The sequence below is a fragment of the Tenrec ecaudatus genome, chromosome 4 (assembly GCF_050624435.1).
Source record: "Tenrec ecaudatus isolate mTenEca1 chromosome 4, mTenEca1.hap1, whole genome shotgun sequence".
NCBI classification, from domain to species: Eukaryota; Metazoa; Chordata; class Mammalia; order Afrosoricida; family Tenrecidae; genus Tenrec; species Tenrec ecaudatus.
In genome coordinates, this window is record NC_134533.1 from 20273721 (window position 1) to 20417899 (window position 144179).

The 144179-nt window shown below is 38.2% G+C and overlaps 10 protein-coding genes and 2 pseudogenes across 11 annotated transcripts; 4 read left to right on the forward strand and 8 right to left on the reverse strand.

Annotated features, from left to right (window-relative positions):
• Positions 1–1339: 1339 nt before the first annotated feature.
• LOC142445721 (olfactory receptor 5G9-like) lies at positions 1340–2299 on the forward strand. Its single transcript, XM_075547652.1, has one exon. The coding sequence runs from the start codon at positions 1340–1342 to the stop codon at positions 2297–2299; it is 960 nt and encodes a 319-aa protein (XP_075403767.1).
• Positions 2300–24485: 22186 nt separating this feature from the next.
• LOC142446479 (olfactory receptor 5G9-like) lies at positions 24486–25424 on the forward strand. The gene has a single exon (XM_075548228.1). It carries the CDS (start codon positions 24486–24488, stop codon positions 25422–25424), a length of 939 nt encoding a protein of 312 aa, XP_075404343.1.
• Positions 25425–40704: 15280 nt separating this feature from the next.
• Positions 40705–41643, forward strand: LOC142446480 (olfactory receptor 5AP2-like). The gene has a single exon (XM_075548229.1). The coding sequence runs from the start codon at positions 40705–40707 to the stop codon at positions 41641–41643; it is 939 nt and encodes a 312-aa protein (XP_075404344.1).
• Positions 41644–45582: 3939 nt separating this feature from the next.
• Positions 45583–46516, reverse strand: LOC142445722 (olfactory receptor 5I1-like; annotated as a pseudogene).
• Positions 46517–63855: 17339 nt separating this feature from the next.
• On the forward strand, positions 63856–64794 carry LOC142446481 (olfactory receptor-like protein OLF2). Its single transcript, XM_075548230.1, has one exon. The coding sequence runs from the start codon at positions 63856–63858 to the stop codon at positions 64792–64794; it is 939 nt and encodes a 312-aa protein (XP_075404345.1).
• A 4150-nt stretch (positions 64795–68944) lies between these two features.
• LOC142445723 (olfactory receptor 5AP2-like) lies at positions 68945–69904 on the reverse strand. Its single transcript, XM_075547653.1, has one exon. It carries the CDS (start codon positions 69875–69877, stop codon positions 68945–68947), a length of 933 nt encoding a protein of 310 aa, XP_075403768.1. The 5' UTR covers positions 69878–69904.
• A 7357-nt stretch (positions 69905–77261) lies between these two features.
• On the reverse strand, positions 77262–78214 carry LOC142446483 (olfactory receptor 5L1-like; annotated as a pseudogene).
• A 2715-nt stretch (positions 78215–80929) lies between these two features.
• Positions 80930–81865, reverse strand: LOC142446484 (olfactory receptor 5L1-like). The gene has a single exon (XM_075548231.1). It carries the CDS (start codon positions 81863–81865, stop codon positions 80930–80932), a length of 936 nt encoding a protein of 311 aa, XP_075404346.1.
• A 9124-nt stretch (positions 81866–90989) lies between these two features.
• LOC142446485 (olfactory receptor 5L1-like) lies at positions 90990–95214 on the reverse strand. Of its 2 annotated transcripts, XM_075548232.1 has the most exons (2): positions 95176–95214; positions 90990–91892 (listed from the first exon to the last, which is right to left on the reverse strand). In XM_075548232.1, exons 1-2 carry the CDS (start codon positions 95212–95214, stop codon positions 90990–90992), a joined length of 942 nt encoding a protein of 313 aa, XP_075404347.1. The 2 variants fall into 2 exon arrangements, with proteins under 2 accessions (XP_075404347.1, XP_075404349.1); XM_075548234.1 differs by lacking the exon at positions 95176–95214 and having other exon boundaries at positions 90990–91925.
• Positions 95215–105150: 9936 nt separating this feature from the next.
• LOC142446486 (olfactory receptor 5L1-like) lies at positions 105151–106086 on the reverse strand. The gene has a single exon (XM_075548235.1). It carries the CDS (start codon positions 106084–106086, stop codon positions 105151–105153), a length of 936 nt encoding a protein of 311 aa, XP_075404350.1.
• Positions 106087–116705: 10619 nt separating this feature from the next.
• Positions 116706–117668, reverse strand: LOC142445724 (olfactory receptor 5L1-like). The gene has a single exon (XM_075547654.1). The coding sequence runs from the start codon at positions 117666–117668 to the stop codon at positions 116706–116708; it is 963 nt and encodes a 320-aa protein (XP_075403769.1).
• A 20708-nt stretch (positions 117669–138376) lies between these two features.
• On the reverse strand, positions 138377–139318 carry OR5D18 (olfactory receptor family 5 subfamily D member 18). The gene has a single exon (XM_075548236.1). The coding sequence runs from the start codon at positions 139316–139318 to the stop codon at positions 138377–138379; it is 942 nt and encodes a 313-aa protein (XP_075404351.1).
• Positions 139319–144179: the final 4861 nt, after the last annotated feature.

The following is a 144179-nucleotide window of genomic DNA, read 5'->3' on the forward strand; positions in this document are numbered from 1 at the left end:
TCATGAACTTGACTGCTCATATTATCAAGGATTAATCTATATGACAAAAATAAATATAAGTATTATCATAATACTGCATAGATGCATGTGAAAATTACATGACCTAGTTTTGAAGAAAATGCACAGAAAACTGTCTACTGAACCAAACCAAACCTGATGTGGTTGAGTCCATCTGTCTTAAGGGGACCCAATGCATTATAAATACAATTATGTGTCACAGGTTTATTTTGGATGTATCCTTTATGAAAATAGGTTGCCATGGTTTCTACCCTAGTGCTAACCTCTTAGGTTACTAGTGTTTATGCCATTGTGCTGCCCAAGGACCTGAAAACATTGTAATAAGACATAGTAATAAAAATTGGAGCTATAAGATACCCATATTTGGGTGCTATAGCAAAATATGGCTAAGAAATTAGATTGTGCTTGGCTGTCAATAAGATAAAGAAGCGTTTGTAGTCTGAAAGGCTTGTCTTCAAACAAGCAGCCATTGAAAAGTAATGTCAATTAACTCCATGTGGAAGAGGTACATCATCATCACTCACCACAGGATTGTAAATCATATAATCTGAAATCAAAGAAGGGATTAGCATTAGAGCCTAAATTGTGGGAAGAGATCAGTATAGAGGATCAGAGCAATAAATCTGACTTGAACAAATAAAATTTTGTTAGTTGATCCCCCTCTGATGCACACTGTACCTGATCTGGTTTTCAACACTGTCTGCATTTTTGTTCTGTTTTGCTTTGTTTGTTCATATTAGAGTTTACTTCCAAGGTGGTATGACAATGGGGGACACCCCCTTGAATTTTGTTATATGTCTTTGTGTTTTTCAGTATATGAAAAACAGGAGTGATGAACCTATGGGGACAGAAAGTAGAATAGGGGTTTGGGTGGTCATGGTGGTGGGCAATGCAATGGTTGTGGAGGGTGGGGTAAAGGGGAGAATATATCAAGGAGTCTAAGAAGAAAAAGAATAGTTGGAAACTGTGTGGGAACAATTGTACAATAGTATTAGTTGTGGTTGAACTATAAAATGATAAGATTATATATATATATATATTAGACACAATATGATAAATCAAAAGAAAAAATAAAATGGAGCTATAGAAATGTCAAAGGTAATGCTGCCATAGTAATTTCATAGATTTGCTCTACTTTCCATATCTTTCTACTGGAATCAGTTCCATTCGAGCAACCCTAGCATTCTTTTTTACTTATTTTTAATTATTAAAAACAAAAGTTGAAAAGGACCTGAGGATAAACTATGAGAACAGGAAGCAGATGCTAATTTTCCCCTCCCTTTCACTCCTTTCAGAGCCAGGAATTTCACGAATCTAAGCAATGGCTGCTGAGAACCACACATTGTTTACCGAGTTCATATTCTTAGGGGTTTCTGCCAGAAAAGATGTGCAGCAGGGGCTGTTTGTGCTGTTTCTCCTGGTGTATGGCATCACTGTGATCGCAAATCTAGGCATGATCCTACTGATAAAGGTGGACCCTAGACTTCACACGCCCATGTACTACTTCCTGAGCAGCCTGTCCTTCTGTGATGTTTGCTACTCCTCCACTGTCTCTCCCAAGATGCTGGCTGACTTCTTATCTGAACCAAAGAGGATTCCTTATAACATGTGTGCCATCCAGATGTACTTTTTCGGGGCATTCGCTGATGTGGAATGCCTCTTGTTAGCTACTATGGCCTATGACCGTTATGTAGCTATTTGCAATCCACTCCTTTACACAATTGCCATGTCTGGAAGGATGTGTACCTGGCTAGTGGCTGGTGCTTACATCGTAGGGTTGGTGGATTCGGCAATCCACACATGCTGCACATTTCGCCTTTCATTCTGCAAGTCCAATGTTATCAATCATTTTTTCTGTGACTTTCTACCCTTATTAGCCCTCTCTTGCTCAGATACATCAGTTAATGAGATCATGATGTTCATTTTTAGTAGCTGTATTTTGGGGTGCAGCATTTTATCGGTCCTTCTCTCCTATAGCTATATTATAACAACCATTCTTAGAATAAACTCCGCTCAGGGGAGAGGCAAAGCCTTTTCGACATGTGCCTCACACTTAACCGCAGTGGCTATATTCCACGGTACCCTCTTGTTCATGTATTTCAGACCAAGTTCGAGCTATTCAATGGACACAGACAAAATGGTTTCTGTGTTCTACACAGTTGTGATCCCTATGCTAAACCCACTCATCTACAGCCTGAGAAATAAGGATGTGATAGGTGCCCTCAAAAAAACAATCAGTTTAAATTATGTTCCTGCTAAACATATACACAATTCACATTAAAAATATATAGCTGTATTTACAACTTCTTAATAGTTAATGGTCTTTTACAAAGTGCCTGCAGTTTCCTCAATACAGTCTTTGTGGATAGTTTCCTGTGTGTGTTGTTGGATTCCTTGTGCCTCAATGGATGTTGTCATGTTCAGTGCCCTCAAGTTGGTTCTGATTTCTAGGGATCCTGTGTACAACGTGAGGAAACACTGCCCGGTCTGCACCACCATGCTCACTGTGGCTCTGGTCTAGCCCGTTGTAACAGGCTCTGTATCAGTGCATTGGGTAAAAGGCTTCCTGTTTTCTGCTGACTCTCTCCTTTGCCAGACACTGTGCCCTTCTCCAAAGGTGGTCTCTCCTAAGAACTTATCCACAGTGTGTGAAACAAAGCCTCCTCATCCTGCCTTATAAGGAATAATTCTCTCTGTACTTCTTCCAAGACAGATCAAATGAATATAGGGTGTCATAATAATTAAACTTAATAGTCTCTTCATGTAAGAAGAAACTATAATGATTCAAAGTTGCTATTATTAATTTAAGATCCTCTCTTCTGTACCATAAATGTATCTAACTGAGAAATCATGGCTGATAACAGTGTATAACCTCTTGTATGACTACAACATACTCACCCCTGAAAGTCAATTGTTTAATCTGAGTTTAATAAATAGAATTTCCTGGCCAGAATGGAGTTTTTCTGAATCAAATTTAGACTAGTTTCTATTTCCTGTCTACTTTCCTGACCCCAAGAAACAGTGCATTATAACCCAAATAATGTGAATGAATTTTCTTCCCGAGATTGAAAGTTTCATAGAGCCATAGTTCTTCTGTCTCTGGTGATGTGATACTTCTCACGATGGAAAATCAACATGAACAATCAAGATTGAGGGTTGAGAACCTGTGCCTTCTACAAGACTACTTCAAAACCATACTCCATTTCCAATGATGTGTTCATAATGCACTGTAATAGCTAATAACATATAAAGGAATAAAATACCCAATGTATACAGTTATATATTTAGTGTAGATAATAAAAATATAAAGCACAAATTTGTATTTACCTTGATATTATATTTATAATGACAATTGACTTGAAACCTGATTCTATTCTAAGCAAACAATAGCAGTGCTCATATCTAAATGGTTGGAATGTGACATGTAATATAATTGTCTTTCTATTCTAAATCAGCGTAATTGGAGGAGTAGTGAAACAATGACAATATATACATATTTCATTATGAGGAAGAAAAACAGAATACTTATTTATCATAGTACTGTAGTTTATGCATGACAATTATCTATGGCTGTTAATGTGTTTTTAATATGTGTGCCTATATAATTGATACACTTATAAATTCATTAAAATTACTGTATTATAAATGTCCTTTTCATGTAATTTTCTAATAATTTACACCTTGAACCATGTTTCTTAATTATACAATTATAAACGTTTTGAACACTCCTACAATTGATTTTCATGACTTAATTGAATTAATTGATTATGCTTCTTTCACTGTAGTCAGCTAACAATTAATCCAGTAATAAAAAACAAGTACCCAGGAATATTCATTACGTTTTAGGTTCTTATTATACAAACTAGTCATAGATCCCATTGGAACAAAGAATATAGAGAAATAATATACATAAAGTTTTAATTTAGCCCCTCTTTCCTTGTTTTATACATTCCTTTAGTGAACAAATGAGCTTAGGGTCATGTACTTTTAGAAAATAATGGAGATGAAAAAATTTATTAATAGCATACAATTCTTAGTAGGCCATATGTTTGACATTACTTATTGAATGGGGTTGAAAAAGACAACTGTCTGATTATTAAATATGAGATTTGCTTTATTATGTCAAAGATTTTTATTGATGTTCTGAGGACAATTTATATTTAAAAATAAATAATTGAGACATCTCAATCATTATCTGACCTCTACTGAACTCAATAAATTAAATTGTTCTAGGTATTATTTAACTATATCCACACTTATGAAAATGAAATTTACTCATCTTATCAAAAATTGCTTTTCATGACCCCTTTTCACTTAGATGTGTAAGGAAGAATAGATCATTTGCTATGTTTGTATACAGTTTTTCAAAATTTCCTCTAAGAATTCTAACTAAATAGGCTTTACAAATGAGGACAGGACCAGGATTTTAAAAAAATTTTGCTAGATTGTTTTGTTTTTAAAAATGTATCCACATGAAAGAGAGACTTTAAGATTGTAATTTAAAGTTTGAAGTGAAATAGACATGAGATCAAATCCATAAGCTACCACTTAATGTTTAGTTGTATGGCTTCCCTGTTAGGCTTGAGTTTCTTCATATGCTTAGAAAGAGTTTATTTATATAAACATATATATATATGACAACCTATATTGCTTTATACATGTCAATTTCAAAAGGGTACTTGACTTCGCAAAATACTTCAATATGCTAATTATTACTATGAGAATATACTTATTTTAAAGGAAAGTTCACACTTCAGGAGTGTCTCTAAGTGGATAAAATCTCTTCAACAACTATCCAGTGGGTAGAATTTTATAAACTTGTACCCTGAAGAAAAGATGGTTTGGTTCACAGCATCATCTCATGAAAATGATGAGTCCACAGGTCCCTTCTTCCCATACTCTTTTGACTCTGCCTCTCAAGTCTTGGAGACTCTACTTTTAGACCCTAACCTCAAAATTCCTAGGTTTGTAGTTTGAGCCTCCATCTACCTAAACCTCCTTTAATTCCTGGTTACAGGTTAATACAGGTTTCTTCAGGGCTACCAATTTTGTTCACAACACTCACAAGTCCATTCCAATGGTCAGCTACCTGGTTGATACTCCTGATCTATACCCCACATATTGCCAATAATTTATCTTATTAATCTCAGAAGACTTAACTTCACACTATGCTCCATGATCCTATCACCAGGGCCATAAGTAATACAGACACTTAGATAAAATGAACCAATAGTCATCCACATTGATTGGTGCACATCCTTCTGAGAGTAACTCACAGTCACTATTTATTAAGAAGTTCTTCGTTCTCATCAGCCTCAAATTGAAATATGCAACATGCTTCACTGCTGAAAGCATATAATAGGGGTTTTTTTGCATGTACAATGCTATCCTAGAGACTAAACAAAAAATATTGGTTAAAAAATTGTGTCTGCCTACTATTGACATATATTCAATAATAAAAACAATCAGTATTAGAATTAAATAGGGCTAGTAAATAAATATTATTGGGAAAAAATGATGGTAGGGGAAAGGTATTACATGATAAATAAAACAGCCAATCCTATAATATATAATCCTCTAAGTTACAAGCAGTGGGTTGCATATAGCTATGTATCGATCATAAGCCAGAGTGACCAAAATAAAAGATTCTGTGTCAAACAAAGAACAGAAAAAACATATAGCCGTGTCACACACCCATTGTAAGAAATGCTGTTGCTCTCAGAAACCAAATCCACAAGTAATTTGGAAGCAACAACAGAAGAGTAGCAGGCATCTATGAAAGACAATAATCAGAGGAAAAAACTGCATAGTGGTGTGCAGGAGTGAACTGCTTGTGATTAAGAAAATCATCCCAAGGTTTCCCATCAGTGTGACAGAATCGATGGAAAAGAACACAGCAAAAAGGAGACTCCGAAGTTCTGGGTGGTCACTGAGTCCCAGGAGCAAGAATTCTGTCTTCACTGTGCCATTCGCTTCCTTCATCCTCCTTCAGTGCTTGGGGATTTCTGCAGCTGTGGCAGAGTAATGAGGGCAATGTTTCTAATAACCTTGTCTATCATAAAGATGTTCATAACACTGACAACAAGAGCAATATTCAATTAATTAAGGTTAAATTGTTAAAACAGGACAGACATTACAGCCAGTATTTTTATAACATTTAGTCACATTTCTGTTACTCCAAAGTAATGCATAGGTTTTCAAATATTTTAGCTTTGGAATTGAGTACTTTTATATTGACTTGCTAAATGTAAACTTTCAATTTCCTTCAAGCTATTCGCTTCTATAAGGCTAGCTTCTAGACACGACCTCAAGCAAGTTGATGACCCTAAGCTTGGTGTTTACCCTTGTTTTTTTAACTCTCTTCACTACATCCTATGCATATAAAAGAACTAAACATTTTGCCTCAGTCCAATCCACCCCATGCCTGCTGCCATTTTGATCAATGTTCTGTTCACCTCTGATCATATCCATTGCACAAGTCAATTGAGCAGTGACTCCATCGGAAATCTTGTCAGATCCAATCTATGGTCTGTTCATTCCCCATCTTGCAATCATGCAGATACCCTCTTAACTACTTAGAGCATACCTTCATTATCAGGACCACTTCTGATCTCTACTGTGTGTAATTGAATCTAAAAGAATGTACCTATCTGTAAGATATGGTCTTCCATAACTAGAACTTAATAAGCATACTCATGTTTTTATGTAAAAGAAGCACTGCTCTGTTATTCAGGTACCTTTAACCCTTTGCCAGAGAATAGTTTGCTCATGTAAACAATGACACTTTAGTAGATACTCACTCGTAGTGTGGTGCTATCAGACAGTTCCTCAGTATCTTGACATATGAAATTTCTTCTAGAAATTTCTTTCTACATCCATTATTCTTTAAGGCTTAAAACAAGACACAAACAAGGTCAACTCCCAACCATGCTAAACAGTTTACAGGGCTGTAAATATTAACCAGAGCAAATAGCCTTACCTTTCTCCCATTGATCTGATGGGTTTAAGCCACCAACCTTGGTGTTATTAGTACATTGCTTCCATGGCAAAGCCACCAGGGCTCAGGGTCCTGAAGGGGGACCCTTTGAAAGTCATTTTCAGGTTAATTTCTCAAAGAATAGCATTAAAGTAAATGCAGTGCTGCAGGATTGGTCAGTTGCAGAACAAAATCATATACCAACAGAACTGGGGTTCTTGCTTCTCAAAGTGGACTTCACAAAGACACTTCTTTAAAAGATCCCAAAGCTTAAAGCAAAACTCACTACCATAAAGTCACTTCTGACTCAAAGTGAGGTTCTAGAATAATATTTAGGGGAGCAGAAAGTCTCATCTTTTTCCAGAGAAGCTTTGGGAGGTGAGGTTGACGTACTATGGAAGGTACCAGACTCAATCCAGGGACATATGTGGCATCCAACTAAAAAGGAAGGGGAAAGCATAAATGAATGAATGAATAAAAGACATGGGAAGTGGGGGAACAGGGCACTAACCCACCCAAGGGGAGGGTATTGTTTAAATCTCCACAGGCGAGGGAGAGAGGGACTGGATTTCAACCTGGTGAACCAAGGTGTAAATGAAACATACCTGCATGAAGCAGTGAACGATTAGAGAGGTCTGCAAGCCCAGCCCCAATCCCAACTATGTGGCCCCCACCCCCACCCCACTGCCGCTTCCCAGAAAATGGACTTCAGAGGTTAGCACTAAAACTACAGATCAGGGAGAGGGGTGCATTTGATCAGAGCACACAGGAGCAAACACAGAGGAAAGGAGAGAGAGTGGAACAAATTCTGGCCCACCAAGTCCTGAGGAAGATATTCCTGCTCAGAGCAGCCAGTGCCCACAGAAGACCATAGGGCTGGCCCCACCAGGAGACACAACATTCCTCACTGACCCACAGTGTGGGATTTGTGCCAGATCTGAACCCACTACGCTGGGGCGAAACATTAAGGGTGTGCAACAAAGCAGCAAGGAAAGCAAAGCAGTGAAGTCCTGGAGGAATACCAAAAAAAGATTTGGGGGCCAGGGTGTGGCACCCCATCCCACTCAACCATAAGGCACTCTTAAATGTCAACAAACAGACATGGAAATCTGTATTGGCTTTTCTTTTCTTGTCATTGTTTCATTGGTTGTTCTTTTGTTTTGCTTTGTCTTGTTTTTGTGCTAATTATTGTATCTGCTTGTCTATCTAGATAAGATAGGCAAGATAAACAACCCAGAGTAGAAAATAAAGGGATCAATGATTCTGGGGGTACAGGGGAGAGAGAGAGTAAGGGAAAAGGAAGGAGGGTGTCAACAAAACCAGGGACAAGAGAACAAATGATCTACAATCAATGGTGAGGAGTGCGTAGGATGCCTTGTGCAGAGCATACATGCAGTCACACAGGTCCCATAGAAAAACTAATCATAGACTTCTATACTAGATTGAGAAAAATACCTGTAGGCATACACATAACTTTAAACTGCTTAAAATAATGGTTTTACAATCATTTTCTTTAGTGTGTATGACACTTTAAAAATATTTCAGACTTTCAATTAATTTGAAAACATCTTTATACAACCTCAACCTACCAATTTGTTTAAATGTTAAATTTTTTCTATGCCTTTAAAAACTAATGAAACTTCATTTTTTCGCTTTTTATTTTGACTTACGTAAAGATTTAACAGAAAAAAAAAGATTTTTCAACCAATCAGTAATTCATACATATTTAGGTTCATGACATTGATTGCAGTACCCATAAGTTACTGTTTGGAAAATAATGATGGAAATATATGTAGCAATATGCTTGATATAATTGCATTAAGAGCTCCCAAGAAAATGAGTTCTAAAAACAAAAAAAGTAGTTATCGCTCCAAAGCTTATTCATGTGTGTCATCAAAATCCCTTTAAAGTGACATGGCATCATACAGTGGATGCCAAACATCCTGAGCATTCACACAAATCCTCAACTATAGCAATATTAGGTAGTTTCCTAAGTATGCGAGGAATTGGAAATATGTCTTCAAATTAAACATTATCAACTTTAAAAATGAAAATTGCTCTGGTCTTAATGTGCCAAATGTTATTTGTTCAGTTTTTTCATGCATTAAGTGAATTATTCTAGGAGCTATTGAGTACAAACTTTGTGTCTACTGTACTTCTTAGTGCTACACATTTTATGGTCTGTTTAGTAGCTCTGATATAATAAATCTTATAGTCTATTGTAAATGGCAAACTTCAAGTATGTAATTATTTAAATAATTCATAAGGAATTGTGAAATATAAGGTATGATGTCTGAATCTACTGTACAAAGAGGAAAAACTTATTTTAAATGGAGACATGTAAATGATGAATAGAGAAGTTAACTGGGGAAAAGGAAAATATTCCAGCCAGGTAGCATGGGGTAGATGTGACTATGACCTTTTATAGAAAAGTCCAGAATATTAGAATTAAAGAGAAAATAGAAAGTTCATCCTTATTCTATAACTCTTAACCCTTCCTCTACGAATATTAATTTTCCTTCCCCATTCTCACCCTAAATCAGTTCTGCATATATTCCACCATTCTTGGTTCATAACCCATCTTTTCTTCAAAACACCATTTTATTTATCACTCTATTAAGAATTTATTGCCAATACTCTGAAATGGGAGAAAGATGGGGCTTTTGACTCCAGTAAACAATTAGTTCCATTAACCCATACATAGGGACAGTTGTGTCCTGTACTATGGGGTAGCTACGAATCTGCATTGATTTGATGATGCTAAGTTTGCTATTTTTTTATAACAGAGACTACGGGTCTTCTGGGATGAGGATGATGAGTGCATCGTCTCTGTGAAAACAAGCATCTGCAGTGTGATCATGACACAGATGGGGAAAAGAAATATGAAAACATCACCATAGTTGATATCATTTCTTGAGTGATGTTTATGTTCTGGTCAACACAAAATAAACTAAGAGGATAGAATAAAAATTATACATATACATGAGAAACTCATGGTGAGAAACTTCATAACACTTATTTTGTTGTTGCTATTAGATACATCCATAAAGCAGTGAATATTAAGCCCCAAATTATTAGACATTAGGCACAATGAGAAGAATTTGGTTGTCTGTCCTTGTACTGTAATTCATAACTCTTCCCTCTCATTCTTTAGAAAAATGTCCTTTTCTTTCTACTCCCAACCAAATCAGTCCTGCAACAATTCCCCTAGTCCTGTCTTCTAAACCATCTTCTCCTCAAGACATCATTTTACCTATCACTGTGTTAATAAACCATTTCCCATACCCTGATATTATTAGTATTTTATGATAAACGATTAAGGCTTCATCTCTATTATAATAGGCACCTACAATGTTTCCAAGACAGAAAAATAGGAAAATAAGTGTATAAATGTCAACATACTTTATATCATTTGAATGAGGCCTGTGGTACTTACATAATGCAGAGCCAATTTGAGACTTAAGAGTGAAAGGGTGGAATTTAGCCTGTCAATCAGATTGCAGCTTGATTACCTCATTTGGAAGCCTATGGAGATAAATAGCTCATTGGAGGCAGACACAGGGTGCCTCCCTGTGATCCATTCCTGTTGAGAGGACGCACAGAGAGAGGCTGATGGGGCCAGAGCTCTGGAGCTGGAGTAGCCTTGTCAAGACACTTACATTGCGACTGCATCCATAAGACCATCCACACACTTGTCTGTGATCTCCCTGCATTAGACATCATTGTACATGTTTTATGAGTCTGAAGAGGACTTTATAAATTGGTTTGGGACACAAGGGATAATATTGAACATAAGAACTTGATCTGGACTGGGCTGGGATGTTTTCTCAATATTCATCTGCTCTTGTACATAAAGCTCTTTCTTGTACACATATGAGTGTCTCTATGAATTTGTTTCTCTAGTCTACCCAGACTAACACAGGTACCCAAAAGAAACGTCAACCTAACTTTATATCATACAAAGGCGTACCCCTGCCATAAAAACCTGGAATTTCAACCCACAAAGATATGTATTTAATTTTTTTTTACAAAAAACCCTATCACCTTCAAAGTAGTCTCGATTACATTTAATAAATTTGTTAAATCTGTGATTCCATTCTTGGAAACAGTTTTCAAATTCATCTGTTTGCAAGGCTAACAGCACCTCCCTTGGTTTTTTCTTAACCTCTTCTACATCATCAAATTGCTGTTCTTTCTTGTCTGTCTTCATTTGTGGAAACAAACAGAAGTCCCACAGTGAGGTCAGGTGAGTAATGTGGGTGAGGTAAGAGAGGCATGCTGGTTTCTGCCATAAACTGGTGGCTGCATAATCGGGTGCATTGTTTTGGTGGCAAAACCAGTCCTCAGTCCGCCACAAATCAGGCCTCTTTTGTTGCACACCGTTACACAATCTTTTCAGAACCTTTAAATAGAAAGCTGAATTAACAGTCTGACCTGGTGGAACAAACTCCAAATGCACCATCCCCTTCACATCAAAAAACCAATGAATATCATCTTGATCTTTGATTTCACCTGATGAGCTTTTTTTTGGGGGGTGGGTGGTCATGATAGTGTCTTCCATTGAGTTGATTGATGCTTGCTTTCAGGGTCTTAAGAATAGCACCATGTCTCATCACCAGTAATGACATTGGGGAAAAGTGTGGGATGCTTCAGAGTTTTCTTTTCAAAGCACATGTTTCTTTGACGCTCTTTTTTCCTGGTCAGTCAGAAAGTGAAGCACAAATTTCTCTGCCACCCTTCTCATTCCCAAATCTTCCATTAAAATTTGCATAACTGAGCTTCAAGAAAGTTCAGATACCTTCCCCATCCCTTCAGTGGTCCATAGTGTTCCTCGAGATCAAGTGTAGGGATTTTGTCAACATTTTCATCTATTTTGGAAGTTGACCGACCTCCAGAATGAGGTTGGTCATCAATCGACATTTCACCTTCTTTGAAAAGATTAAACCACTCGTGCACTTGAGTTTTTCTTCAAAGTGCTGTCCTTGTAAGCTGTGTTCAACATCACAACAATTTCTGCAGTATTTTTCTAGAGCAGGGAACAAAATTTCACAGGCACATACTGTTCTTTTAAACTGGCCACCACAAAACATGAGGTTTGAATGAAACAGCTTTCACAAAAAAATTCACACTGACTAGAGAGAAACTTCCCAGGTGATACCAATAGCTACACTAACTAGGAACAAGGTGCTTGATACTCACCTAGCAGGAAAAAAAATGAGTACTATGAATGATCTGCCCAGTGGAGCTTTTTGGCTTTTTTGTGTGGGCTACCCCCTCATATTTTGAGTCATGTCGACATGTTAGTAGACATAAAATAAAATTTTAAAAATAGAGAAGATTCTCTATGCTTTACTTCTTGTTTAGAAGTTTATATTGCTTGTATGATGTGGCTATTAAATGTAATATACCTATAAAGACATTCACATAAATTATTTGGGAAGTAAAGAATATTTATTTGGTTATGCCATTTTTTATCTAGCTCTATTTTACTTTGGGGAATATATATATATATATATATATATATATATATATCAGTTTCTACTTTAAAAATAATCATTTTATTGGAGGCTCTTACAGCTCTTATAACATTCCATACATCAATTGTATCAAGCAAATTCATACATATGTTGCCATAATCTTCATTTCCAAAACATTTTCGACATGAATTCTTGGTATAAGTTCCTCTTTCCACCTTCCCACCCTCATGAATCCTTCATCAATCATATATTATTATAATTTTTAGTATCTTTCACTGTTCATTGTCTCCCTTCACCCACATTTGTGTTATTTGTCCCCTTGAGGGAGGGGGCTATAGATCCAATTTTGTGATGAGTTCCCCCTTTCTCACCCATCTCCCTCCTGACTATCCCCTACTCTCATGATATCAATATTCCCACTACTATTCCTGAGGAGTTTATCTTTCTTGAATTCCATGTGTCCAAAACTATTTTTAAATCATTTTATTGAAGGCTTATATGACTCTTATTACAATCCATAAATATATCCTTTGTGTCAAGAACATTTGTTAATTTGTTGCCATTATCATTCTCAAAACACTTTCTTTCTTCTTTAGCTCTTGATATCAGCTCCTCTATTTGCCTCTCCTGCCCTTCCTCTGTCATGAACCCTTGATGATTTATAATTATTACTCTTTTTTCATGTCTTCCACTGTCTAATGTCTTCCTTCACCCACTTTCTGTTGTCAATCCCCCGGGGAGGGGTTATAGTAGATCATTGTGATTAGTTTCTCCTTTTCCCCCCACCTTCCCCTTGCCCTCCTGGTATCGCTAATCCCATTATTGGTCCTGGATGTTTATTTGTCCTGGATTTCCTGTGCTTCCAGCTCTTATCTGTACCAGTGTACATTCTCTGGTATAGCCAGATTTTTAAGGTAGAATTGGAATTATGATTGTGGGAAGGAGGAAGCATTAAAAAAAAACTAGAGAGAAGTTGTATGTTTCATTGGTGCTATACTCCACCCTCACTGACTTGTCTCCTCCCCATAACCCTTCTGTAAGGGGATGTCCAGTTGCCTAGAGATAGGCTTTCAGTCTCTACTCTGCACTCCCCCTGATTCACAGTGATATGATTTATTGTTCTTTGATGCCTGATACCTGACCTCATCAACACCTCATGATCACACAGGCTGGTGTGCTTCTTCCATGTGGGCTTTGTTGCTTCTCAGCTAGATGGCTGCTTGTTTACCTTCAAGCTTTTAAGACCCCAGATACAATATCTTTTGATAGCTGGGCACCATCAGCTTTCTTCACCACGCTTTTTTATGCACCCATTTCTCTTCAGCGATCATGTCAGGAAAGTGAGCATCATGGATTGCCATCTTATTAGAATAAAGTGTTCTTGCATTGAGGGAGTACTTGGGTAGAGGCACAATGTCCATCTGTTACCTTAACACTAAACATATAAAAACATGCACATAGATCTACTTCCCCATTGTCATATGTGAATATATTTACATATGCACTGGCCTGTATTTAGACCTCTATAAATGCCCTTTGACTTGCCTCTATTTCCTTTTACTTTCCTCTTGTCCCACTATCATGTTCACCCTTCAATTGGGTTTCTGAAATTCCTGTTATATTTCCCTTGATCAAGCCCTACCCCACTTCCGACACCCTCTTCCCCATCGACTTTGGATCACTTATTTTTCCCTTTTTCCTGAATTTGTTAACACCCACTTCCTTTCCCCTGCCTCCCCCTCACCCATATCACTGTGGAAGAGTAGGTCCATTTTCTCTTTCAGCTTGTTTATACAGCCTATCTTATCTAGCTAGACCTGCAGAGATAATAATATGCACAGAAAAAAAGAAAGAGTCAAACAAAACAACAAAAGAAAACAAAACTGCAATAACAAAACGACCCAAAAAAGCCTGTAAATAGTTCAAGGACCATTTGTTGACCTACAGGAGTGTTTTCCAGTTGAGTCTCTTGGGGTCACATACCATGGCTCCAAAGTCTACTTTTAGTATTCCCTAGGGGCTTCATTGCTCTGTTTCCCTTACTGTTCTTTTGCACACCCTTAGTGTTTCACTTCAGTGTGGTAGGTCAGATCGAGCACAATTCCCACGCAGTGTCTCAAGTGTTCTCCCCCATAGCACTATGGGTCAGCGAATGACACTGTGTCTCATAGTGGGGCCAGCCTTATGGTCCTCTCTGTGCTTTGGGTGTTCTGAGTGGGAACATCATTCTCAAATCTTGGTGGACCAGGATTTGTTCTACTCAATATTCCTTTTCCTTCATGTGGTCCTGTTTTCTCTGATCAGTTACGTCCCCCTCCCTGAGCTGTAACTTCAGTGCAGTCCTTTGTAGTGAGTCCTTCAGCAGGGAGGTGGGCTGTCCACATATTTTGGATTGGGGCAGTCCCTTCAGACATTTCTGTTGGTCCCCTGCATCGTACCAATATGTTGGAATCAAGTCGTAGCGCTCTGGGTTGAAGTCTAGTCCCTCTTTCCCTGTGGTGCTATAAACAGTACCCTCCCCTTTGGTGGGTTAGTGCCCTGTTCCCCTGCTACCCTTGTATTTTTGTTCTCCCCTCCGTTTTAGTTGGCTACCATGTTTATGCCTGGATTTGGTCTGGCCTCTGCCATACTACGTGGTGTCCAGAGCTCTTATCTGTACCAATGTGTATTCTCCAGACTGGCCAGGCTTGAAGGTCGAGTTTGACCATGGTAGTGTTGGGGAAGGAAGTATTCAGGAACTAGAAGAATGAATGATGTGTGATTCATCAGTTGTATACTACACCTTAGTAGAATCATTCCTTCCTTATATTTCTTCTGTAGGGGAATATCCAATTTTCTCCAGCTGGGTTTGGGTCTCACCTCCAACCCCCATTGTATGTTTTGATATATTTGTCTGAATTGGATATTTTGATACATGAAACCTGATCCCACTGACTCCTCATGAGCACACAGGCTAGTGGGTTTATTTTCTTCCCACATAGATGGCCTTTTGTTTAACTTCAAGCCTTTAAGATCCCATATATTATATCTTTTGATAGCTGGGCACTATCTGTTCTCTTCACCACATTTGAATATGCCACTATTTTGTCTTCAGTGATTGTGTAAGTAAGTTGAGTATTAAAGAGTGCCAGGTTAATAGCAGAAAATGTTCTTGTGTTAAGGGAGGCCTTGAGTAGAGGGCCAAAGTCTGTCTGCTCTCTTAATAATTATCATATAAATATGTGTACATTGACCTATATCCCTTTTATTATAAATTAATATATTTATATATGCATACCTATAGCTATACCTCTGTAAATAGCATTTACCTCCTATTTCTGTCCTTTATATTCTTTCACTTTCTTCTGATCCCACTATCATGCTCATTGTACATTCATCTCTCAGTATTCTTATCGGATACATTTCTCTTGATCAAGCCCCACCTGGCATTACAGACCCTCCTCACCATCAATTTTGCATCTCCTATTATACCCTTATCTCTGAGTTTGTTTTACATATAATGTCCAAACAAAGCAAGATTACTTATTCAGAGACCATGGGTATAGCCCTATAAGTAAAGCATTTTTCAAAATGCTAAATTATCCATTACAAATTTAGAAGGTAGGAGCCAGCTAATGTCACAGGCAATATAGCTGCAATTATGCTTCCTTTACTGAAAACATTTCTGAATTCTAGTAAATCCCAATAATTCTTATGCTTTTTAGGTGGCATTTCTTTGTGAGACATTGTGACAGGTATGTGATAGGTAACATTATTTTTTAAAGGTATATGAGGAAGTGTGGAGAAAAATTGTTTGACCCTTAGGCAGATGAGTCAGGACCACCACCTCCATGGTTGAAGGCCTATGGGAAACGGTGATGCCTCAACCACGTGGTGAAGCATTGGTTTGCCTGTCTCTATGCCTGAGATAAACTGCAGAAGTAGCAGTTTGAAAACTTAGCAGTTATTTCATATTCCCAAATTGTGTTCCCATCCTGCCCAGGAGTATGTTGGCTGATAAGTTAATGCTTCTTTGCATACCCTCAAATAATTTTAAACTGTCCTTTTGAGTAAACCTGCCATGTGTTGCAGTCTACGTGTAGAAAGGTCATCTAAACCTGATTGAATAAAGTTTAGGGCCTTGAAGCAACAATACTGCATGGCACCTGTGACTCAAATTTTGTCTTATTTTTTCTCTTTTCTTTGCTAATCATGCCCCTCTGAAGCCTGTTAGATTTGTAAGATGAAAGCCAGACTATTTTATCTTATAGGGAAGGATTATTTTGAGAACATTTTAGAGTTTATTTTATCCACCATATCACCTTGATTACTCAAAACTAATTTATTATCAGTGTATGCCACTACACTCTGCTTTATAAATATCTTTGCCAAAAATTTTTTATACTGGTTTCAATGGATTTTCTCTAGTTCATAATTTATATTCATATCATCTATTTAACGAAACTTCCTTGCACATGACAGTTACATATTACGCCATCAGAAGAATATTGTAACTTGCACTGTGGCGTCTATAACCACATCTGCTTGTTCTGAACAAAACACACTGTGTTTTAAGACAGATGTGGGGTTAATTGTGATTACAATCAAAGGAAGTACAGAATAGATATAAACAAGTTGATTGATTGTAATGATATCCCTTTGCATAGTTTCCAGGGATTATTTTTAAATTTTTATTTTTCTCTGTAGTACCTTGTTCAGATGGCCTGAATGTATCTTCCACTTTTTCGTGGGGTTCTACAGAAAAGGAAACAATATAGATTAATGTAATCTTTTGATCCTGTTGACAATCCTTACTGTTACCTTCCATTTTTGATTTTATATCATACACTTCTCACACTCCACTAAGACAAATCTCAGTGCCCAGATATGATATTAATGCCTCCATAAGTGCAATAAAAATGAAACCAGACTCACAGTCATCAAGTCCATGTTGGCTCATTGTGATCCTATAGGTCAGCAGAAAACTGCCCCATCCTTTTCTAAGATTGTAACCTTACTGGAGGAGAATGCCTTCACTTTCTCCCGCAGAAACTCTGATGGTGTCAAACTGCTGAACTTGCAGTTGGCAGGTAGATTGCCATATTTTGACTCATTTTTTAAGATGTAGTACTGGTAAAGGAGGAGGCAAGATGGCACATAAGTAAGCCACATCTACTGGGAGTTCCATGAAGATTGGTGTGTCCTTGTCGGGTACGGATACTGCCCCATTCAGGCACAGCCCGTCCACTCAGCAGCATAGCCCACCTGCTCAGCATCAGGCTCAGCACTTTCCCAGAATTCCCTGGTACATGATGAACAGCCAACAGTACATCCTTGGATCAGAGGGCATACATCCCAAACATGTAGTCTGGCTCGAGAGCCCAGGGGATATGAGACCCAGGCCCCGGGCTCCCCACCCAACATTGGCAACACTAGCTCAGATCCCAATATGGGCCACCACATGTTGATTGGTCCCCTCAGCCTTAGCATCACACCCAGAGATCCACCCCTCATGCTACCCACAACAGTAGTTGCCTGTCCCACACCAGTCAGTGCTCCCTGTCCACTGATGACAGCTTCCCTCACAAGTACCAAGAACCTCCACCCTGTGGAGGCTTTCCCCTGGCACCTACAGCAGTGGCAGGGGTTGTTCACCCTTTTGCTCAGCACCCTCTCCTGTGGCAGCAAATCCTCCCTACCTTTGTCTTCTATTAGGAACCTTTAAGAAACGGGAAAAAAAAGTGGCTGCAAATCCTGACCTGACAGCTCAGTCTAACTCAGCCCAGGAGCATACATGCAGTTTTCAGCCTCATTCAGTCACTGAGGCTCCTCACTGCTATAGGCCAATGAATTGCATTAGAGCCTGTCTATATAGCACTCTGAAACATGATTATAGTAGGACATGGGCACCCCTCAAAAACACCCTTACCAATAACACAAAGAGAGAGATCTGGCCCTCTGAGATATCAAAAACATAGTTCCCACTTCCACAAGGTGTCACATAAACAGCAGCATACCCCAACATTCTCAAACAACAAACCCAGAAAGACAAAACACAAGAGCGGAGCTAATTATGCTTATAGAAGAATCAGATGTGGATTTTCCACAAAAAGTCTTCAGTAGGTTGCTTGGAGTAATACAGGAGTTGAGTGAACCAACGCAGAATAAGAACACAATGATAGAGGAAATGAAATCCATGAGAGAAAGGATCAAGTTATAAATAGAGGGGATGAAATCTGCACACCAAAGGGAAATACGTAAGCTAATGGATGATGTAACAGAAGCTACACACGAGATCACAAATTTATGAACTGACTAGAGGAGGCAGGGAAATGTATTGGTGATCTTGAAGGCAACCAGATATACTTCAGCAACCAAGAGAGACAGTCAAATATAATAAAAAGACAGAAGAAATCCTGAGATCAATGACAGATGCTATGAAGAGGAACAATATTCAAATATTTGGTCTACTGGAACAGGGCACAACAAAGAAGTCTACAAATAAATTAGTGAGGGAGTTTCAGGAACAAACTTTCCCCGTTTAAGGAATGTGAGACAGACACTCACACAGGAAACAAAGAGGATACAAAGTAACTAAACACCAGCAAGAACTCACCAAGGCATATAATAGTTAAATTATCAAACTTTGAGGAAAAAGAGAAAATTTTAAGAGCAGCAAGAGAAAGCAAGACAGTCACATACAAGACTACTCTGGTAAAAATATGCTCAAACTTATTAGCAGAAACCATAACAAAGAAGAGAGAATGGAGTAACATCTTCCAAAAGCTTAAAGAAAAATCACCTGCCTAAGATTCTTCCACCCTGCCAATTTATCTATTAAGCTAGAAATAGAGACAAGGATCTTCCAGGACTAAGAAAAACTCAAAGAATATGCCAAGAGACACTCAACCCTGCGGAAGATCCTCGCCAACTCACTATGGTCAGAAGACCAACATCCATCAAGCACAAGAAGGAGACCACCATATACCCCAACTCTATTCAGAAGTCATCATTTCAAGAACAAACATCAGGATAGCGTGACCTCAGAGAGAAGAGAAAGCAAGAATGAAGCCCCACACACAAGACAAAAAAAAAGAAATCACACATTCAACAATCATAGTAGGGTACTTTAATACACAACTATCACAGAAAGGTCACTGGGAGAGAATCTCAGCAAGGAAGCTACAGAACTAAACAATACACTTGGACAACTGAACCTGATAGACATGCATAGAGCTTTCCATCCAAATGCAAAAACTTTCACATTTTTCAAGTGCTTATGGCTCATTTTTAAGAATAGACCACATGCTGAGACACAAGTTGAACCTGAGTCCATTGACACACATAGAGATTACTCAGATGTTTTCCTCGGATCCCACACCATAAAACTGGAGATAAATAAAAGGACAAGGAGATAAACAAGGGTAAAAAATTGGAAGATGAATAAATATTTTCTGCAACATAAATGGGAACTTGACCAGATTGGAGAGGAATGCAGGAAGTTTCTAGAAACAAATGAGAATGAAAATAAAACATATCAAGACTTATGTGACAATTTGAAAGCAGCTATCAGAGGCAGACTGATATCAAAAACTGCATATATGAAAAAGTAAGAGAGGCTTATGATGGATCTGCTATCAGAAAACCTCCAGAAATTGGAACAGAGTCAAGAGAAGAACCCTTCGAATAGCAAAATAAAAGAAATAAAGCAAATTAGGGCAGAGTGAAACCAGTGAGAAGGCAAAAGAATGATGCAAAAGATTAATTCTACAAAAAGCTAGTTCTATGAAAGGATCAACAGAATTGACAGACCACTGGCAAACCTAACCAAGGAAAGTAAGGAGCAAACATCAATAGCCAGGATGAGGGATGAAACAGGAGACGTAATTACAGACCCCAATGAGATTAATTCAACAATGTGGAAGACATGAAAAATACTTGGAAAAACATTTTCTTCCTAGACTATACCAGATAGAGGTGAAGAACCTCAACAACCCATACCAAAAAAAGAAATAATTGTAGTTATCTAGAAGCTATGAGCAAAAAACTTCTGGAGAAAATGGATTCACAGGAGAATACTACCAAGCATTCATGGAAGAGTTCACACCAGTCTTCCACAAATTATTACCTAACATAGAAAAGGATGGCAAACTCCCAAAGTCATTCTACGAAACAAGTATAACTTTGAAACACAAGCAGGGAGAGGATCCCACAGGAATAAAGAACTGCAAAATGATATCTTTAATGAACATAGATGCAAAAATCCTTAACAAGACATTGGCCAATAGAATACAAAAGTATATAAAGCATCATCCACCATTATCAGGTAGGATTCATGCCAGGGAAGACAGGATGGTTCGACATCCAAAAATCCATCAATATTACACACCACATTGATAAGAAAAAGTATAAGAATCACATAATAGTACCCATTCCTAATTAAAACACCCAAAGAAAGGACTGGAAGGAAAATTCTTTAAATTAATACAAGCTATCTACCAACAGCCAATATCATAATCAATGGAGAAAAGGAAGAAAAATCCCACTGAAAAAAGGGGACCACACAAGAATGCTCCTTGTTCCCACCCTTATTTAGCATTGTACTGGAGGTCCTCCCTAACAACATAAGACAGCAGAATGGAATTAAATGTATCCAACTGGGAAAGGAAGAGGTGAAACTGTAGCTGTTTGCAGGCGACATGATTCTATGCAGTGAAAGTCCCAAAAGTTCCACAAAGGGAGTACTGACAGCAATAACGGAATATGAAAGAGTGGCAGGATAAAAGATCAACAAAAAGAAATCTATTGGTTTGCTATCTACATCTGACAGGACCATGGAAGATGAAATAAAAAAGGTAGTAGTTCACAATAGCCAAGAACAAAAGGAAATAGCTAGGAATATATTTAACTAAAACAACAAAAGTCTTATAAAAGGAAAACTACAAGACCCTACTAAGGGTAACCGAAAGCAAACTACACAAATGGAAGAATACCTCATGCTGCTCATGCTCATGGACCGCAAGACTCAACATAGTAAAGATGTCAATCTTATCCATGGTACTTTATAAGTTTAAGGCTATTCCAATTCTAATACCAGCAACCTTCTTCCAAGAATTGGAAAAACTGACCAACAATTTTATATGGAAAGGGAAAAAGCCCAGAATTAGCAGAGAACACCTCAAGAAGGACAACATTGGAGGTCTTGCTTTACTTGGCTTTAACACCTCCTACACAGCCACAGTGATCAAAAGAGTGTGGTATTGTCATAATGACAGATACTGAGACCAATGGAAAAGAACAGAAAACCCAGAAATAAGACCATAAGCATTTAGACAATTGATCTTTGATTAAGACTTCAAAAGCATCATGTGGGAGGCGATGTCCTTTTTAACAAGTGGTGCTAGAAATATTGGATATCCACATATTTTAAAAAAATAGAACAAGATGTTTACACCATGCACAAGAACAAACTCAAGGAGGATCACACACCTAGAAGTAAAACCCCAAACTATCAGGACCATCAACAAAGAATCAGAACAAACCTAAGAACCATGGTCCAGGTATTTCACAGGCTAACTGCATTTGGGAAGGGTACACATAGGTGAACCTGAAAGCCACAAGAGGGATTTTCTAAGGTTAAAACATCTATGTGTTTTGGAAAGACTTCACCAAGAGGTAACAAGGCAACTCACATACTGGGAGAAGCCTTTTAGCAGTGACACACAGACAAACGGCTTACTACTAAGATCTACAATAGCCTCCTGACCTGAACAAATAGGAAAATAGTTAACTCTCTGAGGAAGTGGGCAAAGGAACTCAAAAGAAGGTAAACTTGGGAGGCGACCCTTATGCTGGTGTACGTATGTGGGTGTTTGTGCAGTGTGTCAAAGTGTGCATGCAGGTACACAATGATTATATAATAAACAACATACCTAAAATTATGTTTACTATTTTCTAGTTGATTGGAGCTCATTTGAATATATATTTTGAAATGTAAGTGTAATATTATATTGGAATCAGAGTACAGAGTATTAAAGCAATTGTGGAAAAAGTTATGAATCATTTAGGCAGTCTCTCTACCTGTGTAAAATAGCAGATGATAAACCATGTAATTATATAAATCATTTATTCCCACATGACAATCTGTTGAATACCCAGGGGTCATATACAGGGCTTGCTATAAAACCAATCTCATAAGAAGACAACAGTGAAGGTCTACGGATAGAACTACACCAAAGAAATAAGTCACTGATCTGGGATCAGGTGTTGGTGGTGATTGTTTTCATTGAGTTTTTATATTTTATATTTATTTTTCCTGTTTTCCACTTGGAGGAAGTTAGGTCTCTGTATTTACACTTTCATTGTAGCTAAATATATTAACACCCATAGTTATCAAAACATAAAATAAAATGCAAATAGCAGTTGGGGAGGCAGTCAGAAATGTTTTTGTGATGTTACTACTTTTAGTCTCTTTTCCTTCTGTATTACAGGATCTAGCTACAAAACTGGGGAGGCAAGGAACTTCAGAGCATAGAGTTTGGATTGCCTTGAACTACTAATTGTAAGAACCATGAACTTGACCTCTTAAATTATCAAGGATTAGTCTACAAGACAAACATAAGTATTATGTTAAGAGTTAGCACAATGTTTCATAAATGCATGTAAACATAACATGACTTAAATCTGATGAAAATGCACAGAAAATTTTCTAAAACAAACCAAACCTGATAGTGTGAGTCCATCTGACTTAAGGGACCCAAAATATTATAAGTTGATTATGTTTCACTGTTTTATCTTGGATGTAACTTTGTGAATATAGGTTACCAGGTTTGTCTATCATAATGCAAACCTCTTAGGTTACTAGAGTTTAACCCATGTGCTGCCCAAGGACCTTGTGAATTCTGTAATAAAAATGTACATATATAAATTGGAGCTATAAGATGCCTGCTCTCAGAAAAGGAACACAGAATATCCAGGTTTTACAGCAAAATGTGGCTAACAAATCAGATGGAGCCAGCTATCAGATAAAGTAGCATTTGGGGTCTGAAAGGCTTGTCGCCAAACAAACAGGCATCTAAGTGAGCTATCACCTAAGTCCATGGGAAAGAAGAAAACCAGCATTAGATAACAAAGGATTGTAAATCTAGTAACCCAATGTCAAATATGGAATAGTATCAGAGTCTCAATTGTGAGAATCTGGTTTACAGAAGGGTATAGTTGACAGTGGGAGCCCAGATACATTTGTGGGAACTATGCAGGAAACAAGCCTCCATTGATCTCCCTCTATCCATAATTAAGGGATGGGAGGAAAGCAGTTAGAATAAGTATAGAAGATCAAAGAGATAAACATGACATGAACAGTTAAAATTTGTCCCTTCATCCCCCTCTGATGCATGTTGGACAAGATCTGGTCTTCAACATTTTCTGTATTTTTATTGTGTTTTTGAATTGTTTGTTCATATTAGGGATTACTTGAGAGGTTATATGACATTGCTAGTCACCCTCTTGAAACTGTGTTATCTGTCTTTCTGTTTTTTGGCATATGGACCCCAGGATTGATAAACCTATGGAGTGGTGATTGTGCTGGTGGTGGTGGTGGTACAGCTGGTGGTGAATACAGTGGTAGTGGAGGGCGGGGCAAAAGAGAGACTGTCAAAAAGCCCAACGAGAAAAAGAATATTTAGAAATTGATTGTGGTAGTAATTATACAATACTGTTAGATGTGATTGAACTATAAAGTGATAAGATACATGTATTAGACCCAATGTGATAATTCAAAACAAAAAGAAATGGAACTATAGAAATGTCAAAGATAATCCTGCCATAGTAATTTCATAGATTTGCTCTACTTTCCATATCCTTCTACTGGAGTCAGTTCCATTCAAGCAACCCTAGCATTCTTTTTTACTTATTTTTAATTATAAAAAACAAAAGTTGAAAAGGACCTGAGGATAAACTATGAGAACAGGAAGCAGATGCTAATTTTCCCCTCCCTTTCCCTCCTTTCAGAGCCAGGAATTTCACGGATCTAAGCAATGGCTGCTGAGAACCACACATTGTTTACCGAGTTCATATTCTTAGGGGTTTCTGCCAGAAAAGATGTGCAGCAGGGGCTGTTTGTGCTGTTTCTCCTGGTGTATGGCATCACTGTGATCGCAAATCTAGGCATGATCCTACTGATCAAGGTGGACCCTAGACTTCACACGCCCATGTACTACTTCCTGAGCAGCCTGTCCTTCTGTGATGTTTGCTACTCCTCCACTGTCTCTCCCAAGATGCTGGCTGACTTCTTATCTGAGCCAAAGAGGATTCCGTATAACATGTGTGCCATCCAGATGTACTTTTTTGGGGCATTTGCTGATGTGGAATGTCTCTTGTTGGCTGTTATGGCCTATGACCGTTATGTAGCTATTTGCAATCCTCTCCTTTATACAGTTGCCATGTCTGGGGGGGTCTGTACCCGACTAGTGGCTGGTGCTTACACCATAGGTTTGGTGGATTCGGCAATCCACACATGCTGCACATTTCGCCTTTCATTCTGCAAGTCCAATGTTATCAATCATTTTTTTTGTGACTTCCTACCCTTATTAGCCCTCTCTTGCTCAGATATATCCATTAATGAGATTGTGATGTTCACTTTTAGTACCTGTATTTTGGGGTGCAGCATTTTATCGGTCCTCCTCTCCTATAGCTATATTATAACAACCATTCTTAGAATGAACTCCTCTGAGGGGAGACGCAAAACCTTTTCGACATGTGCCTCACACTTAACTGCGGTGGCTATATTCCATGGTACCCTCTTGTTCATGTACTTACGACCAAGCTCGAGCTATTCAATGGACACAGACAAAATGGTTTCTGTGTTCTACACTGTTGTGATCCCTATGTTAAACCCACTCATCTACAGCCTGAGAAATAAGGATGTGATGGGTGCCCTCAAAAAAATAATGAGCACTAAATTATGTTCTGGATAAACATATACACTGTTCACATTAAAATATATAGATGCATTTAAAACGTGTTAGTGCTAATGGTCTTTGACACGGTGCCTGCAGTTTCCTCATCACAGTCTTTGTGGATAGTTTCCTGTGTGTGTTGTTGGTTTCTTTGAGCCTCCATGGATGTTGTCATGTTCAGTGCCCTCAAGTTGGTTCTGACTCCTAGGGATCCTGTGTACAACGTGAGGAAACCCTGCCCAGGTCTGCACCACCATCCTCACTGTGGCTCTGGTCCAAGCCATTGTAACAGACTCTGTATCAACGCATTGGGTAAAGGGCTTCCTGTTTCTTACTGACCCTCTCCTTTTCCAGACATTATGCCCTTCTCCAAGGGTGGTCTCCTAAGAACATATCCACAGTGTGTGAAACAAAGCTCCTCGTCCTGGCTTATAAGGAGTAATTCTGTCTGTACGTCCTCCAAGACAGATCAATTGAGTGTAGGGAGCCATAACAATTACTCTTAATATTCTCTCCATGTAAGTAGAAATTACTTTAATGAATCAAAGTTGCTATTACTCATAGAAGATCCTCTATTCTGTGCCATGACTATATCCAAGTGAGATTTCATAGGTTATAACAGTGTATAACCTCTTGTATGACTACAATATACTTAACACTGAAAGTCATTTGCTTTAATCTGAGTTTAATAAATATATTTTCACTGACAGCGGGAGCTTTTCTGAATCAAATTTAGACTGGTTTCTGGTTCCTACCTACTTTCATGACCCTAGGAAAGATTGCATTTTAACTCAGAGTGTGAATGAATATTCTTCATGAGATGGAAAGTTTTATAAAAGCATGGTTCTTCTGTCTTTGGTGATCTGATACTTTTCATGATGGAATATCAACATGAGGAATCAAGGTTGAGATGTAACGCCTGTACCTTCTACAAGACCACTTCAAAAGCATACTCCACCTCCCATATGATGTGTTCATAATGCACTATACTAGCTAACATATAAAGAAATAGAATGCCCAATGTATATAGTTTATGTTACCAAGGAAAAGCAATTCCCATGAAAATATATTTAGTGTAGATAATAAGAAAATAAAGCACAAGTTTGTATTTACCTTGATGTTACATCATTTATAATGACAACGATTGCCTTTAAAGCCGATTTTACTGTAAACAAACATTAGTAGTGCTCATCTCTAAATGGTTGCAATGTGACATATTACATAATTGTCATCTTATTCTAAATCAGTATACTCGGAAGAGGAATGAAAAAGTTACAATATATACATATTTCATTAAGAAGAAGAAAAACAGAATACTTGTTTATCATATTACCATAGTTTATGTATGAAAATTATCTGTGGCTGTTCATGTGTGTTTAAATATGTGTGCCTGTATAATAGATATACTTAAAAAATCATTAAAATGACTGTATTATAAATGGCTTTTTCATGTAATGTTCTAATAATTTACTTCTTGAATCATATTTCTTAATTATACAATTATAAATTAATAATATCAGGGTAGAGGCAATAATTTATTAACAGAGTCATAGGTAAAATGATGTCTTGAGGAAATGTGGTTTAGAAGCCAAGACTAGGGGGAAAAGTAAGAATTGTGAATTATAGAACAAGAATGGACTTATCCAAAATTATTCTTGTTATGCTTTAATAGCTAATAATTTGGTGCTTAATATTCATGGCTTTATGGATGTATCTAATAGCAATAACAAAATAAGTATTCTAAAGTTTCTCACAAGGAGTAATATATTCATAACTCTTCCCTTGCATCCTTTAGAAAAATTTCCTTTTCTTCTGTCTCCTCAACCAAATCAGTCCTCCACCAATTCCCCTAATCTTGGCTTCTAAACCACAATTAGGAACTGTTTTGAACACTCCTACAATCAATTCTGATGACTTAATTGAATTAATTGCATATGCCTTTTCAACTGTAATCGGCTAGCAATTAATGCAATTATAAAAAAAACAAGTGCCCAGTGGTATTCATTACATTTTAGGTTGTTATTATAAAATATAGTCGAATTTCCCTCTAGAACAAAAAATATAGAGACATAAATTACATGAAGTTATAATTTAGCTCCTCTTCCCTTATTTTATACATTCCTTTAGTGAGAACTGAAATTAAGGTCAGTCCTTTAAAAACAATGGACATGACAGAATTTGTTAATAGCATGCAATACTGAGTAGGCCATATGTTTGACATTACTTATTGAATGGGGCTGACATGTGAGTGTTGTGAACAAAATTAGTAGCCATGAAGAAACTTCTACTAACCTGTAACCAGGAATGAAGGGAGGTTTTGGAAAGATAAGTCAAAAGTAGATGGAGGATCGAACTACAAACCTAGGAATTTTGAGGTTAGTCTCTAAAAGTAGAGTCTCCCAGACTTGGGAAGCAAACTCAAAAGAGTATGGAAAGAAGGAACATGTAGACTCACTCTTTTTCACGAAATGATGTACAAGACCATCTTTTCTTCAGGAGTCAAGCTTATAAAATTCTACATCTTAGATAGTAGTTTGACAGAATTTTATCAACTTTAGAGACTCTCTTGAAGTGTGAATTTTCCTTAAAATAAATACGTCCTCAAAGCAATAATTAGCAGTATGAAGTCTTCTAGCAGTCAAGTACCCTTTTGAAATGGACATACATAGAGCAATATAGGTTGTCATATATTTGATATATATCTTTGTTTATATAAATAAATTATTGTTAAGCAGATGAAGAAACTAAGGCCTAAGAGGGAAGCTCTACAGCTAAAAATTAAACAGTATTTTATGGATTTGAACTCAGGTCTATTTCACTTCAAAATTTAAATTGTAATCTTAAAGTCTCTCTTTGATGTGGATACATGTTTAAAAACAAAACAATAATACAAACATTTTTAAAATCCTGGTCCTGTCCTCATTTGTAAAGCATATTTAGCTATAATTCTTAAAGGAAAGGTTAAAAAACTGTATACAAACATAGCAAATTATCTATTCTTCCTTACACATCTAAGTGAAAAATGGTCATGAAAAGCAATTTTTGATAAGATGAGTAAATTTCATTTTCATAAGTGTGGATATAGGTAAATAATACCTAGAATAATTTAATTTATTGAGTCAGATAGGTCAGATAATGATTGAGATGCCTGAATTATTTATTTTTAGTATACATTGTCCTAAGAACATCAACTAAAATCTTTGACATTATAGAGTAAAATTCATATTTAATAGATAATCAGGCAATTGTCTTTTTCAACCCCATTCTATAAGTAATGTCAAAACATATGGCCTACTCAGTATTGCATACTATTAATCATTTCTGTCATGTCTGTTGTTTTTGTTAATCATTTTATTGGGGGCTCATACAATTCTTATCACAATCCATACATACATCCATTGTGTCAAGAACATATGTACATTTGTTGCCATCATCATTCTCAAAACATTTGCCTTCTACCTGAGCCCTTAATATCTGCTACTCATTTCCACCTCACTCCCTACTCCTCCCTACCTCATGAACCCTTCATCATTCAAAAATTATTATATTTTTGTCATATATTACACTGTTGGATGTCTCCCCCTGCCTTCTTCTCTGCTGTCCCTCCCCCAGGTAGGAGGCTATGCATAGATTCTTGTAATCAGTTCCTCCTTTCTACCCCACATTCTCTCCCCGCTCCAGGCATCGCCACTCTCACCACTGGTCCTGGAGGAGTCATCTGTCCTGGATTCCCTGTGTTTCCCATTGCTATCTGTGCCTATGTACATCCTCTGGCCTAGCCAGATTTGTAAGGTAGAATTGGGATCATGATAGTGGAGTGGAGGAAGTATTTAAGAACTAGAGGAAAGTTATATATTTCATCGTCGCTACCCTGCATCCTGCCTGGTTCATCTCCTCTCCACAACCCAGTAAGGGGTGTCCGGTTGGCTACCATTGGGCTTTGAGTCTCCACTCACCCACATTTTCAATGATATGGTTTGTTTGTTCCTTGATTCTTGACACCTGATCCCTTCGACAGCTCATAGTCACACAGGCTGGTGTGTTTCTTCCATGTGGGCTTCGTTGCTTCTGAGTTATATAGCCACTTGTTTATCTTTGAGCCTTATGACCCCAGATGCTAAATCTTTTGATAGCTGGGCACCATCAGCTTTCTTCACCACATTTGCTTATGCACAGGTTTGTCTTCATTGATCGTATCAGGGAGGTGGGCACCCACTGATATGATTTTTAGTTCTTTGATGTCTGATAACTGGTCCTTCTATACCTTGTGGTCAGCCAAGCTAGTGTGCTTCTTCCAAGTGGGCTTTGAAGCTTCTCGGCTAGATGGCCTCTTGTTTATCTTCAAATCTTTAAGATCACAGACGCTACATCTTTTGATAGCTGGGCACCATCAGCTTTCTTCAGCACATTTGCTTATGCAAACATTTTATTCAGCAAACGTGTCGGGAAGGTGTGCATCCTGGAATGCCAATTTAATAGAACAAAGTGTTCTTGAATTGAGTAAATGCTTGAGTGGAGGCTCAACGTCCATCTGCTGCCTTAGTGCTAAACCTATAAATATATGCACAGACCTGTTTCCCCACACTCAAATAAATATATTTACATATGTACATTCAAGTCTTTGGACGTCTATAAATACCCTTTGTCACCTAGTTTTTTCCTCTATTTACTTTTACTTTCTTCTTGTCCCACTATCATGCTCAGTCTTCATTTGGGTTTCAGTAATTTCTCTAGGTTACCTTGCACTTGCTGAATCCCTACCATGCCTCTCACACCCTCCTTGCTACTGATTTTGGATCACTTATTGCTCCCCTGTCCCTGGGTTGGTCAGCACCACCTCTTTGCCCCCTCCTCCCCCTCTCCCGTGTCCCCTCAGAACCATTGGTCCCATTGTTTTCTCCTTCAGACTATTCATCCAGTCTATCTCATCTAGATAGATCTGTAGAGATAATAATATGCACCAAAAATCAAGTCATTGAAAGATAGGCAATGAGTGAGAGCACAGCTATGACAATAAAAATGGAAACCAATTACCCATAGAATAATAAATTAATTGAAAGAAAAAAATTTTTAAAGAAAGAAAAAACTATAAATAGATCAAGGTCTGATTTTTGATCTCTTGGCATGTACTTCAGTCAGGTCCAATGGGGTACCATGCTTTGGCCCCAGATTCTGTCATTTGTACTCCTTTGATGGCTCCCTGCTCTGCTCCCATGGTTGCTGTGTTGCACGCTTTTAGTGGTTTGCCTCAGTGTCATAGGGTCAGTCTGGGACAGTCCCGGTCCTGAGTCTCCAGTATTGTCCCCCTTAGGGCCCTGGGCCATCATTGGATGGTGTGTCTCATAGTGGGATCAGCCATATTGTCCACTCTATCCATTGGTTGTTCCGAGCAGGGATATTGTCCTCCAGGCCAGTTGGGCCAGGATGTGTTCCACTCTCTCTTCCTCTCCCTTCATTTGCTCCCATTTGTGCTGATCAGACCTGCCCCTCTCCCCTAACTGCATCTTCAGGGCTGTCCTCTAAAGTCAATTCTTCTGGGGTGAGGGGCAGTTGTCCACATAGCTGGTACGGGGGCCAAGCACTCAGGCCCCTCCACTGGCTCCCGACTCCTTGCCAGCACACTGCATTCATCTGTCACTGGCTTTTTTATCTGGTCCCTTTTTCCCTGTGGAGACACAAACAATACCCTCCCCAACAGAGGGTCAGTGCCCTATTCCCCCATCACACATCTTTTCCCCCCTTACCTCCCTCCACCCCGTTTTAGTTGGCTACCATATGTACCCCTGTATTTGGTCTGGTCCCTGCCATACTATCTGGACCTCACCTCTGGAGTGTTTGTATACAGTACCTTTTTCCCTGTGCCCCTTTTGCACTTACCTTTCTGTTCTCTCTTTTTTATGTATAAATAAACTTACCTCAGCGGACTCATGGTATACTTGTCCTTTTGGCTTTGTTCATTTCACTTAGCATAATTTCCCCCAGTTCTTTCCATGTGTCAATATGCCTCATGCGTTCATCACTGCTTTTTGTGATGCATAGTACTCCATCGTATGCATGTACCACAGTTTTTTTATCCATTCATCTGTTGATGTAAATTTGGGTTGTTTCCAACTCTTTGTAATTGTGAACTGTGCTGAAATGAACATTGGAGCACAGATGTCTGGCTGTGGTTTGTTTCTTGCCACTTCTGTGTATATGCCCAGTAGTGGGAATGCTGGGTCGTATGGTAATTCAATTTCCATCAGTTTGAGAAATCGCCAAATCGATTTCCATAGTGGCTGTACATACCTATAGGTCCACCAGCAGTGGATCAGAGTTCCTATCTCACCACAGCCCCTCCAACACTTGTTGCTTTCTGATTTTTGAATTGGTCTATCTTTGAGGGTGTTCGGTGATATCTCATAGATGTTTTGATTTGCATTTCTCTTATGGCTAATGAACAGGAACATTTTTCTCATATGTTTATTGGCCATTCAAATTTCTTCCCCTGTGAAACTTCTGTTCAGGTCCTTTGCCCACCTCCTCAGTGGGCAATTAGTTATTCTCTTATTGAAAGCTTGCAAAGTATTGCAGATTTTAATAATAAGGCCTTTGTCTGATGTGTCATTGCTAAAGATGTTGTCTCAGTCAGTGGGCTCTCTTATTACTCTCTTGGTGAATTCTTTCGATGTACACAGGTGTCTTATCTTCAGTATACCCACTTGTCTATTTGTGTCTCCTCTGTGTATTTGTATCCTTCCCTATTTCTTGTAGCCTACGTAATCCCTGTGCCAAGGTTCTCAGATTTGTCCCAGTTCCCTCACTGATGACCCTAATAGTTTGGGGTTTTATCTCCTGGTCTGTGATCCACCTTGAGTTTATTCTTGTGCATGGAGTGAGGTAAGGTTTTTGTTTTGTTTTTTCATTTTTCTGCAGGTAGATATCCATTTTTTCCAGCAGCATTTATTGAAGATGGCATCTGCTTCCCATTTAATATTTTTTTGGTCCTTATCCAAGATCAGTTGCCTGTATGCTGATGTTTTTATTTTTGGGTCTTCAGCTCTTTTCCATTGGTCTGAATATCTGTCATTATGCCAGTACCACACTGTTTTGACTACTGTGGCCGTATAGCACGTGCTAACATCAGGGAGAGGAAGCCCTCCCACTTTGTCCTTCTTCTTGAGGAGTTCTCTGCTAATTCTGGGCAGCACTACCCAGTGTGATCTAGTCCTTTCTCCAATGGTTCTCATTCCTCCACGTGGCAGCAGTCCTGCTGCTGAGCTCGTGTACCTACATTCATCAACTCAGGACCCCAGGAGCTGAACTCTAGCCTATTTGTAGCAGGTTGTGTCGCCTACATCTGTGGGGGCATTCCAAACCATTGTCTGAGATGACTCCACCCCACAATGGTCACATCTGGGGTGCTTAAGAGGCCCTGATCCCACCCCATTAAGCAGTGCAACCATCCTACTTGGCAGTGGAGCTCACCCGCTCGGCATCTGACCTGCTCAGCAGCATGGCTCAGTACTTTCCCAGAATTCCCTGACCCACGAGAAGCAGCCTAGAGTGCATCCTTGAAGTAGAGGGCATACATACCAAACATATATGCTGGCTCAAGGGCCCAGGGGATTGGTGACCCAGGCTCTGGGGTTCCCCATTCCACACTGGCCACACTAGCTCAGATCTCCAAAAGGGCCACAACCCACTGATTGACCCCCTCAGACTTTTGGTTGTACCTGGAGCTCGTTCCCTCATGGCAACCACAGCAGCAGCAGCTTGTCCCACAGCAGCTTAGTGCTTCATGCCCACTTATGACAGCTTCCCCCACCAGTTCCAGGCATCTTCATTCTGTGGCGGCTTTCTCCTGGCACCTCCACCAGTGGCAGGACTTGTTCCTGCTTTTGCTCAGCAACCCTTCCCATGGCAGCAAGTCCGCGCCCACCTTTGTTTTATTTTTATTAGGCACCTTTAAAAATGGGAAAAATGAGTCTGCAAATCGTGACCTGACAGCTACATCTAACTCAGCCCAGGAGTATACACACAGTCTCCAGCCTCATTCCGGTCACTGAGGCTCCTCATCACCATTGGCCACTGAATCACCATAGAACACTGTCTACACAGCAGTCCAAACCAGCACCACAATGGGCCACAGGAAGCCCTCAAAAACGCGTTTAACAGTAACACAGAGAAAGAGCTCAGAGTCGCTTGGTCTCCCAGAAACATAGTACCCACTTCTACAAAGCTGTTACATAAACAAAGCATTCCCCAACACTCAACAACAAGAAAACCCAGAAAGACAAAACACAAAAGCAGAGTTAATGATGTTCATAGAAGAATCAGAGATGGATTTGTCACAAAATGAAATTTTCAGAAGGTCACTTGGAGTAATACAGGAGTTGAGGGAACCAACGCAGAATAAGGACACAATGATAGAGGAGATGAAGTCCATGAGAGAAGGGAATAAGTCCTCCACAGAGGCGAAGAAATCTGTGAACCAAAGGGAAATACAGGAACTAATGGCTGAGGCAACAGAAGCTACACACAAGATCACCAAACGTATGAAAAGACTAGAGGAGGCAGAGAACTGTATCAGTGATCTTGAAGAAAACCAGATATACTTCAGCAAACAAGAGAGACAGTCCAATAAGATAATAAAAGAGGCAGAAAAAATCCTGAGATCAATGACAGATGCTACAATGAAGAAAATATTCAAATGATTGGTCTACCAGAAAAGGACACAACAAAAAAGTCTACAGATAAATTAGGGAGGGAGTTTCTGGAGTATGTTTCCCACCTTGAGGAATGAGAATCAGACACTCAGACAGGAAGCACAGAGACACCAATAAGACTAAAACCCAGGAGATCTCATCATATAATAGTTAAATTATCAAATTTTGAGGAAAAAGAAAATTTTAAGAGCAGCAAGACAAAGGAAGACAGTCACATACAGAGCTACTCAGGTAAGAATATGTTCAGACCTATCAGCAGAAACCATGACAAGGAGGACAGAGTGGAGTAACATCTTGCAAAAACTTAAAGAATAAAAGGCCTGCCCAATAATCCTTTAACTTGCCAAATTAGCTATTAAGATAGAAAGGGAGGAAAGGGTCTTTAAGGACAATGAAAAACTCGAAGAATATGCCTTAAGACAGCCATCCCTGCAGAAGATCTTCGCCGGTTCACTATGGTCAGAAGACCAACATCCACTAAGCACAAGCAGGAATCCACTATGTGGCCCAACTCCATCAGAAGCCAACATACCTATAACAATGACTAAGATACTGTGACCTCAGAGAGAAAAGAAGGCAAGAATGAAGCCCCACACACAAGATGAAAAAAAGAAATCACATACATATTCAACAATCTTAGTAGGTGACCTTAATGCACCACTATCACAGAACCATCACTGGGAGAGAAGCTCCACAAAGTAGGCTACAGAGCTAAACCATACAATTAGGCAACTGGACCTGGTAGACACATATAGAGCTTTCCAACCAAACGCCAAATGTTTCACATTCTTTTCAAGTGCTCATGTCTCATTTTTTATACTAGATCACAGGCTGTGACACAAGTCGAGCCTGAGTCAGTTCAAACACAGCAATTACTCAGACACCTTTCTCAGATCACCACACAGTAGAGATGAAGCTCAATAAAAGGACAACCAGACAAACACGGGCAAACAATTGGAGGATGAATAACGATTTTCTGCAACATAAATGGATACTGGCCCAGATTTGAAAAGAATTAAGGAAGTTTCTATAACCTAATGAGAATGGGTATACATCGTATCAAAACTTATCAGATACTGCACAAACAATTATCAGAGGTAGCTTGATGTCATAAAAACAGATATGAAAAAGGAAGAGAGACTTATGACTGCTATGCTATCAGAAAACCTCTAGCAATCAGAACAGAATCAAGAGATCAACACCTCTAATCGCAAAAGAAGAGAAAAAATAAAAATCAGGGCAGAGTGAAACCAGTGGGAAGACAAAAGAATGGTGCAAAAGATTAATTCAGCAAAAAGCTGGTTCTATGAATGGATCAAAAGAATAGACAGACCGCTGGCAAACCCAACCCAGGAAAGGAAGGAGAAAACATCAATAGTCAGAATGAGGGATGAAAGATGGGAAACCACAACAGACTCCTTTGAGATTAAAAGGATAATGACAAAGTATTATGAAAGTCTGTATTCTAATGAATTCAACAATAGGGAAGACATGGACAAATACATGGAAAAACAATTCATCCCTAGGTTATCCCAGATGGAGGTTAAGAACCTCAACAACCCAAATCAAAATAAGAAATAGATATGTTTACCAAGAAGCTAACAACAAAAATAATTCCTGGACCATATGGCTTCACAGTAGACTTTTACCAAGCATTCATTGAAGAGTTGACACGGATCTTCCACAAGTTATTACAAATCATACAAAAGGACAGATCATACAAAAACTCATTTTATGAAGCATGTATAACTTTGATACCCAAACAGGGCAATGATCCCACAAGAATAGAGAACTACATATCAATATCTCTAATGAACAAACACGTAAAAATCCTTAACAAGGTATTGGCCAGTAGACTACAAGAGTACATAAAACATAATCCAACACGATCAGGTAGGGTTCATGCCAGGGATTCAGGGATGGTTTAACATCCGAAATCCATCAATATTACAAACAACATCGATAAGAAAAAGGTTAAGAATCACATGGTAAAATCAATAGATGCAAAAAAATATTTAAAAACAACCAATACTGATTCCTAATTAAGACACCCAAAGAGAGGAATTGAAGGAAAATTTCTCAAATTCATACAAGCTTTGTACACAAGCCAACAGCCAACATCATAGTCAATGGAGAAAAAACAAAAACAATCCCATTGAAAATAGGGACCAAACAAAGATGCCCCTTGTCCTCACTCTTATTTAACATCATACTGGATGTCCAACCTAACAACATAGGACAGTGGAAGGACATTAAATGCATCCAACTGGGAAAGAAGGAGATGAAACTGTAACTATTTGCAGAAGGCATAATTCTATGCATTGAAAATCCCAAAAGTTCCACAAAAGGAATACCGACAGCAATAGTGGAAATTGAAAGAGTGGCAGGATACAAGATCTACAAAAATAATTCTATTGGTTTGTTATCTAAATAGGACAGGACCATGGAAAAGGAGATCAAGGAGTTAGTACCCTTCACAATAACCAAGAAAAATGGAAATATCTAGAAATATATTTAACTAAATAATTAAGACATATGCAAGGAAAACAACAAGACCCTTCTATGGTAAACCTAAAGTGACCTCCACAAACGGAAGAATATATCATGCTTGCGGATTGGAAGAATCAACATAGTAAAGATGTCAATCTTACCCAAGGCACTTTATAAGTTTAAAGCTATTGCAATTCAAGTACCAACAACCTTCTTCAAAGAATTGGAAAAACTGACCAACAAATTCATATGGAGAGGGAAGAAGCCTAGAATTAGCAGAGAACCCCTTAAGAAGGAAAAAGTAGGAGGACTTGCTTTACCTGATTTTAGCACATACTACAAAGCCATAGTGGTCAAAACAGCAATGTAATGGCATAATGACAGATAATCAGACCAATGGAAAAGATCTGAAAACCCAGAAATGAGACAATTAGCATATAGACAACTGTGCTTTGAAAAGGACTCTTAAAACATCAAGTGCGAGGTGAATACCCTCTTTAACAAGTGGTACTAGAAACAATGGATGTCCACATTAAAAAAATTAAACATGATAGTTTCATCATTCCATGCACAGGAACAAACTCAAGGAGGATCACAGACCTAGAAGTAAAACCCCAAACTATCAGGACTATCATCAAAGGAATCAAGACAAAACTAAGACCCTTGGTCCAGGGAGTACATAGGCTAATTGTAATAAGGAAGGTACATACACAGGTGAACCTGAAATCCACAAGTGGGATTTACTAAGGATAAAACACCTGTGTGCATTGAAAGACTTCACCCAGGGGATAATAAGGCAACCCACATACTTGGAGAAGATTTTCAGCAGTGACACAACAGACAATAGGCTTACTACTAAAATCTATAATACCCTCCTGGCATGCAAAAAGAGGAAAACGGTTAACCCTCTGAGGAAGTGGGCAAAAGAACTCAAAAGAAATTTCACTAGGGAGGAGACACTTGTGCTGGTGTATGTACGTGGGTGTTTGTGTAGCGTGTCAGTGTGTGCATGTAGGTAGTGTATATTATAAAATCAAAACACAATGGTTATATAAGAAAAAATGTACCTGAATGATGTTTATTATTCATCTGATATATTTTAATGTAAGTGTAATATTATACTGGCCATCAGAGTAAAAATATTAAAGTAATTGTGAAAAAATTTAGGATTCATTTAGGCAGTTTCTGTACTTGTGTGAAATAGTCGATGGTAATACATGTAATTATAGAAGTCATTTATTCCCACATGACAATCTGTAGAGCACCCAGGGATCACAAGCAGGGATAGTTGCCAAACCAATGACATAAAAGACAACAGTGAAGGTCTACAGATACAATTGCATCAAAGAAATAAGTCACGAACTTGGGATCAGGTGCTGGTATTTGGGTGGTGATGCTTGTTTGATTGTTTCCATTGAGTTACTATATTTTTCTTTCCTGATTTCCACTTAAATTATTTTGTGAAACCAGAGGAAAGTGAGTCTCTTTATGAGTTTTCATTGTAGCTAAGTATATTAAGACTTATAGTTATCAAAACGTACAATAAAATGCAAATTGTAGTTGGAGAGGTTGTCAGAAATGTTTTTATGAGCATTATAACTTTTAGTCTCTTAACTTTAATTTCAGTTTTAAAATTATCCTTCTCTTGGAAAGAAAAAAATTAAAATTATGTCTCCAGGCAGAGAAATTTAAATGAGTTCAAGCCAAGATTTTGTAGTCTTGTACTTTAAACAAAGATCACTGTTACAGACATCAATCACTGTCTGGTCTCCCTACCCTCTCTTTCTTTCTCTTTTAAAATCAACCTTCATTTCACCTTCATCATACTCCCACCGAATAGAATGTGCATCATAGGACTTATGACGTAATTGGTTTCTGTCAAACGTAATATTGGGACCTCAGTTTAAGTGGTCTTCCAAGTTTCACAACCTCCTTTTCATCCAGACCAAGATTTCAAAGGTATTCAAGGGAAGCAGAAAAGCAGTACAATAATTTCTGGACTTGTGGGTGGGGAGCATAAATCAGACATGATTCTAAGGTTATGGGAGTTATTCCAAAATATAGTTATTGTTACAACAGATCGTCTGCTTATGTTTAAAACCTATTTATTTTTGTAGACTGGTGCACAGAGACCATACAGGAAACCATTACCCTTGTCTTATTTCTCTGTCACCTGTCCCTAGAAAGAGTTTCAAAATATTCTTCATAATCGCATTGAGCAACAAAAACTTGCAGAGGGGTACATGGTTATCCTCGGTGTGCTTCTATGTGATAATTAGGTTTAATTAATGAATCAAATAGATTTATTTCTATGTGATAATTTTATTTAATCCTATGGCTCACAGAGATTTCTCCATCCTTTTTTGGAAGAACTAACACCTGTTTTCCTCCAGCAGGTCTTGGATACAGTCTTGTTTGTTGGTTTAATATGGAGAAATGGGAAATGTTTTATCAAACAACCTACTATGGTTTAGAATCCGCAATGATCTGGGAGGCATAAAATATTATATTCACTACCTGAACTGCTCATTCAACAATACCTCTGCTTCTTTATTACAGGGTCTAACTACAAAAGTGGGGAGGAAAATAACTTTATAGCATACAATGTGGATTGCCTGGAGCAACTAATTGTAAGAATCATGAATCTGACTTCATATTATCAAGGATTAATCTACGAGACAAAAAAAAGCATTATGATAAGGGTTATCATAATACTGCCTAGATGCATGTGAATATAATATGACTAAATTCTGAGGAAAATGCACACATAATTCCCTAAACAAAAACCTCATGTGCTTGAAGCCTTCTGAGTTATAGGACGCAACGTATTATAAGTTGAATTATGTTCCACAGCTTTAACTGGATGTAACTTTGAGAAAATAGTTTGCCAGGCTTTTCTACCATAGTGCTAACCTCTTAGATTACTAGTGTTCAACCCATTGTGTGTGCCAAGGACCATGTAAATTCTGTAATAAAATTACAGCTATAAAATTGGAGCTATAAGGTACTTGCCCTCAGGAAGGAAACACAGAAGATCCGTGTGTTATAGCAAAATGTGGCTGATAAATTGGATGGTGCCCAGCTATCAGATAAAGTAGCATTTGGGGTCTTAAAGGCTTGTCTCCAAACAAACAGCCATCTAAGTGAGATGTCAACTAAGTTCACGGGGAAGAAGGACACCAGCATTAGACATCAAAGGGTTATAAATCTAATAATCCAAAGTCAGAGTACGGAATAGTATCAGATTCTAAATTGTGAGAATCTGGTTTACAGAAGGCTATCGATGAGAGTGGGAGCTGAAGATAGATTTGTGGGAACTATATTGGAAATAAGCTTCCATTGATTTCCCTCTATCCATTATTAAGGGATGGGTGAAAGTGGTTAGTAAAGAGGGTGCCTTACAGAGATGAGTATGCAATTTCAAAGAGATAAACGTGAATTGAACAGGTGAATTTTGTCAGTTAATCCCCCGTCTGATGCTGCTGGACCTGAACTGGTCTTCAACATTTTCTTCATTTTTGTTTGTTCAAATTGTTCATATTATGGTTCACTTCAGAGTGTTATGACATTGGGGGTCATTCTCTTGAAATTGTGTTATATGTCTTTCTGTTTCGGAATATGAAACCAAGGATTGATGGAACAATGGGAACAGCAGTTAGAAAGGGTTTTTGGTGGTGGTGGTGAAGGGTGCGGTAAAGGGAGACCATGTGAAAGAGTCCAACAAGAAAAAGAATATTTAGAAACTGATTGTGGTAATAATTGTAAAATACTGCAAGATGTGACTGACCTATGAAATGATATAATGTATGCATTTGTTCACAGTATAATAAACTAAAACAAAGAAAAAAGAAAATGGAGCTATAGAAATATAAAAGGCAATCCTATCATAGTAATTTCATAGATTTTCTCTACTTTCAATATCTTTCTAGTTGAGTCTGTTCCATGCAAGCAAAACTAGCATTCACTCATTACTTATTTTTAATTATTAAAAACAAAAGTTACAAAGGATGTGGGGATAAAGCAGGAGAACAGTAAGCAGATGTTTATTTTCCTCTTCCTTTTCCCTCCTTTCAGAGCCAGGAATTTCACGGATCTAAGCAATGGCTGCTGAGAACCACACCTTGTTTACCGACTTCATATTCTTAGGGATTTCTGCCAGAAAAGATGTGCAGCAGGGGCTCTTTGTGCTGTTTCTCCTGGTGTATGGCATCACTGTGATAGCAAATCTAGGCATGATCCTACTGATCAAGGTGGACCCTAGACTACACACACCCATGTACTATTTCCTGAGCAGCCTGTCCTTCTGTGATGTTTGCTACTCCTCCACTGTCTCTCCCAAGATGCTGGCTGACTTCTTATCTGAGCCAAAGAGGATTCCGTACAACATGTGTGCCATCCAGATGTATTTTTTCGGGGCATTTGGTGATGTGGAATGTCTCTTGTTGGCTCTTATGGCCTATGACCGTTATGCAGCTATTTGCAATCCACTCCTTTATACAGTTGCCATGTCTGGGGGGGTCTGTACCCGGCTAGTGGCTGGTGCTTACATCGTAGGGCTTGTGGATTCGGCAATCCACACATGCTGCACATTTCGCCTTTCATTCTGCAAGTCCAATGTTATCAATCATTTTTTCTGTGACATCCCTCCCTTACTAGCCCTCTCTTGCTCAGATACATCCATTAATGAGATTGTGATATTCACTTTTAGTAGTTGTATTGTGGGGTGCAGCATTGTAACAGTCCTCCTCTCCTATAGCTATATTATAACAACCATTCTTAGAATGAACTCCGCTGAGGGGAGACACAAAGCCTTTTCGACATGTGCCTCACACTTAACCGCAGTGGCTATATTCCACGGTACCCTCTTATTCATGTATTTCCGACCAAGTTCAAGCTATTCAATGGACACGGACAAAATGGCATCTGTGTTCTACACAGTTGTGATCCCTATGCTAAACCCACTCATCTACAGCCTGAGAAATAAGGATGTGATGGGTGCCCTCAAAAAAACAATGAGCACTAAATTATGTTCTGGCTAAACGTATACACTGATCACATTAAAATACATAGATGTATTTAAAACTTTGTAAAACTAAAGTAAGAGCTAAATTTCTGTGACTAAGAGCCTGTAGTTTTCACAATACTGTTTTTGTAGATAGTTTTATATATGTTTTGTTAGTTTCTTTGTGCCTCGATGGACTATTGTCATTGATCCTGTGCACAACGTGCCCGGGTCTGCGCTACCGTCCTCACTGTGGCTCTGGTCTAGCCCGTGTAACAGTCTCTGTATCAGCGCATTGGGTAAAGGGCTTCCTGTTTTCTGCTGACCCTCTCCTTTGCCAGGCATTATGCCCTTCTCCGAGGGTGGTCTCTCCTAAGAACATATCCACAGTTTGTGTAACGCACTGCCTTATAAGGAATAATTCTATTTGTACGTCCTCCAAGACAGATCAATTGAATATAGGGAACCTTAATAATTAATCTTAATATTCTTTCGATGTAAAGAGAAACTACAATATTGAATCCAAGTTGCTATTACTAATAGAAGATCCTCTATTTTGTGCCATGACTATATCAAGCAAGATTTCATGGGTTATAACAGTGTATAACCTCTTGTACAAGTACAACATACTTAACACTGAAGGTCAATTGCTTTAATCTGAATTTAATAAATATAATATCCTTGCCAGCAGGAGTTTAAACTAGTTTCTATTTTCTGTCTACGTTCATGACCCCTAGAAACTCTGCATTATTACTCAGAGTGTGAATGAATATTTTTCACAAGATTGAAAGTTTCATACAGCCATGGTTTTTCTGTGGTACTTTTCACGATTGCATATCAACATTAGGAATCAAGGTTTAGGGTGAAGGACCTTTACCTTCTACAAGACCATTTCAAAAGCATACTCCACCTCCCATGTTGTGTTCATAATGCACTATACTAGCTAACATATAAACAAATAAATGCCCAATAAATATAGTTTATGTTACAAAGGAAAAGCTATTAACATGAAAATGTATTTAGTGAAGACAATAAGAAAACAACTGACAAGGTTGTGTTTACCTTGATGTTACATTTATGATGATGGCAGTGCTTTGAAATCTGATTCTATTCTAACCAAGCATTAGGAGTGTTCAACTCTAAATGATTGGAATGTAACATGTATTATAAATGCCTTTCTTTTCCACATTAGTATACTTGGGGGAGGGTGAAACAATGACAATACATACGTATTTCATTAAGATGAAGAAGATAAACGGCATACTCGTTTGTCACAGTACCGTAGTTTATGCATGACAATTACTTATGGGTGTTCATGTGTGTGTATATATGTGTGTCTGTATAATGGATATTCTTATAAATTCATTAAAATGACTTTATTCTAAATGACTTGATTCTTGTATTCTTCTAATAATTTAATTCTGAACCATATTTCTTAGTTATGTAATCATAAACTGTGTTTGAACACTCATATAATCTGTTTTGGTAACTTGGTTGAATTAATTGCATATGTCTTTTTCACTGTAATCAGCTAGCAATTAATCTGGTTATAAAAAACATGTGCCCTGGGGTATACATTTCATTTTGGTTGTTATTATAAAAGAAAAATAGAGGCATTTCCCTCTAGAACAGAGATTATAGAGTAATAATTTACATGAGGTTTTAATTTAGCCCCTCTTCCCTAATTTTATATATTCCTTTAGTGAAAAAATCAGCTTAGTGTTATGTACTTTAAAAACAATGGAGATGACAGAATTTATTAATAACATGCAATACTCAGCAGGTTATTTGTTGGACATTACTTATTTTCAGGGTTGAGAAGGATAATTGGCTGATTATCTGTTAGAAATGAGTTTTACTCTATTCTCGCAAAGGCTTTAATTGATGTTCTTAGGATAATTTATATTAAATAATAAATAATTAGACCATCCTAATCATTATCTGACCTCTTCTTGTTAAATTACAGTAGGTGGTACTTAACTATATCCACACATATAAAAATAAAAATTACTCATTTTATGTAAAATTGCTTTTCATAACCATTTTTTCATTTAGATGTATAAGGAAATGTAGATCACTTACTACATTTGTATGTGTATTTTTTACCCTTTCTTTTAAGGATGCTAGCTAAACAGACTTTGCAAATGAGTATAGCACCAATATTTTTCAAATTGTGCTTGCTTGTTTTTGTTTTTAAAAATTTATTAACACAAGAGACTTTAAGATTACAATTTAAGGTTTAAAATGAAAGAGACATGAGTTCAAATCCATATAGTACCATTTCCTTTGTAGCTGTATAACTTCCCTGTTAGGCCTAAGTTTCTTCTTCTGCTTAGCAAGAATTTATTTACATAATTAAATATATATCTACTAAGCAAATAAATAACAACATATATTGCTCTATTTATGTCAAGTTCAAAAGGGTACATGATTTTGCAAAAGACTTCAAAATGCTAATTATTACTATGATAATGTTCTTTTAAATTTTTATTTTAAAGGAAAGTTCACACTTCTAGAGAGTCTCTAAGATGATAAAATCTCTTAAACTACTATCCAGGGAGTAGGATTTTATAAGCTTGAACCTGAAGAAAAGATGGTTTTGTTCACAGCATCATCTCATGAAAATGAGTGAGTCCCCATGTCCTTCCTGCCACGTTCTTTTGAGTCTGCTTCTCAAGTCTTCGAGACTCTACTTTTAGAGCCTAACCTCAAAATTCCTAGGTTTATAGATCAATCCTCCATCTTCCTTTGACTTATCTTTCCTAAACCTCCCTTCATTCCTGGTTACAGGTTAGTACAGGTTTCTTCATGGCTACCAATTTTGTTCACAACACTCACATGTCTATTCCCAAGGCCAACTACCTGGTAGATACTCCTGATCTATAGCCCACATATTGCCAATAATTTAGCTTATTACTCTCTGAGGACTTAACTTCACATTATGCTCTATGACCCTATCACCTGGGTTCTAACTAAATAGAGACACTTAGATAAAATGGAACCAATAGTCATCCATGTTGGTTGGTGCGCATCCTTCAGAGAGTACCTCTCAGTATTTATTAAGAAACTGTTGGTTTCACTACTGAAAGCATATAGTAGTTTTTGTTTATGGACAATGCTACTGTAGAGACTAAACCAAAAATACTGGTTAAAAAATGTGTCTGCCTGGTATAGACATATAGTCAATAATAAAAACAACCAATACTAGAGCTAAATAGGTCTATTTCTTAAATATTATTCAGAAAGATATGATAGTAGGGTCAAGGTATTAAATGATAAATAAGGAATTAATAAACAAATCTAAGAGATGGATAGAATAGAATGTACATACAGGTAAGTTCATTGTAAGATAGACATTATGGAAACTCTTAAAACGAGCACATATACCATTTGATTCATAACCAAAATGTAAGTTAACACCTGCAATTGAAGAGGAATTCAGCAAAAATAAGCTCAGATAAGAGGTAAATTTAAGCAGGATTTTTTTGTATAATTAAGATTAGAACAGCTAAGCTAAAGTATGACTTCATTTATAAAATACAATATGAGGACAAAACAAAGCAATGGAAGTGGAATTTAAGTGTATCCTAAATATGTTCACAAAAGAGGGAGATGTAGGATATCAATGACTCATCTGATATTGAGAGTAATCTCAGTATAAGGTGCCTTCATCATTTAGAGGTTATGCATGCAGCTATGATCCACGTGGCCAGCAGGTCACAATCACCAGCATTTCCCTGGGGGAAAGACTTGGCTTTCTACTTCCATAAACGGCTACAGTCTTGAAAACCCCAAATGCGTCACCATAAGTCAGCATTGACTGGAGAGCCATGAGAGAAGGTTAGAATGGAAAGAGAAAACGAGGAAGGCATGAAATATATTACATAAACAAGAGTATGTCTGTTATAGAAATAAATATGTCAAATATAAAACAGTAACAATAAACATAAGTAATGTGAGTATGCTAGTTTTAATATTATGTCCTGGTGATGGTTTTTCCAAAGGCATTTTCGACGTCTTTGTTACTTAGATTGTAAATCAGGGGATTTAACATAGGTATGATCAATATAGAGAACATAGAGATCACTTTGTGAATGATACAGTGAATGATCTGTGCTGGGACACAAATAAATGGAGATAAGGTGCCATGGTAGATGGTGACAACAATCAGGTGGGAGACACAAGGAGAACCCTTTCTTTCTTCCCTCAGCAGAGCCTGTCTTGAGGATAGCTGCTATAATGGAAATGTAGGAGAAAAGAACTGTGAGAAGGCAGATAGCTTCAACTAAACCAGCAAAGACCACCAGCACGATGTCATGCACGTAAGTATCTGTACAGGACAAGGAGAAGAGTTGGGAAATGTCACAAAAGAAATGCTTAATTTCTTTAGAGCAGAAAGAGAGATGGAAAGTGGTGGTGGTGTGAATAATAGAACTCATGATGCTCCCCCAAAAGGCTCCCATTGCAAGCTGGCAAGCAATCCTCTTAGATAAAATAGAAATCCCTCTAAGATTTAATCCTCTAAGTTACAAACAGTGGATTGCATATAGCTACATATTGATCATAAGTCAGAGCGGCCAAAAGGAAAGATTCTGTGTCAACCAAGGAACAGAAAAATATAGCTGTGTCACACACCCATTGTAAGAAATGGCCATCTTCTCAGAATCCAAATCCACAAGCAATTTGGGAACAATAACAGAAGAGTAGCAGACAATATATATAGAAAAAACTGCATAGGGGTGTGCAGGGTTGAACTGCTTGTGATTAAAAAAAAATCATCCCAAGGTTTCCCATCAATGTGACAAAATCAATGGAAAAGAACACAGCAAAGAGGAACTCCGAAGTTCTGGGTGGTCACTGAGTCCCAGGAGCAAGAATTCTGTCTTCACTGTGCCATTCACTTCCTTCATCCTCCTTCAGTGCTTTGGGCCTTCTGGAGCTGTGGCAGAGTAAGGAGGGCAATGTTTCTAATAACCGTGTTATAAAAGTGATGTTTATAATAACATCGACAAGAGCAATAATTAATTAATTGATGCTAAATTGGCAAAATAGAGCCTAAGTTTACAAATATTTTAGCTTTGGAATTCAGTACTTTTAAATTGCATTGCTAAATGCATCCTTTCATTTTCCATACAGCTAGTCATTCCTATAAGGCTAGCTTGTAGACACTACCCTCAAGCAAGCCGATGACTCTACGTTTGGTTTTCACCCTTATATTTTTTAACTCTGTTTACTACATCCTATACATATATCAGAACTAAGAAAACACAACTAAACATTTTACCTCGGTCCAATCCACCCCATGTCTGCTACCATTCTAATCAATACTCTGTTGCCCTCCGATCATATCCATTGCAAAATTGAACTGATCAGCGGCTCCATGGGAATTCTTGTCAGATCCAATCTATGCTCTGTTCATTCACCATCTCCCAGTCATGCAGACTCCCTATTACCCACTTAGAGCATACCTCCATTGTCAGGACCACTGCTGTTCTCTACCATGTATAACTGAATCTAAGAGAATGTGCCTATCTATGGTCTTCTGTACCTTGAATTTAGGTAGCAGACTCATGTTTCTATGTAAAGGAAATACTACTCTGCTATTCGGGTGCCTTCAACCCTTTGCCAGAGAACAGTTGGTTTAATGTAGAACAATGGCATTTTATTAGACACTTGTGTAGTGTGGTGCTACTATCAGGAAGCTTCTCAGGGTCTTGACACATGGAATTTCTTCTACAAAATTTCTTTCAACATCATTGCTCTTCAAGGCTTAAAACAAGACAGGAAACAATGCCAACTCACAACCACTCTTCATAGTTTCCAGGTCTGTAAATATTAACCAGCGTAGATACCCCTATATGCCTCCCATTGTTTTGGTTGGTTTCAACTACCAACCTTATGGTTATTAGTCCATCACTTACCAGACAGAGCCACCAGGGCTCAAGGCCCTGCAGGGTGATTTTTGAGAGTTATTGTCAGGTTAATTTCTCAAAGAAGAGCACCAAAGCACATGCAGTGCTGCAGGTTTGTCAGGTAGGGAGCAAAATCACTATGGACATGCCAACAGAACTGGGGTTCTGGCTTCCCAACCAGAAAACACTCCTAAGAGGCAAAACACAGATGTGAAACTCTTTATAGGCTTTTCTTGTCTTGTCATTGTTTTTATTGGTCATTGTCTTGCTTTCTTTTGTTGTATACTTTTGCTGTGTCTTGTTTTAATGCTAATTATTGTCTGTCTCTTCCTGTCTATCTAGATAAGATAGGCAAGATAAACTATCCAGAGAGGAAAACAAAGGGAATGACATTTCAGGTGTGTGTGTGGAGAGGGTGAGGGGGGGAGAGAAGCAGGGGAAAGGAAGAAGGGTGTCAACAAAACCAGGGACAAGAGAACAACAAGTGAACTAAAATCCATGGTGAGGAGGGTGTAGGATGCTTGTGCAGAGCATACATGCAGCACGATAGGCCCCATAAGAAAACTAATGATGGGCTTCTATACAAGACCAAGAGAGAAATGCTGTAGCATGCACACCTGTAAACTGATTAGAATAATGCTTTGAAAGTCATCCTCTTTAGCACGTATGACATCTTTTTCAATCTTTCAATCTCTCAATTAATTTGAAAAAAACTTTATATAGCCTCAACCTCCTACCAATTTGTTTATTTTTTTCTATTCCTTTAAAAGCTAAGGCAAATTCCTTTTTCACTTTTTATTGTGACTTAAGTAAACATTTAACAGAAAAATGATTTTTCACTCAATCAATAGTTCATACACATTTAGGATCATGATGTTGATTGCAGGACTGTCAAGTAACTGTTTAGAAAATAATGAGGGAAATGTATGTAGGAATATGCTTGATACAATTGATTTCAGAGCCCGCAAGTGAAAGAAAGAGCTTTAAAAACAAAAAATGTGTTATCACTCAAAAACTTATCCAATTGGGTCATCAAAATTCCTTTAAAGCTTCATGGCACCATACAATTTATGCCAACTATTTCAGTGGCCTGAGCATCTATACAAATCCTCAACTATAGCAATGTTAGGTAGTTTCCTAAGTATGTTATATATATGTCTTAAAATTAAACATTTTCACCTTTAATAATGAAAAATGCGCTGGTCTTAACTTACCACAAGTTATTTGTTCAAGTTTTTCACGCATTAACTGAATTATTCTAGAAGCTACTGAGCACATATTTTGTGTCTCCTGCACTTCTTAATACTACACATTTTATGGTCTATTCAGTAGTTTCTGAAATAATACATCCTATAGTCTATTGTAAATGGAAAACTTCAAGCATATAATTATTTAAACAATTCATAACAAATTGTAAAATATCATAAAATGAAAAGACAGGGCTCTTAGTCTAAGGTATGATGTCTGAATCTACTATAGAAAGAAGATAAACTTCTTTAAAATTGGGACATGTAATTGATTATATAAATGATGAATAGAGAAGTCAACAGGGGTAAAGACAAATTTTCCAGTAGGTATTATGAGGTAGATGTGACTATGACATTTTATAAAATAGAAAATCCCAGAACACTGGAATTAAGGAGAAAATAGACAGACCTTGGTAAAGTTCATCCTTATGCTGTAACTCTTAACCCTTCCTCTAATAATATTTCTTTTCTGTCACCCTTCTCAACCCAAATCAGTTCGGCATATATCCCCTATCCTTGGTTCATATCCCATTGTTTCTGCAAGACATCATTTTATTTATCACTCTATTAAGATATATTGCCTACACTCTGAAATGGGAGAAATATGGGGCTTTTTACTCCAGTAAAGAACTACTTCCATAAACTCATGAGGGCAGTTCTTCCTGTCCTATAGGTGAGCTAACAATCAGCATTGATTTGAGTTAGCTTTTTTTCATACCCTGGGATTATGAGTCTTTGGGGATGAGGATGATAAGTGCTTTGTCTCTGTTAAAACAAGCATCTGCAGTGTGATCATGCTTTAGAAAGGGAAAACAAATATTAAAACATTATTATATTTGATAATATTTTTGAGTGATGTTTACATGCTAGTCAACAAAATAAACTAAGAGGATAGAATATATATGCTTATTTTGTCATTGCTATTCGATACATCCATAAAGCAATGAATATTAAGCCCCAAATTATTAGATATTAAGGCACAATGAGAAGAATCTTGGTTAAGTCCATCCTTGTACTATAATTCATAAATTTTCCCTTTAAGTCTTTAGAAAAATTTCCTTTTCTTCCCTCTCCTCAACCAAATCAGTCCTGCATCAATTCCCCTAGTCTTGGTTTCTAAATCACCTTCTCCTCAAGACATCAATATACTTATCACTCTGTTAATAAACCATTGCTTACTCCCTAATATTATTAGTATTCTGTGTTGAAGTTGATGAGGACTTCATCTCTGTTATAGTAGGCACCTAGAAGGTTTCCATGAAGAAGTATAGGAAAATAAGTATATAAATATCAACACACTTTATATCACATGAGTGGCTACTGTGGTAGTTACATAATCTGGAGTCAGTTTGAGGCTTAAGAGTGAAGGGGTGGAGATTAGCCTGTCAATCAGATCACAGCTTGATGACCTCATTTGTAAGCCTAAGGAGATAAATAGCTCATTGGAGGCAGGACACAGGCTGACTCCCTGTAAGCCATACCTGTTGAAAAGACATGGAGAGAGATGACGGAACCAGAGCTCTGGAGCTAGAGTAGCCTCATGGAGACCCCTGCCTGCGCTGAGATGCTTACACCACCACTGGATCGACAATACCTTCCACTCACTTGCCTGTGAGCTCCCTGCATTAGGCATCATTGTATGAGTTTTGTGAGTCTGAAGAGGACTTTGTAGATGGGTATCAGACATCTGGGATAATATCAAACATAAGGAATTGATCTGGACTGGACTGGGATGTTTACTAAATATTCAACTGCTCTTGTATATAAAGCTTGTTCTTATACAGTTATGAGTGTCTCTATGAAATTGTTTCTCTAGATGACCAAGACTAAAACAGGTACACCCTCCCCCCACAAAGTTAACATACTTTATATCATACAAGAGCATACCCCATGCCAAAAATAACCCAGATTTTTTTCCCCAAAGAGATGTATTTAATTTTTTAAATAAAATTAACCCTTATCAACATTAAAGTAGTTTACATAATGCTTAACATATTTGTCAAATCTGTGCTTCCATTCTTGGAAACTTTTTTCAAACTCATCTGTTTGGATGGCTGCCAGCACCTCGATTATGTTTACCTTCACCTCTTCTACATCATCAAATTACTATATTATCATGTCTCTCTTCAATTTTGGAAACAAAAAAAAATATTAGACAGTGAGGTCAGGTGAGTGATGTGGGTGGGGCAAGAGAGGCATGCTGGTTTCTGCCAAAACTTGGTGGCTGCATGACCAGGTGCATTGTTGTGGTAGCAAAACCAGTCCCCAACCGCCACAAACCAGGCCTTTTGTTGTCACACACTTGTTAAACATCTTTTCAGAACCTCTAAATGGAAAGCTTAATGAATAGTCTGGCCTGCTGGAACAAACTCCAAATGCATTGTCCCCCTAAACATAAAAAACAAAACAAACCAATGAACATCATCTTGAACTTTGAATCCACTTGCGCTATTAGGGGGGTGAGGTGATGATGCTGCCTTCCACTGGCTTTATTGATGCTTGCTTTCAATGTCTTCAGAATAGCACCCAGAGGGATCAGTTATCAGGCACAAAAGAACAAAAAAATCATATCATTATGTGCTTACCTCCCTGATACAATCACTGAAAACAAATGGGTGCATAAGCAAATGTGGCAAAGAACGCTGATGGTGCCCAGATATCAAAAGATATAGCATCTGGAGTCTTAAAGCCTTGAAGGTAAATAAGAGGCCATCTAGCTCAGAAGCAGCAAAGCCCTTATGAAAGAAGCACACTAGCCTGTGAGATCATAAGTGTCGAAGGGATCAGGTATCAGGCATCATCAGAACAAAAAAATCATATCATTGTGAATGAGTGGGAATAGGAGGGGGAAACCCAAAGCCCATCTGTAGGCAACTGTAAATCAATCCCCTTACAGAAGGGTCACAGGGAGGAGATGAGCCAGTCGGGGAGCATTATATCTAGCAAAGTTGAACATATGTTGCCATCATCATTTCCAAATCTTGAAACCTTGGTATAATATCCTCTTTTCCTCCCTTTCCACCTTCCCACTCTCATGAATCCTTCACCAATTATACGTTGTCATTATTTTTCATCTCTTACATGGTTCATTGTCTCCCTTCACCTACATTTCTGTTATTCATTTCCTTGGGGGAGGGGACTATATATCCAATTGTGTGATGGGTTCCCTCTTTCTCACCCTTCTCCCTTCTGACTATCCCCTACTCTCATGATATCAATACTCCCACTACTATTCCTGAGGAGACTATCTTTCCTGAATTCCATGTGTCCAAAGCAATTTGTTTACATCATTTTATTGGGGTCTTATACAACACTTATCACAATGCATATATACATATATTGTACCAAACACATATGTACATTTTTGCCATTATATTTCAAATTATTTTCTTCCTACCTGAGCCCTCGGAATCAGCTTCCTATTTTCTCCTCCCTCCCAAATCCTCCCAAATAATTTAAATGATAAATTATTATTTTTCATGTCTTACAATAACTGTTGGGTCCCTTCACCCACTTTTCTGTTGTCCATCACCGATGGAGGGGGTCATATTTAGATCATTGTGATCGGTTTCCCGTTCTCCCCCACCTTCCCCTTACCTTCCTTATATTGCTAATCCCATTATTAGTCCTCAGGGTTTTATCTGTTCTGGGTTCCCTGTGTTAGTTCCTATATGTACCAGTGTACATCCTCTGGTCTAGCCAGATTTGTAAGGTAGAATTGGGATCATGATTGTGGGGAGGAGGAAGCATTAAAGAACCAGAGGAAAGCTGAATGATTCATTGGTGCTATACTTCACCCTGACTGACTCATCTCCTTCCCTCAACCCTTTTGGAAGGGATGTCCAGTTACCTACAGATGGGCTTTGGGTCTCCACACCGCATGGCCCTGATTCACCAAGATATGATTTATTGTTCTATGATGCCAGATACCTGATCCCATCAACACCCTCTGATCACAAAAGCTGGTGTGCTTCTTCCATGTGGACTTTGTTGCTTCTAAGCTAGATGGCTACTTGTTTATCTTCAAGCTTTTGAGACGCCAGATGCTATATATTTATATATTCCATAGCTATCAGCTTTCTTCACCACATTTGCTTATGCATCTACTTTGTCTTCAGTGATCCTGTGGGGGAAGTGAGCATGACGGAATGCCAGGTTAATAGAACATAGTGTTCATATATTGAGGGAGTACTTCAGTAGAGGCTCAATGTACATCTGCTACCTTAATAATAAACCTATAAATATGTGCTCATAGATCTATTTCCCTATCATCATATATAAATATATTTACATATGTACATGCCTATATTTAGACCTCTATAAATGCCCTTTGCCTCCTAGCTCTTTTCTCTATTTCCTTTTACTTTCCTCTTGTCCCACTATCATGTTCAAGCTTCATTTGGTTTTCAGAAATTCCTCCCGGTTACATTGCCCTTGATCAAGCCCTGCCATGCCTCCTACACCCTCCTTGTCATTGATTTTGGATCCCTTGTTGTTCCCTTGTCCCTGAATTTATAAACACCCACTTCCTTTCTCCTGCCACCCCCTCTCCCATTCCCCCTAAAAGTGTCAGTGCCATTGTTTTCTCCTTCAGCTTGTTAATTCTGCCTATTTTATCTTGATCCACTTGTAGACATAATAACAAAATTAAGACAGAGCAAACAAGGTAACAAAACAAAAATAACTCAATAAATACAAAGAAAAAAGAGACGACTGTAAGTAGTTCAAGGTCTGTTTGTTGAACTTTAGGTGTGCTTTCTAGTCGAGTCTAATGGGGTGCCACTCCCTGGCCCCCAAATCTATTTTTTGTATTCCCTGGGGACTTTGTTGCTCTGTTCCCTTTGCTATTCTGTTGAACACACTTAGTGTTTCGCCTCGGTGGGTTGAGGTCAGATCGGGAAAAATTCTCACACAGTGTCTCCAGTGTTGTCCCCATAGCACTATGGGTCAGCAAGGTACTATGTGTCTCATAGTGGAACCAACACTCAGGTCCTCTCTGTTCTTTGGGTGATCTCAGTGGGAATATCATCCTCAAGGCTTGGTGGGCCAGGATTTGTTTCACGCTATCTACTTCTCCCTTCATTTGCTCCTGTGTGTCCTGATCAGACATGCCCCTTCTTCCTGAGCTGTAGTACAGTGCTGTCCTCTGAAGTGAATTCTGCATAGAAGTGGAGCTGTCCACTTAGATGGGATTGGGGCTGGCCCCTCAAACCTCTCTAGTGGTTCCCTGCTTCATGCCAGTATGTTGAATTCATGTCTTGGAGCACCAGGTTGAAGTCTGGTCCCTCTTTCCCTGTGGAGATATAAACAAGACCTTTCTCTTGGGTAGGTTATTGCCCTGTTCCCCTGATACCTATGTCTTTTTTTTCTTTTGTCCCCCTTCTCTTTAGTTGATCACTAGATGTATCGCTGGATTTGGTCTGGCCTCTACCATACTACCAGGTGTCCAGAGCTCTTATCTGTACCAATGTGTGTTCTCCAATCTAGCCAAATTGAAGGTAGAACTGAGCCATGGTAGTGTTGGGGGAGGAAGTATTCAGAAACTAGAGGAATTAATGATGTCAGTGCTATACTACATCTTGGGTGAATCATGCCTTTCTTATATTTATTTTGTGGGGATATACAATTTTCTCCAGCTGGGTTTTGATCTTCACTCAACTCCCATTGTTTGCTTTGATATATTTGTTTGTTTGGGATCTTTTAATACATGATACCTGATCCCACTGACACCTCATGATTACACAGCCTGTTGTGCTTCTATGTGGGCTCATTTGCTTCCGGGCTAGATGGCCTTTTATTTGACTTCAAGCCTTAAAGGCCCCAGATGTTATATCTTTTGATAGATGGGCATTATCTGCTCTCTTCACCACATTTTGTCTTCAGTGATTGTATTGGGAAGGTGACTATCAAAGAGCACCAGTTTATCAGCACAATATGTTCTTGTGTTAAGGGAGGCCTTGAATAGAGGCCTAAAATCTGTCTGCTACCTTAATAATTATCATATAAATATATGTACATTATAAATTAATGTACTTTACAAATAGACATGCCTATAGGTATACCTCTATAAATAGCTTTCACCTCCTATTTCTTTCCTCTATTTCCTTTCAATTTCCTCCGATCCCATTATCATGCTCACTCTCCATATTGCTCTCAGCATTTCTTCTCAGATACATTGCTCTAAAGCCCACCTGGCATTATATACCGTCCTCACCATCAATTTTAGATTTCCTGTTTACAATTATCTCTGAGTTTGTTTCACTTTTAGATGTCCAAACAAAATGAGATACTTATTCAGAGATTATAGATATAGCTGTATATGTAAATCATTTTACAAAAGACTAAATTATCCACTGCAAATGTAGATGGTAGAAGCCAGGCAATGTGATGGGCAATATAGACTCAATTATAAGTTTCCTTTAATGAAATCATTTCTGAATTCTAGTAAATACCAGTAATTCTCATGCTTTTTATGTGGCATTTCCTTGTGAGATATTGTGACAAGTTTATGATATGTAACATGACTTTTTTTTAAAGTATATGGAGAAGTGTGGGGAAAAGTTGTTTAATCCTTAGGCAGTTGAGACAGGACCACCACCGTCGAGGGTTCAAGACCCGTGGGAAACCCTGATGGCTGAATCAACTGATGAAGTAGCGGTTTGCCTCTCTTTTCTCCTGATCCCTGGAAAATCTGCAGAAGCAGATGTTTGAAAACTTTGGCAGGTATGTTAATGCTTCTTTGTATACCTGCAAATAATTGTAAACAGTCCTTTTGTGCAAACCTGCCTTGTCTTGCAGGCTATGTGCCTGAAGAGTATTTATATCTGCTTTGAATGAACTTCAGGGCCTTGAAGCAACTACACTACAGGACCATCCCATGACTCAAAGTTTGTCTTATCTTTTCTCTTCTCTTTGCAAACAATGCCCCTCTCAAACCTGTTAGGTTTGTAAGATGAGAGACAGACTACAATATCTTATAAGGAAAGATTATTTGGAGAAAAGTTTTAGAATTTATTTTATCCACCATATCACCTGATTATTGAAAAGTCTTTGTTAACAGTGCTTATGAGCAACACGATCCCATGACACAGTGCTTCATAAATATTTGTCCCAAATTTGTGGATACTGGCTTCAGTGGATTTTCTCTAGTTTATACTGTATATTCATATTATCTGTTTAATCTTCTTTCCACATAACAGTTACATATTACACCATCAGAAGAATGTTTTATTTTTCACTATAACCTCTATAAGCACATCTACTTGTTCTGAACAAAACACACTTGGTTTTTAAGACAGATATGGGATTAATTGTAATGACAATAAAGGGAAGTACAGACTAGACTAAACAATTTGGCTAATTGCAATGATATCCTCCCTGAATAATTTCCGGGGATTATTTTAAGAATTGTTTGTTTATCTGTAGTACCTTGTTCAGGTGGCCTGAATGTATCTTCCACTTCTTCTTGGGGTTCTACAGAAAAGGAAAAAAAGATAGGTTGATATAATATTTTGATCCAGTTGACAATCATTACTCTTACATTCCATTGTTTCTCTTATACAACACACTTCTCACACTCCAGTGTGGCAAATATCATTGCCAAGATATGATATGGATGCCTCCATAATTTCATTAAAAATGAAACCAGACTCTCTGCCATCAAGTCCATGTTGACTCATAGTGATCATCTAGGTCAGCATAGAGCTGCCCCTGTCATTTTCTAAGATTGTAAGCTTTACTGTCGTAAAAAGCCTTCACTTTCTCCCACAGATCATCTGATAGTTTCAAACAGCTGAACTTCCAGTTAGCAGATAGATTTCCATATTTTGACTCACTTTTAAAAGATGTAGTTCTGGCACAGGAGGAGAAAAGGCAGCCCACAGGTAAGCAGTACTTACTGGTAGCTCCATGGTGAACAGTGAGTCTGGTGTTCAGAAGGAGAGGTGGGAGAACTCTGGTAAATGAGGGACACCTATGACAACCTGGAATGCTTCCCATGCCCAGAAGGTGAGCATACCACACATCTAGCTGTGCCAGAGCCTCAAGGGATCTGTAACTTGATCCCTGGAATTTCTGGGCTTGACACAGCTGTGTTGCTCCCGCTCACTGATGCTGCAGGAGTTATCACCTACCGATTGCCTCACTTCATCTCCCAGCCTGTTCACCTCACAAGGAACTAGATAGCTGCCCTGTGGAAACTCACACAGCCACTGTCTACCGGCAACACCCCCAATGGGAGATACTCCCTTCACCCATGGCTCCCCTCCCACCACGTAGCAGCAGTTCTGCAGCCAAGCTCTAGTACCTTTATCCATCAACCCAGTGCCGCAGGAGCTGAACTGAAGTCTACCTGCAGTAGGTTGGGCCACCTGTCGCTGGATGGCCATCCACACCATTTCCTTAGACCCTTCCACCCCTGCTGTGGCCTCGTCTGCAGAGCTCGATGGGTACAGATCACTCCTCATTCACCAGCGCAGCCACCCACTTGGAAGTGTGGCCCACTTGCTTGGCACCAGGTCTGCTCAGCAGTGTGGCTTAGCACTTTCCCAGCATTCCCTGAGCCACAAGGAGCAGCCAAAAGTGCATCCTTGGAGTAGAGAGCATATACCCCAAACATCTAGGCTGGCTCCAGAGCCAAGGAGATAAGTGACCCAGGACCTGGGGCTCCCCAGTCTACATCTGCCACACTAGCTCCGACCTCAACAAGGCCACTAACTTCCCATTGGCCCTCTTAACCTTATCACTCCACCCAGAGCTCCTCTCCTAATGCCACCCTTAACATCAACAGCCCGTCCCACAGCAGCTCAGTGCTCCCCGCCTGCTGCTGATAGCTCCCCCCACCAGTGCCAGGCATCTCCTCCCTGTGGAGGCTTTCCCCTGGAAACTGCACCAGTGGGAGGCGTTGTTCTTGCATTTTCTCAGCATCTTTCCTGTGGCAGCAAGGCCTCCCCAACTTCTGTCTTCTTTAGATACCTTTAAAAATGGAAAGAAAAGGCTGTACATTGTGACCCAACAGCTATGTCTTACTCAGCCCATGGGCATACATATAGTCCCCAGCATCACTCCAGTCACCGAGGCAGGCGCCATAGGTCACTGAATTTCAGCAGAACCCGATCTATATAGCAGTTCAAACTCCTACCATAGTGGGACACTGGCAACCCTCAAAATCACCCTAACCAGTAACACAGAGAATGATCTCAAGGTCCTGTGGCCTCCCAGAAACATAGTGCCCACTTCTAGAAAGCTGTCACATAAACAGAAGCATACCCCAACATTCACAACAACAACAAAAATACCCCAGAAGGACAAAACACAAGAGAAGAGCTAATGATGTTCATAGAAAAATCAGAGATGGATCTGCCACAAAAAGAAATTTTCAGAAGGTTGCTTGGAGTAATACAAGAGTTGAGGGAACCAACGCAGAAAAAGGACACAATGATAGAGGAGATGAATTCCATGAGAGAAGGGATCAAGTCATCAATAGAGGTGATGAAATCTATACACTAAAGGGAAATACAGGAGCTAATGGATGAGGTAAGAGAAGCTACACACAAAATCATCAATCTTATAAACAGACTAGAAGATGCAGATCTTCTAGTGATCTTGAAGAAAACCAAATATACTTCAACAAACAAGAAAGACAGTCAAATAAGATAATAAAAGAGGCAGAAGAAATCCCGAGATCAATGACATATGCTACAGAGATAAACAATATTCAAACAATTGGTGTACTGGAACAAGACACAACAATGAAGTCCACAGAAAAATTAGTGAGGGAGTTTCTGGAGCATCTTTCCCACCTTAAGGAATGAGAATCAGACACTCAACAGAAAGCACAGAGACACCAATTCGACTAAAACCCAGGAGATTTCACCAAGTCAAATAATAGTTAAATTATCAAATTTTAAATTTTATTTTAAAATATTTTAAATAAAATGACATAGATAGTAATACAAAATAAAATTAAGAAAATTTTAAGAGTAGCAATACAAAGGAAGACTGCCACATACAAAGCTACTCAGGTAAGAATATGCACAGACCTATCAGCAGAAACCATGACAAGGAGGAGAGAGTAGAATAACATTTTCCAAAAACTTAAAGAAAAAAAGGCCTGCTCAAGAATCCTCTACATTGCCAAATTATCTATTAAGATAGAAGGAGAGACAAAGGCCTTCAAGGACAATGAAAAACTCAAAGAATATTCAATAAGATAAACAAACCTGTGGAAGATACTTGCCAACTCACTATGGTCAGAAGACCAATATTCACCAAGCACAGGCAGGAGACAATCATGTAGCCCAACTCCATCCAGAAGCCAACATGCCAATACCAATTACCAAGACAATGTAACCGCAGAGAGAAAAGAAGGCAATAATGAAGTCCCACAAACAAGGTGAAAAAAGAAATCACACATTCAACCATCATAGTAGGTGATTTTAATACAACATGATCACAGAAAGATCACTGGGAAAGAAGCTCAGCAAGGAGGCTGCAGAGCTAAACAATACAATTAGGCAACTGGATCTGGTAGGCATATATAGAGCTTTCCATCGAAATGCCAAAAATAGATTTAGAAAAAGCATTTGCCAACATCCAACACCGGTTCCTAATTAAGATACCCAAAGATAGGAATGGAAGGGAAATTTCTCAAGTTTATACAAGCTATCTACCTAAAGCCAACATCCAACATCATAGTCAATGGAGAAAAGAGAAAAAAAATTCCATTAAAAAAGGGGACCAGACAAGGATGCCCCAGATCCCCACTCTTATTTAACATCATACCAGAGGTACTTCCTAACAACATAAGACAGTGGAAGGGCAATAAATGTATCCTCTGCGAAAGGTGAAGCTGAAACTATAACTATTTGCAGATGACATGATTCTGTAGGTTGAAAATCCCAACAGTTTCACAACAGGAGTACTGACCGTGATAGTGGATTATGAAAGAGTGGCAGGATACAAGATCAAAAAAAGAAGTGTATTGGTTTGCTATCTACATCAGACAGTACCATGGAAGAGGAGATCAAGAAGGGGGTACCTTTCACAATAGTCAAGAACAAATTGAAACCAAAAGCAACCTCCACCTCATACTCAACATAGTGAAGATATTAATCTTACTCAAGGCACTTTATAAGTATAAGTCTATTTCAATTCAAATACCAACAACCTTCTTCAAAGAATTGGAAAAAGCTGACCACCAAGTTCATATGGAGAGAGAAGAAGCCCAGAATTAGCAGAGAACTCCTCAAGAAGGACAACATTGGAGGCCTCACTTAACCTGACTTTAACACCTACTACAAAGCCACAGTGGTCAAAACAGTGTGGTACTGGCATAATGACAGATACTCAGACCAATTGCAAAGAACAGAAAAACCAGAAGTAAGACCATAAGCATATAGACAACTGTTTTTCAATAAGGACTCCAAAAACATTAAGTGGGAGGTGGATGCCCTCTTTAACAAGTGGTGCTAGCAACAATGGATATCCACAGGTAAAAAATGAAACGACATGTTTACAACACCCCAATGCAGAAGAACAAACTCAAGGAGGATCACAGACCTAGAAGTAAAACCCCAAACTATCAGGAACATCAACAAAAGAATCAGGACAAAAATAAGAACCATGGCCAGGGAGTACATAGGCTAACTGCAAAAGAAGGGTACACACAGGCGAACCTGAAATTCACAAGTAGTATTTACTAAGGATAAAGTACCTATGTGCGTTGAAAGACTTCACCAAGAGGGTAACAAGGCAACCAACAAATGGCTTACTACTAAAATTTACAATACCCTCCTGGTCTGCAAAAAGATGAAAACAGTTACCTCCCTCAGGACGTGGGCAAAAGAACTGAAAAGAAATTTCACTAGCAAGGAGACCCGAATGCTGGTGTATGTATGTGGGTGTTTGTGCAGCATGTTGGTGTGTGCATGTAGGTAGTGTATACTATAAAATTAAAACAAAATGCTTATATAAGGAGCAGTGTACCTAAAATAATGTTTATTATTTTCTGGTTGATTGGAGGTCATTTAAATATATATATATTTAAATGCAAGTCTAATATTTATTGGATATCAGAGTAAGGACTATTAAAGTAATTGTGAAAAGGAGTTGGGATTCCTTAGGGAATCTCTGTACCTGTGTGACATAGCAGATGATACACCATGTAATTATAGAAGTCATTCATTCCCACAGGACAATCTGTTGAACACCCAGGGATCATATACAGGGCTTGCTATAAAACCAATGACATGAGAAGACAACAGTGAAGGTCTACGGCTAGAACTGCACCAAAGAATTAAGTCACTCACATGGGATCAGGCGCTCGTGTTTCGGTGGTGGTATTTGCTTGATTGTTTTCATTGAGCTTTTATATTTCTTTTTCCTGTTTTCTGCTAAATTGTTTTTTGAAACCAGAGACTAGGCCTCTTTATATAAGCGTTCATTGTAGCTAAATATATTAACATCCATAGTTAAGAAAGCATAAAATGAAATGCAAATTGTTGTTGGGGAGGTTGTCAGAAATGTTTTTATGACTATTACTATTTTAATTTCTTAATTAACTTTAATTTTTTTTTAATTATCCTCCCCCTGGAAAGAAAATAAAATTTAAATATGTGTCTCGAGGGAGAGAAATCTAAATGAGTTCAAGCCAAGGATTTATAGTCTTGTACTTTAAACAAAGATGACTATTACAGACATCACTCTGTTCCTGTCTCTACCCTCCCTTTCTCTCTCTTTTTAAAAATACCTTCATTTCATCTTCATTATACTCCCAATGAGTAGAAAGTGCATGCAGCATAGGACAAATAATGCAAATGGATTCTGTCAAAACTAACATTGGGACCTCAGTTCAAATGGTCTTCCGAGTTTCACAACCTCCTTTTCATACAGACCAAGCAGATTTCAAAGATGTTTAAGGGAAACAGAAAAGCAGTATTATAATTTCTGGAAATTTGCTTGGGGAGCATAAATCTGACATGGTTCTAAGGTTATGAGAATTGTTCAGAAATATGGATATTCTTATAACCGGTCATCTGCTTATGTATAAAGCTTATTTATTTTTGTAGACTAGTGCAGAGAGACCATACAGGAAACCATCACCCTTGTTTTATTTCTCTGTCACCTGTCTCCCTAGAAAGAGTTTCAAAATATTCTTCATAATCTCATTGAACAACAAAAACTTGCAGAGTGGGCATGGTTATCCTTGGTGTGTTTCTATGTGACTATTATGTTTAATCTTATGGCTCCTGGAGACTCCTCCATTCTGTTTTTGAGAATTACCACCTGTTTTCCTCTAGTAGATCCTGAATCACAGACTATTTCTGTCCCATTGTCAATCAGATACAGTCTTGTTTATTGGGTTAATGGGTTGAAGTGTGAAATGTTTTATCCAAGAACCTACTGTACTTTATAAGCTGCAATGACCTGAAAGCATAAAATAGTATGTTCACTACCTGAACTGCTCACTTAACCATGCTTTTGCCTCTGTATTACAGGGTCTAACTAAAAAACTGGGGTGGAAAAGAACTTTATAGTGTCCAGTGTGGATTGCCTGAAACTACTAATTGTAAGAATCATGAACTTGATCTCACATTTTCAAGGATTAATCTGGAAGACAAAGAAATATTATGATAAGAGCTATCATAATACTGCATAAATAGATGTGAAAATAGCAGGAATTATTTATTATGAAAATGCAGAGAACATCCTCTAAACCAAACCAAACCTCATGTGGTTGAAGCCATCTGACTTATGGGACCCAAAGTATTATAAATTGAATTATATTCCACAACTTTAACTGGGATGTACCATTTGAAAATAGCTTGCTGCAATTTTCTATCATCATCCTAAGCTCTTATGATACTAGTCTTCAACCCATTGTGCTGCACAAGAACCTTGTAAACTCTGTAATAAAAATACAGCTATAAAATTGGAGCTATAAGATACTTGCCCTCAGGAAGGGAACACAGAAGACTGTGTGTTATAGCAAAATGTGGTTGACAAACTAGATGGTGCCCAGCTATCAGATAAAGTAACATTTGTGGTCTTAAAGGCTAGTCTCCAAGCAAACAGCCATCTAATTGAGATGTCAACTAAGCCATCTAATTGAGATGTCAACGTGTAAGAAGACCAGCATTAGACATACAAGTGTTGTAAATCTAAAAAACCAAAGCCAAAGTACGGAATAGTATCAGAGTCTGGTTAATAAAAGGCTATAGATGACAGTGGGGGCCCAAGATAGAGTTGTGGGAACTATGTAAGAAAAAAACCTTCACGGATCTCCCTCTATGCATAATTAAAGGATGGAGGAAAGTGGGTAGTGAGTAGGGTGCCTTAGAGAGAGGAGTACAGAAGATCCAAGAGATAAATGTGACTTGAACAGTGAAGGTGTGTCAGTTGATGCCACTCTGAGGCATGTGGGACCTGCTCTGGTCTTCAACATTTTCTGTGTTTTTGTTGTGTTTTATTTTTGTTTGTTCATACTAGGATTTACTTCAGCAGTGTTATGACATTGGGGGTCACCCTCTTGAAATTGTATTATGTCTTCGTGTTTTTTTGATAAATGGAATTCAGGATTGATGAGGATAGAAAGTAGAAAAGGGTTTTTGTTGTTGTTGGTGGTGGTGGTGGTGGTGGTGGTGGCGGTGGTGGTGGTGAATACAGTGGTGGTGGAAGGTGGGGTAAAAGGGAGACTATGTCAAGGAGTCCAACAAGGAAAAGAATATTTGGAAACTGATTGTGATAGGAATTGTAAAATATTGCTAGATGTGATTGAACTATGAAATGATATAATATATACATTAGCCCCAATATAATAAACTAAAACAGAAGATAAGAAGAAAACAGAGCTGTAGAAATGTAAACAGTAATCCTGTGATAGTAATTTCATAGATATGCTCTACTTTCAGTATTTTCAATCTGAGTCAGTTCCATTCAAGTAGCCCTAGCATTCTCTCTTTACTTATTCTTAATTATTAGAAAGAAAAGTTTAAAAGAACCTCAGAATAAACTATGAAGACAGTATGCAGATGCTAATTTTCCTCTTCCTTTTCCCTCCTTTCAGAGCCAGGAATTTCACAGATCTAAGCAATGGCTGCTGAGAACCACACATTGTTTACTGACTTCATATTCGTAGGGGTTTCTGCTAGAAAAGATGTGCAGCAGGAGCTCTTTGTGCTGTTTCTCCTGGTGTATGGTATCACTGTGATCGCAAATCTAGGCATGATGCTACTGATCAAGGTGGACCCTAGACTCCACACACCCATGTACTACTTCCTGAGCAACCTGTCCTTCTGTGATGTTTGCTACTCCTCCACTGTCTCTCCCAAGATGCTGGCTGACTTCTTATCTGAGCCAAAGAGGATTCCTTATAACATGTGTGCCATACAGCTGTATTTTTTCGGGGCATTTGCTGATGTGGATTGCCTCATGTTGGCTGTTATGGCCTATGATCGTTATGTAGCTATTTGCAATCCACTCCTTTACACAATTGCCATGTCTGGAGGGATCTGTGCCTGGCTAGTGGCTGGTGTTTACATCATAGGTTTGGTGGATTCGGCAATCCACACAAGCTGCACATTTCGCCTTTCATTCTGCAAGTCCAATATTATCAATCATTTTTTCTGTGATGTTCCCCCCTTACTAGCCCTCTCTTGCTCAGATACATCCATTAATGAGATAGTATTGTTCACTTTTAGTAGCTGTATTTTGGGGTGCAGCATTTTATCGGTCCTCCTCTCCTATAGCTATATTATAACAACCATTCTTAGAATGAACTCCGCTGAGGGGAGATGCAAAGCCTTTTCGACGTGTGCCTCACACTTAACCGCAGTGGCTATATTCCATGGTACCCTCTTGTTCATGTATTTCCGACCAAGTTCGAGCTATTCAATGGACACAGACAAAATGGTTTCTGTGTTCTACACAGTTGTGATCCCTATGTTAAACCCACTCATCTACAGCCTGAGAAATAAGGACGTGATGGGTGCCCTCAAAAAAACAATGGGTTCTAAATTATGTTCTGGATAAACATATAAACTGTCACATTAAAAAAACATGGATGCATTTAAAACTTTTTAGAGCTAAATGTCTACTATGGAAAAGAGTCTTCAGTTTCCTCAACACTGCCTTTGTAGATAGTTTTATAGGTTTGTTGTTAGTTTCTTTGTGCCTCAATGGATGTTGTCATGTGCAGTGCCCTCAAGTTGGTTCTGACTCCTAGGGATTCTATGTACAACGTGAGGAAACACAGCCTGGTTCTGCACCATCCTCAAAACTGCTGCTATTGTCTAAGCCATTGTTACTGAACCTGTATCAATCCATTTTGCTAAGAGTCGTCCTCTACTTTGCCCACTCTCATTTCTGCCAGATATTATGCCCTGCTCTAAGGATGGGTCTGTCTTAATTAAATATCCAAAGCATGTGAAACAAAGTCTTATCACCCTTATAAAGAGCAATCTGGCTGTCCTTGTTCCCAGACAGATCAATTAAGTAGAGGGCGCAATAATAATTACACTTAATGTTTTCTTCAAGTAATAAACAATGTAATGCACAAAAGTTGCTATTATTAATAAAAGATCCTCTATTCTGTGTCTGTATATCCAAGTGAAATTACATGGGTCATTACAGTGTATAACCTCTAGCCAAATTCAAACTACTTAACATTGAAAGTAAATTGTTTAAAACTGGGTTTAAGAAAACTAATTTTTCAGCCAGAAGCGAGTTTTTCTGAATCAAATTTAGACTGGTTTATATCTACTGTCTACTTTCACATCCCCTTGAAACTTTGCATTATAACTCAAAGAGTGTGAATGATTCTTCACTTGATTACAGTTTCAAACAGCCATGGTTCTTCTGTCACTCGTGATGTGATGCTTTTGCCAATAAAATATCAACATTAGGAATCATGGTTGAGGGTGAAGAATCTGTACCTTCCATAAGACAACTTCAAAAGCACACTCCACCTCCCATGATGTGTTCATAATGCACTATACAAGCTAACATATAAACAAATAAAATACCCAATGTGTATAGTTTATGTTACAAATGAGAAGCTATTAACATGAAAATATATTTAATGTGGATAGTAAGAAAACAAAGGACAAGGTTGTATTTACCTTGATGTTACATTTATAATGATGGCAGAAACCCTATTCTGTCCTAAGCAAAAATTTACTAGTGCTCAACTCTGAATGAGTGGAATGTGTCATATAATTTTCTCTTTTCCACATCAATATCCTTAGCAGGGGGGACAATGACAATATGTACATATTTCATTAAGAAGAAGAAAAATGAAAATGCATTATCATAGTAGTTTATTAATAACAATTATCTATGGATTTGTATGTGTGTGTAAATATGTGTGCCTGTATAATGGATATTCTTATAAATTCATTAAAATGACTTTACTCTAAATGACTTGATTCTTGTCATTTTCTAATAATTTAATTCTGAACCTTATTTTAATTATATAATAATAAACTATTTTTGAACACTCCTATAATCTATTTTGATGACTTAATTGAATTAATTGCATGTGTCTTTTTCACTGTAATCACCTAGCAATTAATCCTGTTATAAAAAACATGTGCCCTGGGATATTCATTTCATTTTGCTTGTTATCATAAAAGAAAAATGAGGCAATTACCTTTAGAAGAGAAAATGTAGAGTAATAATTTACATGTGATTTTAGTTTAGATTCTCTTCCCTAATTTTATATATTCCTTTAGTAAAAAAATGAGCTTAGTGCCATGTACTTTAAAAAACAATGAAGATGATATAATTTATTAATAACATGCAATACTCAGCAGGCTATTTGACATTACTTATTTTCAGGGTTGAGAAGGATAATGGGCTGATTATCGGTTAAATATGAGTTTTACTCTATTATCTCAAAGACCTTAATTGATGTTCTTAGGATAACTTATATTAGATAATAAATAATTAGGACATCCTTATCATTATCTGACTGCTTTTTTGTTAAATTACAATAGGTGTTATTTAACTATATCCACACTTATGAAAATAAAATGTACTCATTTTATGTAAAATTCCTATTCATAATCAATTTTCATTTAGATGTGTAAGGAAATGTAGATCACTTGATACATTTGTATGTGTTTTTTTACCCTTCCTCTTCAAGATGCTGACTAGAGGTTTTAGAAATGAGCATAGCACCAGGATTTTTCAAATTTTGCATGCTCATTTTTGTTTTTAAAAATTTGTCAACATGAGAGAAAGATTTTAAGATTATGTTTTAAAGTTTGAATTGAAATAGACATAAGTTCAAGTCCATGTAGTGCCATTTCCTTTGTAGCTGTATAACCTTGGGTTCTCCATTTGCTTAGCAAGAATTTGTTTATATACATGAATATATCTATATAATTTATTTTTATAAATGAATATATCTAGTAAGCAAATACATACCAACATACACTGCTCTATATATGTCAACTTCAGAAAGGTACTCGCCTTTTCTAAAAGGCTTTAAAATGCTAACAATTATTACAAGAACATAGTTATTTCAAAAGAAAGTTCACAGTGCAACAGACTCTCTAATGATACAATTCCCTTAATCAATTATCCACAGGGTAGAATTTTATAAACTTGAACCCTAACAATAAGAAAGTTTTGTTCTTGGCATCATCTCATGAAAATGGGTAAGCCCCCATGTCTCTTCTTTCTACACTCTTTTGAGTCTTCTTCTCAAGTCTGAGGAACTCTAGTTTTAGAGCCTACCCTGAAAAATTTTAGGTTTGTACTTCACTCTTCCACTTGCCTAAGACTTACCTTCCCTAAGCCTCCCTTCATTCCTGTTTGGAGATTAGTAGAGGTTTATTCATGGTTAATAATTTTGTTCACAACACTCTCATGTCTATTTCCATGGTCAACTACCTGACCTATATTTCTGATCTAAAGGTCACATATTGTCAATAAAATAATTTATATTGTTAATTACAGAGGACTTCACCTTACATTGTGGTCTATGACCCTATAACCAGGGCTGTAACTAAATACAGACACTTAGATGGAACCAACCCAATAGACACCCATGATAATTGGTGGAAGCCCTTCAGAGAACAGCTCATGCTCAGAGTTTATTAAGGAACTCTTGGTTCTCATCAGCCTCAAATTTCAATGTGCAACATGCTTCACTGTTGAAACCAAATAACAGTTTTGTTTGTGTACAATGCCACTCTAGAGACTGGACCAAAAAATACTGATTAAAAATATTTTCTACCTACTAAAGACATATATTCAATAATAAAAACAATCAGTATTAAAATTATATAGGTCTATTTCATAAAGATTATTGGGAAAGATGGTAGAGATGAGGTATTAAATGACAAAGAAGAATTAATGAATAAATCTAAGCAATGGCTAGAACAGAATGTAGGTACATGTAGCTTCAAGTAAGATAGACATTGTTGAAAGTCTTGAAATGAGGACATATGGGATTTTATTTGTATCCAAAATGTAAGTTATCATCTCCAATTGAAAATAAATTCAGGAAAATAAAGCCATGTCAGGGTTAACTTTGCACAGAACTTTTTTAGAGCAATTAGGAGTTGAACAGCTGCAGTATGGAGGTAATACAAAATTAATGAAGTGCTACAGTATGGATGCAATACAAAATTAATGAAACCGAATCATAATGAATCCTATTTATATCCACAAAAGATGGAACTAGCTATAAGATGCCAATGACTCATCTGACATTTTAAGTAATGGCTGTGTAAGGTGCCCTCATGGTGTAGTGGTTATGCATTCAGCTGCGATCCCCATGGCCAGCAGTTAAAACACAGGAGCCTCTCCGTGGGAGAAAGACTGTACGTTCTTCTCCCATAAGGAATTGCAGTATTGAAAACCCAGAATGGGGGACCATGGGTCAGCATTGACTCAATCTCAGTGAGAGAAGGTTACAATGGAAAGAGGAAATGAGGAAAGGCGTGAAATGTGATAGACAAACAAATGGGTAGATCTGTTCCAGAGATAAAGATGTCAAATTTAAAATGGTAACAGAAAACCTAAGAAATGTGAGAATGCTAGTGTTAATATTAGGTCCTTCCTGCATTCTCTAGCAGAGACATCCTAACCTGCAAATATTAACGTACATTCCCCATATTCTAACCGCAAGCCAAGAAACAGAAAATGTTTTCAAGTTTCATTCCACTCTTTCCTAAGGCAGCAGTTTTCGGGTGATAGTTTTTCTAAAGGCATTTTTGACATCTTTGTTCCTTAGACTGTAAATCAGGGGATTCAGCATAGGTATGATCAATGTGTAGAACACAGAGGTTACTTTATCGATATCCAGTGAATGATCTGTGCTGGGACGCAAATAAATGAAGATCAAGGTGCCATGGTAGATGGTGACAACAATCAGGTGGGAGGCACACGTGGAGAACCCTTTCTTTCTTCCCTCAGCAGACCCTGTCTTGAGGATAGCTGCTATAATGAAAACGTAGGAGAGAAGAACTGTGAGAAGGCAGATAGCTTCAACTAAACCAGCAAAGACCACCAGCACGATGTCATGCACATGAGTATCTATACAGGACAAGGAGAAGAGTGGGGAAATGTCACAAAAGAAATGGTTAATTTCCTTAGAGCAGAAAGAGAGATGGAAAGTGTTGGTGGTGTGAATAATAGAACTCATGGTGCCCCCCAAAAAGGCTCCCATTGCAAGCTGGCAACAAATCCTCTTAGACATAATAACAGTATAAAGTAGGGGGTTGCATATAGCTATGTATCGATCATAAGCCATGGCGGCCAAAAGGAAAGATTCTGTGTCAACTAAAGAACAGAAAAAATATAGCTGTGTCACACATCCATTGTAAGAAATGGTCTTCCTCTCAGAAACCAAATCCAAGAGCAACTTGGGAGCAATAACAGAAGAGTAGCAGGCATCTATGAAAGACAACATGCAGAGGAAAAAATACATAGGGGTGTGCAGGGTTGAACTGCTTGTGATTAAAAATATCATCCCAAGGTTTCCCATCAGTGTGACAGAATAGATGGAAAAGAACACAGCAAAAAGGAGACTTTGAAGTTCTGGGTGGTCACTGAATCCCAGGAGCAAGAATTCTGTCTTCACTGTGCCATTCACTTCCTTCATCCTCCTTCAGTGCTTTGGGATTTCTGGAGCTGTGGAAGAGTAATGAGGGAAATGTTTATAATATCCTTGTTATAAAAGTGATGTTTATAATAACACTGACAACAAGAGCAATAGTAAAGTAATTAAGTTTAAATTGTCAAAATAGAAAAGGCATTCCAATCAGTCATATTTTGGTTATTCCTATGTAATGCATAGGTTTTCAAATATTTTAATACTGGAAATATGCAGTTTTATTTATTATTATTTTTTAATCATTTTACTGGGGCTCATACAACTCTTATCACAATCCACACATACAGCAATTGTGTAAAGCACACTTATACATTCATTGCCCTCATTATTCTCAAAACACTTGCTTTCTGCTTGGGCTCCTGGAATCAGCTCCTCACCTTTCTTTCTTCCCACTCCCTCCTCGTACCCCTCTCCCTCATGAACCCTTGATAAATCTGTACTTTTACATTGTATTGCTGAATACATCCTTCAATTTTCTTAAATCTATTCATTTCTATAAGGCTAGCTTATAGACAATAACCTCAAGCAAGCTACTGACTCTGTTTGTTCTTCACCCTCAGTTTTTCAACTCTATTCACTACACCCAATGCATAGCAAATAACAAAACTAAACATTTTATCTCTGTCCAAGCCACCCATGCCTGCTACCATTCTGATCAATGCTCTGTTCCCCTCTGATCATCTCCATTGCACAAGTCAATTGATCAGCTGCTCCACGGTAAATCTTGTCAGATCCAATCTATGCTCTGTTCATTCTCCATCTTCCAGCAATGCAGACTCCTTACCCACTTAGAGCATACCTCCATTACCAGGACCACTGCTAGTCTCTACAGTATATAATTGAATCTAAGATAATGTGCCCATCTGTAAGATATGGTCATGTGTACCTAACATGGTGAGCAGACTCATGTATTTGCGTAAAGGAAATACTGCGCTATTATTCAGGTACCTTCAGTCCTTTGCCAGAGAATAGTTTGCTCATGTAGAACAATGGCATTTTAGTAGACACCCACTCTGTGGTGCTACTATCAGGCAGTTCCCGAGGGTCTTAACACATACAATTTATTCTATAAAACTTCTTTTAACATTCATTATTCTTCAAGGCTTAAAAGAAGACAGCACATAATGCCAACTCACAACCACCCTAAACAGTTTCCAGGGCTGTAGATCTTAACCAGAGCAGATATCTTATCTTTCTCCCATTGGTCTGGTGGGTTTACACCACCAACCTTGGGGCTATCAGTCCATCGTTTACCCGACAGAGCCACCAGGGCTCAGGGCCCTGCAGACTGATCCTCCAAAAGTCATTGTCAGGTTAGTGTCTTAGAAGACGGCATGAAAGCACATGTAGAGCTGCAGGGTGTGTCAGCTGTAGAAACAGAACTACTAAGGATATGCCAACAGAAATAGGGTTCTTGCTTCTCAACACTGGCTTCACAAAGAGATTTCTCTAAAATATCCAATGCCTAAAACAAAACTCAAAACTGAGAAACCCACTGATACCAAGTAAATTCTGACTCACAGTGAGGCTATGGAATAATATATAGGGGAGCAGAAAAGCTCATGTTTTCCCAGAGCAGCTTTGGACGGTTTTTAACTGCTGACCTGTGGTTAGCAGCCCCGTGAATAACCACTAAGCCACCATGCTCATCATTTTCCACCAATAATCTCAATGTCCTCCTGATTTTGCTCTTTAACTGTCATCAGGATAGCACATGTCAACACAGCAAATGGCAACAAAGTAACCAACTCTGGGTCCATCGCGATGTCTAATTTATCCAGAATCCAACCTGTAGAAGGTAACGCAAGGAGTCTTTATATTAACAAATTCATTAATTTTCAACCTCTGAAACTGTTTAATTATAGCCACAATTGTTTCTGTTCTTTCTTTAGGGACAAATTCAATAAGATTTTGAAATGGGCTCATCTATCCCTCTAACCATGCTATTTGCACTTTGACCTTTCCCTATTGTACAGGCCTACACTTGCTGATAATCTAGCAATACACAGGAAGGCTGTCCAGAGACATAAACATTTTATTTTCCAATGAAGAATAAATTGATTCTCTTGTCCCCTTGTAAAATCCAGTTTTAAAATCTAATTTTAAGTATATTTGTGCATTTCTAGGCATATAAGAGTGCATCTTTAAATTTATCTTTGTAATGATCATTACAGTGTTCCCAATTTGTCACAGGTTTTTAATTAAACTAAATAGTTTATTAAAACTTTGTATACCTTTAGAGTAAATCAACTGAGTTTAATGATCATGAAATCTAGAAACCTGCTCAAACATTCCTGATCTTCTAACTTCGCTCTGTTTATGATAAGCTGCCTACTTGAATTTTGAACATGTGTGAAATACCTGGACTTAACACATTTTGATCTGATAGCTGCTAAAACGCTCTCATCTTTAACTTCATTCTCTCTACTTTTTGAAATATTAAGGAAGACTGATTATCTCTCAATTTTACAGGAAAGAAACAATCCTCACAGGCCAGCTGAGCAGATATAGAGTTGAATAGCTCTGCAAATAAGAAGGAGCCAGTGCATTCTCAGATAAGAAGGAAAAAAGGATTCCCAATTAGAGTTCATGGATAGACAACGCTCTTAAAGAGTCCAGGTTCCAACGCAATCAGTCACCTCTGAAGGTAGACTTGGCGATGTGCTTCTGGACGGTCACAGCTCTGAAAACCTCGCGAAGCAGTCCCCACCACACCCATGAGGCTACCATGTGTCAGAATCCACTCAAAGGCATCTAATACCACCGCCAAGAAGAGTTCACTAATTCCGTGTTTCATCTTGATAACACGTTTTGTTCAATGCTCTGTGCTATTGTTGGTGCTGGAAGCACTTTGGATACTGACAACCCACCTTATTTCATGTGTGTTTTTACGCTGTATCTGTTAGCTACATGTATAAGAAATAAATAGAGAGAGAGATGATCTTATAAAACTCAATGTACATGCTAAAATGTGTGGTTCTGTTAAGATTACTTACCCAATGTATGTCTTTCTTTCCCCCACTTTCTGATTCACATTGTTGATGGTCTCATTTCATTTTCTAATGGGAAAATCAAGTAAAAATAATAACAGTTATTTTACTGCAACATTAACCCAGATCCATTTACCCAGTGTCATCCACGTTCATAGAAATAATGTTTACCTCCCCTAGGAAGGCATTGGCTTCTTAGGAGAATGTGCTTTTTATACTTTGATTTGAGTGACTTGAGGTCATCTTCCACATCTCTCTCACACACATAATTTCTCAGGGAATAATACTCTCAGACCTAAATCCCAAAGGAAAATGACGTGTGAGCAATTAAAACTGTTCTTACTAAGAGATGTTTAAACAAAACAAAATGATCTGGAAGATGTCCCAAGTAAATATGTCTTGACTTTCTAAATGCTAGATTGTTAAATAGTATATTGGATTAAAATATGTATTAATATATTACTTTTAATTTGACCAGCTAAAGATAATTTATCAAATACATGTTAAATTACTCTATGTAAAGGGGTGTTGTTATGATCAAGGAGGAAGCAAACATATTGAGATATCCATTGGTAGAGAAAAAGACCCTAAAATCCAACATGTCAAAAGAGAAATAATTGTGAATAAACTTAATAACTCTAAAGTATGCTATTTATGGGGACAGAACAGGGCAAACATCTGCCTATTAAGGGAGAGGTGAGCCTGAGACCAGCCCTGGTGTGTATCCTGACATGGAGCTGTAGCCTGATATACACTTAGAAATAAATAAGGAGGAAGCCTAAGGACTCACTAAGCTAACTAATCAGAACACTGTATGACTCTCTGTAGAGCTTCCACCTTGACCGTTTCGTGCCTTTGAAAGTAAAAACCATTTCCCTAGAGAGGGTTCTTTTCAACTCTTAAGGGTGACCAACTTTGATTTTGAAGCGTATTGATCTATGCATAAATAAACCTTGGTAGAGTTCTTTGTGATGATATGCATGTGCGTGTGTGTGTGTGTATGTTTGTGTCCACTTCCCAAGTGCTGTGACAAGAAACTCAAGAGGGAATTACTAATACCTCCAAAGAAGAAAAACCTAATTTAGGCAGTCAGTGTCAAGGTTCAGCATTTCTTTATAGGGACACACCACACTGTGAGTCCTATTTATCTCTTGAAGGTTGACCATCCCAGACCAGAACAGATTGTACAGCCATCAATAAAGGAACACATTTATGCGTTATATGGTTTGCACTTGATATCATGTTAGATAGAGAACAGAGAAAAGGTGGGTACTGAGAATTAAGGATTTAGACAAGTACAGAATAAGAAAGTAGTAAAGCAACATAGATAATACTATAGTAATAGGAAAGCCCATAATAAGTTTGGATATTTTAAAATGAGGTTTGGAGACAATGTGTTATCTAATAAAGGAAGAGGTGGCAGCAAACATGTATTTAATTTAGACAAATAAGGCATTCCACAACCAGCTTTGAAAACACAGAGAGTTTTAATAGTGAAGGTCTCTATGAGAAGAATGCTGATGCACCAGCTCAGTGGTACCCAACACAGGAGGGCTTGCTCCTCAGGGAAGATTGGATCATCTCTGAAGGCATTTTTGTGTGTCACAATTCTGGGCAGTTGGTAGGGAGTAGAGAAAGGATGATGTTGGCATATTATGGGGAGATGCCAGGATTACTTTACAACATACAACACTACCCAGGACAGAATCCATGGAAAATAATCATCTGACAGAAAATACTAGTAGTATCATAACTAAGAATCTCAATGCTAATGGACAATTCAAGGGTAAATAATTTCTCCTACATTTAACTTAGGATGTCAAATATCTGAGGTAACATGAAAAATCTCAATTTATATAAAATTCAACATTGTCCCATCTTTCGTCCTAAATAAAACAGGACTCCAATTATTAACCACTATTTGTTTAATTGAAATAATAATTATGCCAATGATAATAGAATAGATTATTTCTAACTGGTTAACAAGTGGCCCTTGACCCAAAGATATTTTTTTAATGACGTGTTAGTATGAATGCTTTCTAAAAGCTAAGTCCTTCTAATGTTGTGATCTAACCCAAACTATGGAGCCCTGGTGACAGAGTAGTTATGCCCTGGGCTGCTAGTTGCAAAGTCAGAAACTTGAAACCACCGGCCACTCCTCAGGAGCAAGAAAGAGCTTCTACTGCCATAAGGAGTTGCAGTCTGGCAGTTCTTTCTACCCTAATTTACAGGGTAGCTATGGGTCAGAATTGACTCGAAGGCAATGAGAGTCGAACACACACTTACTACACACACACAGAGGAGGGTGTTATTAAGGTCAGAGAAATAATTGAAGAGAATGGAGTGCTTATGGTGTAGCAGTTTACAAGTTGCCTTGCAAACTACAAGGCTAGTGATTCAAATCTACCAGGTGTTCCAAGGGAGGAAATCGAGGTGTTTCCACTCCTGTAAACCAACAGGGAGCTGTTCATCTCTATGTTATATGGTGGCTGTCATTCGAATGGACATGATGACAATGAGTTTTAGGGGTTTTTTTAAAAATTGTTTTGAGACTGAAGATTGGTGGGTGTGTGTGTTCTACACTTTATATTTATTGTCACTGATATTTCCTTAAAACATGTTTTTATTATATCACACTTAGTCAAATAGTACCAATCGGAAATTATAATATCTGATGATCATTTCAAAGCCAATGAGTCACACATGTGATTCCAAAAGGATTGCTTGTTAATTATAAGATTGTCAAGGCATTCTTTATGGTTTTCTTCTTGATGGTCCATTAAAATCTATCTACTACGGCTAGCCTTGGTGGGTTTAATTACTGTTGGCAGTTCTTCAAGCACCACAAAATCTGGTATTCTCCCTGCTGCCAGATTTAAAAGTGTAAACACTTCTAGGAAATCTTCTGAAAAGTAGAGAAGCAATTTGATTTCCTTCATTCATTAAGTGAAGGAAGGAATCTCAGATTTAATTTTTTTTAAATGTGACAAACCAAGGATAAAATGATTTTTTACAGAAAGATAAAGGGAGATTCTAGGGGCAGAAATGCTATCATAAACTCTGTATCTTAGGCTCAGTTAATAAACAAAACATCCTTTTCCCATTCCTTGACCACACTATTGATGTAACAGTGAAAACAATTAAATATGAATTCAGTATTGAAAGGAATCCTAGTTTCCATAATGAATACTAAATGAGGATGGCCATAGATTCTCCATTGGATTTTTGAAGCTTTTTAGAGCAAGATGCAAACTCTCAATATTGTATTCCAGATAGTTACTTAAGACAAAATTGATTCATAAGTAAATGTGGAGAGTAAAGCTGGTGATGCCCAGCTATCAAAAGGTATAGTGTCTGGAGCCTTAAAAAAAATTGAAAATAAACAAGTGGCCATCTACCTGAGAAGCAACAAAGCCCAGATGGAAGAAACACACCAGTTTCTGTGATCATGAGTTTTCTATGGGATCAGGTACCAGGTACCTAAGACCCAGACCAAAATGATAATCAAGTGAATTGTGGGGGAGAGCAAGGAGTGGAGACCCAATATCCATCTGCAGACAATTGGACATCCTCTCACAGAAGGGTCACATGTAAGAGATGACCTATTCAGGGTGCAGTACAGCACCAATGAAACTCACAACTTTCCTCTAACTGTTTAATGCTTCCTGTCCCCCACTATCAGGACGTCAATTCTACCTTAAAAATAAGACTAGACAAGAACATACACACTGCCCACAAACAGGGAATCCAGGATAGATAAAGCCCTCAGGGCCAATAATGAGATTTGAGATACCAGGAGGATTGAGGGAGGGTGGTGGGAAAAAGGGGAAATTGATCATAAGGATCAACCTATATTCCCTTCTCAGGAGAATGAACAATAGAAAAATGGGTGAGGGGCAACAGAGAATGATGTAAGATAGGAAAATTATAATCTTATCTTCTCAAAATTATAATCCAAATATTGATCATCTATAACTTATCATGTGGGAGGGTGGGCAGTGAAGGGAGGGGGAATAAATGGGGAGCTGACATCAGGGCTGTAAGTGGGAAGAGAATGCTTTGAAAATGATTATGGCAGCATAAGTGAAAATGTGCTTGACACACTGGATGAAGGTATGGATTGTGGTAAGAGAAGTAAGAGACCACAAAGAAAGTATTGGGGGAAAAAAATTAAGTATTTAAGAAAGGCAAATAAACAGGTGAATTTTTTGAAATGTATCCAATTCTTGAAAAGTACAGAGATATAGGAATAATAATAACCATAATGAATCATTCCTTAATGATCTATTTCCTTACTTTGGCCTCGACTTTAAAAGTAAAGCCGACCTATTCACCACATCATTACTGCCCAGTTGAGACAATTCCTGCCGAAGCTGTATTCCCTAGGAAAATATACTGGGGCCCACCATTTTCCTGAGAGCTTCTTTCATATCCTTATTCCTCAAACTACAGATCAGAGGGTTCAGCATAGGAATCAATGCTCTGTAAAACACAGTGGCTACCTTGTCTGTATCTGGGCTGGTGCCAGAGCTGGGCCTGCAGTAAATGAAAAGGATGGTTCCGTGGAAGACAATGATGGCTGTGAGGTGGGAGACACAGGTCGAAAAGGCCTTGCGCCGTCCCTCTGCAGAGCGCATCCTCAGGATGGTGACGAGAATAAACAAGTAGGAGGTGAAGATGACCACAATGGTGCTGATCTCATTGAAAGAGGCCACAATGAACAACAGCAGTTCATTCATGGAGACTTCAGAGCAGGCAAGAGATAAAAGGGAGGGTATGTCACAGAAGAAGTGGTTAATCACGTTTGAGTGATAAGCTGGGAGCTCAAGAGCTAGACACATGTGGATCAGAGAACACACAGTTCCCCACATGTAGCAGCCAGACACCAGCTCCACACAGAGCTTCTGGGACATGATGACCATGTAGAGGAGTGGGTTGCAGATGGCCACAAAGCGATCATAGGCCATCACAGCCAGCAGGATAACCTCAGTGACTACACAAGTGCAAAGTAAATAGAACTGTGCCGTGCATCCCACAAAGGATATGGTTTTATTGTTGCTTATCAAATTGTCCAACATCTTGGGCACAATGATGGTAGAGTAACAGAAATCCACAAAGGAAAGGTGTCTGAGGAAAAAGTACACTGGGGTGTGCAGCTGAGTGCTGGCCTGAATCAACTCAATCATGCCCAGCTTGCCAAAAACTGTGCTTCCACAGATTAGAAAAAAAGAAAGAAAGAAAAAAAAAACAGAAAAAGGAAGACTCTCAGCTCAGGGATGTCTGATAATCCCGGGAAAATGAACTCTGTCACCAAGGTGCAGTTTTCCTCCACCATTTTCTAATATATTTCAGATATGGCAAAGCAAATTAAATTTCATTTTCCTAGAAGGGAATAAAAGTTTCATAGTAGTTTCCAAAGTGGAAATTTGATAGGGAGAATGGTTTTCTTATTAGGAAATTATCTTTAGGGGGAATAAAAAGTCAAAACATTCAAAATGTTAAAAATAAAAGTCTCTTTAGATACTACAGATTAAAAGTAACCATCAACTGAAGCCCCAATTGATTCTCAGAATGCATGTATACAATAGATTAGAATGATCTATTACATTAATGAGTTAATACTTCTGAAATGGATTCAATATGAAATGGATTCAATATTTTATTTTACATTTCTGTAGATTGTCTCATGTATCCCAAAATCTTAACAATCTTTGTCCATTTGTTGTAGGTGTTGTGATGCTATAGGCATTGTGATCTTGATATATATATATACATATATGTGTGTTTTGCATTATATACAAAGACAGAATAACAAATGGTGCTCCAAAGGAGCTATAAAATTAAAAGAAGCTAGAATATAGAAATATCAGCACAATAACTTTGGCTACAATCATTAAGCCACACATTTGATTAACATAAAAAAGAGGAGAGTAATAGTGTTCACAAAGCCTCACAGAGCAGGTCAGAGTAGTGGCTTCCTATTCTATGCATCTATGCGGGAGCTGCAATCCAGGTGTGTTAGGCAGGCTTCTCTAGAGAAACAGAACCAGCATGCTTATGACTTTACCTATATAAAAGGATAGGTCAAAGGTCAAGGAAGCAGACAATGGAGCTTTCCCTCAGGCAAAACAGACAGAGGCTGCCTGCTGGCAGCAGACAGCAGGATGGGTCAGCAACAGTAAGTAGTACAGGAGCTTAGCAAAGCAGGCCCAGAGATATTGAATGCAAGCAATGCAAGGCAACAAGACCCACCAGCCTCATGCTCAAGGGATGTATGCACTGGCAGCATGGTTCAGGAGGTCTCAAAGGAGCCTCAAGATCTAGTAACATGATCCACAGGTTGGTTTGGCTCCCAGGTAGTGTAGCACACAGATTGAGGCAAAGAACTAGCTAAAGCAGTAGCACACTGGTCATCATCACCAGAGAACAAGAGAGACGGGGGCAGACCTTGTAGAGGCATTTCTCTCTTTGCCACCCTATTAGGAATGTGCATGCTAGAAGCTTGCAATCCTCATGATGATTTAAACCTGTTTGAAAATACATTTGCACACTAATGATCCTGGCATCAGGAAAGGAGAGCCCCTGTGCCTCACTGTTCTGTCTCCCTATATTCCAAAATTGTGCATGCCACTAGTATATCTAAACCATTGAATTGTTTAATTGTTTTATTCTGAATTGTATAGGATGTGAATGACATGTCAATAAGACTTTTAAAAACATCATACTGCTGTTCTCCTCAGTGACAGTGGAGATGGTTCTGACTCACAGTGATCCTGTAAAAAAACAAGAAATGCTGCCCGGTGCTAAGTGCCTCATCTTGTTAAGTTTGTGATAATTGTTGCAGCCACACTACAAGACTAGCTTGTTGAGGATCACAGAACTAAAAGTCTGGGAGATTTTATTTCCCTGTGTCTCCAAAGTAAACTTATCTGCCCAGAATCCATATTATTAGGATTTCTAAAGATATTGGCAAGTCTCATAGCCCGAATGTGGAGAGAGACTATATACTAACTATTCACAAAAAATCCTACCTTCACTTCTGAATATTGTGGGCTTATCACTGTGTTGTTCATGGTCTGCTTCATTTGAACATCCTCTACATAAGCCACATCTTTCATGTTCGTTTCTATGACCACGGTTATACAACAAAAATATCATTGTATTATTTCACATGTATTCTGTTTAATAGTCTCAATCAATTGCAATACATCCCGCTTGATGATATGCTCCCCCAAAATGAGTCTGTTAGTGTTATTTGGTGATTCATATAATGTCATTGATACATTTTTAGAAGAAAATTTCCAAGCCATCTTTATTTTGTCGTAGTCTTCATTCTTTTAAAATCGCTCTACTTTGAATGACTTTGTTCTTCTTAAGATACTGGTGGCGGAGCTTCTAGGAAACAGCAACATTCAAGCCAACACAATGACACAGACACTTGTTAGGGGTAAATCAATATTCCAAAGAATCTTATTAAATAATTATTAATAACTTTCCATTTCTTATATGATAATGGATCATAAAATCAAAATATCAATAGGAGCCACAGGATTTTAAAAAAAGATAAAAGAAATAAACAACAAATATAAGACAAAGGAGCATAATAAATTTTTTAATATCTCCACATATAGATTCCTCATCTTATACAGTTATACACAAAAGGTATTATAAAGTAATTTCTTTATTATAAAATAACCAAGTAAAATCAGGAATTGAGTTTTAAAAAGGAATATGAGTTTCCAATAAGAAGATAAAAAATTAATGACAGAAATTTTCTATTCTCCATTTGAAATTCTGACAACAATCTAAATACATATATATCAACATTGTCATTTAAATATGTATTTAAAACATGGAAGAAAGGAAATATTTTCTGAAATAAACTCAATCCACAGAAAAGCATAGTGAAAGGTGAATCAAAAACAACCATTTCTAACTACGTCAAACAGGACAAAGGGTGCCACGTCAAAACTGCAGTTGGCTATTCAACCTCCACTTCGTTCCACTTCATTCCACTTGGAAACCATGCTTCCTGCTAAGAACGCCTTCCTTAGGAAAATATCTTAGGGCCCATTATTTTCCTGAGAGCTTCTTTCACATCCTTGTTCCTCAAACTATAGATCAGAGGGTTCAGCATAGGAATTACTACTGTGTAAAACACGGTGGCCACCTTGTCTGTGTCTGGGCTGTTTCCAGAAATGGGCCTGCAGTAAATGAAAAGGATGGTTCCGTGGAAGACGATGATGGCTGTGAGGTGGGAGGCACAGGTGGAAAAGGCCTTGCGCCGTCCCTCTGCAGAGCGCATCCTCAGGATGGTGACGAGAATAAACAAGTAGGAGGTGAAGATGACCACAATGGTGCTGATGTCATTGAAAGAGGCCACAATGAACAACAGCAGTTCATTCATGGAGATGTCGGAGCAGGCTAGAGATAGAAGGGGGGGTATGTCACAGAAGAAGTGGTTAATCACGTTTGAGTGATAGGCTGGGATCTCAAGAGCTAGACACATGTGGATCAGAGAACACACAGTTCCCCACATGTAGCAGCCAGACACCAGCTCCACACAGAGCTTCTGGGACATGATGACCATGTAGAGGAGTGGGTTGCAGATGGCCACAAAGCGATCATAGGCCATCACAGCCAGCAAGATGACTTCAGTTGCCGCAACAAAACAAAACAAATAGAATTGTACCAGGCATTCTACAAAGGAAATGGTTTTGGTTTTGCTTATGATATTGTCCAACATCTTTGGCACAATGATGGTAGAGTAACAGAAATCCACGAAGGAAAGGTGGCTGAGGAAAAAGTACATTGGGGTGTGCAGCTGAGCGCTGGCCTGAATCAATGCAATCATGCCCAGGTTCCCCAAAACTGTGATTCCATAGATTAGAAGGAAAAACAAAAAGATGAAGACTCTCAGCTCAGGGATGTCTGATAATCCCAAGAGAATGAACTCTGTCACCAAGGTGCAGTTTTTCTCCATCATTTTCAATATATTTCAGGTATTGTGAAGCAAATGAAATGTCTGATCACTTTCCTTGAAGGGAATAAAAGTTTTATATTATTCTCTAAAATGGAACTTTGATATGAAAAATAGTTTGTTTTTTAAAGAAAACTTAAGGAGGAAATAAAATCAAAACATTCAAAATTGTTTAATGACAAATCTCTTTAGATGCTACGGAGTAAAAGTTATCATCATCGGGAGCCTCAATTAATTCTCAGAATTTATGTACACAATATATTGGATTTATCTGTTACATTAATAAATTAATTAATAGTCATTTGAAATTGATTCAGTATTTTATTTTACAGCACTTTAAGCTGTATCCTATATCCAAAAATCTTAACAATCTGTGTCCATTTGGCATTTCCGGTGTTGTGATCTTGATAAATATACATATGTCTATGTATATATTTTTATAACAGATATTCCATAAAAGAGGTACTCTCTGTTTCTAATGCTGTAGAGTATGTTGATATTCTTGCTTTAGGAGGCTTCAAAAGACCTTTTTTTTTCACATGTGCTTTCATGTGAAATGAAAATATATAGTGAATGTCATAGCTTTTTGCTCATAACATTAACCAAGGATATATATTAATTACAAGAGAAATGATCAATGCTAACAATGTTCATTGTCTTATAAATTTCTCTGAAAAGCAGTTAAAGAGTATATGTCCAATATTAACTGAGCAACAGTAAAATCTAAATGAATTTAGACATTTTATGCTTAGTGGGCTCTTATAAAAATATTTTAAAACATCAACGTTGTTTTGGTTGAGTATGTTCATTGCTATATTGTAGCCATATCCATGATATTAAAATATGAGAAATTGCATATAAACTGGATGAAATGTTGACCAGGTGTGCAGCATGATAATATTGGAACATTAGGATACAATTTAAATTTAATATGACATTGTTGTTTAAAACAATAAAACTAATGGTGTTCCTTGGGAGCAGAAGAAGTTGTTGGTGTGTAAAGAGGTATAAATTTAAAGGAGGATAGAATGTAGAAATAACATCACTATAACTTCAGTAAAAAATGATAGTGTTCCCAAAGTCTCACAACTAGGTTGGTGTACTGGTTACCTATTCTATGCATGTATGTGAGAGCTGAAATTCAGAGTTTTTCTTAGAGAAAAGATAAAGAGGGAAGTGAGAGATTTTATCGTCTGCCCTCCTTTCTACCCTCAAAGACATGAGTGCAGACTGAGAAAGAGAGTTTGGGGAACATGCCTAGCTTGGTATTTTCTATTCATTTGGGGATTATTTTAAAAATTGTTGTGCTGAAAATATGGCTTGATTACTCCAATTATGTGCATGCATGAAACAAGCCAAACCCAGAGCCATCAAGTCAATTCTAACTCATAGTGTACCTATATAGTATTTTCAAAACTGTAAATCTTTAAAGAAGGTTTACATTTTTCACTGTTAAACTGAAGACTTATTGTGTTGATCTTACACTTAGCAGATATATATGTAACATGCTTAGTAGATAAATATGTAACATGCTAAGTGTTGATCTTACACTCAGCAGATAAATATGTAACATGCTTAGCAGATAAATATGCAACAGTCCCTACAGATCACACAGTGATACATGCTTACATACAACACTTTACCAAACCTAAAGTACAGAGTTATATAATTTTAGCATAATTTCTTCCCAATCTATATGGACAGAATAAAGACAGTCTATAGTATATACTGTAGCATAAGGTTGATATTAGTTGACATCAACTTGATGGTAGTGAGTTTATAGTACAGACAATCATTCATTCAAAAGAACTATATGCTTTCCTGAACAAAATTACCTGGAAAGTCCAGGGGTCCTTGTAGACAAATTAATCTTTGTGGAAAAATTAATATATATATTTATGTAACAATTAGAGAAACAATTAGAGAGCTTATATATGAGATTATATTTTCAAGATTCAATTAAGAAAATGGTATGGAAGAATGAGGAAACAGGAGGAAAAATGGTGGGCGGAGAGCTACTATTTTGTTTACTCAGTATTTCTAACACATAATACTATATACCACTAGTGTTGGTGTTACAAAATATTTGTACTGATTTTGCATTAACACACTTTAAACCTAGAGACAGAACTATTTTAAATAAACACACAGGAAAAGGAATTCTGTGTAAATATACTTTAATTAGAAAATAGTTGATACCTGTTATAGAAAAAAAAGATAGATATTACTTATAGTAAAACAAGATAGATCTTACATATTATAAAAGCAAGATAGAGCTTATAACTCTTTTCAGCTTAAGTCTTCCATATAGAATTATTAGACATCTTTCAAAATATTTTTATTTTAAATACAATATATTTTAAGTAAATAGAATTAAGCTCTACCTTACAAACCTGACTGGAAGACATTTCTTCTCTGGAACTGAAGATGTATCAGGATGAAGATAAAGTAGCATTAGATACTATATACTATAATTTAATCTCAAGGGAACCGAGTTCTCCAAACAATTATTAGTCTCTATGGAAAGCCAAATATAATAATTAAAACAAACTCTAACTACCTGTAAGACACAAATGATTTTGTTGATCTCCAGGGCATGCAAACTTATAATTAATATGACTAAGGCCATAACCTAACTTTAGAGAAATAATGGAAAAGAAAAACATGGTTCCTCTTATAGTTTGTACTGTCATTGCTATGAGGCTCTATTGTGTCATTTCCAACCCATAGTATCACATGATCCTATGTCCAACAGGACTAAACACTGCCCACTCCTGTGAATTGCTTCCCAGAGTTATGGTTCTATTGCGGCAATCACCCTGTCCATCCAGCTCACAGGTGACCTTCTTTTTCACTGATTTCATATCAAGGGGAAACAAAACCCCAATTTTGAATAGGTAAGCCGCAGCTCATATTGACATCCCGAAATGACATGAATATTTCTTAAGAAATTCCCTTTTCCTACTTTATACAAATCCTACCATCCTGCAGCACATACAAAATAAGACTCAAGAAGTGAATTTAATTGGTAGTAGGCTTAGTTTCCAGTTTCCCTGCTTCTGTGGTTACATCAATGCAATACAACTTGAGTTTTCTGTAGCAGTATCTCACAATGCACTGCCATAGAGTGCCTCCCAACTCATCGTAACTCCTAAGGACAGTGTAGACCTGCTTCTTGAATTTCTGAAACTAATTCTTTTTTTTTAAAAAAAATCATATTATCGGTGGCACGTACAGCTCTGATCACAATGCATCCGTCCATCCATTGCATCAAGCATATTTGTCCATATGTTGTCATCATAATTTTCAAAACATTTCTTTCTACTTGGACCCTTGGGATCAGCTAATTCTTTCCCCTGCCCCACACTCTCTCCCACATGAACCCTTAAAAATTTATAATTTTTCCCCATGTCTTACACTAGCCAATGTCTTTCTTCCTTCACTCTTCTGTTTTCCTACCCCCTGGGAGAGGGTTATATGTAGATCATTGTTATGGGGTTCTTCCCCTTTCTCTGCCCACCATCCCCTTCCCCTCCTGGTATAACTACTCTCATTATTGGTCCTGAGTCCCCTGTGTTTCCAGCTCTTATCTGTACCAGTGTACACACTCTGGGCTAGCCAGATTTGTAAAGTAGAATTGGGTTCATGATAGTGGGGGTGGGGGTTGGGGGTTGGGGGGAAGCAATTAGAACTAGAGGAAGGTTGTACGTTTCACCAGTACTATACTGCACCCAGACTGGCTCATCTCTTTCAAATGACCCTTCTGTAAGGGGATGTCCAATTGTTTACAAATGGGCTTTGGGTCTCCACTCTGAACTACCGCTCATTGTCATTGATAAGAGTTTTTGTTCTGGGTCTCTGATGCCTAACACCTAATCCTATCAACACCTCATGATCACACAAGCTGGTATGTTTATTCCATGTGAGCTTTTTTGCTTCTCATCTAGATGTTCACTTGTTTATCCTCAAGTCTTTAAGACCCCAGGTGCTATATCTTTTGATAGCCGGGCACCATCCGCTTTCTTGACCACATTTGCTTATGCACCCTTTTTGTCTTCAGTGATCATGTTGGGAAGATGAGCATCACAGAATATTCTGTTATTAGAATAAAGTGTTCTTGCTTGAGAAAGGATGTGAGTAGAGGCCCAATGTCTGTCTGCCTCCTTGATACTCAATATGTAAATATATCTGTTTTGATCTATTTCCCTATTGTTATATATAATTATATTTACATATGGACATACCTGGATTTAGACTTCTATGAGTGTCGTCTGCCTCCTAGTTCTTTCCTCCATTTCCTTTTCCTTTCCTCTTGTCCCAGTATCATGTTCAGCTTTCATTCAGGTTTAAATAATTCCTCTCATCTACATTGCCTTTGATCAAGCCCCACCAGGCATCCTATACTCTCCATGCCATTGCTTTTTGATCACTTGTTGTTCCCTTTTCCTTGGGTTGGTTGTCACCCCTCTCTCTTCCCCCGGCCTCCCTCTCTCTATTGTCCACTTAGTACCACTTGTCCTGTTGTTTTCTCCATTGGATTGTTTATCCCACCTATTTTATCTGGATACACATGCTGAGACAATAATAAGCACAAAAACAAGACAGAACAAAACAAACAACAGCAACAAAAACCAATTTCGAAAAAGGAAAACCCTATAATTAATTCCAGGTGTGTTTTTTTTACCTTTAGAAGTATCTTCCAGATACATCTGATAGGTCCCATGTTCTTCCCTCAAAGTCTATTTTTGGCATTCTCTGGGGACTACATTGCTTTGCTCTCTTTGCTGCTCTGTTGCACAGTCTGAGCATTTAGATCTGCTGTGGAGGGGTCAGAATGGGCACAATTCCCGCACTGTGTCTCCAGTGTTGTTCCCCATAGCACTATGGGTCAGTGAGGTATGTTGTGCCTGGTGGTGGGGACAGCCCTATGATGCTTTCTGTGACTTGGCTGCTCTGAGTAGGAATATCATGCTCAGGACTTGGTGTGCCAGGATGTTCCACTGTCTCCTTCCCTCTTTGCTGAAAATCTAATGAGAGTGCAAAGCCTTATCTTTATGCTGAGTAGTGGCTAGTACATTTGAACTGCTAACCTGTGGCTAGCAGCCAAATGAGAAATGAAAGCTTTTTAACGTATTCAAGAGCAAAACTGTCACCTTTAGGAGTCAGGAGGACTTGTTCCAAGACCTCCTTTACATGTGAAAGCTGGACCTGTGGAAGAATTGAAACCCGTGGAAGAATTGAAGCTTTTGAATTATTCTTTTGGCCTAGTTGATAGACACATTAACAATCCCCATTAATATAGATAAGGAAAATATAGATAAAGAGGAGGGACTTGAAAACTGAAACCTAAGTGAGCTGAGCACCAACAGAGAAAATCTCAAGGTGGAGCCATCACAGAGATCTAGATATGCAGTTAATTCTCATCTGGCCAACCACAAGCTGGGCAGCTCATGGAGACTTATAGACAGTCCCTAGAGAACTGATCATAGAGGAGTAGAGCCAGTATGTTGCTCCTCACACCAGTGGATCAACAGAGGGAAACATGGGATCCATCTGTTCCTCCCAAAGGATGTTGTACCTTTCCATTCACATCTCCATGTGACAGCTCTGAAGATGAGGCAGATCTGATGAAAGGGATGCTCAATCGTTTTCATGTCCCATGATAACTGGGGTCCACGGGGGACACAGACCACCAGGGCATAAGCTATGATTTACTGCTTGTCTATTTCTCAGTTCTGTTAATGATGAGAGGAGTACTGTCTGTCCTCGCCTCAGTTCTTTTCCTACACAAATGAAAGATTTCAGGCAAGGAATAAAATTCAGACCAGTATTAGAGAAAAGGTTTGAAGAGAAAGAGTGAGTTTATTGAAAGAAAATCTTTGGAAAAGAAATCCAAAGGGCACTTAGATAGTCTAAAATCCTTGGCAGAGTATAGAGCCCAGCCAAATATTGGGCTACAGTCAGACGTCCTATCATAGGATGGCTTTATGGCAAGTCTTCTGCTATTGGCTGGTCTTCTGAAGTGTAATTCATCTTTTCCGCTGTAGGCATTCAAGCACTCGAGATCTCATGCTGTGCCCTTTTCTCAGACCCCAATCTAAGAATCTATTAAGTCATTGTGAGAGCAATGTGAATCTCTTGTCTTTTTCCACCCAGTTTTCACTCTCTTTGTTCTCTTCCATTGAATAAAGAAATGTGTCTTATCTGCCCTTCACCTTCCTTTGCATTAGAGAGTTACGTACAAGAGCTTCCCCAAAATATTGCTGAAGCAAATGTGGTGAAAAAAGCTGATGGTGCCTGATTCTTAAAAGATATAGCATCGTGGTCTTAAAGGCTTGAAGTTAAACAAAAGGCCATCTAGCAGGGAACCACCAAAGACCACAACAAAGGAGCACACCAGCCTGTGTGATCATAAGGTATCGACAGGATCCAGTATCAGGTATCAGAATAACCAAAACAATCATACCTATGTGAATTAGTGGGGTCCAAGTGGAAACCCAAATCCCATTTGAACACAATTGGATATGTCCTCACAGAGAGTCGCCCAAAGGAACCAGTCAGCCAGAGTACAGTATAGTTCTAATGAAACACACAGCATTCCTCTAGTTTTTTAAGGCTTTCTCCCCTACACTATCATGACCTCAGTTCTACCTTATAAACCTGGCTTCTCGGGAGAATGTACACTGGCACACTTAAGAGTTCTGGACACATGGAATCCAGGATGGATAAGCCCCAGGAATAGTAATGTAATTAGGGATATCATGAGGGTAGGCCAAAGGTTGGGGGAGAATGGGGAAAAAAGGGGAATTGATCGCAAGAATCGACGTATAACAACCACCACCACATCCCACAAGTGGGATAAGTACCAGAAATGCTGGTGAATGGAGAGATCAGATGGTGTAAGTATGAAAACAATAATAATTTCTAATTTCTTAAGGGTTAATGAGGATGGGGGGGAGTGGAAAAAAGAGGAACAGATACCAAGGGTTCAAATAAAGAAAAGATTTTGAAAATGATGATGGCAAAATTTGTACAATTGTGCTTGATACAATTGATGTATGGATTATGTAAGCGGTGTAGGGACCCCCAATAAAATGATTTATAAAAAGAAAAAAAGTATCTCCACTTGTATTTTGTACTACAATTTCTACCAGATTCTTGTCATCACCACCTCGTCTCCCTCTGTCAGGTTCTGTCTATCAAGCAGGTCCATGAAAGCTCTGACTTGTGGCAGTAGCCTGGGTTAAGGTGGTTGAAGGATAGCTTTTTAAATTTGTATTGTCTGGCATTTTCCTCTTCCTTTCCCCCATCTTTTACTGTTTGTTGGCTTGATAAACAATGAATAGAAATACAGAGGGCTTTTAGAGCCACCACAGGGTGGACTCAACTCTAACTCCTCGGTTGAGAGAAGTCACTGAGTTTGAACACTTTGCCCTCCACTCTGCTCAACTAATCGCACAGTGTGAGAATTCACATTTTCCTGCTTCAGCTGCCAAGGCTCACGTCCTGCAAGACATCCCTGAGGAGAACCCACATGGACCTAGCCCCTTGCAACTCTCAATGTCGGAGCAGCCCTGTGCGGTGGAGGGAGAGGAAAAATGAGGAGCTGATGCAAGGACTAATGTAGAAAGAAAATGTTTTGGAAACAATGATGTCAACATATGTACAGATGTGTTTGACGAAATAAATATATGTTTGTATTGTGATAAGAGCTGTAGGAGCCCCTAATAAAATAGAGTAATGTTTTTAATAGAACCCTTTTAAATATATTTAAACCATTGAATTATATGCAATGTGGATTAAATGTCAATGTGGATTAAATGTAACTGTTTTTAAAAGTTGATGCTGTTCTTAGTTGCTTCTGAGCTGGTTCTAACTCATAGGGATGCTGTAGACAACAGATTGAAACACTACTCAGTCCTGTGCCAAGCTCCTCATCTTGTTCAGTTTATGCTCATCGTTACAACCACAATCTTAGACAATCTTGTTGAAGACAATAGAACTAAAAGTCTTGGATATTTTACTTCTCAGTGTCCCCAGAAGTAGATATATCTGGCTAGAAGCCATATTATTAGGATTTCCAAAGATATTGCCAAAGATTAATTGCCCTAATGTACAGAAAGACTATATACTATTTACAAAAGTATCTTTCATGGTCTGCATCATTTACACATCCCATATCTATACCACATTTTTATGATCGTTTCTATTACCACTATCATTCAACAAAAATATCGTTTTATTATTTCACATGTTTTCTGTTTAATAGTCTCAATAAATCCCAATAAATCCCAATTGATAATATGCCCCCAAACAAATGCGTCGGTAAGAGTTTTTTCGTGACCCATAAGATTTCATTGACTAATTTTTAGAAGAAAACTTCCAAGCCTTCTTTTCTTGTCTTAGTATTAAAGTTCCTTTAAAATCCCTCTACTCTGAAAGACTTTGTTCCTCTTAAGATACTGGTGATACATCTTCCAGAACCACAGCAACATGCATGCCACCATAGTACCACAGACACTTGTTAGGTGTAGCTTAATATTCCTAAGACTATTATTAAATGATTATTAATAATGTTTCCATTTCTAAGATGATAATGTTTCAGAAATTCTAAAACTCCAGAAACTGCAATATCAATAAGAGCCACAGGATTTTAAAACAGTATATAGGAAATGAGCAACAAATATAAGACAAGGAAACCTAATTAATTTTTAAATATGTCCACATATAGATTCCACATCTTATACACAAACAGTTTTACAGGTGAATGTTCTTTATTATAAAATAACCAACTAAACCCAGGAATTCATTTTCAAAAGAATCCTAGTTTCCAATATTAAGATAATAAGTGAATGACAGGAACTTTCTATTCTCCATTTGAAATTTCAAAAGCAAACTAAATGTATATATATCAGCATTGCCATTTAAATATCTATTAAAAACATTGAAGAAAGGAAACATTTAGTGAAATATACTCAATCTGTAGAAAAACATATAGAAAAGTGAATCAGAAACAACCATTTCTAATTACCTCATTGCTGACTAAGGATGCCATGTCAAACTGAAGTTGGCTATTCAACCTCTATGTCATTCCACTTAGAAACCATGCTTCCTGCTAAGAACGCCTTCCTCAGGAAAATACCTTGGGGCCTGCTATTTTCCTGACAGCTTCTTTCACATCCTTATTCCTCAAACTATAGATCAGAGGGTTCAACATAGGGATCACTACCGTGTAGAACACTGTGGCCACCTTGTCTATGTCTGGATTGCTAGCTGAGCTGGGCCTGCAGTAAATGAAAAGGATGGTTCCATGGAAGACGACGATGGCTGTGAGGTGGGAGGCACAGGTGGAAAAGGCTTTGCGCCTTCCCTCTGCAGAGCGCATCCTCAGGATGGTGACGAGAATAAACAAGTAGGAGGTGAAGATGACCACAATGGTGCTGATCTCATTGAAAGAGGCCACAATGAACAATAGCAGTTCATTCATGGAGACGTCAGAGCAGGCAAGAGATAAAAGGGGGGGTATGTCACAGAAGAAGTGGTTAATCATGTTTGAGTGATAGGCTGGGATCTCAAGAGCTAGACACATGTGGATCAGAGAACACACAGTGCCCCACAGGTAGCAGCCAGACACCAGCTCCACGCAGAGCTTCTGAGACATGATGACCATGTAGAGCAGTGGGTTGCAGATCGCCACAAAGCGGTCATAGGCCATCATGGCCAGCAGGATGACTTCAGTTATCGCAACAAAACAAAACAAATAGAATTGTACCAGGCATTCCATAAAAGAAATGGTTTTGGTCTTGCTTATGATGTTGTCCAACATCTTGGGCACAATGATGGTAGAGTAACAGAAATCCACAAAGGAAAGGTGGCTGAGGAAAAAGTACATTGGGGTGTGCAGCTGAGCGCTGGCCTGGATCAATGCAATCATGCCCAGGTTCCCCAAAACTGTGATTCCATAGATTAGAAGGAAAAACAAAAAGAGGAAGACTCTCAGCTCAGGGATGTCTGATAATCCCAAGAGAATGAACTCTGTCACCAATGTGCAGTTTTCCCCTACCATTTTCCAACATATTTCAGGTATGGGGAAGCAAATGAAATGTCTGATCACATTCCTAGAAGGAAATAAAGGTTTTATATAAGTCTCCAAAATGGAATTTTGATATGAAAAATACGTTTTTCTTAAAGAAAAATTTCTCTAAGGGGAACTAAAATCAAAACATTCAAAGTCATTAAAAGAAAAGTCTCTTTAGATGCTACAGAGTAAAAGTTATCATCATCTGAAGCTTCAATTGATTCTGAGAATTTAGATACACAATAAATTGGAATGATGTATTACACTGATGTTAATACCCCTTTGAAATTGATTCAGTATTTTATTTTACAGTACTATAAGATATTTTATATCCAAAAATCTTAATCTGTTTCCATTTAGCATTAAAGGTATTGTGATCTTGATAAATATACATGTGGATATGTATATATGTTTATACCAGTTATGGATAACATAAATATTCAATAAAAGAGGTATTCTCTGTTTCTAAGGATGTAGAGTATATTAATATTCTTGCTTTAGGGGGCTTCAAAAGACCTTTTTCACATGTGTTTTTGTACGAAATGAAAGTAGATAGTGAATGCCATAGCTTTTTGCTCATTACATTAACAAAAGATATATATTAATTACAAGATAAATGATCAATGCTAACAATGTTCATTGTCTTATAAATTTCTCTGAAAAGCAGTTAAAGAGTTTATGTCTAATATCAACTGGGAAACAGTAAAATCTAAATGAATTTAGACTTTTTTTGCTTAGTGATCTCTTATAAAAATATTTTAAAACATCAATGTTATTTTGGTAGAGTATGTACATTGCTATATTGTAGCCACACCCATAATATCAAAATATGAGATCCTGAATATAAACTAGACGACAGGTGCACCTGGTGTGCAGCATCATAATATTGGAACATCAAATATAATTTTAATTTAATATTACATTGTTTATTAAAGCAATACAACTAATGGTAATCCTAGGGAGCAGAAGAAGATGTTGGTGTAGAAAAATATATAAAACTTAAGGGGATTAGAATATAGATATCACATCACTATATCTTCAGTGAAATATATTAGTGTTCCCAAAGTCTCACAAGGTTGGTTGGAGTAGTGGTTACCTATTCCATGTCCCCTAATCTACCTATTCTATGAGTAGCGGCTACCTCTTCTATATATAGTCTATGTTTCTATTTATGTGGGAGCTAAGAGCCAACATTTTTCTTAAAGAAAAGATAGAGAGAATGTGAGAGATTTTACCATCTGCTCTCCTTTCTACCTTCAAAGACATGAGATCAAAATTAGAAAGAGAGTATTGGGAACGTGCATAGCTTGGTATTTCCTCTTCACCTTGGGCTAATTTTAAAAATCATTATGCTGAAAGTATGGGTTGATTATAACAGTTATATGCACACATGAACCAAGCCAAACCCAGACCATCAAGTTGCATCTAACTCATAATGTACCTTTATAGTATTTTCAAAACTGTAAATCTGCTAAGATTTACAGTCAAACTGAGGATTTATTCTGTTGAACTTATGCTTAGCAGGCAAAGGTGTAACATGCTATGCCGCCACAATCCCTACAGATCACGCAGTGATACTGACTTATATTCAACACTATGCCAAACCCAAAACACGGAGTTATATAAATGTATCATAGTTTCTTACAAATCTAGATGTATAGGATAAAGAGAGGTTATAGTATATACTATAGTATGGGGTGGATAGCAGTTGGCATCAACTTGATGGTAGTGAGTTTACAGTACAAACAATCATTTGTTAAAAATAATTATATGCTTTCCTGAACAAAAATACCTGGAAAGCCCAGGGTTCCTTGTAGACAAATTAATCTTTGTGGACAAATTAATGTACATATTTGTGTGATAATTGGAGAAACAATTAGGGTATATATATATATATTCAACATTCAATTACGGGTCATTGTATGGAAGAATGAAGAAACAGGAGGATAAAGGGTGGAGGGCGATGTACTATTTTGTTTACTCAGCATTTCTACCACTCAATACTATATACCACTAGCGTTGGTGTTACAAAGTATTTATACTGATTTCCCATCAATATATTTTAAATCTAAAGAAAGAAGTATTTTAAAGAAGCACACAGGAAAAAGAATTCTGTGTAAATATTCAGTAATTAGAAAAGAGCTGATACCTATAATAGAGAAAAGATATATCTTATTTATAGTAGAAACAAGATAGATCTTACATATTATAAAAACAAGATAGAGCTTATAAATTTCTTTTCAGCGTATGTCTTCTATATAGAAAAATTAGAGATCTTTCAAAACACTTTATTTTAAATACAATATATTTAAGTAGCTAGAATCATGTTTAACTAACAAACCTGACTGGAAAACGTTTCTTCTCCGGAACTGAAGAAGTATCAGGATGAAGATAATGTAGCATTAGATATTTTATACTATAATTTAAGCTCAGGGGAATTAAGTTACCCAAACAATTATTAGTCTCTATGGAAAAACAAATATAAACAATTAAAATAAACACTAACTACCTGTAAGACAAAAATTATTTTGTTGATCTCCATGGCATGCAAACTTGTAATTAATACAACTAAGGCCATAAGCTAACTTTGGGAAAATAATGGAAAAGGAAAACATGGTTCCTCTTAAGGTTCATGCTGTCGTTGCTATTAAGCCCTATTGTGTCATTTCCAATGCATAGTACAACCTGATCCTATGTACAACAGGACAAAACACTGGCCGCTCCTGTGAATTGCTTCCTAGGGTTATGGTTGAGTCTATTGTGGCAATCACCCTGTCCATCCAGCTCACAGGGGGCCTTCTTTCTCACTAATTTCACATCACGGGGAAACAAAATCCCATTATTTAATATGTAAGCCACAGCTCATATTGACATCCTGAAATGACAGGAATATTTCTTAAGAAATTTACTTTTCCTACTTTATACAAAATCCTACCATCCTGCAGAACATACGGAATAAGCCAAAAGAAGTCAATTTAGTTAGTAGTAGTCTTGGCTTCGTTTTACTGCTTCTATGGTTACATCAGTGCAACACACATTGAGTTTTCTGTAGCAGTATCTTACAGTGAACTGCCACTGAGTGCCTCCCAACTCATCATAACTCTTTAGGACAGTGTAGACCTGCTTCTTGAGTTTCTGAAATGAATTCTTTTTATATTTAATTATTTTATTGGTTCATACAGCTCTTATCACAATGCATACAACCAAATTGTGTCAAGCATATTTATACATATGCTGCTATCATTATCTTCAAAACATTTCTTTCTACTTGAACCATCGGTGTCATCCCCCTCCCCCACACTCTCTCCCATATGAACCCTTCATAATTTATAATTTTTCCCCATGCCTTACACTAACCAATGTCTCCCTTCCTCCACTCTTGTTTTCCTCCCCACTGGGAGGGGGATAAATGTAGATTATTGTTTGGGGTTTCCCCTTTCTCCCCCCACCATCCTCTTCCCATCCTGGTATCACTACTCTCATTATTGGTCCAGAATTCTGAATTCCCTGTGTTTCTAGCTCTTATCTGTACCAGTGTACATGCTCTGGTCTAGCCAGATTTGTAAGGTAGAATTGGGTTCATGATACTGGGGGTGCAGAGAAGCATTAAAGAATTTGAGATAGGTTTTATGTTTCACTAATGCTCTTTTCCATATGACCCTTCTGTAAGGGGGTGTCCAGGTGTCTATAGATGGGCTTTGGGTTTCAATTCTGAGCTACCCCTCATTCACATTGATATAAGTTTTTGTGCTGGGTCTCTGATGCCTAATCCCTAATCCTATCAACACCTCATGGTCACACAGCCTTGTGTGCTTCTACCATGTGAGCTTTGTTGCTTCTCATCTAGATGTTCATTTGGTTACCTTCAAGCCTATCACACCCCAGGTGTTATATCTTTTGATAGCTGGGCACCATCAGCTTTCTTCACCACATTTGCTATGCACCCTTTTGTCTTCAGTGATCATGTCCGGAAGGTGAGCATTACAGAATACTCGGTCATTAGAATAATGTGTTCTTGCATTGAGGGAGGACTTGAATAGAGGTCAAATGTCTGCCTGCCTCTTTGATACTCAATATATAAATATATCTGTATAGATCTATTTCCCTATTGTTATATATAAATATATTTACATAAGGATATACCTGTATTTAGACTTCTATGAGTGTCCTTAGCCACCTAGTTCTTTCCTCTATTTCTTTTTACTTTCCTCTTGTCCTAGTATCATGTTCAGCCTTCATTCGTGTTTGAATAATTCCTCTTGCCCACATTGCCCTTGATCAAGCCCCAGCAGAGATCCAACACCCTCCATGCCATTGATTTTTGATCACTTGTTGTTTCCTTGTCCCTGGGTTGGTTGTCACCCCTCTTCCTTCCCCCTGCCTTCCCTTCTCCCTTGTTGGCCAGGAACCATTGTTCCTGTTGTTTTCTCCTCCAGATTGTTTATCCCACCTATTTTATCCAGATAGACATGCTGAGACAATAATTAGCACTAAAACAAGACACAACAACAACAACGACATAAAAACAAACAGCAACAAAAAACATTGACAAAAAAAGGAAAACCCTATAAATAATTCTATGTCTGGTTTTTGACCTTTAGAAATATTTTCCAGATGCACCTGCTGGGTCCCATGTTCTGGCACCAAATTCTAATTTTGGTATTCTCTGGGGACTTCATTGCTTTGCTCCTTCTGCTGCTCTGTTGCATGCCCTTAGCATTTCTACCCGGTGTGGTGGGGTGAAATCGGGTACAATTCCCACACTGTCTCCAGTGCTGTCCCCTGTAACACTGTGGGTCAGTAAGGGATGTTTTGTCTGGTGGTGGGGCCAGCCCTATGGTCTTCTCTGTACATTGGCTGCTCTGAGGAGGAATATCATTCTCAGGGGTTGATGGACCAGAATGTTCCACTCTCATTCCCCATTCGCTGAAACTTTTGTGAGAGTGAAAAGCCTAATCTTTATTTTAAATAAGTCATTTCATTGGTGCTCATACAACTCATCACAATCCATACATACATCAATTGAGTAAAGTACCCTTATACATTCATTGCCCTTATCATTCTCAAAATTCGCCTTCCACCTGGGTTCCTGGAATCAGCTCATTTTCCTTTTTTCCTTCTCCCTCCCTCCCCACTCCCCCCTTTCTCATGAACCCTTAATAATTTATAAATTATTATTTTATCTTATCTTATACTGTCCGGTGTCTCCCCTCACCCATCTTCCTGTTGCCCATCTCCCAGAGAGGAGGTTACATGTAAATCCCCGAGATCGGTTCTCCCTTTCTACACCGGCTTCGCCACTCTCACCGCTGGTCCTGAGAGGTTCATCTGTCCTAGATTCCCTGTGTTTCCAGATCCCTACTGCACCGCTGTGTATCCTCTGGTCTAACCAGGTCTGCAAGGTAGAATTGGGATCATGATAATTGGGGGGGGAGGAAGCGTTCAAGAATTAGAGGAAGGTTTTAAGTTTCATCGTTGCTACACTGAACCCTCAGTGACTCATCTCCTCCCATCTACCCCTCTGCAAGGGAGATCCAGCTGTTTACAGATGGGCATTGGGTCCCCATCATGTACTCCCCTCATTCACAGTGATGTGATTTCCCGCCCCCTGCCCTCACCTTTGTTGTTTGAAACATGGTCCCATCGGCCCTTCATGATCACTCATGTTGGTGTGCTGCTTCCATGTGGGCTTTGTTGCTTCTGGGCTAGATAGCCACTTGTTTACTTTCAAGCCTTTAAGTCCCCAGATGCTATATCTCTCAATAGCCGGGCACCATCAGCCTTCTTCACGACACTTACTTATGCACACAATCGTCTTTGGCGTTTATGTAAGGAAGGTGATCACACAATGGTGGTTTTTGTTCTTTGGTGTCTGCTACCTGGCCCCTTCAACAACATGTATTCACTTAGGCTGTGTGCTTCTTCTCTGTGGGCTTTGTTGCTTCCAAGCTAGATGGCCGCTTGTTTGCCTTCAAGCCTTTAAGACCCGAGACACTATATATTTTTGATAGTCAGGCACCATCAGCTTTCTTCACCACGTTTGCTTATGCACACGTCTGCCTTCAGTGATCATATTGGGAAGGTGGGTATCAGAATGACCATTTGGCAGAGCATGGTGCTATTGTATTGAGGGAGTGTGCACAAGGAGGCCCAATGTTCACCTGCTACCCTACTACTGAACCTATAAATATATGCACATAGGTCTATTTCCCCCATAATCATAAATATATTTACATTGTACATGTTTGTATTTAGGCTTCTATGTATGCCCTTTGCTTCCTACTCTTTTCCTTTATTTACTTACACTTTCCTCCTGTCCCACTACCATGTTCAGCCTTCATTCTGGTTTCAGCAATTCCTCTCAGTTACATTGCCTTTGATCACTCCCTGTCAGTCCTCCCATCCCCTCCCTGGCACTAGTTTTGAACCACTCATTTTTCCCTTGTCCCTATGTTGGCCAACACCTCCTTCCTTCCCCTACCTCCCACACTCTCATGACCCTCCAGGACCATTGGTCCCATTATTTTCTTCTCACTTTGTTTGTCCAGCCTATCTTATACAGGTGTACCTGCAGATATAATAATATGTGCATACAAATGCAGATGACTTTGACAGTGCCCAAGAGGCACATAAGAACATGGCAAAGCCTTATCTTTCTGCTGAGTAGTGGCTAGTACATTTAAACTGCTAGCCTTGTGGTTAGCAGCCCAATGGGAAACTAAAGCTTTTTTAAAGGGTTAAAGACCAAGACTGTCACGTTGAAGAGTCAGGAGAACTTGATCCAAGACCTCCTTTACATGTGAAAGCTGGACATGAATACTGAAACCTGTGGCAGAATTAAAGTGTTTGAATGATTCTTTTGGCCTAATTGATAGACACACTAGCAGTGCTCCTCAACACAGAGGAGGAAAAGACAGAGAAAGAGGAGGAACTTTGAGACTCAAATCTCTGAGGAATGAAGCATAAGTGAGCTGAACACCAACAGAGAAAATCTGAAGGTGGAGCCATCACAAAGAGATCTAGATATGCAGTGAATTCTCAGCTGGCTAACCACAAGCTGGGCAGCTCATGGAGACTTACAGACAGTCCCTAGAGAACTGATCATAGGAGAAGAGAATCAGTATGTTGCTCCTCACACCAGTGGACCCACAGAGGGTTACATGGGATACACTGGTTCTCCCAAAGCATGGTTGTACCCGCCCATTCACATACTTGAGTGACAGCTCTGAAGATGAGGCAGACCTGATGAATGGGATGCTCAATCATACTTGATGTCCCATGATACAGTGGAGTCCACAGGAGACACAAAGACCACAGGGACATAGGCTATGATTTACTGCTTGGCTATCTGTCCTCTTCTCAGTGTTTGTCCTACTCAGAAGAAAGATTTCAGGCAAGGAATAAAATTCAGACCAGTACTAAAGAAAAGGTTTGAAGAAAAAGAGTGAGTTTATTTAAATAAAAACTTTGGAAAAGAAATCCAAAGGCCCCACAGCTAGTCTAAAATGTCTGGCAGAATGTAGAGCCAAGTCTTACATTGGGCTACTGTCAGACCTCCTATAATAGGATGGCTTTATGGCAAATCTTCTGCTATTGGCTGGTCCTCTGAAGTGTAATTCCTCTTTCCAGTTGTATGCATCCAAGCACTCGAGATTTCATGCTGTACCCTTGTCTCAGACCCCAAACCAAGAGTCTATTCGGTCATTGTGAGAGTAGTGTGAATCTCTTGCCTTTTTACACCCAGTCTTCACTCTCTTTGTTCTCTTCCATTGAATAAAGAAATGTGCCCTACCTGCCCTTCACCTTCCTTTGCATTAGAGAGTTACGTACAAGAACTTCTCATGAATATTGCTGAAGACAAAATGGGTACATAAGGAAATGTAGTGAAGAAAGCTGATGGTGCCTGGTTCTTAAAAGATATAGCATCTGTGGTTTTAAAGGCTTGACGTTAAACAAGTGGTCATCTAGCAGTGAAGCAACAAAGCCCACAACAAATCAGTACACCAGTCTGTGTGATCATGAGGTATCGACAGGATACAGTATCAGGTATCAGAAGACCCAAAACAATCTATGTAAATGAGTGCGGTCCAAGTGGAGGCACACATCCCATTTGTACACATTTGGATATCTCCTCACAGAAGAGTCGTCCAAAAGGAACCAGTCAGTCAGAGTACAGAGTACTAATGAATCACATAGCATTCCTCTAGTTCCTTAAGTCTTCCTCCCCTACACTATCATAACCTCAGTTCTACCTTACAAACATGACTTGTCGGAAGAACGTACGCTGGCACACTTAAGAGCTCTGGACACATGGAATCCAGGACATATAAACCCCAGCAATAGCAATGGAAGTAGGGATGCCATGAGGATAGGTGGAAGGTGGGGGAAGAATGGGGGAAAAGGGGGGATTGATCGCAAAGATCAACGTATAACCCCCACCACCACAACCCACAAGTGAGATAAGTAACAGAAATGCAGGTGAAGGGAGAGAGCAGATGGTGTAAGATATGAAAACAATAATAATTTATAATTTCTCAAGGGTTCATGAGGATGGGGCCAGGGAGTGGAAAAAAGAGGAACTGATACCAAAGGTTCAAATAAAGAAAAGATTTTGAAAATGATGATGGCAACATTTGTACAAATGTGCTTGATACAATTGATGTATGGATTATGTAAGAGGTGTAAGAACCCCCAGTAAAATAATTTGTAAAAAGAAAAGAGAAAGAAAATTATCTCCACTTATACCTTGTACTATAATTTCTGCCAGATTATTGTCATCACCACCTCGTCTCCCTCTGTCAGCCTCTGTCTATCTAACAGGTCCATGAAGGCACTGACTTGTGGCAGTAGCCTTGGTTTAGATGGTTGAAGAATAGCTTTTTAAAATTTTTACTGTCTGGCATTTTCCTCTTCCTTTCCCCCTTCTTTTACTGTTTGTTGGCTTGATAAACAATGAATAGAAATACAGAGGACTTGTAGAGTCACCACAGGGTGGACTCAACTCTAATTCCTCTGTTGAGAGATGTCACTGACTCTGAACCATTTGCCCTCCACTCTGCAAACCTACTTGTACCGTGTGATAATTCACAGTTCCCTGCTTAGCTGGCAAGGCTCACTTCCTGCAAGACAGCCCCGAGGAGAAGTCACATGGATCTATCCCATTGCAGCTCTCAATGTCAGAGCAGCCAGCCATGTGTCAGGGAGGGAGAGGAAAAATGAGGGGCTGATGCCAGGAACTCAAGTAGACATAAAATGTTTTGGAAACAAAGATGTCAACATATGTACAGATGGGTTTGACAAAATGAATATATGTTTGTATTGTTATAAAAGCTCTAGGAGCCCCTAATAAAATAAAGTAATATTTTAATAGAACTTTTAAAATATATTTAAACCATCCAATCGCATGCAATGTGAATTAAATGTCAGTGTAACTATTTTTAAAGGTTGATGCTGTTCTTCTTAGTTGCTTCTGAGCTGGTTCTGACTCATAGGAATGCTATAGACCACAGACTGGAACACTACTCAGTCCTGTGCCAAGTTACTCATCTTGTTTAGTTTATGCTCATCATTGAAGCCACAATCTTAGATAATCTTCTTGAAGATAATAGAACTAAAAATTTTGGATATTTTAATTCTCAGTGTCCCCAGAAGTAGATATATCTGGCTAGAAGCCATATTATAAGGATTTCCAAAGATATTGCCAAAGATCCATTACCCTAACGTACAAAAAGACTATCTACTATTCAAAAAAAAATCTTATATTTAATTTTGATGTATTGTATGTTATCACTGTCATTCATACTCTGCATAATTTTAACATGCTATATTTATAGCACATTCTTCATGATGATTTTTATTACAACTTTTTTCAATTAAATTATTTATTAAATTGGCATTATATGATGCTCACCCTCCCGACACAACCACTGAAGACAAAGCGGGTGAATAAGCAAATGTGGTGAAGAAAACTGACGGTGCCCGGCTATCAAAAGATATAGCATCTGGACTCTTAAAGGCTTGAAGATAAACAAGCGACCATCTAGCTCAGAAGCAACAAAGCTCACATGGAAGAGCACACCAGCCTGTGTGATCATGAGGTTCTGAAGGGATCTATTATCAGGCATCAAAGAACAAAAAAAAATCATATCATTGGGTGCACACTCCATGATATGATCGGTGAGGACAAATGGGTGCATAAGCAAATGTGGTGAAGGAAGCTGATGGTGCCCAGCTATCAAAAGGTATAGCGTCTGGGGTCCTAAAGGTTTAAGGTAATCAAGCGGCCATCTAGCTCAGAATCAACAAAGCCCACATGGGAGAAGCACACTAGCCTGTGTGATCACGAGGTGTTGAAGGGATCAGGTATAAAGCATCATCAGAACAAAAAAATCTTACCATAATGAATGAAGGGGGAAGTGCAGAGTGGAGACCCAACACCCATTTGTCAGCCACTGGAGATCCCCTTGCAGAGGGTTCTAGGGGAGGATATGAGTCAGTCAGGGTGCAATGTAGCACTGATGAAGAATATAGCTTTCCTCTAGTTCCTAAGTGCTTCCTCCCCACCCCAACCCACCCTACTCTCATTATCCGAATTCTACCTTGCAAGTCTGGCTAGACCAGAGGATGTACATTAATGCAGATGGGAGCTGGAGGCACAGGGAATCCAAAGCAGATGATACCTTCAGGACCAGGGGTATTAGGGGCGATACTGGGAGGGTAGAGGGAGAGTGGGTTGGAAAGAGGGAACGAATTACAGGGGGCTGCATGTGACCTCATCCTTGGGGGATGGACAACAGAAAAGGGGGTGAAGGGAGATGTAGAACAGGGCAGCATGTGACAAAATAATAATTTATAACTTATCAAGGGCTCATGAGGGAGAAGCGAGGAGGGTGGGGGAAAAAAGAGGACCTTTCTCAAGGGTTTAAGTGGAGAGCAAATGCTTTGAAAGTGATGAGGGCAATGAATGTACAAGGATGCTTTACACAACTGATGTATGTATGGATTGTGATAAGAGTTGTATGAGCCCCTAATAAAATTTTTTTAAAAAAATTATCATTTTAATATTTCACACATAATTTGTTTAATATTAGTGAGAAATTGAAAACCGGGAAGAGAGCAAATGCAGACAAACTCTCAACAATGATACCGTAAGGAGACTGTGAGACGAGGAACCTCATGGAGGGTACCTTCACGTTAGTGGGTTGAAGATGCATCCCACACACATTCTCCTAAATAAAACTCATATCCCTCATTGCCCCCCCAATAATAAGGTGCAAACATATGCTCCCTCACTATACATATGAAGGCCAACTACTTGAAGGCTATCTGCCTGAGGTTGTCTGCCTTCAAATGATATCAGCCATTATAATCTATTCCACCCTAAGGAGGCCCCACTCCTTTCTGATAAGAACCAGATTGCTCCCTGAGAAGAGCTCAAAATCACCTAAGTTCATGACAGTTCAGAGATGACCAAGGTTAGCAGCCATCTTGACTCTAGAACCTGCCCATCTCATTAAGTATGTGCCTTCTTGTCACATGTAAGCCTCTAGTACAACCCCTTCCTATTGTAACCCTTAGCTCATCTTTCTCCTGTTATACGTATTCCTCTTGTGCAACCCCTCCCTGGGGTGTATGTGCTTACCTAGGCCTGCATGCCCAAGATTATATAAACTCATAAGATTATGTTACAGTCTCTCTCTCTGGTAAGATCTGGCTCTTGAAGTCATGATTGAGGAAGTGAATCCTTGCATGCTTTATCTTGTCTGATGTCTCTTTAATTTACCCCTCCATTACACAACCGCTCCTTGGACTCATTCAGTTGTGGGGAAGCTGGTGCCCCACAAAGAGTCTAAATTGCAATAAATTCCATTTGATGACATATCTCCTGTCTATTTGAGGGAAAGGGTGAAGTCTAGCCTATCAGTCAGGTCACAGCAAATCATGACTCTGTATGGGCATATCCTTCTCCTAAGGATTTGGGAACTCCTATCTTCCTCCCAGGAGGATGGATACACACTTTTTCTGCTTTGTCTTCTTGCTGGCAAGCTACATGGAGCTATGCTGATGGCAGCCAAGCCCGAAAGCTGGAGGAGCCACATGGAGACCCACGCCAGTGCTGAGATTCTTCTGCAACAACTGGATTCACAAGACTTTCCACCCACTTACCTATGATCTTCATGCATTCAGCATCATTACGTGTGTTGTGTGAGTCAGAAGAGGAGTTATAGACTGCTTTTGGACATAGGGATTAATATCAGACTTGATGGATTTGATCTGGACTAGCTTGGAGTATTTTCTTAACATACAATTACTCTTTGATATAAAGTTCTCTCATACACATATATGAGTGTCAATGAATGTGTTTCTTTAGTCTACCTGGAATAGCACATGCCCCAAACAAATAAGTCAGCCATTGTCCTGTTAGGATCCATATAATTTCTTTGGTTAATTTTTGGAAATAAATTTCCAAGTCTTCTTGTCTTAGTCTTAAAGTTCCTTTAAAATCCCTGTACTCTGAATGACGTTGTTGGTATTTAGATACTGGTGGTGAAGCTTCCAGAGAAACAGTACCATGCAGATCACCACTCTACATCTGAATCTTGCTAGGCTTACCATAATTTTCCTTAGATTCTTACTAAATAATTATTAATAATGTATCATCAACTCTCAGATGAAAAAGTATCTGAAATTCTAAAACTACAGAAACTGCAATACCTCAAAAGACAGAAAATGAGGAATAGGTATATGAAATCAACACCAAATATAAGACAAGAAAGCAACTGATTTTAACTCTATACACATATAGATTCCACATCTTATACACAAACTATTTCTTGAATGTTTCTTCTTTATTGTACACAAACAAACCAAAATCAAGAATTCAGTTGTTAAAGGTAACCTAGTTTCCATTATGAGTACCCAAAAAAGATGGACAGGAATTTTCTATTATTTTTTTGAAGTTCTGACAGCAAACTAAATATTTGTACATAAGCATTTCCATGTAGCTATCCATTAAAACAATACAGATTAGAAGAAAGGAAACAAATATTGAAATATATTTAATTCTGAGAAAAGCATAGAGAAAAGTAAATTGAAAACAATCACTGCTAACCCTCATTCATGACTAGGGTTGCCACGTCAAAACTGAAGTTGGCTCTTCAACCCTCCACTTTCTTCCACTGTGAAGCCATGCTTCCTGCGAAAAAAAGCATTCCTAGTAAAATATATGGGGGCCCACCATTTTCCTGAGAGCTTCTTTCACATCCTTATTCCTCAAACTATAGATCAGAGGGTTCAACATAGGAATCACTACCGTGTAGAACACTGTGGCTACCTTGTCTGTGTCTGGGCTGGTGCCAGAGCTGGGCCTGCAGTAAATGAAAAGGATGGTTCCGTGGAAGACGACGATGGCTGTGAGGTGGGAGGCACAGGTCGAAAAGGCCTTGCGCCGTCCCTCTGCAGAGCGCATCCTCAGGATGGTGATGAGAATAAACAAGTAGGAGGTGAGGATGACCACAATGGTGCTGATCTCATTGAAAGAGGCCACAATGAATAAGAGCAGTTCATTCATGGAGACGTCAGAGCAGGCTAGAGATAGAAGGGGAGGTATGTCACAGAAGAAGTGGTTAATCACGTTTGAGTGATAGGCTGGGATCTCAAGAGCTAAACACACGTGGATCAGAGAACACACAGTTCCACACAGGTAGCAACCAGACACCAGCTCCACACAGAGCTTCTGTGACATGATGACCATGTAGAGGAGAGGGTTGCAGATGGCCACAAAGCGATCATAGGCCATCACAGCCAGCAGGATAACCTCAGTGACTACACATGTGCAAAATAAATAGAACTGTACCATGCATCCCACAAAGGAAATGGTTTTGTTGTTGCTTATCAAATTGTCCAACATCTTGGGCACAATGATGGTAGAGTAACAGAAATCCACAAAGGAAAGGTGGCTGAGGAAAAAGTACATTGGGGTGTGCAGCTGAGCGCTGGCCTGAATCAATGCAATTATGCCCAGGTTCCCCAAAACTGTGATTCCATAGATTAGAAGGAAAAACAAAAAGAGGAAGACTCTCAGCTCAGGGATGTCTGATAATCCCAGGAGAACGAACTCTGTCACCAAGGTGCAGTTTTCCCCTACCATTTTCCAACATATTTCAGGTGTGGCGAAGCAAATGAAATGTCTGATCATTTTTCTAGAAGGGAATAAAGATTTTACATTAATATCCAACATAGATTTTTGATATGAAGAATAGTGTTTTTTATTTGTTTGTTGTTAAAGAAAACTATCTCTAAAGGGAAAGAAATCAAAATGTTTAAAAGAAACGTCTCTTTATATGCTACATATTTAAAGGGATCATCAAGTGAAGCCTCAACTGATTCTGAGAAATAAGTTAATAGCTTTTGAAATTGATTCAGTATTTTATTTTAAATCCCTGTAAACTATTTTATATACCCCAAAATCTTAACAATATGTTTCCACTTGGCATTATAGTTGATGTGATCTTGATAAATATATATTTGAATATGTATATAATTGTATACCAGCAAGGGTAACTTAAATATTCTATAAAAGAGGTAATCTTTGTTTCTAATGTTGTAGAATATGTTGATATTATAGTTTTAGGAGGCTTCAAAAGACCTTTTTTTCACATTTGCTGTTATGTAGAATGAAAATAGATAATGAATGTCATAACTTTTTGTTCATAACATTAACCAAGAATATCTATTATTTACAAGAGAAATGATCAATGCTAACAATTTTCATTGTTTTATAAATTTCTCAGAAAAGCAGTTAAAGAGTATATGTCCAATATTAACTGAGCAACAGTAAAATCTAAATGAATTTAGACATTTTATGCTTAGTGAGCTATTATTAAAATATTTTTAAAATCAATGTTATTTCATACAGCATGCACATTACTATATTGTAGCCATACCCATGATATCAAAATATGAGAAATTGTTATAAACTAAATGAAATGTTGACCTGGTATGCAGCATGATAATATTATCACATCAGGATACACCTTAAATTTAGTATGACATTGTTGTTTAAAACAATAAAACTAATGGTGATCCTTGAGAGCAGAAGTTGTTGGTATAGAAAGAGATATAAAACTTAAAGGGAAAAAAATGTAAAGGGGGATTGAATATAGAAATTACATCACTATAACTTCATTCAGATACTAGTGTTCTCAAAGTCTCACATGGTAGGTTGGAGGAGTAGTTACCTCTACTATGTATGTCTGTGGAAGGTAAGATGCAGAGTTTCTCTTAGAGAAAGTATAAAGAGAAGGGGAGCGATTTTACCATCTGCCCTCCTTTCTGTCCTCAAAGACATGAGCGCAGAATGAGAACGAGGGTATTGGGAACATGCACTGCTTGCTATTTTCTCTTCATCTTTGGCACATTTTAAAAATCGTTGTGCTGAAAGTATGCTCTAAAATTCCCCAATTACATGCATGCATGAACCAAGCCAAACCCAGAGCCAACAAGTTGATTCTGATTCATAGTATACCTTTCTAGTATGTTCAAACTGTAAATATGTACAGAAGCAGGTAGTCTCATCTGTCACTGTTGAACCGAGGATTTATTCTGTTGATCTTATGCTTAGCAGCCGAATGTATAACATGTTAAGCCATCATAGTCTCTACCGATCACGCAGTGATACTTACATACAAGCAACACTTTGGCAAACCTAAAGTACAGAGTTATATAAATTTAGCAGAGTTTCTTCCCATTCTAGATGGACACGGCAAAGAGAGGCTATAGTATATACTATAGTTGATATTAGTTGGCATCAACTTGATGGTAGTGAGTTTATAGTACAGACAATCATTTGTTCAAAAGAACTATATTCTTTCCTGAACAAAAATACCTGGAAAGTCCAGGGGTCCTTATAACCAGCTTTGTGGACACAGTAATATACACATTAATATAATAATTGGAGAGACTATTAGGGAACAAATATATGTGCTTATATTTTCAAGATTCAGTTGAGAAAATTGTATGGAAGAATGAGGAAACAGGAGAAAAAAGGGTGGTGGGAGATTTACTATTTTGTTTACTCCATATTTCTTTTTAAAATCATTTTATTAGGGGCTCATAAAAATCTTACCAGAGTCCATACATACATCACTTGTATAAAGTATTTGTGCATTCGTTGCCCTCATCATTCTCAAAACATTTGCTCTCCACTTAAGCCCCTGGCATCAGCTCCTCTCCCCCCCTTTCCCCGCTCCCCCCTCCCTTATGAACACTTGATATTTTATAAATTATTATTTTGTCATATCTTACACTGTCCAAGGTCTCCCTTCACTCACTTTTCTGTTGTCCAACCCCCAGGGAGAAAGTTATATGTAGATCCCTGTAAATGGTTCCCCCTTTCCACCCTCCTGGTATCGCCACTCTTACCACTAGTCCTGATGGGATCATCAGCCCTGGATTCCCTGTATTTCCAGTTCCTATGTTTACCAGTGTGCATTCTCTGGTCTATCCAGATTTGTAAGGAAGAATTGAGATAATGATAGTGGGTGTGGAAGAAGCATTTAGGAACTAGAGGAAAGTTGTATATTTCATCATTGCTACACTGCACCCTGACTGGCTTGTTTCCTCCCCATGACCCTTCCAAGGGGATGTCCAGTTGCCTGCAGTTGGGCTTTGGGTCCCCATTCCACACACACCCTCATTCACAATAAGAGTTTTTGCTCATTGATGCCTGACACCTCATCCCTTTGACACTTCGTGATCACACAGGCTGGTGTGCTTTTTCCCTATGGGCTTTGTTCCTTCTGAGCTAGAGGGCCGCTTGTTTACCTTCAAGTCTTTAAGACCCTAGACACTATACCTTTTGATAATCGGGCTCCATCAGCTTTCTTCACCACATTTGCTAACGCTCCCACTTTTTCTTCAGCAATTGTGTTGGGAAGGTGAGCATCATGGAATGTCAGTTTAATAGAACAAAGTATTCTTGCATTGAGGGAGTACTTGAGGTCCAATGTCCATCTGCTACCTTAATACTAAAGCTATAAATATATGCTCATTGATCTATTTCTAACACACAATACAAAATACCACTAGTGTTGTTTTACAAAAATGTTGTACTGATTTTCTGCCAACATGTTTTAAATGTAAAGACAAATCTTTTAAATAAGCAAATAGGAAAAATAATTCTGTAGACATATACAGTAATTAAAAAAGAGCTGACACTTCTTAAAAAATAAGCTAGATCTTACTTATAATAGAAACAAGATAGAGCTACATATTATAAAATACAATAGAGAACTTATCATTTTCTTTTCAGCTGAAGTCTTCTATATGGAAAACTTAGACATATTTCAAAATATTTTATTTTAAATACAACATACTTAAGTAACTAGAGTCAAGTTCTAACTTACAAACCTGACTAGAAGACATTTCTTCTCTGGCACTGAAGATGCATCAGGATGTGCATAATACAGAGTTTGATACTTTATACTATAATTTAAGCTCAAGGGAACCAAGTTCCCCTAACAATTATTAGTCTCTATGGAAAAACAAATATAAATGATTAAAACTAAACTGACTACCTCCACTACACACATGATTTTGTTCATCTCCATGGCATACAAACATGAAATGGATTAAACAAATACTATAAGCTAACTTGGGGAACAATAATGGAAAAGGAAAACATGATGCCTCTTCAAAATCCATGCTGCATTGCTATGAGGCTCTATTGTGTCATTCCCAACCCCTAGTGCAACACAATCCTATGTACAGCAGGAGGAAACACTGCCCGCTCCTGTGAATTGTTTCCCGAAGTGATGGTAAAGTTTAATGTGGCAATCACCCTGTCATGTAGAAGACTATATAGAAGACTTCAGCTGAAAAGAAAATGTATTTTATAATATGTATTTTATAATATGTAGCTCTATCTTGTTTCTATTATAAGTAAGATCTAGTGTATTCTTTTTCACTGGTTTCACATTATGGGAATACAAAATCCCAGTTCTGAATATGTAAGCCAGAGTTCATATGGACATCCTGAAATGACATGAATACTTCTTAAGAAATTCCTTTTCCAATTTTATACAAAATCCTACCATCCTGCAGAACATATCAAATAAGCTACAAGAAATGAATTTAGTTAGTAGTAGACTTGGCTAACAGTTTTACTGCTTATATGGTTACATCAGTGCAACACACACTTGAGTTTTCTGTAGCAGTATCTTACAATGCACTGCCATTGAGTGCCTCCCAACTCAGAATAACTCTTTAGGACAGTATAGACTTCCTTCCTGAACTTCTGAAACGAATTTTTGTTGTTTTAAAAATCATTTTACTGGTGGCATGTACAGCTCTTATCACAAGGCTTCCATCCATCCATTGCCCCAAGCATATTTGTACATATGTATATCTTTTTCAAAACATTTCTTTCTACTTGAGCTCTTGGTATCCGCTCATTTCCCCCACTTCACCACTTTCTCTCCATCCCTCATGAACCCTTGAGAATCTATAATTATTTTCCCCATGTCTTACACTAACCAATGTCTCCCTTCCTCCACTCGCTGTTTTCTGTCCCGCAGGGAGTGGGTTATATGTAGATCATTGTTATAAGTTTCCCCGTTCTCCTCCAACCTTCCCCTGACCCTCTAGGTATCTCTACTCTCATTATTGGTTCTGAGGTTATCTGTCCTGAATTCCCAGTGCTTCCAGTTCTTATCTGTACATGCTCTGGTCTATCCAAGTGTTAAGGTAGAATTGGGGTCATGATGGGTGGGGTTGGGGTGAGGTGAAACATTAAAGAACAAGAGGAAAGTTTTATGTTACATCAGTGCTATACTGCACCCTAATTGGCTAGTCTTTTCCTTGTGACCTTGCTGTAAAGGGATGTCCAATTGTCTACAAATGGGATTTGGGTTTCCACTCTGAATCCCCCCTCATTCACATGGATGTTTTTTTCTGGGTCTTTGATGCCTAATACCTAATCCCATTGACACCTCATGATCACACAGGCTGCTGTGCTTCTTCCATGTAGGCTTTGTTGTTTCTCTTCTAGTTGGCTGCTTTTTTTTATCTTCAAGCCTTTAGACCCTAGGCAATATATCTTTTGATAGCTGGATACCCATCAGCATTCTTAACCACATTTTCTTATGCACCTATTTTGTCTTCAGCAATTGTGTCAGGAAGGTGAGTATTACAGAATACTAAGTTATTAGAACAAACTTTTCTTGCATTGAGGGAAGACTTGAGTAGAGGCCCAATGTCTGTCTGCCTCCTTGATACTTAACATATAAATATATGAACATAGATCTATATCTCTATCATTATATAAAAATATATTTGCATATGTACATGCCTGTATTTAGACTTCTATGAATGTCCTTTGTCTCCTAGGTCTTTCCTCTATTTCCTTTTACTTTACTCTTGTCCCACTATCAAATTTGACCTTCATTTGGGTTTCAGTAATTCCTCTCGTCTACATTACCCTGGATTAAGCCCCATCAGGCATCCTAAATCCTCTTTGCCATTGTTTTTAGTTCACTAGTTGTTCCTTTGTCCCTGGGTTGGTTGTCACCCCCTTTCCTTTCCCCTATCTCTGCCTCTTTCTTGCCAACCAGGAACCATCCATCCTGTTGTTTTCTCCTTCAGATTGTTTATCTAACCTATTCAATCGGGATAGAAATACTGAGACTATAATATGCGCAAAAAAACAACAAACAACACTAAAGAAAAAACAATGACAAAAAAAGAGAGAAAAGCCTATAAATAATTCCAGGTCTGTTTGTTGACCCATAGAAGTGTTTGCTGGTCCCAAGTCTATTTTTGGTATTCCCCGGGGACTTCATTGCTTTGCTCTTCATGCTGCCCTTTGTGTTTCGACCTGGTGTGATGGATTCAGATTGAACATAAACCCTGCACTCTGTCTCCAGTGTTGTCCCACCAGTGTTGTGAGTCAGTTATGGACAGAGTGTCTCCTGATGGAGCCAGCCCTATTGTCCTCTCTGTGCATTGGCTCCTCTGAGCAGCAATATTATCCTCGGGGCTTGGTGGGCCAGGATGTTCCACTCTTTACTTCTCTCTTCACTGAAACTCTTACGTGTTATTCTGGGTACTTTAGAGAAACAAATCCACAGAAGCACATGTAGAAGAAAGAGTTTTATATAAAAGGTAAGTGCACATCAAGAAAACATCCCAACCCAGTGCTGCCCAAACCTACAAGTCCAACATTAACCCATATGTCCGACACCAATTCACAAAGTCCTCCTCCATCTCACAAAACACACACTATGATGCTGACTGCAGGAGGAAAGCTGAATCAGTGAACATGTAAGTATCTCAGTGCTGCCAGGGGTCTCTCCATGGCTGCTCCAGCACCCAGGCCTGCATTAAGGTAGGTCCATGCGGCTTCTCCCTGGGGATGTCTTGCAGGAAATGAGCCTTGCCAGCTAAAGCAGGGAATTGGCTAAGGCAGCTACAGCCTGGTCAGACCATTACAAAGCAAGAGACCCTGAGTACTAGAAAGGCGAGGCTCACCAACCCATTTATCTATCCTCCCTTCAATTAACCCCCATGTGTTTATCAGCCAGGTTGGCACAATTAACTACCTCACTCTTATGAGAGTGCAAAGCCTTATCTTTCTGCTGAGTAGTGGCTAGTGTATTTGAATTGCTAGCCTTGTGATTAGCAGCCTAATGGAAAATTAAAGCTTTTAAAAAGTATTAGAGAGAAAAACTGTCACCTTGAAGAATCAGGAGGACTTGATCCAAGACCTCCTTTACATGTGAGAGCTGGACATGAATACTGAAACATGAATACTGGAAGAATTGAAGCGTTTGAATTATCCTTTTGGCCTAGTTGATAGACTCACTAACAATCCCTTTAAGCAAAGATGTGGAAAGGACAGATAAAGAGGAGGAACTTGGAGACTCATCTCTCTGGGGAATGAAGCCTAAGGGAGCCGAACACCAAGAGAGAAAAACTGAACGTGGAGCCATCACAAAGAGATCTAGATATGCAGTGAAGTCTCAGCTGGCTAACCATAAGCTGGGCAGATAATGGAGACTTACAGACAGTCCCTAGAGAACTGATCATAGGAGAGGAGAATCAGTATGTTGCTTCTCACACCAGTGGATCAACAGAGCGCTCCATGGGATACACTGGTTCTCCCAAAGGATGGTTGTACCCTCCCATTCACATCCCTGTGTGACAGCTCTGAAGATGAGGCAGATCTGATGAAAGGGATGCTCAATCATACTTGGTGTCCCATGATACACTGGGGTCCACAGGGGCCCTAAAGACGACAGGGACATAGGCTATGATTTACTGCTTGGCTATTTCTGTGTTCTGTTATTGGTGAGAGGCTCAGAGTATTGTCTGTCCTCTCCTCAATTCTTTTCCTACTCAGAAGCAAGATTTTAGGCAAGGAATAAAATTCAGACCAGAATTAGAGAAAAGATTTGAAGAGAAGAGTGAGTCTATTGAAACAAAAACTTTGGAAAAGAAATCCTAAGGTCCCTCGGCTAGTCTAAAATGTCTGCCAGAATGTAGAGCACTGCCATACATTGGGCTACTGGCAGCCCTCCTACCACAGGCTGGCTTTATGGCAAGCCTTCTGCTATTGGCTGGTCCTCTGAAGTGTAATTCCTCTTTCCAGCTGTATGCATTCAAGCACTCAGATTTCATGCTGTGCCCTTGTCTCATACCCAATACCAAGAGTCTATGTGGTCATCGTGAGAGTAGTGTGAATCTCTTGTCTTTTTACACCCAGTCTTCACTATCTCAGTTCTCTTCCATTGAATAAAGAAATGTGTTCTACCTGCCTTTCGCCTTCCTTTGCATTAGAGGGTTATGTACAAGACCTTCCAAACAAGATTGCTGAAGATAGATTGGGTGCATAAGGAAATGTAGTGAAGAAAGTTGATGGTGCCTGACTCTTAAAAGTTATAGCATCTGTGGTCTAAAAGGCTTGAAGTTAAACAAGCGGCCATCTAATAGGGAAACAACAAAGCCCACAAGGAAGAAGCACACCAGACTGTGTGATCACAAAGTACTGACAGGACCCTGTATGAGGCACCAAAAGACCCCAAACAATCATACCTCTGTGAATGAGTGGGGTCCAAGTGGAGACCCAGAGCCCTTCTCTAGACAATTGGATATCCCCTCACAGAAGGATCACACAAAAGGAACCAGATAGCCAGAGTGTAGTATAGTGATGATGAAATGTGGGAAACAGAAAGATTTCTCCCAAGTCGTCTCCCCAGATATGTTAGACTTAGGACACTGCTTGTAGCTAATGGTAAATGATGGTCAAGTTACCTCCCTGGAGGCAGTCAGTTGCCAAACAACTGTCTGGACTGGCAGGGCCCACTCCCTGCTGTTAAAGACAATGAGCTACTTCTTCCTAAAGGATTTCAGTCATTGATTTAATGCCTGTAGGTGGGATTAAAATCCTACTGATAATGGTTTCTATGGAGATCCAGAGAACAACTCAAACTGGCTCAGTGAAATACAAAGTTAGGCTGCCATCCTGAATCTAGGATCCGCCCTTCTTGTCACATGTGTGCCCCAAATACCTCCTCTTCCTATTGCATGTATATCCCTAGATTGTCACCCTCTCATTGCTGTATAACCTATAGTGCAACCCTTTTCTGTGATTTATGTCCTTACCTGAAATTAGTGGGCTTGCACTCCCCGCAAAGCTATATAGGCCTGGTTAGCAATAAAGAGCTTGCTCTCAGGCTCCCCTGTTGGCCTCTCCTCTGCTCCCCTTCTCCTCTCCTGTCCTTACTCCAGTGTTCCTTTTCCCCTTGTCCTCCTTTCCCTCCCCCTCTATCCAAGTGAGCCACCAAGCCAGAGCTGAGGTGAGCATGCTACCATGAAATGTGTCTGACTCCATTATTTCAATCTCTCGTTTATTTCTCATGCTCTCTAGGACTTTAATATAATTTTTATATATCTCAACCATAAAATTGTGCCTATTGAACTCGTGATTAGTTGTGGGGGGCTGGCCCTTTCTCCACAATGAGACGCAGCATTCCTCTCGTTCTTAATTGCTTCCTCCCTTACACTATCATCACCTCAATTCTATGTTACAAAAATGGCTTCTTGGGAGAATGTACACTGGCACACTTAAGAACACTGGACACACGGAATTCAGGACAGATAAACCCCAGGAACCGCAATGGAAGTAGTGTACAATAAGCGTAGGTAGAAGGTGGGAGAACAAGGGGGCATTCTGTGATGCTCACCATCCAGACATGAGCCCCAGCCTGTGTGGTGTGATTGCGAGGTGTTGATGGAATCAAGTATCAGGCATCTAAGACCCAGAACAAAATCATACCCAATGTGAATTGGCGGGGGTGAAGGGGGTGGGGCGGGCATAGAGTGGAGATCCAATGCCTATTTATCGACAATTGTACATTACCTCACAGAGGGGTCACAGGGAAAAGATAAACCAGTCGGAGTGTAGTACAGCACCAATGAAACACACAATTTTTCTCTAGTTCTTTGGTGCTTCCTTCCCCCCACTGTCAGGACATCAATTCTACCTTACAAATCGGATTAGCCTAGAACATGCACACAGCTACAGATTAGAGCCCATAACATAGAGATTCCAGCATGGATAAACCCCTCAGGGCCAACAATGAGAGTAGAGAAACCAGGAGGATTAGGAGAGGGTGAGGGAAGAAATGGGAAATTGATCACAAGGATCAACCAAGAGTGACCCCCCCTCACAGGGGGACGAATAACAGAAAAGTTGGTGAGGGGCGATGGAGGACAATGTAAGATATGAAAATAATAATCTATAATGTATCATGGTTTCATGAGGGAGGGAGGTCAGGGGGTGGATGGGGAAGAAATAGGGAGCTGATATCAGGGGCTCAAGTGGGAAGAGAATGCTTTGAAAGTGATGATGGCGGCATATGTGCAAATGTGCTTGACACACTGGAGGGGTCCTCTAACTTTTTAAACAGGGCGCCAGTTCATTTTCCCTCAGAACCATTGGTGGGCTGGACTACAGTTTTAAAAAAAACAAAACTATGAAAAAATTCCTTTGCACACTGCACATTCCTTATTTTGAAGTAAAAAACAAATGGGGGAAAAAAAACCCGGCAGGCAGGATAAATGTCCTCGGCCGGCTGCATGTGGCTCTGGGCCATAGTTTGAGGATGCTTGTGACTGGACGAATGTTTGGATTGTGATCATAGATGTAAGAGCTCCCAATAAAAGCATTTAAAATACCAAACACACAGCAAAACAAACAGCTATAAGGGAAGTGCCAGCTAATCCTCATGGAAGGAGCCTGTGTGATCCCAGGATTCTAAATAATAAAACCCACATCCAGAGGAGGGAATTATATCAGAGCTTAAGTTCTGAACCCTGGGTTTGAAGCAAGCTGTGTGATAGATTTTATATAAAACTGAATTTGTATATATGTGCTTGACACAATGGATATATGAAGAGATGCTGATTGAGCTGTGTGAGCCCCAATAAAATGATAAAGAGAAAATAACAAAAAAGATTGACAGGAAATTTTATTATTCATTTGAAGTTCTGACAAAGTAAGAAATATATGTATATAAACATTGTCATATAGATATCCATTAAAAACATTACAGATTGAAGAAAGAAAATATATGTTGAAATATTTTTAATGCTTAGAAAAGCATAGAGAAAAGTAAATTGAAACCAATCATTTCTAACTACCTCATTCATGTCTCACTCTGCCACATCAAAAGTGAAGTTGACTCCTCAACCCTCCACTTCATTCTACTTTTAAGTCATGTTTCCTACTAAGAAAGTCTTCCTTAGGAATATATTGGGGCCCACCATTTTCCTGGCAGCTTCTTTCACATCCTTATTCCTCAAACTATAGATCAGAGGGTTCAGCATAGGAATCACAGCTGTGTAGAACACGGTGGCCACCTTGTCTGTGTCTGGGCTGGTGCCAGAGCTGGGCCTGCAGTAAATGAAAAGTATGGTTCCATGGAACACGACGATGGCTGTGAGGTGGGAGGCACAGGTGGAAAAGGCCTTGCGCCGTCCCTCTGCAGAGCGCATCCTCAGGATGGTGACGAGAATAAACAAGTAGGAGGTGAGGATGACCACAATGGTGCTGATGTCATTGAAAGAGGCCACAATGAACAACAGCAGTTCATTCATGGAGACTTCAGAGCAGGCAAGAGATAAAAGGGGGGGTATGTCACAGAAGAAGTGGTTAATCACGTTTGAGTGATAGGCTGGGATCTCAAGAGCTAAACACACGTGGATCAGAGAACACACAGTACCACACAGGTAGCAACCAGACACCAGCTCCACACAGAGCTTCTGGGACATGATGACCATGTAGAGGAGAGGGTTGCAGATGGCCACAAAGCGGTCATAGGCCATCACAGCCAGCAGGATAACCTCAGTGACTACACATGTGCAAAATAAATAGAACTGTACCATGCAACCCACAAAGGAAATGGTTTTGTTGTTGCTTATCAAATTGTCCAACATCTTGGGCACAATGATGGTAGAGTAACAGAAATCCACAAAGGAAAGGTGGCTGAGGAAAAAGTACATTGGGGTGTGCAGCTGAGTGCTGGCCTGAATCAGTGTAATCATGCCCAGGTTGCCCCAAACCGTGATTCCATAGATTAGAAGGAAAAACAAAAAGAGGAAGACTCTCAGCTCAGGGATGTCTGATAATCCCAGGAGAAAGAACTCTGTCACCATGGTGCAGTTTTCCTCCATTTTCCAATATATTTCAGGTTTGAGAAAAGAAATTAAATTTCTTGTTCAACTCCTAGAAGAGAATAAAGGTTTTATATTATCATTTAAAATAGAGTTTTTATTAAAATAGGGGATTATGTAGAAAATACATTTAAGAAATTAATAATGTGAGATTACTCAAAGTGTTGAAGTAAAATACCTTTGTGCAGATTATTAATTAAAACTAATCATCCACTGAAGCCTTAATTTATGCTCTAAATTTATCTACACAGTATATTACGTTGCTCTTTATGTTAGGGGTTGCTTTGTCCACTAAGGACTGCTGTTGCTTCAGAACTGTTTAGTATCTCCATACATCCTTTCAGTGTGTCAGTAAGCTGAATTTTCAGTGTATGGGGGACTCTGAATTTCTAATGTTGAATACAATGAACACCCTTAAAAAACCTTTACTATATTTGATATGATGTACAATGAAAAATTAATGTTAAAGTAGATGTGAAAGTCATATATTTTTAGTTTAGGAAATTCAACTTGTGATTTCATTAATTGCAAGGCTGTCGTTCAAGGCTATCAATGGTAGCTGTTATGTAACGTTTTCGGGAAACCAGTTAAAGAGCTTATCACAAAACTGTCTACTGACAATAAAGGCAAAATTGTTTTTATTAGACATTTCATTCTTAATGATATATCATTAAAACATATTTACATTTAAAATATCAATAACATTTTGGGAAATTAAGTTCAATGCTATATAGCAGCAATGTTTCTGATGTGAAAAGTAGGAAATTATTACATATAAAAGGAAATAAACTGTTGAACTGCCGTACAGCATGATGACATTTAAAACCTATGATGCTATTTAATGTTAAGATTTAGACATTGTTAGTTAACAACAACAATAACAAAAATATAACAATGAACTGGCACAGCAGAAATAGCTTTTGATTAGGGATAGATGTAGATGTACGAATGGGAAAAATATTTTTATATATTTTCACTATAATTACAGGCTAAAATTTTAAAAATCACATATTTAATCCACATTAGTAAAGATGCATATAAATTTATCCAAAATTATCCCAGAATAGATTGGAGAGTGGTTATGTTGTCTGTTCTATCTAACTAAGAGCTTCAAGCTCTACTTTTTGATTAAAGAAAAGACATAAGGAACTTGCAGGATTTTACTCTCTGCATCCCTTGTACCTTCCAAAACACATGACAACTGAGTGAGTTAAGATTAGGATCAAATCTGCTCTTTTACTTTCTCCTAGCTTTGGACTAATTTTAAAGATGTGGTAGAAAATTATTTTCCTGAAATCAGAATTTCATTATCTTCTCAAATTGGCATACAAATATACATGTTGACATACAGCTCTTTGCTCATTCATATCAGACCACATATCATAGTATCTAGTTGATTCTGACTCACAATAGCCCCATATCAGTTTTCTGAGGCTGTAAATCTTTACAGGCACAAACAACCTCATCTTTCTCTCATGGCATAGCTAGTGGATTTGAACCTCCAATTTTGTGGTCAGCAGTCCAACTCTAACTGACAGCACCACAGCATTTCTTTTGCCAAGACATACATTGAAGAAAAGTAAAGTTGCCAATGCTTCTTCCCAATATAGGTTGACATTATAAAGCTAGACAATAGTAAAGTAAAACATAACTTTAATATAATGACATCCTTTCTTGAGAAAATACAATTGACAAGTTAATGTTTCCTCTAGGCACATTAATACAACCTTCAGAAATGGAACAATTATTAGAAAACACTTGTTGTTATCTTTAGTAGCTTCAGCAAAAGACATTTGAGTGGAAGAATGAAAAAGAAATGGAGAAAAACGGAAAAAAAATCTATCATTTTGTTTACTCTCTATTCTACCATGAATTACTAGATTTCGCTTCATGCTGGTTGTTACAAAATAAGTATACTAATTTAACTAATCAATCTTTCAATACTAAAGACAAAAGTATTTTAAACAGTGAGCACAAGAGTTTCTGCCTAAAAGTACTCTAATTAGAAGAGAGCTTAAATTTATTATAGACATCTATATAATTAGAAGAATTGGACATTACTTGTGTATATTAAATGCATTTATTTCAATATTCATGTAACTAGAGTCTAGTTCTAACTAACAAACCTGACTGGAAGACATTTCTTCCCTGTATCTGAAGATTATTAGACTGTGCATCTTACAGAATTAGAGATTTTATACTATAATTTAAACTCCAGGGGGCATGATCTGTTAAGTTCCCCAAACAATTATTAGTCTCTATGGAAAATACACAATTAAATAGAAATGTCAATCTATATATAAGACACAAATGTGTGTAATATCTATGGCATGACACTGAAAATTAATAAAATAGATCCAACTTTAACTAGGGAATGGATTAGAGAAAATCAAACATGCCTCCTCCCATAGTTGATGGTGCATCATGGCAAACTAAATTCCCAGTATTATACATGTAAGCTGCAGTCCATTTTGACAGTCTAAAATAATGTCCATATTTCTTATTAATTTTTGCCATTCCTCTAGTGTTCTCAAATATCCTAACTTCCTGCAGAACATAGTGTCCAAGCTACATCGAAATCCATCAAGTCCGTAGAAGTCACCTCTAGTCTGTCAGTCACAATGCGGTCGCTTGCAAGCTTCTGTGATGCAGGAAGCTGTGCTGGAAATATTTCAAATCCTAGCAGGGTCACTCATGGTGGACAGGCGTCTTCAGAGCTTCAAAACCAACAAGTATAGGAAGAAGGAATTAGGTGGTTCACTATTGTGGGGCTATTCTCTAAAACGTTATGATTAGTAGTAGGACATTCCTCTCTTAGAAGTACATCGAGAATGTCACTTAGTAGGCCAGAGAGCTAGACTTGTTATCATCTATTTTGGACATGTTTTTTTCAGAAGGGACGTCTCAGTGGAGAAGGACATCATGCTTGTAAGCAATAGTTGCTGTTAGCTTCCTTTGAGTCAATTCAGACTCACAGTATCCCTATGTACAACAGAACAAAACACTGCTTAGTCCTGTCCCTTACTCACAATTGTTGCCATATTTGGTTCCATTGCTGCCTCCATATATCATTCTACCTCGTTGCGAGTGTCTTTCTTTTTTGCGGATCCTCTACTTTACAAAGAGTGATGCTCTTTTCCAGACACTGCTTTCTCCTGATAACATGCCCAAAGCACTTGGAACAAAGTTCACTGTTCTTGCTTCTAAGGAATATTCCAGCCATCCTTCCAGAGACAGATTTGTCTGTTCTTCTGACAGTCTTTCATACAGTCAACCTTCTTTGCCAAAACTGCGACTCAAACGAATCACTTCCTCTCATGTCTTTTCTTATTCGTTGCCCAATTTTTGCATGTGTGTAATACAAATGAAAGGAGCATGGTTCGGTTTGGACAAACTTTAGTTCTTTGCCCTTGACAACTTAAAGAAGCCTTGTCAGCAGATTTATCCCATTCAATTCATTGCACTGATTGATTGATTGACTGCTAATTTCATGAGATTGACTGTGGATCCAAATACGTTTTTTAAAATCCTTGACAATTTCAGTTTTTCTAAGTTTGTCATAAGATTAGCTGTGGATCCAGTAGTGAGGATTTTTATTTTCGTTCAATGAGTTGTAATCCTACTGAAGGCTGCTCTCTTTATTCTTCATCTTTCAGTACGTGCCTGAAATCTTCTTAGTTTTCAGGAAGGAAGGCAGTGTCATCTGCATATCACAGGTTGTTAAGAAGCCTTCCCATACTGATACCATGGTCTTCATATACCATAGCAACTTGGATTATTGTTCAATATAGAGATGAATAATTGTGACTAAAGAAAACAACCCTGATGCGCACCTCTTTTAACTGAAGACCACACATTTGTTCTATTCAAACAATGATGTGTTTGTCTTTGCACACGTTCCACGTGAGCACAATCAAGTGTTTGGTAATTCTCTATTCTTCTCAACGGCATCCATAGGTTTTTATAATACACATGGTTGAATGCTTTTACATAGTCGATAAAACACAAGTAAGCATATTTCTGGCATTTTTCTGCTCTCAGCCAAGATCCATCGAAAATCAGGAATGGTAGTCTTCATTTCAAAACCTCCTATTAATCCACCTTGAATTTCTAGAAGCTTTCTATTGATACACTGCTTCATCTATTTTAAGTTATTTTTCACTTGCCTGCGATATCAGTGATAGTGTTAGATAGTTCTGATGTGTGTGTGTGTGTTATCTTTGTTAGGAATGGGCATCAATATGACTCTCTTCCTAGCTATTTGCCAAGGAGCCATTTTCCAAATTTCTTGGCATAGACCAATACGTGTTTCTAATGGTGCATCAGTTTTATTCATGGATTTTGTTTTCTTTTACATTCAAAAATATTGAATTTGTTGAGGGTTGACATTTTATATCATAAAATTTATATTAACAATGTAAGGTCCTTATTAAATCTCCAATAGTTTTTGAAACATTTCAATTGATATGCTGTCTTGGAACCTTGGGTTTTGCTAATGCCTTCAGTGTAGCTTGGAGTTCTCCCTCCAGAACCCTCATCAGTTCTTGATCATATGCTTCCTTCTTTATGAAATAGCTGAATGTGGATCAATTATTTTGGCACACTGACTGTCTGTGTATATCTCTTCCGTCTTGCTTTGATGCTTGTTACATCATTCAAGATTTTTCTCATAGAATCCTTCAATAGCTTATCTTCAGGCTTGATTTTTTCTCTCAGTTCTTTCAGCTTGAGATATGCTGAGGGTGCCTTTCCCTGGTCATTTTTTAGTTTCAGGTCTTCGCACATTTCATTGTCATATTCTACCCTTGTTTTCTTGAGATGCCTTTTGAAATTTTATGCTCAGTTATTTTATTTCATAGTTTCTTTCACTTGCTTTAGATAGGCTACATTTAAGAGTTAATTTTAATGTGTCTTTTCACATTCACTTTGGTGTTTTTCTTTCTTTCCTGACCTCTAATTGAAAGTTTGGTTTCTTTAGGTTTGATATTCTTGATGTCATGACACAACTCAGTTAGTCTCTTTGTTATTGGTGTTCAGGGGCTCGTGCAAGCCACTTCTCTTTGTCCTTGTATTCACTGTTTGCAACATGGGTAGAAGTCTTAAAATGAACACATTTTTGAAATAAGTTCTTCATACAAAAGAAATGTTGTGATTTTTACAAATTGATGTCAGATATGTTTTTCACATAAATCAATCTGAGAAAGCAAATAAGACATGGGACACACTCATATTGAAATAAATATATTTGCTTATATAAATTTCATATTTTTATTAGAAACTTGGCAGTCATATTTCCAGGATGATTCAGAAAATTAGGGGTGGAAACTCAGCTAAATTTTTCTGGGATCTCCCTTGGATTAGTACTGCTTTAAATACCACATGTTATGAATGCCTACAGGGAGTGATTTACACTTAAGACCTCTTATTGAGACTATCATTTCAAGCAAGCTCATTCTGTTTTCCAAAGGCCTCAGGTCCTATGCAACACTTACAGCTCTCAGCAGCCCTCTTACTCAGATATTGAATGCTTAAGGACTAATGAGAAAGCAATCTTTTTCAGAAAAATCTCCTTATTTCAAAAACTTTATTCAAATTTTGTTTACTGTTTTGCTACCTTGACCTCATTGGTATTTTGTGGGTGGTAATTTATAAAACATTGCTCATTTTCCTCTTCCCATTAGATTTCAGTAGTATCTTCCCTCAAACTTCTTACCATCACAAATGTCTCCAGACAATGTCAAACAGCGCCCACAGGGAAGCAGTTATGCACATGGCATACAGAACGACTGCTAACTGAGAAGATGTCCTTATTTCCTAGATCATGCTAGATTTTAATGTTTCTGCTCTTTGAATTCAACTCTATATGTGTATTGAATAACATTATTTTTTTTCCTTCTGTATAATGTAGTCTCATTGAATCCAGGAAATGTCCAATTGAACATGTTCTTTCTTATTATTAATTTTTTGTCTGTTTGTGTGGTTGATTGGTTATTTGATTTTTTTATTCACAAGTGGCATGAGACAGCACTCTTTCCATGATCAAAAATTTTACTTAGGCTAATTTCTGTTGTTGTTGGCTTTTATTGTTGTTGTTTGTTATCGTTGTTTTTCCTATGAAATCCATTTTGCTACTTTCAATTCCAGTTTTATGTAACCAAATCCCTATTGTTTCATGTACAACTCTTACAAAAATTAACAGAAACTAGTTGATAACACCCCTGAAAACTCCCAAGGACTGTCTGTCTCCCACTCCTTGGACAAAGTATTTCAGGAAACTTACTGAGGAACTGATCTAAACCAGGCACTCTGCAAGGCCTTGAAGAGTAAAGTTCTTGTTCCAGAAGAATGCAGCTATAAAATGTCTGTGATGAGTAGAAATATACCCCAACGATTTTTTTTCCTGGAAGAACTGCCTGAACCTATGATGCCTCACATAGAAAAAAAAACTCTATATTTTGCTTAAAATATAAAAACCATATATAAAATATGAAACAAACCATATTTTGAATGTGGCAACCTTTACCCTGTTTACCTCTGGAGATCATATCTAAGAACCTTGTATCTATTCCCATTCCATTGATAGCAGGACCCTAGAGAGGACCTGTTGCCTATTCTCCAGTGGTCTCTAGTTTAGCAATTAAAATTAACTACTGTTTACTGAAGAAATGCTACTTTTTAAAGAAAATCTAAAGGTAAACAGCAGCAGCTTTAGAAACATCTTATATAAAATTTTAAAATGCAGGAGTCATGTTTTTGCATATCCTGACCTTTCAGCCGCAAAAAAAGTTTCTATGAAATCACAGGAGCAGTTATCTTTGTTTTTGGTCAACAAATATTTCTTATGCATTCTCTTTGTAAGGAACAACCAATCACCCTTGACAGAAACAGAGCAGGAAAGAAAGGAGATGTCACCTTCAGGCCTCTCTCTGCTTAGTTCTGTTGTTGCAAGGTATGCCATTAGTCTATGTTAATCGCTAAACAAAAAGCCCATTGAAATTGAGTTGATACCTACTCATAGTGACCCTACAGGAAAGGGCAGAACAATTCCTGTGAGTTTCCAAGACTGTAACTCTTTAAGGGAGTAGAAAGCCCATGTTCTCCTTTGGAGGGCTGATGACTTTGAACTGCTGACCTTGCATATCACAGCCCAATAGATAATCATTATGACACCAGAACTCCTAGAGACATGGGAAATTCAATGGTGATTCTTGTAGTTCCAGGTTAAACACTCACCACCATGGAGTAAATGCTGACTCATACAGACTACTTTGATTTTCTGAGATGGTAACTATTTACTGGAGTAGAAAGCCCAGTCTTTCACCTGCACAGAGGCTGGTGGCTTTGAACTGCTGACTGTGTGGATCACAACCCAATGGAGTTAACCCACACAAAATATTAGCAGAACAGAACAATTCGAAATGACAACCCAAACAGGGATTTTAGGCTTCAGGCAGAGACTGGAAGCCTAGAGACCCAGTGGCTGCTCTCAGGCCATATACTTAGCAATCCACCAAGTTGTTGGAGGATGTACCAGTCCCTAGTCACTATCCCAAACCTCTCACGTAGGCCATGTACATTCTGAGTATGGTATTGTTTTATTCTGCCATCCTAGGCCCCCTAACTAGGTGACAGGCATAGACTCCAAGCCCCTTCCCCCACTTGGCCAGCTACTTCATCTAGAAGAGCAAATCCATTTCTTCTGACCTGATTCATCAGAGTCTATTCTCCAAAGATAATTAACTTAAATCATAAGAAGACAGGACCCACAGCTGTACCAAACAGCAAAATAATTCCCCTAGCCTTAGTCACAACCCTACTCTGACACCTTACCAGATCACAAGGAAGTAAAACATACTATCAGGCACTGTCCCGAACTGCTTAAAAAACCTCTGCTACACACAGTGCTGGCTCTCCCCCAGGACAAGGAGTGGGACCCAGCTGCTCCTTTGGTTGGTTCTGTTGTTGCTCTGCATTCTATCATTTCTATACCCTCCCCCTCTTTAAAACAAATTTGAGTACTATTCTTTAAATTCACACTCAATCGGGATGTCCCCATCTGTAAGTATATGAAGGGAAAGGGAGGGTTTATAATGACAACTTTACTTTTTTGCTCTCAATTTAATTTGTTTTCTAGTCCCTTAACACCCATCAACCCAGAAGTTAACACCCACAACAGAGACAAAGCTCCTGGGCAAAGCTTGGAGCCCAAGCAAACACACATTAGCAGTTGGTTTACAGCTTACTCTAGTACTATTTTTCCTAGTATTCTTTAAAAATTTTTGCCTCTGCCCCAGTCCTTTAATTTTCCTCTCTTTAATCTAAATATGTAATGTTTCATTTCATTGGATTAACTTGTATTTTATTTTCTCTTTTCTCTCCTTCTCATCCTTCTCATCTCAATTGACACTATTCTTACAATTTAAAATATTTTTCTTTCAAATATTATTTTCCATTCCCCCATCATTGCAAATTGCCATTTTGGGGGAATCTAACTTCCCTGATTTTAGCTTACCAAATAACAATACCTGATCTCTCCCACTTTCCCCCTTCCTTTCTATTGTTCCTTCCTTTCTCCCAAAGCTGAAACACCCTCTCTCACGTTCTGATCACTTCCCCAACACCTAATCTACCCCCATACAGACGTTCACCCCTCTACTGAACAACCTAACAGAGTAAAGCATCTCCACATAACTCCACCTTCCTAACACCCCTAATAGTGAATCCAAAATGCCAAACGAACAACAGAAGATATCGGTGCACACACACACACACACAATCAAGGGAAACAGAAACAAATAAAAAATACATACCAGACCTGAATGTCATACCTGAAATGGAACCAGCTATGCATTTTCGGGAAAAGGAATTTAGAAGAATGGTGATTGCATTCATGCAACAAGTGAAGGAAGAGTCCGAGAGAAGTGAAACAATAGAAAAACTAGTAACCTCAGTACATGCTGTAGGAGAAAAGCTACAAAGAGAAACACAACAACGAAAAACTACAACAGCAGAATTAAACAATTCTATAAAGGAACAGCACAATTCTATAAAAGGATGGAGAAAAAGAATAGAAGAGATGGAAACCCAAATTAGTAAACTCTACGACAAATCTATAAATTCCAGCCTAAAAGAAGAACAAATACAAAGAATGCAAAAGAGTCTGAGAAAAAGCGTTAGGACAATGTGGGCCACAAGTAAGAGTAATAACCGGAGTATTATAGGGACTACAGAAGAGGAATATGCAAAACAAAACAAAAATAAAACCCAAAAAGCACTGAGAATAGTCCAAGAGCTCCTGTAAGAAAACATATGAAAAGATAACTATTCAGAAAGTTGAAACAACCCAAGTCAGAAGAGATCCCAAAAGGAAAACTTCCTAGCAGATAGTACTCAAGATGTCTGACATCAATGACAATGAAAAAATTCTAAGAGAAGCCAGAAAAAAAAAAGATCAATTACATACAAATTAGCATAGCCTCATTTGGAACAGCCTCAGATTTCTCTGCAGAAATGATGCAGGCAAGAAGACAATTGAGTGATAAATAAAGAGTAATGGACAAGAGGAAAAAACCTCTCAACAGAGAATCTTGTATCCTGCAAAATTATCACTCATATGATGGAGAAATAAAAGTATTTCAAGACAAGGAGAAATTAAAGGAATTCACAAAAACAAGACACAACTACAAAAAATACTCAATGATGTATTATGGCCAAAAATAACAACAGTTACAACACAAAAGCCAGAAATGAACATGTAAGAAAATTCCTCACTAAAAAACGACACGCACACAGAGAAACATCCAAAGCAAGGAAATAACAAAGGAAGAACAAAGAAAATGAACAAAATACACATGCAAACACATAACACACATTTGTAAAGATGAATGGTAGTTACAAATACAGTGGACTGCAGAGGGCCATAAAGCGATGGCAGGCCATCACAGTCAGCACGATTACCTAAGTGATCACACATGTGCAAAACAAGTAGAACTTTATGGTGTAAAAAGAAAATTATTATGTCCTTGTTTAAGATATTGTCGAACGTCTTAGGAACAATGATGGTGGAGTAACAAATCCACAAAGGACAAGTGACAGAAAAAAATGCAGGGGCGTGTGTAGCTGATAACTGACCTGGATCCCTGTAATTACACCTAGTTTGCCAAAAACTATGACTCCATAGATTAAAAGGAACAGCAGAAAGAGGAAGATTCTCAACTCCAGCACATCTGATAATCCAATGAGAATGAACTCTATCACTATGGGGGAGTTTTCTGGTCAATTTTCCAACTCTATTTGTGGTTGGAGAAAATAAGTATAAGGGTTAAATATTACTCTTTATTGTGTGATACAAAATTCAGATCAGATTTTCTCCTAAGAAGAAATAAATATAAGTAGGAGAATAATTCTGGCAGTAAAGTAATAGAAAGTTATTTTTTGTAAATATTAGGAAAAATAAGGACATAAAATGCAGATATGACAGATTCACACTCAATTTTCAGATCAGTCATAAAGATTAACTTCTACAGACAACTAGAGGATTCTTTAATTTCACATTCTACAAATTGGAGAATAAAAATGAATCTTTAGAAAGGGTTTAAAAATTATTTCGTTAGTTTTATTACCCCATAAAATTCAAATCCCTTTTCTCCCTACCAAACTCTGTAATTAATATTCCTAATGTTGAAATTCTGGAAAGTAACTTTTTTTTTCTTCTTTTTTAAAAAATTTATTTTAACAATTTATTGGGGCTCATACAATTCTTTTCACAGTTCATACATATACATACATCAATTGTACAAAGCACATCTGTACAGTCCTTGCCCTAATCATTTTTTTCTCTTTTCTTCTTTTACATTTTATTAGGGACTCATACAACTCTTACCACAATCCATACATATACATACATCAATTGTATAAAGCACATCCATACATTCCCTGCCCCAATCATTCTCAAGGCATTTGCTCTCCACTTAAGCCCCTTGCATCAGGTCCTCTTTTTTTTCCCCCTCCCTCCCCATTTCCCCTTCCCTCATATGCCCTTGGTAATTTATACATCGTTATTTTGTCATATCTTGCCCTATCCGGAGTCTCCCTTCCCCCCTTCTCTGCTGTCCCTCTCCCAGGGAAGAGGTCACATGTGGATCCTTGTAATCAGTTCCCCCTTTCCAACCCACTCACCCTCCACTCTCCCAGCATCGTCCCTCACACCCTTGGTCCTGAAGGTATCATCCACCCTGGATTCCCTGTACCTCCAACCCTCATACGCACCAGTGTACAGCCTCTGTCCTATCCAGCCCAGCAAGGTAAAATTCAGATCATGGTAGTTGCGGGGAGGAAGCATCCAGGATCTGAGGGAAAGCTGTGTTCTTCATCGATACTACCTCACACCCTAATTAACCCATCTCCTCTCTTAAACCCCTATATGGGGGGATCTCCATTGGTCGACACTTGGGCCTTGGGTCTCCACTCTGCACTTCCCCCTTCATTTAATATGATATATATACATATATACACACATACATATATACATATACACACATATACACATACATACACACACTTATATCTTTTTTTTTTTTTTGCATGTTGCCTTATACCTGGTCCCTTGGGCACCTCGTGATCGCACTGGCCGGTGTGCTTCTTCCATGTGGGCTTATTTGCTTCTGACCTAGATGGCCACTTGTTCACCTTCAAGCCTTTAAGACCCCAGACACTATCTCTTTTGATAGCCGGGCACCATCAGCTTTTTTCACCACATTTGCTTATGCACCCATTTGTCTTCAACGATCCTATCATGGAGGTGTGCAGTCAATGATATGATTTTTTGTTCTTTGATGCCTGGTAACTGATCCCTTTGGGACCACTCAATCACACAGGCTGGTGTGTTCTTCCATGTGGACTTTGTTGCTTCTGAGCTAGATGGCCGCTTGTTTATCTTCAAGCCTTTAAGACCCCAGTCACTATCGCTTTTGATAGCCGGGCACCATCAGCTTTCTTCACCACATTTACTTGTTCACCCACTTTGGCTCCAGCCGTTGTGTCGGGAGAGTGAGCATCATAGAGTTCCAATTTCATAAAAGAAGGTATTCATGCATTGAGGGAGTGTTTGAGTAGAGGCCCAAGGTCCTTCCACCACCTTAATACTTGACCTATACATATAGACACATAGATCTATTTCCCCATCATCCTATATATATTTGCATGTACATTCTTTGTCTAGACCTCCATGAATGCCCTTTGACTCCTAGCTCTTTCCTCCATCTCCCTTGACTTTCCTCCTGCCCTACTACCATGCTTCATCGCCCCCTGGGCTAGAGTATACCTCTTCTCTAAGCACCCTTACCCTTGATCATTTCCCACCAGGCCTGCCACTCCCCCTTCTCTACCCTTTGGGGTCCCATGTTTTTCCCTTGTCCCTGGGTTTGTTAACACCACTTCCTTACCCCCACTACCCCCCCACCCCAAGTCCCCCCAGAACTGTCGGTCCCGTTGTTTTTCCTCCAGATAGTTCATCCAGCCTGTCCTATTCAGACAGACCTGTGGAGTCACTAACATGCACGAAAACTAGACAGAGGAAAACAAAGCAACAGTATACAACCAGACAACAAAACAACAAAAACAAACCACTGACAAAGAACAGAACAAAACAGTTCACAAGAGAAAAGCTTGTAGTTAGTTCAGGGATCGTTTGCTGGCCCTTAGGAGCGTTTTCCAGTCCAGTCTGTTGGGGCACCACGCCCTGGCCCCAAAGTCCACTTTCAGCATTCCCTGGGGACCTTGCCACTCCATTCCCTTGCTGTTCCACTGCACTCCCCCAGTGATTTGCCTCGGTGTGGTGGGATCAGGTCAGGTGCAATTCCCACACTGTGTCTCCGGTGCTGTCCCCTGTATCGCCCTTAGTCACTGAGGGGCATCATGTCTCATAGTAGGGCCAGCCATGTTGTTCTCTCTGTGGACTGGTTGCTCTACTCAGGAACATCATCATCACGGCCTGGTGGGCCAGGCTGTGCTCCACTCTCTCCTCCTGCCCCTTCATCTGCTCCCGTGTGCTCTGATCAAATATGTCCATCTCCCAGAGCTGCAGAGTCGATGTCGTCCTTTGGAACAAATTCTTTTCGGGGGAGGGGCAGGAATCCAATTAATTTATCTTTAGAAAGGATTTAAAAATCATTTCGTTAGTTTTATTGCCCCATAAAATTCAAATCCCTTTTCTCCCTACCAAACTCTGTAATTAATATTCCTAATGTTGAAATTCTGGAAAATAACATTTTAAAAGCATCGTACTCTCATTGCTTTACTGCCCAATCCCTGTCTTAGGGATGCATTGAAAATGTTTTGCACAAGGTCAAATAATTCTCTGATGTATTTCAGAAGTAGTTCATATGCTTGTCACTCTATGCACAGTCCTGACGCAGCTATCTTCTTATCAATAAGACATTCAAAATAACCTCCATGTAGTCTTTACCCATTCAATAGGTAGAGCTGGTTTGAAAGAAGGAGGAGGAAAAGAGAGAATCAATGTATTACTCCTATTCTATTTATACTGTTTAATTTTCTCATGCTACAGATGTAACAGGATATTTGATTTAGAGATTAAATTTCTTCCACTTTCCTTCTAGATGATCTTTTAATAGTCGAGGAGAAATATATCTTCATAATAGAGTGAACAAATACTATATCTTAAAATATTTATTACCTAATATAGAGCTAAAATACCAACAAAAACTGTCTAATACTTCTTCCTCTCCCAATGTATCTTCAGTTTCCCACATATGATGGTCATGAAGTAACCATATCAGAAATTGTTTTAATAATTCACATCGCAAAAAATATCATTCATGTACACTTCCCAACAGCCAGAAGGTTGTCTAAGCAAGCAGCCTGTGGGGCAGACATGGCTTCCCATTTTCTGATGATGCTATGATGGAAAATGTTATAGGCTTTATATTATTTCTCTGGAAGTTCTTACAATCCATTTTCTTAAGCATACTGAACCAAAAAGTCCCCCCACCCTTGTGGATGTCAGAATAAAATCAAGGAAAGTACTGTACCTTGGAAATTGAGCAATTATGTGGCCCTGTGGGATAAGTGTGGAGACCTGGAGACACAGTGGCTATGCACTGGGCTGCTAGCCCCCAGATAAGCAGTTCAAAACGTCCAGATGCTGGACAGGACAAATATTGGTCTCCCTACTCCTGCAAAGAGTTACTCTCTCAGACACTCATACAGGAAGTTTTACCCTGTCCTATGGGGTTGGTATGAGTCAGCATTGACTCCATGCCTGTGAGTCTGGGTTTTTGTGGGTTATATATTGGACTGCTCACCACAGGTTAGAGGGTCACACACAGTTACTCCCTTCAAGAAAGATAAGGCTGTCTGCTCCCATAGAGAATCGCAGCCTCAGAAATCCTATACAGGGTCATCATGAGTCAGAACTTAATGGCAATGAATTTGGTGACAAGATATAAGTGCCGGTGTAGTACAAATGGTTGGTTTCTAGTGAAAACTGGCAGTTTTTCCAATGATAGACACTATATTAGTCTGGGTACTTTGAAGAAACAAATCCACAGAAACTCGTATAGGAGAGAGTTTTATATAAAGGTTAAGTGCACATCAAGAAAACATCCCAACTCAGTGCTGCCCAAGCCCACAAGTCCAACATTAACCCATATGGCTGATACCAATCCAAAAAAGTCCTCCTCCATCTCACAAAACACATGCAGGAGGAAAGCTGTATCAGTGAATGTGTCAGCATCTCAGTGCTGACAGGGGTCTCCACATGGCTGCTCCAGCACCCAAGGCTGCATCGGGGTAGGTCCATGTGGCTTCTCCTCAGGAATATCTTGCAGCAAGGGAGGCTTGCCAGCTGAAGCAGGGAACCAGCTAAGGCAAATGCACTCTGATCCGACCATCGCAAAGCAAGAGACAAAAACTAGGAACGCGAGGCCCACTGAGTCATTTATCCCTCCGCCCTTCATTTAGCCCCACATGTGTTTAAAGACCAGGTTGGCACAATAAACTAACTACTTCAGGCACCACAAAAAAAAAATTGTGGGCGTCTTGGCAGAATCTACTTAATTACCATTGGTGTCTTACCTGATTTGTATGAAATATAAACATAAACAATAAAAACTATCCCAAGCAACTAAAAAGATTATGGTATATCAACATTTCTTCCAAAGTTCAGTGTGAATTTCAGAGCATGTATGTTGTCTCCAAGCATAACGCTTGGGATTCAGTTATGAAATATATAACCAGGTGACCTAAAACGTGCGTGTATTATGATCAAGAGCTCCTTTCCTTGAGGGAGGGAATAGGGTCTAACCTCTCACTAAAGTTGTGTAAAATCCCAAAAAGGGTATAATGAATAAATTTTAATGAAAATAATAATTATTCAGACTTACTGAGTACCTCCTAGGTACTAATAGTTCAATGCAAGCATTAACTCATGGTATGTTTATAAATATAAACGATAAGGACACTTATGTTCCCTTTACATATGAAGTGACTGTCTTATAAATAACTTTCCTTGCGCTACTACAGAATCCTCACTCAGAAGAGCTTACGTGGAGCTTTTTGGTTTGTACCATATGATGGAGTGAGGAAGAACAAAAGTTTAGAGAGGCCCTAGGATGGCACATAACCAATCATTTTCCATGCCAGAGGTCATGCAATGAAACCACCAAAAGGATCTCTCTGAGGGCTGCTTCTCTAATGACTAAAGAGCAAGTACACAAACTAATAGCATTGCCATCAGTCTGTGAGGCTTGAGATGTACCAATTTTCAAGAATGTGATGTTGTGTTAGTCCAGGTAGACTAGAGAAAGAAATTAACAGACACACTTATATGTATAGAAAAAGAACTTTATATAGAAGAGCAGATGAATGCTTTGAAAACTTCCCAGTCCAGTGCAGATCAAGTCCATAAGTATGATATTAGCCCATGTGTCTGATACCAATGCATCAAGTCCTCTTTAGACTCACAAAACACATGCTATAATGCTGAATACAGGAAGATCACAGACCAGTGAGTGTAAAGTCTTGTGGATCCAGTAGCATTGTAAGCATCTCAGCGCTGGCAGGCATCTTCACGTGGCTTCTCTGGCTCCAGAGGTCTGGCTCCATCAGCCTATCTCCATGTGTCTTCTCCACAGGGATGTCTCACAGTGAGTGGGTGGAGAGAGAGATCTCCTACCTCTAAAGGGGAATACAGGAGTTCCCTGAATCCTTAGGAGAAGGCCAGGCCCACACAGAGACCTCATTGGCTATACAATGATTGACAGGTTAGACTCCACTCTTTCACTCTTAATCTTCAAATAGGCAACAAATTATATAACTACCACACATGTGGATCAGGTTCTAAATTCTCAACAAATGAATGTGTCTTCTTCCAATTTGATCTTTCTGAGTTTGCCCTGGGTTTGAGAAGTCTTTCTGGTTATCTTTTCCCACGGACACTTTCACAATTCTTTTTCTTTTACTTTTCAAAAGCAAGAGGTTTCTTCTACACATCCACATCTTAATACATGAATTAAACTCATAGGGGAAATCTTCGAACTTCTAAAACTTAAAATCAGAAGAACAACCTGAAATATTCTTATCCATGAAGGTTGTACTTGCATTTAATAAAGGCATGGCTTCTCATTTTTCTCAAGTACATACACATATGCCTTTCCATGTGCATTTTAGGCATATGGTGATGTGATGCAGGCCTCTAACATATTTATATAGCAGTGATGACAATTTTTGTTTGATACCTAATTTTATTCCTAGTGTTTCACCAAACTATCATTAAAGAATGCATCCCTCCCAAGTGAGAGAGTCACATATGGCAAATTTTAAAAAGTATCAGTTTAAAAAAACAGAGTTGGAAGTGACGCCTGATATTGTCTGAACAAACCACTCACAGAAAGTTATTTTGCTCGTGTATTTATATTTAAGGATCTAGGAGGTATATTAAAGATTGATTTAGTTTTAAAAAATATTGTTATAGTTACTATCTGTAACTGAAAACTCTAAATGAGAAATCGCTAAAAATAAATTTACAATATATAAGATAATACTATGGTAATAAAGTATCATATCAGTAAATACATCAATGAATTAAACCATGTATTCATTTTTCTAAACTCTTTACTTGCGTGGTTTTAAATTAAATCTCTCAAGGAGGGAATAGCAGATATTCTTAATTGTCATATGGTAGTTTGGGGAGTCTTTTTGGTAATATTCCTATAAAATGAGAAAGTGAGTGATATTATTGACTACATAACAAACCCTCAAAAACATAATGATTGAAAACAACAACCATTTGTTATTTCCACTATTACTTGAGCCAGCTGGGTAGTTCTGCTGACTCATAGCAACCCACTGTGGGTTTCTAAGACTGTAATTGTTTACAGGAGTAAAAGGCCCAGTCCTTCTCATACAGAGTGGTTGGTAGTTTCTAACTGATGACCTACATGTGGCATAACCACTACACCACCAGACCTTAGGTGTATGAAATTGAGTGGTAGTTTATCTATTCTAGAGAGTTTAATTCTTCATTTATCTGTGGGCTCCATGTCGTGATATGATTGCTAATGGAGTAATGTTTCTCTCATTATGCTATCTGTTTGTATTTATTCAGATGGCAACTTCACAGGATATCAAAAGATTGTGCAAAAGCTCCAAGGCCTTCCAAATTCTTGGTATTGGTGCAATACCACTTTGGCCACCATCTGTTAGCCAAAGCAAGTCACAAGATTAGGTGACATTCAATAGGTGGAGAAAGTGATTCAACAAATTGACATGAAAAGCTGAAAAGGCCATGGACACAGGACGGTCTGGGTTATGTGGGCAGTTTACAATCAACAAAGTTAAGGAACAAATTTGAAATAAATGCCATTTCCAAATTGTTAGCTTTCAAAAAATTCAATAGCACTCTATGTGTCTAATGCATTACTAAAATAAATTTCAACAAAAAATCAGCTTAAAATTGGAACATAGTTTGTATGGAATTGAGAATTGAGTGCCATTGCTATTACAGCACACTTTTCATCAGAGTTTCTATCTCAGTTTGCTTTTAACGAGGAGTCCAGTTGATGCTTTGTCTTAGGCAAAGGACTGCTAACTGTGAGGTTGGTGGTTTAAATGCACCAGCCACTCCACAAAAGAAAGATGAGGCTATCTACTTCCATAAAAATACATAGCATTGTAAATGCTATATGGTATGAAAATAATTGAATCGATGGCAGTGAGTTTGGGATCTAGTGGGTTTTCTATATTATGACAAATTTCTCAGCACTTTTACTAATTATAAAATAGAGATACTGAACTTATTGTCTATGGTGTTGATTCATTTATTTCTTGGATATAATAATAATAATTAAAAATCCAAATCTATATTTCTGACAAAAAGAAATAGTTTCAATATAATTTTTCAATTGTGATTCATTAAATTTTAACTAGCATTTGTAATTCAATTGCAACTCCTCTGTGTAGATATTGCATTGTTTTAAGAATAACTGATTCCCAAAATAGAATTTCAGTAGCACTAAAAGCATTATGACAAAAAAAATTAAAAATAAGAATGTGGTTCTTAACATTAAAATATTTAAAGGGAAAGTTAAATTGCAATGTAAGTCCAGGAAAAGGAGGAAAAACATAAATCGGATTGCTTAAAATGATCTTATCCATGTAATTTAAACAAATCATGATATGCAATGATGATCACACATTTTTCTGCTATTTAAACTTATAATAAAATTCCAGGGGTACATACACTTACAAAACTATTCTGGGTGTGTGTAGACAAAAAAGGAAACAAAACAACTGAATACTACTCTTTTATAGACAAAGTGATCGTCTATAAAGAATGCGGATTGTGACACTTCTGAATGAAAGACAATGATTTCTAATCTTGTAAAGCGTTACAGTCTTGGATGCCCACAGGGGCAGCTCTACGCTGTCCTAAATGGTCACTCTGAGACAGAATTAACTCTATGGCAGTGAGTTTAGTTTGAGTTGGGGAATGAAAGAATATGAGATCTTACCTCACTACCTACTAGAAAAAGTGCTGCTGGTTTGCCTGGAATTTTAAATAATTGCTCTGTTTTTTCTCTTCTGTCAAAAGTTGGTTTTACAAGTGTAGCCAAGTTAATTGAGCTATATAGATCTCAATTTCATCAGTGTAAAAACTAATTTGGTTGCATCATTTGCACTAAAAAAGAAGGAAAAAGTGAATGAAATTTGCCTGTGAGTGGGGAGCGGGAAGGGAGAGGGAAAAAAAAGAGGACCTGATGCAAAGGGCTTAAGTGGAGAGTAAATGCTTTGAAAATGATTAGGGCAAAGAATGTACAGATGTGCTTTATACAATTGATTTATGTATAAGTATGGATTGTGATAAGAGTTGTATGAGCCCCTAATAAAATGTTTAAAAAAAGAGAATTGATTACCCAATATATTGACTGTCCTATGAGAATCTTGTTGAGAAATGTTACTCCATTCACTGTGCAGACCTGGTCTTGCTCCTCCAGACTTCTTTTTTTCCTCCAAACTCAAAGAACATTTTAAAGGAAAATAATTTGAACCTCTCAAGGATGCCTAACTTGCTATTTTAACAAAGTATAAATTACTCAGGGAAGGCCTAGAGAAATGGCAACACCACCTTCAGAAGTGTATTGTTTTTGATACAAGGTAGGCCAATAAACAATAGCTTCATAGTTTTAAACTTTTGCTTAATAAAGGTTTCTAAAACCTTGGAGTTATCATTTTTACATACACTTGTATGTAATATTTGTGATACCCAGATGTGCAAAATAATTTAGTGGGATGAATATTTGGAAGTCACCCATTATGGTATTTTATATCTATGGGTTTTCAGAGATTCATTTCTACTCTTATAGGGCACAGTATCAAGCTTATGATTCTGTCACACTGGAGCTCTGTAGAAAATGTGTTCAGCGTAAGGACCATGTTGATTCCACTTGCTTTCATGCCGACATGAGTTGTATCTACAACAACAGCACACCTATTTTACAGTGTTCACTCAATAAAAATGAGTGACCTCAATATTACCTTTTTCTTTTCCTTGAGTCTGTTTATTCTCCTTTTTGCTAGAATAAAACACCTTCTTCATTGAAACGTGTCCCAAATAGCGCTTTCATTAACCCCCTTTTTTAGCATCACTCAATGGGCTTGAACGTTTCCCTGGGTGAATGTTTCTGAGATTATTAATATAGTTGGTCTTCCGCAGCAACCACTTCTGTATGGCCCGCCATCACAGCCGTTGTATGCATTCCCGAAAGGCAACGCCTACGTCTTACCTATTGCCATTTGTCGGTTTGTGAATAAAAATCACAAACAAGCAGGTTTTTATGACGAGCCTATCGTACTCCAAGTGTCTTAAAAGAAAGTGGGATAAAAGTGGAGTTTATTCAAATTATGTAAGGTGTCCCACATGATATCTGCATTTCCTTTTGGCCTTAATTATCAGACCATGAGCTAGTTCATATTGTCACAGTTTTATAGATTTAAAACTAAAGATGATAGCTCTTGTGGATCTTTCCCTGGAATTAAGAGACAAAGCCAAGATTAGGCTCTTTGCTCCAAAGTCTACATTCTTAACATTGTGTAATTTTAACTATCACTGTTTAAAAGACGTATTATAAACAACCTCTTTGTAGACACTTTATTTCCAAGTGAAGGATAATTCTACAGAAACGATATACTCAACGGGAAAAGGCTTTCATGTGCATTATCTTGCTGACTGTATTCTTGACATCCTTATTCCTCAGACTATAGATCAAGGGATTCAACATGGGAATCACTACTGTGTAGAACACGGAGGCTACTTTGACCGTGTGCCTGGAATTTTGGGAGTTAGGCACACAGTAGAGGAAGAGGATGGTGCCATGGAAGATGGTGATGGCGGTCAGATGAGAGGCACAGGTAGAGAATGCCTTACGACGTCCGCTGGCCGTGCGCATTTTCAAGATGGTGGCGGCGATGAAGACATAAGAGGCAAGGATAACGAGTAACGTACTCGCCTCATTAAACGTGGCAGTGATGAAAAGCAGCAACTGGCTCAGATGAGTGTCTGAGCAAGAAACTGAGAGAAGTGAGGAGAACTCACAGAAAAAGTGGTTGATTGTGTTGAAACCACGAAAAGATAATTTCAATGCAGAGCATGTGAGTAGCATGGAACATGCTAGACCCCATGCATAGGATCCGACCACCAGCATGTCACAGAGTCTCTGGGACATGGCGACTGTGTAGAGCAGAGGGTTGCAGATGGCCACAAAACGGTCATAAGCCATCACAGCTAGCAAAATGGATTCAATAACCACGAAGGTACAAAAGAAAAAGAATTGCACGACACATCCTAGAAATGAAATGGCTCTGTCTTCTACAACTAGGTTCACCAGCATCTTGGGAGCAACGGTGGAGGAATAGCAGAAGTCTACAAACGAGAGGTGGCTAAGGAACAAGTACATAGGAGTGTGCAGTTTGGGATTCATTTTGAAGATTACAATCATCCCGAGATTTCCTACAACCGTGACGCTGTAGATGATGAGGAATATGAGGAAGAGGGGCACCTGCAGTTCTGGGTGATCAGAGAAGCCCAACAGGGTGAACGTGGCTCCACTTTTATTTCTTTCTGACAATATCATGGCTGCAGTTTATCAAAAGAGCAAACACCTGGAAGTAAAGTTTTAAAACATAGGATGACATTAAAGAGAGTAGAATGCAGGAAGCTTTGTCAACTATCCTTTACTACACAGAAAAAGCTATTGCTTTTGTTATTTATTTATTAAGAGAGAGATTTTAAATTTCTAAAAATTTAAAACCCAGTAATCATTTTAAAAAGTTTTTGGGAAAATAAAAACAATAATTTAACTGATTTTGTTTAAGATCTGAAATCTCATGTTTAATATTCATAGATACATAAAAATGATATCTAGGGATTCTATGGTATTTTTATGCTTTATAAATTTGCAAAAGACAGTTCTAACCTGATGTAATGACAGATTACCTCACCTTCACAGTCAGTAACAAAAATCAGACCTGTCCAAATTGCTTTGTTTAATTGGTACATCACATGGACAGACTGCACCATAAAGAATGGACAGCATTTGTACCTCCCTGTTGTGTGATTATTGTTCATTCGGTATAAAATTTTCATATTTTTTGATGCAGTAGACTTGATATGAAAATAGATTTCAATTATTTTCTAACAGCCTGCATGACCCATGGTTAATGTGTTTGGGTGCTGATCTCAACTTGGAGGTTCCAGCTGACCCAAAGACGGCTTTGAGAAAAAAGCCTGGTGATCCACCTCTGAAAACTCAGTCATTGAACACTTTATGGAACACATTTCTATTCTAACACACACGGGATCATCCTGATTCTAAATTGATGAACTTGTTTACATCTTCCTTTTCAAATCAAGGAGTCTGATGTTCTAATCTTTCTCGTTGCTTAAGGAATTAAAGACACTAAAGATAATCTAGCATACAGCTTCATTTTAAAGGTTACTACACTCTAAGTTAGAGGACATCTTGATTTTCTCAGTGACACAAAGACCAAAAAGACCAGTCCACGTTTCCCAGCCATGTGCCATTTCTCCACCCTAAATACTAAGCAATTACATATCTCTATCTACTAACATATTTCCTTTATTAATGATTACCCCTTAGATTGGAAAAAAAGACTCCAAAATTATAGGAAATATTCCAACAATACTATTATTTGTGACAGAGGTATATTGGAAGCAGCATTTATACAAAACACAGGAAAATGGAATTTAGAGATATTATCACACTAGTAATTAATAAATATTCTATGACAGAAATTTTCTCCCCACAGTTTTCCACATTAACTTTGCTTCCATAAAGACAGCTATGGTACATATTTTGTCCCTGTCTTACACATGTAGAAGTCTTTAAACTGTGAACTATTCATGCAAAATGAGTAATGTGTTGCTGGAATTTATGTCAAGCACATCTCAGAAACCACCATACTGGGAAATTTCTTTATCTGTTTTTGATGACTAGTAAGATTATCTCTGATTCTGAAAACCAGCAAAGACTTTTCAGAAACTAAACAGTCAGTTCCTGTGCTAGACTGGAATACTCAAGGCCTCTATCTTGTTTCTATATAAATCTGAGTGTTGAAGACACGCTTAAAAGGACACTCACCACACGACAAGTCATTCTAATTATCATTTTTTAAAAACACCGTATTTCACTAATCTAAAGCATTTAACATTTTCTGTCCCAAATATTGATATCAAAATGATATGATGAATTTATTCCCTTATTTTCAGTGTAGAAAAATAATAGCTAGATCTTCTCCCCTATGATTAACCCCATATAATTAGTCCATGGATTGTGGGGCTACTTTTTTTCTGTTTTATATTTTAAAGTCTTAATTAAAGCTGGATAGCTAGCTAGAGAGATGATAGATAGCTTTTGCCTTTCTACCAAAGATACTATACTATTTCAATCTGCTTAAATACTTGTATATTCAACCTTGAAAATTGCTCAAAGATTTGCAAAAGTAAATACACATTCCCTAAACTCTCAAACCAAAAACAATGAACAAAACTCACTGCCACTGAGTAAATTCTGACTCATGGGGTCCCTCTAGGACAGGATAGAACTGCCCTTGTGGGTTTCTGAGCCTGTAACTCTGTACAGGAGTAAAAAGTCTTGTCTGTCTTTCCCCTGCGGAGAGGCTGTTGTTTTCCAACTGCTGGCCTTGTGCAATCAGTCCACGGTGTAACCACTACTCTACCAGGCCTCCTTTCAATTGTTATCTGCTAGGACCCTGTTTTTGATGAGTTCCGTGGAAAGCTTCTACGCAAGGCTCAACAGGGTACCCCTCTTGCTCCTTGCATGTCGATATGTGTATTTTCCCTCCATGGTTCAATATTCCTCAAGAACTCTCTAGCTGTAAAGATTAAGTCTAGGAGCTGTTTCCTAGAAAACCTACATTGAAGTTTGTTTGTTTGTTTTAAATCACATTTGTTTAGTATCTTAAAACAAACCTTTTAATGACAAAACGAGTACCTCTCCTGCCTCTGGAAAACTTAGGTGGGAATGAAGCATATGCATTTTCATATATTGTCACACTTGAGACATAAGCTCTAGAGATGATCTGTTGCCCATTCCCTAGAGGGTGAAAAACAAACAATTAAAATTAGATCATTTTCTGGGATGTATCAGAAATCTTGGAGGAAAATTATGACATCATTAGGTACATTTAATAAGAAGCTACTTATATTTTATTTTATTTTATCTTTCTCCTGTTCCCTATACTTTCATAAACTCCCATTTTTAGCAAGTATGTGTAACTATAGGAGTAATCATTATCAAACATTAATTGCTTAATTATCAGACCATCTGATGGGCCAAAAATATATCTAAGGATAGTTTTCACTTGTGCTTCTATTACTATGAGTCTAGTTAAACAATTTTTCATGATTTTAAAGCTATTTGAATTCCTTTAATGTGGATTTAAATCTATGTCTAATTTTCTATAGGGATGCCATTTTTCTCCCCTACTCAACCTGATAGAAGTTCTTCTTCTCCCTTGGTGTCTCATCTGTCCTCTGAATTTACTTTCTTCTATTTTCCCTGAACGTTTTTGTATATTCATGTAACCTAAATTTGATATACTACTTTGAGAAACTTCATCAATGTGTGAAGTAATAAAGAGATTCAATTTTATGGTCCCTTCATTTAACTAAGGAAAGTTGCTTCATTCTCTAGGAGAGACAAACAACTGAAATAGACGCCCTTTCTCAACTACATCAGAAAACCTTGATACCTACTTATCTTAATATTATATTTTAATAACCACCTTATCATTTATTTTACTGATCATTTTTTCATATCCTCCTCCTATCCCTGAATCTCTTTCTTCCTCTGCTGTGGCCACTCACTGTTTGCTACTACAAATAATGATGCAATGACTATCCTTTTTTAAATTTTGTTTTATACATATAGATACATATAATTGATTTGTAGAATTTAGATTTGCTAGGCCATAAAATAAAACTATAGTTTTAAGAGAGGTTACTAACTTAGCCTTGAGGGGTCATTCCAATGTTCACTTCCAGTAAATCCTTTTATCTTACACATTCCCTAAACTATAGTATTCAATAAATGCTTTAACTTTGTTAGTTTGTAGTGAAAATGCATATACTTCCTATTTTACTATTCATTTGTTATCTAAAATGCCATGTAATTGAATTGTATATGATATAAATTCTGATTCTGACTTCCTTTACTTTAAAAAATGCATTTGACATTAATTCATTTGGGGCATATAAATTGTGTATTCTTTCTTGAGAGAAAAAAGAAAAATTATTGTGATTTGGGTGAATGTTAACATGGCTAACTCGGTGTCTGTTCAACGATTCATATTCACTTTGTTTTGTAACATTGATTGTAATACCCACAAGGTAGTAATATTCTTCCCACTTGCATTTTTCTTGCTTTTTGTTTTTTCTTTATGTGGAATGTATTCAGTAAACCCTACAATGAAAACTGCATATTATCTGCTTTCTTTAAATGAACAATTTGAGATTTCAAAGAATTTAAGCTTCAATTAATAAAAAGCAAGATTTTTTTTTTTCACATTCCTCATTGGCGTATTTTCCCTGAATGTTCTTGTCTTCTGGGCATTATGCCCTTTTGATTGCATATAGTTGGAACCTTTAAGAAGTGCATAACTCCTCAGATTTATTGTTCAACATGTAGGCCTATTGTTTGGTATATAGTTCAGCCACAAGGATGAGTTTGGTTTCAGGCTTTAAGGGTATCTAAGACAGCTGGTGGCTTATGAATTGGGCTACTAACCACAAGGTTAACAGTTAGAAACCAACAGGTGGTTCAAAGGAGAAAGATGAGATTTTTCTCTCTAGAGTACCAGTAAATCCAGGGGCAGTTCTGTAGGGTCACTAGTGAGTCCGTATAAATCAGCATGGACTCAGTGGAATTGAATTTGATTTTTAGTTTTCAAAAGATCATCATGGAAACCCTAGTGACATAGCGGGTTCCACACTGGGCTGGTAACTGCCAAATAAATAAGCTGTTTGAACCCACTATCTGTTCCAATGGGAAAAAAATCAGACTTTCTACTCATGTAAAGAATTATGGCTTTGGAAACCATGAGAGGCATATCTATCCTGTTCTATTGGGTCACTATGAGTCAGATTTCACTCAATGGCAGTGAGTGAGTGAGTGAGTGAGTGAGTGAGTGAGTGAGTGAAGAGCCATCATCTCATGGGTTCCACTAGTCTCAAATGAGTATGGTATAGTTTCAGTATTTTTTGTTTTGTTCCACTCTGTCTAGGATCTTTAAAATCAAGAAATGTGTATGTATCCTCTTACCATACTCATTCAATCTCATTCATACTCATTCAATATGCATGTTGAGCAAACAATCATAGAAACTGGATTCTATGGAGCGTGAATCTTCAATATAGATTACAGCTCAATGTAAAGAACACCAAAATCCACAAAA

Coding starts and splice junctions, on each gene's coding strand:
- LOC142446480 (XM_075548229.1), top strand. CDS start 40,705: ATGGCTGCTGAGAACCACACCTTGTTTACCGACTTCATATTCTTAGGG.
- LOC142446484 (XM_075548231.1), bottom strand. CDS start 81,865: ATGATGGAGAAAAACTGCACCTTGGTGACAGAGTTCATTCTCTTGGGA.
- LOC142445724 (XM_075547654.1), bottom strand. CDS start 117,668: ATGGAGGAAAACTGCACCATGGTGACAGAGTTCTTTCTCCTGGGATTA.
- LOC142446486 (XM_075548235.1), bottom strand. CDS start 106,086: ATGGTAGGGGAAAACTGCACCTTGGTGACAGAGTTCGTTCTCCTGGGA.
- LOC142445723 (XM_075547653.1), bottom strand. CDS start 69,877: ATGAAGGAAGTGAATGGCACAGTGAAGACAGAATTCTTGCTCCTGGGA.
- LOC142446481 (XM_075548230.1), top strand. CDS start 63,856: ATGGCTGCTGAGAACCACACATTGTTTACTGACTTCATATTCGTAGGG.
- LOC142445721 (XM_075547652.1), top strand. CDS start 1,340: ATGGCTGCTGAGAACCACACATTGTTTACCGAGTTCATATTCTTAGGG.
- LOC142446479 (XM_075548228.1), top strand. CDS start 24,486: ATGGCTGCTGAGAACCACACATTGTTTACCGAGTTCATATTCTTAGGG.
- LOC142446485 (XM_075548232.1), bottom strand. CDS start 95,214: ATGGTTCAAGTAGAAAGAAATGTTTTGAAGATAATGATA. Junction 91,893..95,175: donor ATGTTTTGAAGATAATGATA/GCAGCATATGTA, acceptor TTGGTGACAGAG/TTCATTCTCTTGGGATTATC.
- OR5D18 (XM_075548236.1), bottom strand. CDS start 139,318: ATGATATTGTCAGAAAGAAATAAAAGTGGAGCCACGTTCACCCTGTTG.